Here is a 104494-nt window from a genome sequence, read left to right as displayed (position 1 = left end):
CCCGATGCCTCTGTTTCAGTGGGGACTTGCCGAGGTGGCCACGGTGGACGTGTTCTCGGCGGAGGCGGGCGGGCTGTGAGGGGCAGGCGCAGAGAGAGGCGAGGTGGCCGCTGTGCTGCTCACGCCCGCCCTTCTCCCGTCCTCGCCCCTCTCGTAGCCCTTGAGATGCCCTGTGCACCCCCAGGGGCGGCCCGCCCCTCCCGTGTCCACGACAGAAGCCCTGCCCGCCTGCCCGCCTGCCCACCTGCACCCTCAGCGTGTCCCCACCTCGGCCACCGGGTGATCCAGTCGTTCCGTGAACCTGAGCTGAACGTGCGGACGACCTTGCTGAAATAGCAGGAAAATGTCAAATCCCGCAATTTTCTAATAACAGCTAAAGATCCATCCTGTGAGCTCTCTCTGCTCTCTGCCTGCAGATGGCCGCGGGGACTGTGTTCACAAACGCCCGAGAAGAGCCAGAGGACGGTGAACCTTTGTCTCCACACTCGCCAGCTCACGGCCTTTAGAGTCTGTCCACAGCCTCGGGGGCTCCCGGGAAGTTCCAGAGGGACACGAGGGGCAGACCCCAGGCCTTCCTGCCCTGCCCAAAACCACGGCTCGGGCAAAATCCCACCCCCTGCCCAGGCCTGGCTACACCCCAGAGACAACCAAGTCTCCAGGGACAGAAGAAACGAGAGAGGGGGACACCTGACGTCTCGCTAATTCCTCCACAAGGTCACGATTTCTGCCTCTGTCCCCGGAACCGCGAGCCACGCGGCACCTGCCTTCTCTTTCTTTGTGACGCCCCTGCTCTCTTGCCCCCTTCTCTCTCTCTGTCCCTCTCTCTCACCTTCTCCGTCCTTCTAAAGGGCAAAATAAACTTTTTTACTTTTATGTCTTAATCTCTGTGTGAGAAATCTTTCTCCACTGCGCTACCAGGCTTCCCGCCCCGACTCGAAGACCCCCGCGCCCGCCGGCTTCAGGGGACTCCGGGGGGGCCCTCCCCACGCTCTGGGCCCCACACTGGGGAGGGCGGGGGACGCCAGGGCCCAACGGGAAGGCGGCTTGTGGGGCTGACGTCCCTCTGGCGGCTTTAGGACGGGCGTCAGGACTGTCGCACTCTGCCTTCAGGAGCAGCCTGAGGAGCTGCTGGAGACGCCGGCCAGGCCGCTGGAGAGGGAGGACGGGCTGCTCCGCCGAGTCCAGGTGTCCTGGGCACCTGGCCCCCACGGCCTCCAACCTCCGCCCCAGGGTGAGCGACCCTTCGGCCTGAGGGTCCACAGGCCGCCTCCTCTCTCTTTAAAGGCGTCACTCCTGGCTCCTCTCCCTCGGGGTTAATGTCTCCCTTCACGAATCTCTCCCTAAGCCTGCCGGCGCTCTCTTCAAGGCTTTGTTTTTCCCAGGAAGGTCATTTTAAAATGTTTTCGTTTCTGACGCACGCTGCTCTCTCGTGACTTCTAAAACTTTTCCAACTCCTTTCAGCTTATTGTGAAGCGTTTGGTTAGAGAGTGTGTCTGTTTTCTGGCACTTCCCTTGCAGGACTGCCACACACTTGCCATTCTCTTCCATTTCCTACGGGACTCTCCGGGGACCCCATCACCGGCCTTTCTGTTGTTAACAGAGATGGGTTCCTGACGCTCTTGTCGGGCTGTGTGGGCCAGGACAGCTTCCCCAACCTCCCGGCTCCACTGTTTCCTCTGAGCATGGGCTTTTGTTATCCCTTTTTTTTTTTTTTTTTTTTGGAAGTGGGGTCTTGCTATGTTGCCCAGGCTGCTCTTGAACTCCTGGCCTCAAACAATATTCCTGATGTGGGGGTGCCCCAATGAAGGGAGGGAAGCACCCCGAACTTGCCAAGTGGGTTCTTGGCTTCACACAGGAAAGAATTCAAGTGCAAGCCAACTAGTGACAGGACAGTTATTGAGACAGGGACAGATAACAGACCCCACCCCGCAGATAGAGTAGCCATCCTCTCCTGAGTGGGAGGCGCAATGGTAACGTTTGTAAATGTTCAGAAACCCTGTTGGGAAACAGCTGTAGGTGACCAGCATTGTCTTGTGGTTGGGCCCTAAAGGTCAATGCAAACTGCTGTCACAGGATGTTAAGTGCAGCAGTTTGTAAGGCATCCGGTTAAGTAATTCATCCGTCTTCAAGTGGTCACTGGCCGGCGACTTGCTGGCGACTTCCTTGCTCAGGGTGGTTGGGGCTCACGCCTCCCCCCCCTTCTGCCTCCCCTCTGGCAGCTGAGACGTAGGTGTGCGCCACCGCGCCTGGCAAAGAACCAGCTACTGACACATCCGGGATGAGCTTCAGAGTAATTATGCCCAGTGACGGGAGGCAGACAGAGTACACACCGCGTGATCGCATTTACATGCAATTCTAGAAAACGCAAACTGATCTATGGGGACAGGAGGCAGCCCGATGACTGCCCAGGTGGTGGCGGTAGCTGGGAACGCAGGGAGAGTCACTAAGAGGCATAATGGCACTTTTGAGGATGCTTAAAGCTGTTATAAACTTTTCTTAACTATTTATGGACTGATATGCTTATTTTAAAGTCTCTTTTCAGGCGGGGCACAGTGGCTCACGCCTGTAATCCCAGCACTCTGGGAGGCCAAGGTGGGAGGATCACTTGATGTCAGGAGTTCGAGACCAGCCTGAGCAAGAGTGAGACCCGTCTCTACTAAAAATAGAAAAATTAGCCAGGCGTTGTGGCATGCACACATTGTCCCAGCTGCTCGGGAGGCTGAGGCAGGAGGATCACTTGAGCCTGGGAGTTTGAGGTTGCTGGGAGCTGTGATAAATGCATTGCCCTCTAGCCAGGGAGACAGAGTGAAACCCTGTCTTAAAAAACAAAACAAAAAAAGCTTTGTTTTGCACAGCCTTAGGCCTGTTAATGATTTTGTATCTTATTGTTACAAAGAGTAACTCCAAAAGGGAGGGGGCAGGACAAGGCGTGTCTTGTCTCCCTTCTCTGCTTGGCTGCCAACTAAGCTTTAGGGTTTCTCTGGGGTTCCTCTGGCCAAGAGGGGGTTCATTCAGCCAGCTGGGGGCTTACAATTTTATTTTAGTTCACTATGTTGTCCTCTTTATTTTTCCTTCAAAAACCTGTCTTCCTTTACCTCCCTGAATAGGCACATAGTTGACGGTGACACCTGTATTTCCCTTGCAATGTCCTATTTCTGAATACGGAGCATTTTCTGCTTCCCTCTGCTGCCTAGTCTGACGTGATGGTGTGCAGGGGCGGGACCCGGAGTCAGTCGCTTTTGGAAGGATTCAGGGACGCTTGGAGGCTCCCACTCACTGGAGCCCTGTGAGCCCTGCTTCACGGCTTCAGGCTGAGCCTCCCTTCTTCTGGTAGAAGCTCTTGACTTTATTGGGACCTTATTTGCATAAGAGAACTCACATACTTACTGGTATGATAAAAGACTTTTTATCCTTTCTGGCAAGTCCTATATGATATAAAGAAAAGTGTCTCATGCCTGTAATGCCAGCACTTTGGGAGTCCAAGGCAGGAGGCTCACTTGAGGCCAGAGTTCATGACCAGCCTGAGCAATAGCAAGACCCCAGCTCTATAAAAAAATTTAAAAACTAGCCAGGCATAGTAGCATGCACCCACTGTCCCGGCTGCTTGGGAGGCTGAGGCAGGAGGATCGCTTGAGCCCAGGAGGTCGAGGCTACAGTGAGCTATGATTGTGCCACTGCATTGCAGCCTGGGTGACAGAGCAAGACTCTGTTTCTAAAACAGAGAGGAAAAAAATTCACTTATGACATGCTAGTCAAGATAAAAAAAAAAAAATCCTAAAAGGCTTTTAGGCCAGGTGCAGTGGCTCCCACCTGTAATCTCAGCACTCTGGCCAAGGTTGAGGATTGCTTGAGGTCAAAAGTTTGAGACAAGCCTGAGCCAGAGCTAGACCCCGTCTCTACTAAAAATAAAAAAAATAAAAAAATTACGAAAAATAAAATAAAAATAAAAATAAAACTGAAAAAAGCATAAAAAGTTGTTTTTTTTTTAAATAAAAATCAAACTGCTATGGAAACGGCTTTGGCTGGGCACAATGGCTCACGCCTGTAATCCCAGCACTCTGGGAGGCCAAGGTGGGATGATCTCTTGAAGGCAGGAGTTCGAGATCAGTCTGAGCAAAAGCGAGACCCTGTCTCTACTAAAAATAGAAAAATAAGCCAGGTATGATGGCAGTGCCTGTAGTCCCAGCTACTCGGGAGGCTGAGGCAGGAGGATCGCTTGAGCCCAGGAGTTTGAGGTTACTGTGAGCTATGATGACACCACTGCACTCTACCCAGGGAGGCAGAACAAGACTGTCTTAAAAAAAAAAAAAGGATTATGTTATGAGAAAATATGTTTCTAAAATTACAAAATAGTTCTCATCTATAAAATACTATTATTAATGTGATAGCAGTTCAAAATTTCCTGCTTCCTAGGTTTTCACTAGAAATTAAGGTTACTAAGAGTTAAAATTCTAATTGATCTATATAATTATGTATACAAAATGCACCAAAAAGTTTTTAATAAAAAAATTATAAGAAATGCATAAACATATGTTCTTCATTGAAAAAAGAATATTTTTGTTTAATACAAACGTTATTTAAAAATTGTTTCAAGGCCGGGCGCGGTGGCTCACGCCTGTAATCCTAGCACTCTGGGAGGCCGAGGCGGGCAGATTGTCTGAGTTCAGGAGTTCATGACCAGCCTGAGCAAGAGCAAGACCCTGTCTCTACTAAAAAGAAAGAAATTACATGGACAGCTAAAAAAAAAAAAAAATAGATATATATATAGAAAAAATTAGCTGGGCATGGTGGCACGCCTGTAGTCCCAGCTACTCGGGGGGCTGAGGCAGGAGGATTGCTTCAGCCCAGGAGTCTGAGGTTGCTGTGAGCTAGGCAGACGCCACGGCACTCTAGCCCGGGCAACAGAGTGAGACTCTGTCTCAAAAAAAAAAAAAATACTTGTGCAAGGGCATCTGCCCAGCAACTGCCTGTCCAACCTTGGACTGGCATCATCTTTTTTATTGATCTTTGTAGCCAAGGGTAATTATTTCAAAACAATTATGTAATCATCCTTATTTTTCCTTTAAAAACCTTTGTCTTCACTTACTTCCCTCAATACGCACATAGTTTATTATGGCATACGTGTTCCCATCGCAAGCCCTATACCTACATAAGTATCATTTTGTTAGAGAGCCCCCCCTGTTTACTTAGATTGACAGTCATCACCATTCCCTTGCCCCCTCCCCTTTGTTGCATTTCCGTAGCAAAACACCTGCCGCTGCCCATTCGAGCCTGCATCCAGGCAGGTAGGCGTGGCTGGAGAGTAACACAAACGCGTTGACCACATTCACCGTTAACATCCGGATCCCCAACTCAAGCGAGCCCAAGGGGTCTCCAAAACAAACCCAATGCAAGGACCCAGTCAACCTGCAGCCCCAGCCGGGTCTTCCACAGGTCAGCTGTCACGAAAACGCTCCACGTTGAAGGGTTTTCAGAGGACAGCCACGTGGATGTGCGAGGCTGGGGAAGGGAGGCCGCGGCTCAGCCTAGAGCGGTGCGGCACGGGCCACAGCGACACTGGGGGTGAAGCGGCACCTGCGGGCCTCGGGGACCACAGGAGTGAGAACCGCGCTCGACAGCGACCGAGTGAACTTGCAGAACCGCCGCTGAACCCGGGACAGCGCGGCGCTTAACGCGTCACTCTCGGCGCCGGCGGCGGGAACTTGTGACGTCACGGGCGTCAGCGCTTACGCGTCACTCTTGGTGCCGGCGACGGCGCTGCCCTCGTCACTCTCCGCGCCGGCGCGGGGCTCTGGGCCGCAAGGTAGGCCCGGTGCGGAACGAGGACTTCGGCTGCGGACGTCCAGGCCCTGCGTTTGGCCGGCCGCCCGCGGTGCGCTGCGCTCCTCCCCGGAAGTCCCGCGCCCGAGGGGCAGGGCCTGGTGGCCGGCGCACAGACGCCAGGCGTTGCGTCGCCGCCGCTTCCGCGTCGCTAACTTCCGGCCGCCATCTTGCTCCCGTGGAGACGCCGCGGCTGGGAGGGCGACGGAGCCGGATCGTGGCGACGGAGCGGCTGCCGCCATGCCGTCGTCGCCGCTGCGGGTGGCGGTGGTGTGCTCGAGCAACCAGAACCGCAGCATGGAGGCGCACAACATCCTCAGGTAGCTGGGCTGCGCCCGGGCCCGCGCGCCGGTCCTCTCTCCCTCCGCTGCCCGGCCCGCGCAGGCGGCTCCGCCGGGGAAGGCGAGGCCCGGGCCGCGGGCCGCGTCGGGCTCGTTGGCCCCGCGGCTGGAACGGGAGCGCGCGGTGCCCGCACATGGTTGGCGTTGCGGGGACGTCCGTTTCTGAGCCGAACTGCGCTCTGCGACTGCGGCCTAGCAGTTCCCGGTGACCCCGCAGGCGGTGCCGGCCGAGAGCGGGCGGCGAGAGCCACGAACCAGGCGAGGGTCTGCTCGTTAGGGCCGGCGGGTTGCATTTCCGTTGTGTGTCGTTCCTTGTCACATTTGCTGGAAAGTTCACACAACGTGACTCCGGGGTGGAAGGACTCTTCAAATAACAGATGTGGTGTATGTTGTTAACGCTGTGAGTCTGTGTTTGCTGCTGTGTTGCTTCAAGTCAATAGAAAAGAAATCCCCTTTCCCCTCTGGAACTCCTCCCGTCGGTAGTGTCTGAAATACACCTGCATTCGGTTTGGCCCTGCCCAGCTTATATTTAGGTACTAACTCACCTTCTGTGACTCTTGTGTCGTCTGTGTTTAATAAAAGTGTATTCCTGTTTGATCAGTTTTTTTCATTCGTGGTCACTTAACAAAATGAGAAACTGACCATATGTGTTACAGTTTGGTACACATGTGAACATTCATAGTAAAACAAAGTTGAAGCAGCCTTTTCTTCCGGAGTTACCGTATGCGAACTTGGAAAGGAAAACAGTACCTTGCTTCTCTTGTCATCACAATCTAATTTTGACTTTGAGTAACTTCAGAAAATTAGAAGTTCCTCTCATTATTTAATGAAGCTGGAAGTGTCAAGTGTCATGATCTGCTAATGCTGAGTTTCTTAAGTCTTCCTAAAATCTACTACCCTGTCCACAGTATTCGCTTAGGGGTGTTTTTTGTGGTGTTTTTTGTTTTTGTTTTTGTTTTTGTTTTGTAGATTGTGGTGTCCTTTGAACCTAACAAATTAGTATGAAGGTTGTTTTTTGTTTTTTTTTTAATTTTTTTATTTTCAGGGCTAGTTGATTCGGCAGGTGAGTTGTTACACACTCCTTAGCGGATTCCGACTTCCATGGCCACCATCCTGCTGAAGGTTGTTTTTAATGTGCTAGAATTACATTGTGGTGGGTCTTCCTTTATGGAGTGCACTTATCTTTTAAGTGTATCATTAAAAGTTTGATAAATTTAAGCAAAAAAATGCAAGGTTCGCACCTCTGGAAATTACCCAAGGAAAATAAATTTATGATCTTCGGTTGGAATAAGAGGCCTCCTTGATCTGGCGTTTCTGGCTGGAAATCCTTTAAAGGTTCCATCTCTTCTGCTGTGTTTGCATAACAAGTGGGGTGAACTCTCACAAAAGGAAATGTTTTTGAAGTTTAGCAGCTTTGGCAGTGAAATCTAGTGAAGTGACTGTTGTACAGTCATGCTAATCTGATACTTTCTTGAGACAATTATTGACGATAACAAGGCCTTGTTTACTTCAAAGCAGCCAGCGCTGGCACAGCCTTGGGTCTCCCTGGGAAAGAGGGAGTGCAGAAGGGACCCTCCTCATAATCACCAATTGAGAATAAATTCTTAGGGGACTTGATTCCTGTTTTGCCATCATCTTTCAGGTTTACTCGTAAAAAGAGTAAGGAGTAGGTTCAAAATGGAGTGAAGTAAATTTAGATGACATCCATTATGGACAATGTGAGTGTGAAGTTATTTCAGACCTGGATCTTTGGCTTCTGAAAATTTTATATTTGGAGTATCTGAAGAATGTTTTCTTTTGTTAAGGTAGCTTATTTTAGTGATAGTATTTGCTTGTTGCAAAAATTCTCACTGTAGAACACATGTAGCAAATGAGGAAAGGTCACGCAGCACCGTCTTGGTGCACAGTTTTCAGGGTGTCTTTCTATGTGTGCACATGGTCATGAGAGAGAAAAAGTGTCATTCCGTAACATCTGTTTACATTGTGACTGTCATTGGCTTTCAATATTTTATTCATTTCTTCTTCTTTTTTTTTTCTTCTTTGGTTTTTGTTTTTAGACAAGGCCTTGCTCTGTTGTCCAGACTGGAGTGCTGTGATGCCGTCATGGCTCACGGCAGCCTCAAACTCCTGGGCTCCAGCAGTCCTCCTGCCTCAGCCTCCCGAGTAGCTGGGACTACGGCACGCACCACCACATTCAGCTGATTTTTTTCTATTTATTTTTTTTGCAGAAACGGGGTCTCTCACTCTGGCTGGTTTCGAACTCCTGGCCTCAAGCAGTCCTCCCACCTCAGCCTCTCAAAGTGGTAGGATTAGAGGTGTGAGCACCCGTGACAGGCCATGAACATTATTTTAATCTCTTCAGGCTGGTAGGGCAAAAAAATGATCTCACGCTTACATTCGTTTTATGATTATTGCGGACATTTCATATGTTGTCCTTTTCACTTTTGAAAATTTTACCTATTTCTGTGCTGTGTATTTTCTGTTGGAATTATTCACAAGGTTTTAAAACATATTTAGGAAAGTTATATGATAGTAGTTTTCTGTTACAAGCTAGGAGAGCTTATAAAAGTCAGATTTAGAGACTACTAAGGCTTAAAAGTATAGAAAATATTTATAAGTAGCCTGGGCCTGATGGCTCACACCTCTAAATTGTAGCACTCTGGGAGGCCAAGGCTGAAGGATCACTTGAGGCCAGGAGTTGGAGACCAGCCTGAGCAAGAATGAGACCCCGTCTCTACTAAATTAGCCAGGCATGGTGGCGCCTGTAATCCCAGCTACTCGGGAGACTGAGGCAGGAGAATCACTTGAGCCCAGGTCTTTGAAGATGGAGTCTCACTCTGTCACCTGGGCACTCTAGAGAGAGAGACCAGCCTAGACAACCCAAGGAGATCCCTGTTGCTACCAAAGGAGAAAAAAAAAAAAAAACAAAAAAAACAAAACAGGTGTGGTGTGCTCCTATAGTCCCAGCTGCTCAAGAGGCTGAGGCAGGAAGATTGCCGGAGCCCAGGAGTTTGAGGCTGCAGTGAGCGATGATGACACCACTGCACTCCAGCCTGGGTGACAGAGTGCGACCTTGTCTTAAAAAGGCATCTGATTTCGTCTTTACAGCTCCCTCAGGATAGCCACTGTGAGAGGGGACAATACCCAAGGCGAAAAAGCCAGGGCTCGTGAGTGACGACCACAGGATTTCGGGCCCAAGGGACTCTGGCCGTGGTAGATGGGCAACAGTGCCAAGGCTCAAGGTGGAAAAAAGCAGGAGCTGAAGAAGGATCCAGAGTGTGGGAGACACAGCAGAGCCCTCGGTTTGCGGGCCTTTGTTGCAGGAGGTGCTGCCGGGGAGCTGGGTGGCGGCGGCGCCCGCCCTCGGGAGAGGGGTGAACTCAGCACCTGATGATCTTCTTGTGGTTAGAAACTTTTTGGTTTCATTCTTTTTTTTATTATTTATTTATTTATTGCATTTTGTTTCGTTCTTGGCCGTGTAGAAGACTAAAGGGAAAAGAAACATTTCTTGCGTTTACATGCGGATAGCCTGAGAGCAGTTATGCTCCGAGGTCATCAGGGAGCTAGAAGGATGGCTGACGGCTGACTGTGATCTCACCTTTAGTCAAGGTGACTTGGGATTGTAAGTGCTTCCTAACTAGAGACTGGGCATCTTTCCTTTCCTTTCCTTTCCTTTCCTTTCCTTTCTTTTCTTTTCTTTTTTTTTGAGATAGAGTCTCACTCTGTTGCCCGGGCTAGAGTAGTACCGTGGGCGGCAGCCTAGCTCACAGCAACCTCAAACTCCTGGGCTCAAGCGATCCTCCTGCCTCAGCCTCCCGAGTAGCTGGGACTATAGGCATGTGCCACCATGCCCAGCTAATTTTTTCTATTTTTAATTATTTGGCTAATTTCTTTCGATTTTTAGTAGAGATGGGGTCTTGCTCTTGCTCAGGCTGGTCTCGAACTCCTGAGCTCAAACTAGACGAGAAGATCCTCCCATCTCGGCCTCCCAGAGTGCTAGGATTACAGGCGTGAGCCACGGCGCCTGGCCTCCCAACTCCTCCTTGAGGAGAGGGATGAAGCCTGCCGTGCAGGTCAGTGGAGACACAGACCACGAGGTCAGTCTTGGGCTTGGCTGTCCTGGCAGGATCAAGGCTGAGACCCTGAATCCTGGAGCCTCATGAGAACCTTCTGGTCTCAAATGACTTCAACCACAAGGCCGAGGTCTTTCCCCTTAGGGCTTTTGAGAAAGAATGTGCCAGGTTTTGAAGACAGATGCACTCAAGTAGCTCCAGACATGTGTTGAGCAGTGGTATTCACGGCTGATGGTCAGAAAGTGTTACTTCCTGCTTGATGGAGACCTTGGGGCGGTGGCGCCCTGCTTGCTCTGGCCCATGTGTCTCTTTGTGTGTGCCTCAGCAGCCTTGTCCATTCCCCTAGCATGCGTGACTTTCCCAGGCCTGCAAGGTAAAATTCCCCTGACGTAGGTGGTCACTGGGGCCCCATTACCAGCATCGACGGCTGGCTTTCAGAGGGACGGCAGCGGTTCTTCTGGGTACCATGTCTACTGTGAGCCCAGTGCCGGGCTCTCTTTGTCCTTTACCACACAGTAACCTCAAAGGGGGCTTATGGGTTTGATACCACTGGGGCGGGGTGCGCCTGCAGACCCAGGAGTGGTTTCGGTAATAATTGCCTTATTTCCTCAGCAATGCATGTTTTTCAAATTTTGTCAGCTCTGAAGTTGGGATGCAGCATTACCTTTCTTTCACGTGATCGATAAGGCAGTGGTGCACATCTCAAAATCAATGAACTGGGCTGGGCATGGAGGCTCACATCTGTAATCCCAGCGTTTGGGGAGGCCAAGGTGGGAGGATCGCTTGAGCCCAGAAGTCCACGACCAGCCTGAGCAGCATAATGATTTTTTAAAAAATTAATTAAAAAGAAATTATCTGGGTGTGGTGGCATGTTAGTGGTCCCAGCTACTTGGGAGGCTGAGGCAGGAGGATCTCTTGAGCCCAGGAGTTTGAGGTTGCAGTGAGCTGTGATGATGCCATTGCAACCTCAAAAAAAAAAAAAAATCAGAGAACTGGAGTCTTGGGGGACGCTTTGCCTCAGCTGCCTCAGTTTCCCCAGGAGGGGATCTATATCACTACCTTACGCAGGGGGTGGGGGTGGCCAGAGCCGCATGGTTCAGAGGGGCGTCCCCTTGAGAGTGTGCAGAGCACATGGCCTTGTGGACAGTCATTGGCGTCTGGCCCAGCAGTGCCCGACGGCAACAGGCTTTTGCCTGTGTTTGCGTTTGTGAGAAGGAACCATGGGGGTCCTAGGGTCACACACCCCTCGCCCCAGAGTTGTCCCTGCTCTCCAGCCACGCAGCGGGGTTGGACAGGGGTGCCCCGCTCCTTTCTGTGTGTGGCTCAAAACTGTGGTTTTAGACTGCTGTCAGAATTCAGGTATCACAGACGTGTCATTAATGTTAATACTCTCGGCCGCAGCAGGTTCTTTCAGGTAGCTGTTTTACATTCTAATTTTTCTTTACAGGAAAAATTTGTGCTTAGTTTTAGAAGTATTTCAGGAGCAGGTCCAACACCTCCCGTACCTTCCTCCTTCGCTGACAAACACTCCCGACCATTGTGTGCCGGGGACACTCACCGTGAGACTGGCTGGCCCTGGGCATCTCTCCTGTGCCCCAGTGCCACAAGGACAGTGGATCAGGACGACTGGCTCTGGGCCCTCTCTCGGAACAGAGAGGCCCGAGCGTGCGTGGAGGCTGGGACACAGGCAGTCTTGTGGACCGGGTGCCCGGGGGGCGTGGGCTGGGGGTGCACAGGCCGTGCTGCTCCAGGGCCCCTCTCAGGGCCCAGCGCGACCGTGGGGCTCTTCGTCACTGGTGTCTCCGAGCACCCCAGCGAATGCCTTGTTGAAACGTGGGAGTGCGTGGGTGCCCTGCTGGCGCTTTTTCCTGCGGGGCAGACTTGCTGCCGGGCACACAGGCATCTGTCGTGGGTTGTTGGTACAGGTCCATCCCCTGCAGCCCACGAGAGGGGCCGAACTGGCCAGGGCAAGAAGCCCTTTCTCGGACCTGCCATCCTCTGGGCAGCTTTGAGCTGCAGACAAAGCAGGAGGTAGATGGGCCCAGGTGGAGCGGCCGTTGGGGCCTGCGTTTGAGGGGAAGGTGACTGGGCGCTCGCAGGGGGACAGCTCTTTCTGGGCAGCTGTGCAGAGTGATGAGTTGCTGAGCGGGTGAGGGACAAGCCTCACCCACCCCGTGTGGTCCCCGCGCGTGACCTCCCCGGAGCAGGTGCCAGACACCTGTTACAGCTGCAGGAAAGGCTGTTTTCTTCGGGGTGATGACCTTCGTCACTGGTTTGCGTGTGTTTTGATGGAAAATGTTTCTTTTATTGTACTTCACCTGAGTTGGTAAGGAAATAGTTTTAAATTTCGGGTGAAAAGCACCTGCGTGCACCACCTCTGGTGTGCCGCTTGTTACGTGCCCTGTGCTGGGCCAGTGTCACCCTCCGGGTCCAGCCAGCCGTTATTTCATCGTTTTCTAGCCTTGAGTTGCATCGGGGTGTGTAGATATGGCTGAATGTCAGAAATTTTATTTGCAGTGTTTTTCAGGTTTATTTCCAGTTCAGGTGTATGTGGACTTGGCGTTTTAATCGTGACTCTCTGCTGCTGTGCCGCGTTCTTCGCTGGGTGTGGCAGGCGTTCTGGGAAGCCTGGTTGTGTCGCCTGTTGCCCTTGGGACGTGGGGGCAGACTCAGCCGTCAGCCTCAGAGGACTCGGGCGAGGTGTTTCGCTTAAACGAGATAGATGAGGAGCACTTTTTAGCTGCCTGCGTGTGTGGTTTTGGGGCCGGCAACGTGCAGCGCGGTGTTCTTCAGGCTCTGCTCTGAGGGACAGCCCCTCTGCGTCGCCCTCTGGTGCTTCTTGAAGAATCAGCCCGTGGAGTTGCAGGAAGCACCTGCTCTGTGGGTGGACACCCAGGTGGTTTCTGTCTTTGTGGTTAGGAGCAGTGCAACAGTGAGTGTCCGCCTGCGCAGCGTCTCCCAGGCGCCGGGCGCCCCATGGGCCAGAGTTCTGGAAGGGCGGTGTCGGGCCGAGGGGCGGCTGGTCTTCACTTGCTAGATGTTGCCGCGGCGTCCACCCGAGAGGCCTGCCGGTCTGAGTGAGTTCTTTCTCCCTTGTTGTAATACCGTTACCGTTACTCATTCACCATGCGGAAGATATTTACGAGGTCCCTGCCGTGGGCCATGTGGTGTTCTGCGTGCTGAGGACACACACAGCTGTGGACAGAACAGACCGGTCCTTCCCCGCCTGGTGCTGACACTGCAGCAGGATGAGCCTGATCCGTAAACAAACCTCTTGAACTTTTTTTTTTTTTTTTGGAGACAGAATCTCACTCTGTTGCCTGGGCTAAAGTGCCAGGGTGTCAGCCTAGCTCACAGCAACCTCGGACTCCTGGGCTCAAGCGATCCTCCTGCCTCAGCCTCCCAAGTAGCCTGGCTAATTTTTTGTATATATTTTAGTTGTCCAGATAATTTCTTTCTATTTTTAGTAGAGATGGGGTCTCGCTCTTGCTCAGGCTGGTCTCGAACTCCTGAGCTCGAGCGATCCTCCCAGAGTGCTGGGATTACAGGCGTGAGCCACCGCGCCCGGCCGGTCTTAAACTTTCTTTATGTGTTGGGTGAAGAGCAGTATCTGTGTGTTTTGCATTTGTCTTATGAGTGAGATTAAGCATCTTCGTACATGCTTAAGGGCCATTTCCATTTCTGTGAATTTTGTGTTCATACCGTCGTCCCTCCTGCAGGGTTATCAATCATTTTTGCTTTTAGAGGATCACTTGGGTGTGTCCGGTTTCTCGGCCATGGCACTGTTTCGGGCCTGATGGTTCTTCCCTGTGTCGGGGGGGGCTGTCCTGTGCGAGTTTAGGGTGTTTAACAGCATCCCTGGCCTCGATATGCCAGTGGCACCCCAAGTCTGACAGACAGCAGTGTTTCCAGACATTGCCAGATATCCCGAGTTACAACTAAAAAACTACAGAAAAGCTTTACACCACGGCACTTTCCTTGATCGCCGGGCCTGTGAGGAGAGTGGAGGGGCGGGGGCTGTGTGCCCCCCGGGCGTGTCAGGGAGGCTCCTTCAGATGCAGCAGTGTGATTTGTAAGTGTAGAGCTAGAATGAGCAGTCCATTTTATTTAGATGCTTTGAAGACTTGAACGTTTTACTCTGGTCAACTGAATTTAAAAGAACAGAAGTTCTATACCTAAGTAACTCTTTTTTGCGTGTGACCTGTTGCGACACACTTAAAAGCCGAGTCATCTGATCTCACAAGTCCGGTGTCTGCTTCGCAGCAGCCGTTCTTTGTCCTGTGTGGACGGTGGCTCCTTGGGTCACACGTCACGGTTCCAGTCCGCCTGGGCTGCTGCTCCTCGTGGTCGGCCTCGCAGGCTGTCGGGCTCTGGGGCCTCGAGGAGTCCTGCGCACTGAGTCCTGCAGGAGTGCGGGCCGTGGGCCGGCAGCTGAGCTGCGTGTTGATCGGTCCTCCCGAGTTCAGAGCCACAGCTCTGAACAGCTGCCTGAACAGTTCACATGTAGCCTTGTGATGGTAAATTCCATTTTGATTGGTTTCACCTAGCTTTTGTGTACCTTGCTTCAGAATTTTAAGAAAAGTTCTAATAAAATATTAGGTTAAAATTTTAAAAACATGTTCTCTATATCATTAAAATTACTCAATTTATCCATTTCCCATTTCATGTCTCTTATTTTGGGGATTTTGCGTCTTATTTAATCCAACTGTGATTCTTTTTCTCCTTTTGTGTCTTTCAGCAAACGAGGGTTCAGCGTCCGGTCCTTTGGGACAGGGACGCACGTGAAGCTTCCGGGACCAGCACCCGACAAACCGAACGTCTATGATTTCAAAACCACATACGACCAGATGTACAACGATCTTCTCAGGAAGGACAAAGAACTGTATCCCCGTGGCTGCCCTTCAGCCCGTGTGGTCTTCCCGGGCAGGGGTGATTTGTGACGCGTGTGTCATGCTGACCCCCACTCCGTGAGGAGGTGTTCATGTGACTCGGCACAGGGGACGTGGTGCGCTGCGTCACCTTGTGTGCGGTGCAAACACCTGCTCCTTTTTAGTTAGGAGAACTTGGTTTCTGTCTGTGGTGCCCATGGGGTAGTGCAGGGTTAGAGCCATCTGTGGCACGGGGAACCGTAAGGCACACAGACACACACGTGCAGTCCACACTGGCTCAGCCAGGCGTAGGCTCTGACGTGGCATCACCCAGAGAAGCTTAGACGAGGACAATGGCAACCGTAAGACCCTGTTACTTTTCCCACTGCAGGGCCGCCCGGCTCCTTTCTCCGCAGGTAGGTGTGTGTGCACGTGCCGATGGGTGTGGAGCTGAGCTGCTTCACACGCCTGACGGCCTTAGGAGAGGCAGAGAAAGTGGAGGCCGAGTTTGCTGCCGAAGTTGTTAGAAGCAGATAATTTAAGAGAACATTACTTCATTGCAGGAAGAGACAAAACAACCTGGATCTGCTACTTAGGATTCATGTGAAAAGAAAAGGTATTTTTAAAAATAGATTTTTATGAGTGTGACACCCAATTGTATGTATGATTGTGTATCATCATCAGTGCCTCGGGTTTCTGAGCAGGCGGTTCGTGATTGCACCACGCTCGTTTAAAATTTCTGGACCTACCTTTGTTACAGTGAGTGATCTGCAGTTCCAGAATGAAGCGCAGACCTATTCCAGGTGAAAGGAGTGTAAACGTGGAATGGAAAACTTTTTGTCTTCATATTGGCACTCTTGCAAGTTTTAAATAAACTCAACATGTTTTTGTACGCATGTAGATTAAATAGCTATTGGGAGGGGCCTGAAGGTCATTCTAGCAAAATGCAGAAGTAGATCCTGGGTGTTGCGTCTCCTGCCCTCCCTGCTGTCTCTTCTGCCAGCTGCAATGAAAAGGTTGTGGGCCGGGACGTTGGGGCTGAATCCCGGGGTGGGGGTCCCTGTCAGCACCACAGCCAGGCCTGCCGGGGGGTCGGGGTCTGTGGAGTGGTGCCGCGCCTGTGCCGCGGCAGCCCTGGCTGTCACTGGAAGTCAGTGCGAGTCCCTGGGGTCTTGGTGAGCACATCTCAGAAGCCCTGGAGCTGCATTTGAACAAACCTCCCTGAGGACTCCTGCTGAGTGTGGCCTCCGTGTTCCGTGTTGGGCGTAGCTCTGCCCTGCTCCGCCCGTGTCCTTGGCTGATAAGGGAGGTGGAGCCGTCTGGAAAGGCTCCCCTCCTGAGACTCGGTGAGAGCTGCCTGTCCTGTCGCTGGGTGTGTCTTTGTCCCTGGCCTTACTGGGAAGTGTGATCACAAAGCCCCTTTCTGAGGGTCTCATCTTGGGGCTGTGTGCTCCCCTTAGCCCTGGAAGAGGCTGTGTTCTCAATTCCAGGTTTTCATTACGTACGTTAAACTCTTATACCACGAAACTCATCCTCAGATCCTATTTTTAAAAATTATTCTTGAGTTAGTAAAATTCATTTTTAAACCCTTGTATTCAATGGGAGATATAAAAACAGAAAATGATGCCCATGTTCATACTCCCTTAATGTAAATTAAAGCTTTTTCATGTCAGAGCCAATGTGACCTCCTCTTTCTGGACACTGGTAGCACTTCCCTAGTTTTACAAGGACTGAGTCTAGCTTCAGCAGTCAAGGGGGAGATGGTGTGCGTGTCCAGGTTGTTTCTGAGATACCAGCTGGAGTGCAGTGGCATCACAGCTCACTGCAGCCTCAACCTCCTGGGCTCAAGTCATCCTCCTGCCTCAGCCTCCCCAGTAGCTGGGACTACGGGTGCCACCACGCCTGGCTAATTTTTCAATTTTTTTTGTAGAGACACAGGGCCTCACTCTTCCTCAGGTTGGTCTTGAACTCTTTTTTTTTTTTTTTTTTTTGTGAGACAGAGTCTTGCTCTGTTGCCCGGGCTAGAGTGCCGTGGTGTCAGCCTAGCTCACAGCAACCTCCAACTCCTGGGCTTAAGCGATCTTCCTGCCTCAGCCTCCCGAGTACGTGGGACTACAGGCATGTGCCACCGTGCCTGGCTAATTTTTTCTATATATTTTTAGTTGGCCAGATAATTTCTTTATATTTTTAGTAGAGACGGGGGTCTTGCTCTTGCTCAGGCTGGTCGCGAACTCCTGACCTTGAGCCATCCACCCGCCTCGGCCTCCCAGAGTGCTAGGATTACAGGCCTGAGCCACCGCTCCTGGCCTGGTCTTAAATTCTTGAGCTCAGACAATCCTCCTGCCAGCCCCCGACCCCCTGTGCGTGCTGCCTGGCCAGGGCCTTGCTTCCCTCGTGTGTGCCCACCTCAGAGAATTTCTGATAATTAAATCAATCAGAGCGTGCAGGTGCTGAGTGTTTTTTAAGCCCTTAATAAATTTTGGCCAGTAGTCCCATGAGTATTAAAGTGATTTCTTCAATACGGATATCCCTCAGCTTGCCATGGGATTACGTCCCGATAAACTCACCTTAAAGCCAAAAAGTCTGCAGCTGAGGTGCTGTAAGTCAAGGACCGTCTGTTTGGCTGTATTCTAGTTTCTGTCCTGCAAGCAGGAGCAGACCTGCGGGGCGTGGGGGCTCGGTGACCGGCCCTGTGGACCTGGCCTGTGGGGGCCTTTGAGGGCAGTGGGGCTTCGACGTCTGGATGGAAAACTTGTTTAACTAAAAACAAACTATTAATAATTGTTTTTCTCTAATTGTTGGTAGAGCTAGACTGGGTTAGTTTTACATCTCCATTTCCCTTTCGGGAATTGTCGGCTAAGAGTATATACATGGACCAGGAACAGGAAATCTAAATTCCCTTGACTCCATACACAAACACGAAATAATCTGTAGATTCTCTTTTTATTTTTTATTTTTAAAATTTTTAAAATTTGATTTTACAGAGACGGGATCTGCCTATGTTACTCAGGCTGGCCATACGCAGTCTCGCTGCCTCGGCTTCCCAAAGCGCTGGGGTTGCAGGTGTGAGCCACCGCACTTGGCCTTATTTTTTATTTATCTGGTTTTTTTAGATAATAGGGTGCACGATCACAGCTCACTGCAGCCTTTAACTCCTGTGCTGAAGTGATCCTCCTGCCTCAGCCTCCAAGTAGCTGGGACTACAGGTGCCACCACCAGGCCCGGCTAGTTTTTCTGTTTTTTGTAGAGACAGGGTCTCACTCTTGCCCAGGCTGTTCTCAAACTCCCGGTCTTAAACGTTCCTCCCACTTAGACCTCCCAAAGTGCTGGGATTACAGGCGTGAGCCACCTCGCCTGGCCCAGCAGCTGTGTTTTAAAGTAGTGTTTGGAAATGGTGTTTAAGAAATGAACGGTTCGTAAGGCACATGCCAATTCCCAGAGAAACTCACCTGATTTTACTTACACTTCAGGTTTTCAGGAAAGGCCAGCATAGTTGCTGTTGTGTCCAGATGCTGGCCTGCTTGTCCTGTCTGATCGGATGTCAGAAGTCGAGCAGAGCCTATTGGCTGAGGTAGTTCAGGTTCTGAGGGTCTGGGGGGTTCTGAGGGTCCCGGTGGGGTGGGGCTGACTGACTGTGCTGGCGGGTCAAGTGCTGGGCCGGGACCCCGCAGCCTTGGACCCTGCACGTAGTCCGAGCAGGTGAGATGCTGTTGCAGAGTGGAGGAGGCGCTGGCGGTTGCACGTTGCCCGGAGGTGAGAGAGGCGCGAGGCCCCGTTAATCCACGCGGAGCTCCTGGGCTCTGGCTGCTCTGTCTGTGGAGGCCACAGCTGCGGTTGGGTGCCCAGTGCCTCTCGGGGCTGACCTCGAGGCCCCTTCCAGGGCTTCCTGAGTTGTGTTTGTTTGTGCAGTCTGTGTGCTTGGCAAAAAGCGCTGCTTCTCAAAATGAATTTATGTCTTAATATGTTGACTTGGAAGCCATAGCTCACCAGCTTTTGGCGTAACAGTTCACAGAGTGTGGTTAGAGGGTCTCAGACGGTCCTCCCGGGGGTCCAGAGCTTGAACCTGTCTGCCTTTCTCACCCTCCCTGCCGAGCGTGCCAGGGTCTCTCCTGCCCGGGCGCTGCTGCCTCTTGGTGGAGTCACTGGGCACCACTGTGCTGCTAGGGCCATGGCTCTGGCCAGGTCTGTAGCAGGACTCGGGGCTCCTGGGAGCCCCCAGCATTGCTGCACCGAGAGCTCCGTCACAGGAGCATCCTGTGTCAGCGCTAGTAGCGCTTTGCCATGAAAACATGGATCGACCACACTCGACCTTGACCCTCAAGACCTAACTCTGGGGCAGGCCCCTTTGATGAGGGGTGTTTGTTGTGTCGCAGCAGGGGCGAGGCGGCCATCTCTGCAGGATTCCTGACTCAGTCACTGGGGAAGGCTGGCCGGTAAGACGATGGCTGGCCTTTCCTCGTGGAGTTTGTTTCAGGGTGGACGCCTCCTGGTCTTTTCCTCAGCAGCACCTGGTGTGCTCTGGTGGAAAGACCACGGCTCCTTCTAGGGCAGGGGACACCTTAAGGGACTTGACATCAGTGAAGTGTCTGCGGCCAGCTGTGGTTTGCAGAGCAGGAGCAGAGGCGGGGGGCGGGGGGGCTTCAGTGCTAAAGCCGCTGGGCCTGGTGTCCCAGCAATGGGACACAGCCCTGTTGCCCTTGGCACGGCTTTTCCATGTGCCTCAGTGGGCAGAGTGTGGCCCCAGGCGCAGCTGCACGTTGGCAGTGCCCGCGGTGCACCTGCGGGAGTCCACACCCTGCGCCTGTGACTGCCCAGGAAGCAGCGTGGCCTCCCGTCGAGCTCTGGCTGGCCTCTCACGTGGGAGCACTTCCCGACTGCAGGCTCAGCCTGTGATCCTTTGAATTCTGCCAGCCTTTGCCTCCGCTGGCGTGTGGGTGAAGGCGGCCGGCCCTCCGAACACTGCAGTTCCACTGTCTCCCCAGAGACACAAAAACCCTAAGGCAAAGCTCCGCCAAGCCGTCTGTGGGCAGTGCTTGGTGTGCCCCAGTGCCGGTGCCCCGCAGTTCGCCCTGGGGCCAGCCTGCTCGGGCTGAGCGGGCATCAGGACAGCGGCTCGCTGGGCCGTGTAGTGGCCCCAGGCTCAGCTTCGTCTTCTGCTGGGGAATTGCAGGATTCAGCTTCTCTGCCCTGACCGTACCTTCCTCTGGTGTGGTTTTTGTTCGTTGTGTGTTTTTGTGGTGGTTCTTTTGTTGTTGTTTTGTTTTTAAAGACAGCGTCTCAATCTGTCACCCAGGCTGCAGTGCAGGGGCGCCGTCCTAGCTCCTTGCATCGTTGAACTCCTGGACTCCAGCGCTCTCCCACCTCGGCCTCCCGAAGTGCTGGGATTACAGGTGTGAGCCTTCATGCCTGGCATGGTTTTTCCTTGAAGGCCTCGGGTACTCAGACTGTGGTCTCAGGCCTCCAGACCTGCTGAGTTCTCACTTGCCCTCCTGGGGACGGTATTGCACACAGGCTCTTTGTCCTCCTTTTTTTTTTTTTTTCTTTTTTTTCTTTTTTGCGACATAGTCTCACTCTGTTGCCCTGAGTAGAGTGCCGTGGTGTCAGCCTAGCTCACAGCAACCTCAGACTCTTGGGCTCCAGCCATCCTCCTGCCTCAGCCTCCCTAGTGGCTGGGACTATAGGCATGCACCACCACACCCAGCTAATTTTTCTATTTTTAGTAGAGACGCGGGTCTCACTCTTACTCAGGCTGGTCTTGAACTCCTGAGCTCAAGGGATCCTCCCGCCTCGGCCTTCCAGAGTGCTGGAATTATAGGCATGAGCCACCGTGCCCAGCCCTCCTTTTTCTTAAGAAGACGGTTCTGCTGCTTTGTACAAACTTTGTATTGTCAAAGTGTCACAGCTTGGTGATGTCCTTCACATGGAGCGAAGTATTCCTGGGTCAGCCAGGAAAGTTCCAGTTCATTCATCAGCTGTGCATTGTCAGGTTATTTAATCCTGTAAATTCTTTTGGCTTTTTTTTTTTTTTTTTTTTAGATTATCTCTGGAGAGCTCAATGTCTTGGTAAAACTACTGTGTTATTTAAATCACTAAATAACTAGAATTTCCTGGGGGAGAGAAGCAATCCGTTGTATTTTTGCCTTGAACTGAGAGTGTTTGGGGTCATCACCAGAGGCGGCCCTGGGACACTACTGTGAGCACAGAGGGGCCCTCAGCCCCTCCAGACTGCGGCGGTGGCAGGTGCTGCTGTGTGGGGCGGAGCTCCTGCGTCACCACACAGGTGTCGGCGGAAGCAACAGGCCACCGTTCCACGGTCAGTGACACGGTGACACAGCAAGTTCTGTGGCCACATTTTGCTGGGGCTCCGCTTTCCTCTGGGGTTTAACCCGGGTTCGAACCGTTTACAGTGATTTGCTGTCATAGATCGATTCATAATTTAAGACCTTTTTCTCAAAAAGAAAAGTTTATTTTATTTTTCTAAATTTTTTTTATTTCAGCATGTTACAGGGATACAAATGTTAGGGTCACGTATATTGCCTTTGCCCGACACGAGTCCGAGCTTCGGAACTGTGGGACGTGTCACGAATTTGCGTGTGGCCCTTGCGCAGGGGCCGTGCTGGTCTCTGTCGTGCCCATTGTGCAGGTGCTGCCGAAGCCGGCACAGAAAGAAAGGTGTAAAAAGCAAGTCAGTTTTCACTGACATGCTCTGGCCTAGGGCTCAGCTTGCTTTTTGGTTTTTTTGTTTTGAGGCTGACATTTTTTATGATGCTAATCCCAAACAACTGGTGGAGGGGAGCTGCCTATTTGAAACAAAACAGATACCAAAGATATTTTTCTTTAGTTTTCAGCCAGTTTGTCTTTTCTCCCCAGCCAGTTTATTTGTTAAAAATTTGTGGGGTTTTTTGGCCCTTTCCTCATTTAAATAAATGCAGCATTTTACCCTATTTGTACAATGATAGTCCACCGCTTTTATTATCTGAAAGTCTGCTGAGTCTTAATCTAATCAGGCTGTGCGTTGTGATGCCTGTGTATTTGTAAAGACTCTTGTGATCTGTTTAATCTTCAAGCTGACTTTGAGGTCAGGCAAGCCATCGACAGTGGTCACTTTGGGCCTTTGTCCCTCTCTGGCAAGGAGGAAGCACCCCCTGGGCGTTGGGGCAACTCAGACGCTGAAACCTGCCAGGACCGTGACGAGCACGTGCTGTCGGCTGACTGGCCACGCCCAGGGGACCCACAGTGTTGGGTGGGGGGTCCTGAGACGGGAGACCACTTTCCTGGTTCTCACTTTTTAAAAAAACACCACTTTAGGGGAGTATTTTCCTTTGGCAAAAACGGGGTCGTGCATTTCTCATACCGGCTTCCCCAGGGCTTCTCGGAGTTGCTAGTGCCGCCCCACGTCCACCGTGGCCAGCGGGAGGGTCCGCACGGGGCACAGAGCACTTCCCGAGATACTGGTCTGTCTGCCCTCTGCACCCAGGTGACTGGGGTGCTGACTGATGGGGGCGGGCACCCTGAGTGCCTGGGGGACATCACTGATTGGTTAGAGGAAGGTGGGACAGCCAGAGTTATTAGGGGATTATTGATTAATTAGGGGAGGATGGAGCACCCTCTGCTTTGGGGTCCTTTGAACTAGAACATTCCTTGGTGAGTTTAGGTGCTGACTCTGTTGTGTCTTCTAAGTTGTTGCCCCCACGCCTGGCAGTTGTCAGGAAAGGACACTGATGCCCGCTGTGGCCACCTGCTGCTGGCTGTTGCCAGGCACCACAGCTGCCAGACACTGGCCACCCTCCTCCCGTGTACTCGGGGAGGTATCACATTCTCCTCTTTTTTTCCCCCGCTATTTCAAAATATTACAGGGATACAAATGTTTTTGGTTACCAGGATCACTTTGGTTACGCTTGAGCCCGGGTTGTAAGTGTGCCCACCGCCCAGGGAGTGTCCATTGTTCCCCTTTGGCAGGTCTACCCATCCCCCATGTGACACTGTCTTAAGGGCGGGAGGGATTGAGGCTGTCCCTGGACAGTGGGGACTTTGCTCCAGGTGAATTTGGGGCAGAGATCGCAGACTTGGGCTGTGTGAGTGTGCCCAGCAGGATCCCGGTTGGGGAAAGCCGGCCCTGGCGGTGAGAGGAACCGGGGACTGCCCGGCGCGGGGCAGACGCGGTGGCGGCGGAGCCCTCGCCGATCCCTCGCCGATCCCTCGCCCATCCCTCGCCCATCCCTCGCCCATCCCTCGCCCATCCCTCGCCCATCCCTCGCCCATCCCTCGCCCATCCCTCGCCGATCCCTCGCCGATCCCTCGCCCATCCCTCGCCCATCCCTCGCCGATCCCTCGCCCATCCCTCGCCGATCCCTCGCCGATCCCTCGCCGATCCCTCGGGACTGAGCCTGTACAGCGCAGTCGGGGGCAAGTGAAGTTGACTGTCCGCTTTTCAGTTCACTTTTTGCTGATTTTAGCCCAACAAAAGCCAGTTTGCTGTGCTTGCAGTTTGGGGAGGAGTCCCAGGGCCCCCCGCCCCCCAGGCCGTGTCCCTCGGGGGACGGATGGGCAGAGCCGTGGACCACAGCCCACACATGCCACCCTAGAGGGCTCGTTTTCTCATTTCCGTTTTTCTTTTTCCAGGTAATACTTGGTCCTAAAAATGGTGCTGTTCATCCTTCCCGCAGCCTCTGCAGCCGCTGCTGCCGTGGCGACGGGCCGGTTTCTGCCCTGCACGGTGCAGGTGTGTGTCTGCCGACCAGTGTGTACCTCAGCCCTTGGCTTCGGGACGAGGCCATTTAACCACCACGAAAGGTCCTGAGAAACTGCTTGACCAGCTCCCCCCACGCTGGGAGGCCAGAGTGACCCCCCCTTGCAGCCCACCCAGGGCTGCCCCCCGGGCTGCACACGCTCCTTGTTCTCGAGTGGGCTGGGGGCTTTTTCTTGCAGTTCCTGGGTGTGTTCAGTGAGACCTTGCAATACTGGTGGCGTTGGCGCTAACCCTGAAAGTGGTGTTGGAACAGGCGCTGGCAGTAGATGAGCCGCTCGGCGCCCGACTCCGAGGTCGCTGCGTGCTCCGTCCCACGCTGGGGCTCCTCCGTGTTCTAGTGTCCTGGACTCCCTCTGTGGCTGGGGTGGCAGGGGGGGTCCAGAGCCCACACGGTCACAGCAGGGACCTCTCCAGGCCACGTCAGCTGGTCCCGTCCCGGTCTTAGACAGTTGGTGCCAGTCGGAAGTGAGCACAGACGTTGCCACTGCGAAGTGGTCATGAGCTTGAACTGAACACCTGGTGTCCCAAGAGGGGGGCTGCAGGGGGACCCCTGCCCTGCCAGCTGGTAAGTGCAGTGTTCGCGGGGGTCGACTCGGCCTTTGAGCAGCAGCAGCGCAGCGGGGGAGGCCCCCTGGTGCCACCTGCCCCCTCCCACCAGATCTGAGATGGGCAGACCAGACGGAAGCCTTCGTGGGGTACAGTGGGGGCTGGTCTATGGGTGGATTGTCAAAGCCATCAGACAAGGGACAGCCTGGGGACCCCAGGTCTGGCCTTGGGGTTGGGAGATTGCTCTGAGCCACCTGGGCTCCGTGGCCCCATTGAACTTGACACTGTGCTGGTGACTCTCAAGTGAGAGCCTTGGGGTGCTCTCGGGGGCCCGGCCTTGCCTGGGGCTGCGGCTGGCAAGTGGCTCCCCGACACTGAAGCCTCTGTCCAAGGGCGCGTGCCCGAGCCCTGAGGCCAAAGCCCTGCCCCAGGGTGGCGCCCAGCGCAGGTGCCGGCTTGCAGTGGCTCCCGGTGCCCGGGCGGCCCTGAGTAGTCGCGGTGGGGAGGACAAGCCTCGGAGCCTGTGGGAGGAGGGTCCTTGGACACCTGTGCGTCGCGGTGCCCGAGAGTCTTCCACGGGGTCTGTGCTGCGGCATGTTTCAGGTTGAACAAACTTGAAATGAGAAGTAAAATTACAGGATCCAAAGAGATGAGCAGGTGGCCCAGGCCTTGCTAGGCTGGGAGGGCAGGTACGGCGGCCTGCGTGGCCCACCCCCGGTGCTGCGGGCCAGGTGATGCTGGAGTCACAGTGATGCGGTGTGGGGGCGCCTGGGGCTCGTGTCCCCCGGCTGGAGGGTAGAGGAGAGTCGACTGAGACCCTGTTCTATTAGCAGCCACCTCTGTCATCTTTGAGTTTGAGCGTAAGTGGCTCTTGGTCAGACCAGGACTTCACAGCACCTCCTGACGTGAGTCGACCTCGACAGTGGGTTTAAGGTGAGCCTCGTGCCCCCCCAACCTGTGCTGCAGGGACAGGCTAGAGGTTCCAGCTTCCTGTGGTTGCTAGGAGACAGCACAGAGGGCCCGGTGGTGGGGTCTGGCTGTCCTTCCTCCCCACAGGGTGCCACGAGGCCACCTGCCCTGAACCCCCCTCCTGACAGGCACCATCTGCCCTGGGTGGGAGCAGCGCCCTGGCTTCTGCCGTCCGCTCTGAGTTTTGCTTCCAGCTGGAAGCCCCCTCTTCCTGTGTGGGACAGGCTTTCGCCCCCGGCTTGCTCGGCTAAGTTCAGGGTCAGTGCGTCTGTGAGGTGCGGTGTTCCAACCCCCCCAGGCCGCGGCCGCTCTGTGCAGCTGGGTCGGTGGAGGCCCCGGGCGGTGTGTCCACAGCAGAAACCTGGGCCGGACTCAGCCCTGGCAGAGCAGCCTGGAGGAGGCCCCTCCTGGGTGAGGGACGAGGCCACTGACGAAACCGCCAGGCCTCTGGGCCGGTGTCTTCCCTTGGTCCGGAAATGGCTGGTCATCCGCACTTGGTTGCTACTTTTGGCTTAGACTCTGCCCCCCCTCCGTCGTCCATGGAACCAATTCTGTCGTGCAGGCGGCCGGGCCAGTGCTGTGCCCGCCCAGCACCCTCACCTGCAGGCCAGGGGGCCTCCCCTGCCCCTTGGGCTGTGCCCAGACCCCACTCCCTCCCAGGACCTGCAGCGTGGTCCTGTCTGATGTGGGCCCTTAGCTCTGGGTCCCTGTGGGGTCTGGGCGGAGGACAGCCCTTTGTGCGTGGCCTGCGAATGGCCGTTGTGCTCCCACACTGGGAGTGCGCGTCCTGCCAGCTGCCGTCCGTGCGGAAGGGGCCTGTGACTAGGTGCCCGTGAGATGGCTGTGGAAGTCACTTTCTCCGGGGAACCAGCTTCAGACTTAAAAGCATTTGGCTTTACCGCTAAAATCACGGTTAGGGTTAAACCTGACGTCCACGGAAAAGCTGCCTGGAATTAGAGCCAAGGGACTGAGCCTCAGCTGTCAGGAAAGAGCAGGTGGCTGGCGTGGCAGGTGCTGCAGAGAACCTTGGCGGAGCCGGAGCGGCCCTGCGCCGCGTCAGCTGTGCCCCAGCGCGGGCCCCGTGGGCGTGGACAAGGGACACAGCTGGGCCGCTCCGCCGCTGCCCCAGGTGGTGTGTCTGAGCGGCGTGTGGACGTGTTTTGAGCTCAGGTGTGTGTCTTGTGCAAGTCACCCATGAAGAGAAGCAGCTGTTTTTCTTTTAAGAGGGACGTCCCTGAAGAGCCCCAGGCCACGTTCTGAGTGTCACTGACGTTTGTGGAAGTCGGGGTTTTCAAGGCACACGGTTTGCGTGGACAGAAGAGTCTGGCTGGCTTCTCCGATGGGTAACAAAACCCGGAGAACTTGGAACTGGTCCTGTATTTATGGTACTTCCTGTCGCATAAGACAGAACATTCTGGGGCCCTCAGTGTGACGCAGCTCCAGCCTTGCTCTCCCGCCCTCACGGCCACACCAGTGGTCCCAGTCTGCAGGTGGGCGGGGCCAGGAAGTTGGTCGTCTTTGCCCGTAAGCCACGGACGCGTGCTGGCGGCCCCTCGGCACCCGCCACACCGCGCTTGTGCTGTGGGCCTCATTCGAGGGTTAGATTGAGCTGCTGCACGCAGATGGCAAGACCGGCTCCATCCCTGTCTCCTCGCCCTTCTGGAAGCCCCCAGGGCTGCTGGGAGGCCCGTGCCTCGGTCACAGTAACAGAAGCCCCAGCCTTGCGTGGGCACCTGCCCTTCTCCACCGCCAGGGCCCTCGTCGGACAAGCTGCTGAGCAGGGTGCTGGCTGATTTGGAAGCCTGGGGTGGGGGGTCTCGCCCGATGTGTCCCCCACAACACCCCACCCGCCGGCTGCCGAGTCGGGCTTCTGGGCCAGTGTCCTCGGCCCTGCTGCGGGAGTTTGTCCCGCGTGTGCTAACTCGAGGGGAGGCTCCGAGTGCGTGGCGTTGCCCGGCCCTGCGAGTCAGCCAGCCGCTCGCGGAACGCGGTCGTTCAGGCCGCAGGCGCTGCGTCCGGCCCGGCTGGACCTGTGTGCCGTGATGGGTCGTCCTGGCTGCTCCTGCACTTCCCGGGGGCCCTGGGCGGGGGGCCTGGGCTCGTCCCCTGTGCCAGGACGCTCCACTGCCTTGGCTGCTGCTCGGGGCGCTTTTGAGGCCCCTGGACCTTGGCAGGGAGCACGTGAGGTGGGGTCTCCTCCCGGCCTCTGGCGTCCTGGGCGGCTCAGGCCCTCAGCCTGGCGCCTGCCCACCGGGGCTCAGTCTTCCGGGTTTTCCTTTGTGGGCTCAGTGCCGAGTGCCGCCGAGGACCCGGGAGCCCTGCTCTGTCGGGGTCTGGCCTTGCTGCGGAGGCCTCGGGTGCTGGGGACGCCTCCCCCGCCGTCCTGTGCAGCGCTGGCCTTTCCTCACAACAGTGTCCTGCTTGCAGGCTGGCAGTGCTGCCCTGTGCTCCCCAGGTGGCCCCCAAACCTTGTCAGAGTCGTGCCTCCCTTCAGCCCTGAGCTTTATTGTCACAAAGACTGTCTTGGCCGCACACTCCGGGCCCGTTCTCCCGACCTTGGCACCCTGATCCGCACTTGCCCTGCCCCTTTGGGGCTTGGGGTGGGACTTCCGTGGGACTTTGGTCCCTGTGGGCTCAGACGGTGGGTCAGTTTGGGGTTATGTTCCTTTTTTTTTTTTCTTTTTGAGACAGTTCCACTGTCCCCCTGGGTAGAGTGCCGAGTTGTCGTCATAGTTTACTGCAGCCTCCAACTGCTGGGCCTATGCGATCCTCCTGCCTCAGCCTCCCGAGTAGCTGGGACTAAGGTGTGCAATACCACACCTGGCTAATTTTTCTATTTTTAGCAGAGCCGGGGTCTCGCTCTTGCTCAGGCTGGTCTCGAATTCCTGACCTCAAGCGATCCTCCCGCCTTGGCCTCCCAGATGCTAGGATAACAGGCGTGAGCCACCGCGCCCGGCCTGTGGTTGTCTTAAGCACTCTGGACACGGGCCTCCAACCCAACAGGCCTCAGCCCTCCCTGGCAGGTCCTCGGCCTTGCATCTCTCTTATTTGCCAAGAAATAGTCCAGAAAAGGCCACTGTTCCTACTTCCCTGTTAAACTAGTGAGTCTCCGAAACTGGGCGTTTCCCACTAGTTACATGCACCTTCCCGCGTCACCTTGTCTGTGTAAACAGCGGGGCAGCGAGTAAGGAGGAAAGGACTTAGTGGGACGTCTCCTCAGCCGATGACACCCCCTGCCAGGCCCCGGGAGCACCCACAGCCTCACCACTGCCCTGCCTGTCTGGGTGGCAGGTCTGGGAGCTCCGTCTTGCCGAGAACGTGTGGGGAGACCTGGCCGGGCCTCCGCAGGGCAAGCTCAGGCCGCGTGGGGCTGCTGCTGGCCCATGTCCCCGCTGGGTTCCTCCTCCAGGGCTTCCCCTCCCGCCTGCGCGTGACCCGCCGCACCACAGGCTCGGACCTCCGTAAGCCTGTCTCTTTCCGTGGGAGTTCGACTCCGAGCTTGTGAAGGACCAAGGTCTCAGAGGGGCGAGGAGCAGCAGCCCAGCTGCTTCTGGGGACCGCAGGGGGACCCGAGGGCCCGGCCCAGGAACACACGTCGGGTGGGGACCGTGCCGGTGACACTGCTGGACGCACAGGGACCAGGAGTGCCTGGCAGCTCACAGCCAGGTGTCTTCAAGTTAAGCCTCAGATCAACCATCTAATGATGTCCTTTTTTATTAATTAGTAATTAATTTTTACAATGATTAGTACAGATTTCAGTAGACTACTGAATTATATTCTAAAAGCTATTTTTATTATCCAGGAAGCCAGGAAATATAAAGTATTATAAGTTTATTTAAATAGATAGACATAATTTAAAGTTGAATGGTCACTGGAAATTTCTAAATCAGCTAGTCTGTTTCTCCACAATAGAATTAATGCTGCTTGTCCCCAGCTGTCCCCAGGGGCTCATATCTGGAGATTCAATCTGTCTCTTTGGGCAGGTGAACCCCTTCCCTGGGGACCCCCAGTCACACGCAGCCGTTGGGGATGGGGGTGGGGCTGTGGCCCCCGCGGTCCCTTCCTAGGGACTGGCCTGTGTGTGGGCACCGCCCCGACAGCCCCCCTGAGCTCAGCGGAACGCTGGGAGCTTTCGGTCAGGCTTCCTGTTGCCCCCGGCTCCCCGGGCACAGTTAGGCCGGAGCGCCTCCCTCCGGGGCCTGCCTCCTCGCCGGTTTGTGCATCGTTGAGGGTTTTGCAGATTTTCTTTACTGTCCAGCTGAGCTAGACTTGGGGTTTGGTGCCAAGGTTGGCTTTGCCTTTGCTGAAGGGCTCAGGTTTCAGAGCGAGCAGGCGCTTCACCCAGTGATTGGATTGGGGTGCAGAGAACGGGAGAACCAAGTGCCAAGATGGTGCAGCTGGAGCTGACGCGCACCCAGAAAGGGCAGCACAGACGCGAGGGCCCTGGCTGGAGGGCCCTGCAGCCAGGCCGGGCGGGCGGGCGGACACCGGGCTCGGGTTTCCCTGGGGAGGCGGGGGCTGTGCGGGCACCAGCCTGCCTTTTTTGTGGGACCTGTGGGCACAGTGGTGGCCCTGCCGGCTGGGCCTCAGGCCCGATGCCGGCCACAGGGGCAGGGAGGGGAAGGGCCGGGCCTACGGGGTCAGCAGAAGCCTTCGTCTGAAGTTCCTTAACTGTGGAATTCAGCTACACGCAGAATGGCATTTTGCACATGTTGGACAGAAATAAGAGGATCAAGCCCCGCCCGGAGAGGTTCCAGAACTGCAAGGACCTGTTTGATCTGATCCTCACTTGTGAAGAGAGGGTCTACGACCAGGTGGTGGAAGGTGAGTTTGCAGACCCCTGTCGGCCCGTCCCTCAGCCAGGCCGCCTTCCCCGGCAGCTGCTCCGCCTGGCACGGGCAGGGCCCACGGAGCACAGGGCCCACAGAGGACAGGCCGCGGGGCCGGGGAGCGCTGCGAGGAGGGGACGGGCCCAGAAGCGGGGCAGGTGATGGTGGCCCTTTTGCCTGTGCGCTGGCTGACAGCCTCGTCTGACCCCGGGGTCGGCTGCGCAGGGGACTGAGCCGCAGGGCGGGGGCTGGTGTGCAGGGAATGAAACGTGCTTCACCCCAGGACTGGCCGTGTGGGGCCACTGGTGCCTCGCGTTGACGCTGGTGTCCACTGAGCCCCGTTCGGTGCAGGGCTCCCCTCGGGAGGGGGTTCTCAGACTCGCTCAGTCTTCAGTCGGTTTCCCGAAACCCCGGAGTGCAGGAACAGCTGAGGCGGGGCGGGGCGGGGGACCCGGCCACCGATGGCCGGTTGTCTGGTTCTGGAGGCTCTGACGCCTGTGCCACTTCGTCCCAATCAGATCTGAATTCCAGAGAGCAGGAGACCTGCCAGCCCGTGCACGTGGTCAACGTGGACATCCAGGACAACCACGAGGAGGCCACGCTGGGGGCCTTCCTCATCTGCGAGCTGTGCCAGTGTGTGAGTGCCTGGGGCCCGGCCCGGGCCCGCCTGCACAGGGCAGGGGCTCCGTGGCGAGCGGTTCAAGTCATTTTTCAAACACTACGATGCAAGTAAACGCCGAGGGGTCCCCGAGTTTGAGCCTCAACGCAGTGGCTTTGGTTTCGGCCTCCCTGCAGCTGCCAGGAGTGGTCGGTGAAGCCGGTTGTGTGTCCACCAAGGTCTCCGGGACACAGGCCTCAGCCAGCCAAGGGGCTGGCGCCTTGCCTCTTCCCCATGGCGGGGACCCTCGGCCCCCGGCATGGCCAGCAGAGCGAGTGACTCTCCCGCTGGGGTGGGGTCGGAGGAGTGGCCTTTGTGAGCCTGGGGCCCCGTGGTGGTGTCTGCAAGGCTCTGGGCCCTCCTCTCACCCGGGGACATGTGGCACTGTCTGGCTGAACATGTGGTGGTCACAGGTGGGAGGGATGCTGCTGGCACCTGGCGGCTGGAGGCCCCCTGCAGTGCTGGGCGACTTGGGTGCCGCCCTCCCGTGGGGACAGCCCTGGCGGTAGGGCCTCTGCAGGTCAGCTGCCCACCTCAGCCACACCAGGCCCCAGCAGGGGTGGGCCCAGAGCTGCCCTGCGGACCCCATGTCCTTGAGACCCTGCCCGGTGCCCATCAGCACCAGGGCAGGGCGGTGTGGTTTGGACCTGCGTGCGGCCCTGGCTTCTGCTGGGCTTGGGCTGGTCTGGGCCTGGGGTTCCCTGGCTATGCAGGTGTCCATGTGGGAGGGGACACTGCTCCGAGGACAGGCTGGGGCGGGGCGGGTCCCTCACGGTGGCTTTGCTGTCCTTGGCAGATCCAGCACACGGAGGACATGGAGAACGAGATCGAGGAGCTGCTGCAGGAGTTCGAGGAGAAGAGCGGCAGGACCTTCCTGCACACCGTGTGCTTCTACTGACGCGGCCGCTGCGCCGCCTTCGTGCAGTTCCTTCCGATAACTCGTTTTCACGTTTAGGAATTCTGCCGCGACGGTAGTGTCGTCCGATAAACTGTACATAGAAATGAGAAGAGACACACACGCCGATGCCATGTTAGAGACAAGCCAGTTTTTCCATCCCACTTTTCCTTATGAGTGGGGTATTGATTATTCAGTTTTTTTCTTTAACCAAAAAAGAATAAACGGTTTATTGTGCATTTTCCTCGACACCCCGGCGTCCTCACCTGTGCCTGTCGTCCCTCCCCCACCTGGCCGGACTGTGCAGACGCGAGGGGAGCAACAGGCACCGTCTTACCAGGAGGGAGCCTGGAACTGTCCAATAAACACACGCTGCTGTCACCTCTGCTTTGTCCTGAGTTCTGGCCTGACCCCAGACCGCGCGCCTCCCTCTGCCCCTCCCCTGGGGGACCTGGCCCAGGAGCGTTCAGGCGACCCCCCAGGACTTACCTACAGTTGACGTTCCTCCCGGGAAGAAGGGACAGCACCTCCGGCCGTGCTGGGGAGGGGGCTCCTGCGCTGCTGGTGGGCCCGCAGGAGGGTTTGTCTGGAGGCCCCCGTGTTAGGAGCAGCCCAAGCGGAGCCGAGGGCACTGGGCCTCTGGGCTTCCGGCCGCCAGAGCCCGGTGCCTGGGCTGACCCCGTGGGCGGCGCGTCCCTCTCACCTCTGGCCGCACAGAGTGACCTCTCTGGCAGCTCCTCGGTGACCTTGCGGGCGCCTCCACTAAAGACACCTCGCGCGGGAAGGGGCCGAAGGGGCCGGGCCGTCCAGCCGCCCGCAGGCCCCTGGGCCCCTCTCCGGGCCGCTGGGCAGGCGACCGGTCAGACTGGGTGGAGGCGGGACGCGGAGCTGCGGCCCGGGGAGGCGTCTGGGCTGCGTCCGGGGGTGACGGTCCCTCCCGGCGCGGCGCTGGCGCGGGGCGGCCCGCGGGCGGCGCGGTCCCTCCCGGGAGGCGGAGGAAGGCGGCGGGGAGGGAGGAGTGCGGAGGGAGGGGGCCCAGGCCGAGCGGGCGAGCGAGCGAGCGGAGCGCAGGGAGGACCGGAGGGCGGAGCGGAGCGCGGCGGGCCGGGCCGGCCCGGACCGAGCGACCCCAGAGCGGCCCCCGCATCCCTCGCGGCGCCCCCGCCCCGCGCCTCCTCCCCCGGCCGGCGGCGGGGTTGCCGCGGGCGGCGGCGGCGGGTCCAGGAAGCGCTGACCTCTGCGGGGCCGGGGGGGCGCCGGGGCCGGGGGGCGGCGCTCCGGCCCGGCCCGGCCCCGCCCGATGTCCATGAGCGCGAACACCATGATCTTCATGATTCTGGGGGCGTCGATCGTGATGGTGAGCGGAGGGGCTTCCTGCGCGCGCCCCCTGCTCCCGCCGCCCGCGCGCGCGCCGCCTCCCCCACCTTCCGCGCCTTGTTTACCGGCCCGTGCGGCCTGCGCGCCCCTTCCCGGCCTGCGCCCCTGTCCCCGGCCTGCGCGCTCTCCCCGGCCTGCGCCCCCTTCCCCAGCCTGCGCGCCCCTGGTCCTGGTCTGCGCCTCCTTCCCCGGCCTGTGCCCCCTTCCCTGGCCTGCTCGCCCCTCCCCGCCTTGCATCCCCTTCGCGGGCCTGCGCGCCCCTCCCCGCCTTGCACCCGCTTCCCGGGCCTGCGCGCCCCTTCCCCGGCCTGCGCTTCCCCTCCCCCATGGCCTGAGCTCCCTCCTCCCCGGGCCCCAGCCGGAGCTCTCCCCTCCCCCGTAACCCGCCCATGCTCCCCTCCCCGGCCTGCGCCCCTCTCCTCGGCTTCCCCGTGCCCCTGCCCAGGGTTCTCCCCACCCCCATACCCCGCTCCGGCCCGCCTGCGCCTTGGCGCTGACCGGTCATGGGCTCTTCCAGGCCATCGCGTGCTTGATGGACATGAACGCGCTGCTGGACCGATTCCACAACTACATCCTCCCGCACCTGCGGGGCGAGGACCGCGTCTGCCACTGCAACTGTGGCCGGTGAGTCCGCGGCGCCGCGCCGGGCACGACACGCGTGACCACACATGTGCCGCGGGGGCCCACTTGGGCTGCCAGCGACCCCCACGCAGGCCACAGAGCCGCGCTAGACCTGTGGGGGTGCCTGCGGCCGCCAGGTGCGCTGGCGGAGGGCTGTCTGGCCGGACTGCCCCAGGGCTGGGGGAGAGGTCTTCTGGGAGGAGGAGTAATGCCTGAGTCAGGCGGGACACCACCCACAAGTGCCTGCCGGGGTGCTGTGGACCTGCGGCTTGCGGAGCAGCGGCCCAGCCTGGTCCACGGTGCAGCCGGGGCAGGGAAGTGCAGATCAAGGTGGGAGGGGCCTGGGGGGCACCCGGTACACCCCATTGCAGAGAGCAGGAACTTGGGTCCGGGAGGGGGTGGGGGAGCGGGAAGGTGGAGCTAGCTCAAGGTCACGCAGAGATCCAGGGAGAGCCCAGGCCCCCTACACCCACGGGACGATCCCCCTTCTGTGCACGTGGTGATGGAGTCTTCCTGGCCATGCATGTTTGTACGTCCATGTATGAAATAAACATCTTCTCGTGAGATGCGCATGTGTGTACCGTCTGTGCATATACATGTGCGTACACACAGCGCACACGCACATACGCATGCACGCCCATCGCAGTGACCCTTGTCATCCCTGCTGGACAGATGAGGGAGCGACAGAGGCTTTAGAGGATGACTTGCCCAAGGTCACACAGCCAGGAGAGGACGGAGGGGCTCGGCTCCCAGAACCCGCGTCCTCATCCCTGCCCTGCACGCCTGCTCCGGGGTCTGTGTGCACGCCTGGGGGTGCAGGGCGGGTGTGAGCCAGGCCAGGCGCATGTCTCACTGAGCGTGTTACATGCCCCTGGGCACAGGCAGGTGTGCTGAGGCAGACACGGGCCTTGGAGCAGGTAGGGATGAGGCTGTACGTGCCCCTCACGTGTGCTGGGTGGCCCCCACGTTCCCAGAGAGCCCTGCCTGGCGTGTCCAACTGCCATGGAAAGGCAGGTCAGCTCCACTGCTCCCAGAGGCTGGGCCCCGACTGCGAGCTCCACAGACACGAGTGACGCACACTTACATGTGTGTGGGCTGTTGTGACTGGCGTGAATCTGCCTGAGACCACACACGGAGGGTCCACCTGGGCAGAGGGCATGTTTTAGCGTGTATTTGCACAGGTGTGTGTATGCATTTCATGCAATCTCCAGAATACATGTGGACTCGTGTGAACAGCTGCCCGTAGAGCGCAAGCTGAGGGCGGCCTGTGTGTGCAGAAAACAGTCACATCCTGCTGCAGACATAGGGTGTCTCTGCGTGTGTGCACGTGTCTACATATATATGCTTTGTACACGTCTCTACATACGGGATATGTGAATTCAACGTACAAAGTACTCTTGTATATTGACAACATATATGTGTATGCAAAGTACATATATATAACACAATATACAGCGCAGAGTGTGCTCAGAGAAAATGTCGAAATGTCTCCATGTGGGCACAGAAAACGTGTGCAGATGACAGTTTTGCACATGGGTATCTGTGTGTACTCCATGTACATGCACTGGCGCAATGGCCTCTACCCATGTGCACACACTGTGTGCAGAATAAGCATGTATACATGTGGATGCCTGTACATGCCGATAAAGGGTTTCATATGGGGGACATGTATGGATACCAATGCTCTAAAGTGCAGGCATCGGCGGGCATCCGTGTCTGTGCACAAAGCCGAGCACGTGACAGTCGCCCGTGGAGAGGACGGCTGTGTGCAGAGCTGGGTGGATGTGCCCCCACGTGTGACACGCACCCCAATCAAGCCCAGGCGTGAAGCCCATGGGGCCCATGTCCGCCGTATACACGCCATGTCTTGTGCATGTGGCTGGTGTGTATACTCTACATGCATTGGACCTCAGGTGGACACATGTATGTACACGTCCCAGACATACGTGTGCAGAAAGCACATCTTTGCAGAGGTCTGTCTCGTTCTGCCTTCATCTGTGAGACCTGAGCACCCCCGGGGGGAGGAGCTGCAGGTGCCCAGGCCATCGAGGGGTCAGGAGGGGCTTTCTCCCTGGGGGCCGCTGGCAGCTGCACATTATGGGTGATGACTGTTAGTTTTCCATCCGTGACAGACGGTGGGTCAGTCCCCGTCACTCCATGCCCCCACCCAAGAGCTGGCAGCCCCTGCTCAGTGGGCTGTGGTGGCCCCGGCCCTGCCCACTGGGTGGGCCACACTCTGCAGTGCTGAGGGGACTGGCCGCTAGGGGACCCCAAAGAGCAGGAGGGATTCCAATGAGAGGCCGGGGCAGGGCCTGGGCTCCACGGCGGGAAGGAGTCCGAGGCGAGCGGCTTGGGGACCAGGCAGAGGTGTGGTGCGGACATGTCGCTGAGGGGAGAGCGGGGAGAGCAGGTTTGAGGAGAGGAGCTATTTTGAGGCACAAATGTAAGGTGTCTAGATCCCAGCAGAGACAGAAAGCTGGCGTGCAGAGACGTGGGGGTGGCTAGTGTGGACCCCAACGTCCTGGGCACCCGGGCAGAGGCTCCCTCCCCCAGGCCCTGCTGTGTCTGCAGTCCTGGGAGTCTGGCCCCTGTGGGCCACCCCACGGGGGCTGTGGGGCCCAGAGGGCTTCCTGGAGGAGACGTCCAGCCAGCCCAGGAAGGGGTGTGGGTGGCTGGAGGGAGCTGCCTGGGCATTGCGGGCCTGAGCCTGGACAGTCCCTCAAGAGCCCAGAGAGAGGACCAGCGTCGAGGAGACAGGCCCTGGGACCGCTCCCGCTCAGCCCTGACGGCGGGACACTGTCCACCCCAGGAGCAGCTGAGAGGGCCGAGGCAGGGAGTTCTGTGCCAGGCACGGATGAGGGGGTTGCCCCCGGGGTGGGGAGGGGACGGCGCCGGGCAGAGCCCCCAAGCCCTGCAGCACAGTGGGTCGGGGCAGGGGAGGCACCAGGAAGAGCAGCAGAGCGGAGGAGCCCGGAGGCCGGGCTGACGGCAGGGCTGACCGCGGGGCAGGCGAGCAGGGCGGGGCACACCAGGCAGGGAGCTCTCAGGAAGGTGCTGGGAGAGGCCAGAGGGCAGGTCCCCGAGGAGGCAGCAGGGCCTCGGTGCCACCAGCCGCCGGCTCTGCTCCGTGCTGGCGTTGGCAGTCCCGGGGGCCAGCAGGTGGGCTGTGACCTTGGCCATGGGCACAGGCTGTCCTGGGCCCTCACGCAGCAAGATGCTGCCCGCCCGACCTCGCCCGGGGTCGCCCCAGGCCAGGGCCGCGGCCCCGCAGCTCTCCCCGGAGCCTGGCCTGGGCGGGTGCGACGCCTCCCTCCTGACCAGCCCAGGGGGCGGCTTCAAGGCCCCAGGATGCCCCGTGGGGGTCACGACACCCACCCGGGCCCGGCCCGCCCTGCCGCCCCCAGGCACCACATCCACTACGTGATCCCGTACGACGGGGACCAGTCGGTGGTGGACGCCTCCGAGAACTACTTTGTGACGGACAACGTGACCAAGCAGGAGATCGACCTCATGCTGGGGCTGCTGCTGGGCTTCTGCATCAGCTGGTTCCTGGTGTGGATGGACGGCGTTCTGCACTGCGCCGTGCGCGCCTGGAGGGCCGGCCGGCGCTACGGTGAGTGCCCCGCGCCGCCCGGGACCGCCGCCGCCGCCCGGCCGCCCCGGCGCCTGACCGCGCCCTGTCCCCTGCAGATGGCTCGTGGACCTGGCTGCCCAAGCTGTGCAGCCTGCGGGAGCTCGGCCGGCGGCCGCACAGGCCGTTCGAGGAGGCCGCGGGGAACATGGTGCACGTGAAGCAGAAACTCTACCACAACGGCCACCCCAGCCCGCGGCACCTGTGAGCCGCGCATGGACTCGCCGGGGCCACTGGCCGCTGTGTGGATGCAAAAGGGACCTCGGGGACGCCCAGGCCGGTGGGACTGGACAGCGGCCTCGGGCCCAGGGTGTCCGGGGCTGTGGCCGGCCGGGCAAGTCCGGTGGAAGGTGCTGTCTCCTCTTCTTTTTATAAAGGGGGTGGGGTGGGGGCGGGGTGGGGCGGCAGGGGGGGCAGACCGCCCCAGAGGTGCAGGGGGCGGGGCAGGCGGGCACCTGGCCTGGGCCGGTGTCCCGCCGAGAGCCGCCGTGTCCTCCCCTGCGCACCGCGTGGGCTGTCCGGCCGCGTCCCGGAGCCGGCTCTGGCGGCGGGAGGGGAGGGAGGCCAGGCAAGCGCCCGTCTGCACACGGGAGCACGTGCATGGGGCGTGTGCGCGGCCCGGGGGGAGGCGCGGGCGCTGTGCAGCAATAAGGCCCCAGCCGCGCGGCCGCAGGGGGGCCTGGCTGCGCCTCACTGTGAAGCCCACCCCTCTGTGGTCAGTAAATTCTGCAGAAAGCTCCAGCCTCTGCTTCTTCTGTCACCTCTGACCCCAGAGGGCCGCAGAGGGCCCAGCAGACCCCACGCTCGCGTCAGCCAGGAGGCACACACAGGGTGAGGTGTCGTGTCACAGATTTTATTCCGTTCTGGATAAAAAGACCGCAGCCCCAATCACGGGACGTTACTGGTCGGCCAGGCTTGGCCTCAGACGCCCCCTGCCAGGTGGGGCTGGGGGCGCCGTGGGCCCCTCCTGTGCCTGGCTCTGCCCTGGGAGCTGAGTACAGGGACCCCGGCGGGCCCCTCCCGAGGGCGACAGCTGCAGGCTGGTCCTGGGGGTGCACCGTCCTGCTGTGCCCCAGAAGCCTGGGTGAAGACACCTCCCAGGAGTGTCGGGGGGCGGGGCCAACGCCCGGCCCGCCCAGGCGGCCATCCGCACTCGCGGGGGTGGGGAGGACGCGGGGGTGGGAGGGCGGCTCGGTCCCGTGGGGCTCAGGGCAGCCTGGGCCCCTCGGCCTCCAGCCACTGCATCTTCTGCCGGTGCTGCTGCAGCGCGTCCTGCACGCGGGCGTCCACCATGGCCTCGGTGAGGACCCCGTCCTCGGAGGCGTAGGCCATGGCCTGTCGGGGAGACGGGGCTGAGACGGGGCCAGACCAGGGCATCCGACAGCCCCCGGCCAGCACTGCTTCCCGCGCCACGGCACCACACGCGTGGACACGCTGTGCCCACGGGGACATGGGGCAGAGCAGTGCCGCCCTGTGACGCCGCCCGCGGCCCCGGCACCAGCACCACCTTGGCCCTCCGCTGAGCGTCTCGCTGGTGAAGGTCAGGGCCCGGTCACCCAACCTGAGCGGAAGGCAGGCGGGAGCCCTGCGCGGGCCACCTCCCCCCCCACCCCGCCCTGCCACAAGCCACAGACAGGGTCACTTCCATCCCCCCAGGCCACGCTGCACTGGGACCAGCAGGACCCAAACCCACAGCCTCCAGGACAGAAGCAGCCACTGCCCTGGGGCCACCCAACCTCGGGCACATGGCAGGTCCCAAGGCTTTGCTCACCAGGCCCGGCACGGTCCCCTTTGGCCAAGGCTGCCCCTCCCCACGTCCGCGCGGGGTGACCAGGTGCCCTCACCCGGCCTGGGCAGGTCAAGCCTCGCCCGGGGCCTCACCAGCAGGCAGCTCCACCCCCAGCTCCTCCGCCCTGGACCAGCCAGGCTTGGGGGGGGTCGGGGCGCACGGGCCGTGGAGGGGCTCGGGGTGCACGGGCCGTGGAAGGGGTCGGGGCGCACGGGCCGTGGAGGGGCTCGGGGTGCACGGGCCGTGGAAGGGGTCGGGGCGCATGGGCCGTGGAGGGGCTCGGGGTGCACGGGCCGTGGAAGGGCTCGGGGCGCACGGGCCGTGGAAGGGGTCGGGGCGCACGGGCCGTGGAGGGGTCAGGGCGCACGGGCTCTGAACGGCATCAGAGAAGGAGGACCCCCAGGGAGTGCTGTGCTCAGGAGGGCACTAGGATGCCTGGAGGAAACAGAGGGTGACCCTGAGCAGTGGACCCCCCCTCCCAGGCCAGCCAGGTGGGATCCTCACCCCGTACCCAGGAGTGTCACCTCACAGGGGCACACGGCAGCACGAAACCATCCCCCACAACACCCCTCCCTCGACAGAGCCACAGGGGGGCGACGCCAAGGGCAGCCTGCACCCCACCCCCCCATCAGGACGAGCTGGCCCGGGTATCAGACCAGGGTAGGGCAGGGGCTCAGGTGCCACCAGTGTCCTTTGTGGTCTTGAGCCAACCCCAGAGAGGGCAAAGGGAAGGGCAGGAGGCAGTGGGCCCACTGCAAGTGACAACTGAACGTCATGGGTGTCCTCGGTGGGCCCAGGGCTCTGTGCCATCCTCACAGCTTTCCGGGACACTAACGTTATTCCAAATGGAAGTGTTTAAAGGCAAGCCCTGGACTGGATGGCTTCATGGTGAATTCACCTAACATTTCAAGAAGAATGAACACCACTCTTTCTCAAACTCTTCCAAAAAATTAAAGAGGGAATGTTCCCACTCTCATTCTATGAGGACAGCATCACCCGACATAGAAGCCAGAGAAAGACACCACAAGGAAAGAAAGCTGCGGGCCCGTATCTGCGATGCTGCGAACATCGTCCACAGGGCACTGGCAAACCGGTCCCACGGCTCAGTGAAAGGACGATCAATGGGACCCACTCCTGGAATGCAGGGACGGCTCAACCCGGGAACACTCGGCGGCGAAACACCACACTAACGGAAGGAAGGCAAAAAACACACCACCTGGCCGGGCGCGGCAGCCTGTAATCCCAGCACTCTGGGAGGCCGAGGCGGGAGGATGGCTCAAGGTCAGGAGTTTGAGACCAGCCTGAGCAAGAGCGAGACCCCCGTCTCTACTAAAAATAGAAAGAAATTATATTGACAACTAAAAATATATACAGAAAAAACTAGCCGGGCATGGTGGCGCGTGCCTGTAGTCCCAGTGACTCGGGAGGCTGAGGCAGAAGAATCGCTTGAGCCCAGGAGTTGGAGGTTGCTGTGAGCTAGGCTGATGCCACGGCACTCTAGCCTGGGCAACAGAGCGAGACTCTGTCTCAAAAAAAAAAAAAAAACAAAACCCACACACGATCATCTCAATTGAAGCAGAAAAAACATTTGACAAATTTCAACAGCCTTTCTTGAAAACTCAGCGAAGTAGGAAGAGAAGGAAACTTCCTCCACACGAGAAAGCCCAGAGCTCACACCGCACTCAACGGTGAGAGGCTGGCGGCTTTTCCGCTAGGTCGGGACGGAGGCGCGGACGCCCCTGTCCTGCTTCCACTCAGCACGGGACGGAAGTTCTGCCAGAGGAACCAGGCAAGGGAGAGAAATAAAAAGCATCCAAACTGAAAAAGCAGAGGTGAAATTTTCTGTTTTCACATGACATGATCTTATGTGTACAAAATCTCAGAGTCCACATTGAAAAAAAAAAATCTGTTAGAATAAACAAAGTAGCAGGACACGCAGAGTCCAGCAACCGACCTGAACGACCCGCGTGGGCAGTCAGGCCTGAGGTCACGACCAGCCCTTCCCTTTGCTGCGACTCGGGGTCCGGTCACCCTCTGTGGCGCGTGTCACACCCTGTAAACCTGTGTCTTGCCCCTGCTCTGCAGTCCTATCTGTCTCTCCTCAACAGACCTCACGAAAAGAAAAGTAACAGGACAGAAGGTCGACACGAGCAGCTGCGTTTCTATGCGCCAACAGTGGGTCACCTAGAAGGGGGTGACGAGAGCACGTCCGCTTACAGCAGCATCAAAAAGAACACTCAGGAATTAACCGAGGTGGTGGAATGCTTATACGGGGAAAACTATACAACATTGCTACAGACGTTAAAAAATGGAAATATATCCATGTTCATGGATAAGGCTTGATATTAAGATGTCGATACTATCCAAAACAATCTAGAAATTCAATATGATTTCCATACAAATCACAATGAAGATTTTTTTGCAAAAATAGAAAAACCCATCCTAAAATTCATATGGAATCTCAAGGGATCCCAAACAGCTAAAAAAAAAAATTCTTGAAAAAGCATAAAGCTGGAGGACTCACACTTGATTTCTTACTCCAAAGCTACAGTAATGGAAACAGTGTAGAACTGGCGTAAAGACAGACGTAGAGACCAGTGGAACAGAATCGAGAACCCAGAAATAAACCCTCACATGTGTGGTAAAATGATTTTTGACAAGAAAGGCAGTCTTTTCAACAAATGGCACTGAGGCAGGCGTGGTGGTGGCACCTATAATCCCAGGAGGATCGCTTGAGCCCAGGAGCTGGAGGCTGCAGCGAGCTGTGGTGACCCCACTGCACTCCAGCCAGGGCGACAGAGCGAGACCCTGTTCCCCCTGAGCCTCCAAAAAAAAAGGTGCTGGGAAAACTGGACCCCCCACACGCAAAAGAATGACATTTGTGTACTTCTACTTCATACTGTGTACAAATATTAACTCAAAGTGGATCAAAGACCTAAGTGTAAAGAAATAAAACTGTAAAACTCTTAGAAGAAAACACAGAGAAAAAACACTGCACACTCGATTTGGCAATGATTTCTCCGATATGACACCAAAACCACAAACTACAAAATATTGCTGAAAGACATCAGAAAATTGAAATACATTCATGTAGGCCGGGCACGGTGGCTCACGCCTGTAATCCTAGCACTTGGGAGGCCAAGACAGGTGGATCTTTTGAGCTCAGGAGTTCGAGACCAGCCTGAGCAAGAGTAAGACCCCGTCTCTACTAAAAATAGAAAGAAATTATCTGGCCAACTGAAAATATATAGAAAAAATTAGCCGGCCATGGTGGCACATGCCTTGTAGTCCCAGCTACTCGGGAGGCTGAGGCAGGAGGATTGCTTGAGCCCAGGAATTTGAGGTTGCTGTGAGCTAGGTGGACACCACGGCACTCTAGCCCGGGCAACAGAGTGAGATTCTGACTCAAAAACAAACAAACAAAAAAAAAAAAAAAAGAAATACATTCATGTAACTAAAGAAAAAATAGATAAATCTGACTTCATCAAAATTTAAAAGTTTTGTGCATCAAATGACACTATCAACCAAATGGGAGAAAATATTTGCAAATTACATACCTGACAAAGGGTTAATGTTCAGAATATATAGAGAACTCCAAAAATCCAACAACAAAAACACAAAAACCTGACTCAAAACTGGGCAAAGGACTTGGACAGACCTTTCTCCAAAGAACACACACGAGCAGCCAATGTGCACACGCAAAGCTGCTCAGCGTCTCTCGTCCCCTGGGAGCTGCAGATTGAAGCCACAGCGGGGCACACCTCGCGCCCACGGGGACAGCTAAGTGTTGGCAAGGACAAGGAGAGACTGGAACCCTGTGTGCCGTGTGGGAATATAAAACGGTTCACAGCTGTGGAAAGCAGTTTGGTGGTTCCTCAAAAAGCCACACGTGGCATCAGCACGTGGCACAGAAACTCCACTTCCAGGCACACACCGCGAAGAGCCGGAACCACGGTCTCAGACGGACCCCTGCACACGCGAGCTCACAGCGTCCGCCGCAGCTGAGCGTGACGAGGGCCCCCACACTCTCCGGCAACAGATGAACAGGCAGATGCGGTTTGTACCCATGCACCAGGGAGCATCACTCAGCCTTAAGGAGGAAGGAAACCGACACACCGCGACAGGGACCCGCCTGAGGACATGACGCTCAGGGAAGTGTCACAAACGGACAAACACTGTCGAGTTCTCCTGGACGAGGTCCCACAGTCGTCAGACCCAGAGATGGGCAGAGCGGAGGGTGCCCGGCAGCCAGGGCAGGGATGGGCACTTAAAGAAGGTTAAAATGGTACATTTTATGGGGAAACAAAGGCAGCAGATCCACAGGGACTCAGAGTGTGAGGCTGCAAGAACTGGAACCGACACAACCAAAGCGCAGGCAGTGGGGTCTGTGCGGCGCCACCACGGTGGCTTCAAAACCAAGTGCAGGGCCAGCCAGGGGCCTGGCCTGGGGGAGGGGATGGGCGGCCAGCGTGAGGCCTGCGCCCGAGCTCCACGCAGAGGGACAGAGAGCAGAGCAAGTCGGCGCCCAGGCACCCCCCCCACCCTGGCCCTGCACCCGCCAGGCTCCGGCGCCAGCCGAGATGAGACGTGGAGCGGGCGCGCTGGGGCACAGCGCCGGACAAACTCCAACCTGGCGTGTGGAAGCCCCGCCCCCAGCGTGGCTGTTTGTGGGCGGGACCCAAGGAAGCCCCGCCCCGGTGTGGCTGTTTGTGGGCGGGACCCAAGGAGGTGTGAGGGCCGGGCTCCGACCACACAGGGTCAGCGCCGCGAGAGGACAGAGCAAGCTGCCTCCGCCGCAGGAGGACACGACACCTGGGTCTGACCAGGCCGGCACGCTGACCTCAGACTGCAGCCTCCAGAACTGAGAACGCAAACTGGTTTCCGAAGCCCCCAGCTGTGGTGTGACCAGCCCAGCAGACTAAGGGGCCGGCCAGGCGCCCTGTTCTCTGCTTGTTGGTTAGAAACCGACTGGGGTCCCCAGTGAGGAGCTGACCCACGAGGGACGGAGTCGCAGCGAGGGGCCGAGGGACACGGGTACCTGGGCTCCAGCGGTCACATCAGAGTAGCCGCTACCTGCCCTGACACACGTGCTCTAAGGAGCTCTGCTGAAGTCACAGCAGCCGGCTGTCACACGGCCTCCAGGCAGCCCCAGGGGCAGCAAGGCCCATCCCGGCACCGGGTTTTCCCTCCCGGCAACCCCGAGGCTGTAGCCGTCTGCGCGGGCACCGGGCACCCCTGGGACCCGGCTCCCCTGCCCTGGCCTGCGCACGCAGAGGAGAAACTGGGTCGTGGAACAAACGGCGGCCGCTCCTGCCCAGGTCCCTGGAGCCAAAGGAGGGGCTGACCCCACTCAGCCAGGCCTTGACTCACTGGGGGACGTGTCCTAAACGCTGGGAACAGCTGGGTTTTCGAACACGGGGCAGACTGCCAGGCGCAGTGGGCTTGACCTCAGGGCTGAGGGAGGGAGGCTGCCACGCCCATCCCAGCGCCCCTCATGCCCCACCGGCCTCCAGAGCCTGTCACCAGCGCAGGACAGAGCCCGGCAGTTCAGCTGTGACGTCCCCACCAGACTGCAGGGGCCCACATCCCCAGGAAGCCCCACTGGATTTGGACCAGGACAAGACGGCCGTGAGGTCAAGCCCCTGAGTCCCCGCCCCACCCTCCCCAAGGGCACCACCGAGGCGGCAAGCCTGGAGCAGAGGTGCAGAGATGCGCCCGGGTCTCCCAGTCCGCCAGGCACAGGCCGCGGACATGGCGCCGGCATCCAACCCACCTGCCAGGCCACCGCAAGCTGGGCGATCTCGCGGCCCGACATGCCCTCCGTCAGCCGGGCGATCTCCGAGCACTTGCTCCCGTAGTCAAACTGGGCCAGCTTCAAGCGCCTGCAGGAGGAGTTCCCAAGTGGGGCCTGGGGCTGGGGCCACAGGTCACCAGGCTCCCACGTGGCGCGGGGGCAGGAAGACAGGCGCCAGGCCGCCCCCCTGTGCTGGGGTCGGGGGAGCTGCGCCTGGAGAGGCAAATCCTGCCCGACCCCCCACCCCTCCTTCCTGACACACAGGGCACCTCCTTCCTCCTGGAGCCCCTGGGGGGCCGGTCAGTGGGGGCTCAGCCCTGCGACTCCCCACCACGGTACACCCAACAGCACACGGCAGTCCAGTCCCCGATGGACGGTGACTCTGACCACACAGAGAACACCCCACCCACCCCAGCAATGAAGTCTCACTGAAGGCCAAGGAAACCTTCGTGACAAGGTCACAGAAACGGGTAGGGGCTGGGCTGGGGCTGGGACTGTGGCCAGGTGGGAGAGTGGGAGCTGGGCCGACAGAACACGGGCAAGGGGAACCCCAGGCCCAGAGAGGGGGGCTCACAGGCACCAACAGGCAGGGGCAGAGGGGACAGTGGGGTGAGCCAAGTCCTTTCTAGAACAGAGAGCAGCTTTGTCATCGCTGGCAACAGGAGGGATTTGGGTCAGGCACACAGAAGGCCGCGGAGGGCGGTGCTGTGACCGTGTCCCCTGGAGAGGCCTGGAAGTAGAGCAGCTCCGCCCGTCCAGACACGGGCGAGCGGGGCGGGGCGCCAGGGCCTCCTCGTCGCCCAGGGGCTTCTCCACCCACCACCTGCCAGTTTTGGGGAGTCTGAAGGCTGAAGCCAAGCGTCTCCCTCCAAACCTGGCCCACGGGGCCCTTCAGGCCCTGAACAGTAAGGACTTGGGACGGTGGAAGAGGTCTCTGTGCAACGACACTGTGGGATCCGAGCCCCACTGCGGCTGCGGACAGACGTCCTCAGGGGACGATGAGGAAGGGGCGGCAGGCTCCCGGGACGGAGCCACCTCTGTGGGGCCCAGGGGGACAGCAAAGGGCACCTGTGCCACACGGGAGCCACGCACGGTGCCTGGAAACCGCGGGGAGGGGAGGCGGCGCCTGGAGGTGGAGGGATGGGGTGGTCCCTGTGTGGGGCCGAGGGGGCCGCGGACACTTACTGCTTTCCTTCTGTGGCCGGCTTAAGAACATACTTGTCAAAATACATTCTCACCAGGCGCTCCCGCTCCTCGAGCTGCGGCAGGCCGAAGCGGACCATCTCGTCGATGCGGTCGTTGACGGCCCAGTCGAACTGCTCGGGCTGGTTGCTGGCCAGAACCAGCATGAACCTGCGCCACACAGAGGCCGCTGAGGAGCCGCCCACCCACACGGCCCCCGGCGCAGGGGGAGGTCTTTAAACCTCAAGGAAACTTTCTAAAATCTAATATGGCAGCCTTTAAACCCAGAAAACCCCAGGAAGACCTGGCCGCAGCCCTCGGCTGCCCACCCTTCCCAGCGGTTCCGTCTGTGTCATCTGTGGGGTTGGGCGCTCAGCGTCCCGAGGTTCTGTCCCCCCCACAATTTCACTCCCCCCCCCCCCGCCACCGGCCCAGCGGGGCAGTGTGAACAGCAAGGCCGGCTGACCCTCACTGAGAGCACAGATGGGACCCCGCATCCAGGGCAGACACTGGGCCATGCCGGGAGCCGGGGTCGTGGGGCTCAGCTGGGCGGAGGTGACCACTTGGCTCGGCAGGGACCCGACCTTCCTCTCTGGGGAGGGCCCGAGTCAGGCAGCAGCCACGGCCGGCAAGAGGGGCGCGTCGGAGAGAGCCACGTGCTGACCGGCAGCCGACCAGCGGGCCGTGGTCCTCCCTGCAGAGTGGGCTGCGCACTGGACGGGCCGAGCCAAAGCAGGGCAGCGAGACGAGGGCACCGGGGAGGGCCCATGCGGGCCACAGGGTGACCGTCCTGACCACCCACCTCTGGGTGCAGCCCAGAGAAGCAGGGCCAGGTCCCAAGGCTGAGGGGCCCTGTGCCAGCATCGGGGTCAAGGCCTGGGCCCCTGTGCTCCGCCCGACACACACGACCTTCCGGAGCAGCAAGTGCCTTTCGGGCTCACCGCCCCCCCCAGCCTCTCAGCCTCCAGCATCAGGAGGGTCTCCGCTGCTCAGACCACCTCCCTTGCAGGCCAAGGACAACGAGGCCCAGGAGAGGGCAGGAGAGGACACGCAGGCTGGGGGGCTGCAGAGAGCTGTGCCCGGCGCAGCGGCTCCCTGAGCCATGTGGGGCTGACTGCTGGCTCTGCCCAGGACGTCCCTGGGGCGTTTCCTCAGTGACACTCCACCCTGCCTCCCCGAGCTGGGCCTTGAGAGCCCTTCCCAGGCCCGGATGTGCTGGCCCTGGCCCCGCCCCACGGCAGCCGGTGTTCCCGCCGTGGGAACCGGGGAGCCTCGGGCCCCGGCGCTGCCCTTACTTGCTGCTGTGCTGGCCCGTCCTGTGCAGGAATGCGTTGAGGGTCGCCCGGAGGTCCTCACTTATCTTCTCCTGCAGAGAGAGAGTTCCGGCGTCAGTCACCAGGCAGCCAGCCTGAAACACAGTCTCACGCACGCCACGGCGGAAGGTGTAAGCCGCGGCTGCGGGCAGAGCCTCCCCCTGGCGGCAGCAGGAGCACAGCGAAGCTTTCGCGGCTCTACATGCAAAAGCCGAAAACAACTTCAGGACTTCAGGGAACGCCACAGACGTGACTTCAGTCTTCTGCGAAATCCTGCAAGAATGAGCGGCTGACCCGGCCTGGCCCCCAGCGCACCCACCCAGCCCCTCACTCGCACACACTCACGGTCGCCCGCCTCCTGAGGAAGGCGTCTGCCTCGTCCACGAAGAGCAGGAGGCTGTGAATGAGAGGGTGGCCCAGGGGCCGACGTGTGAAGGCCAGGAGCAGACGTTGGAAGCATCTGGAAGCCGGCTGCGCTGGGCAGATCCCCAGGCAGGATCCTCCCCACAGGGTGCAGGCTCTGCCCCACCAGGAACTCTCACACACGGATCAAACAGAAACCGAATCTCACAGCATCAAGACCCCAGACCACGCCGTCCCCAGCACTTCCCGAGGGCCGTGGTCTGGGGCCGGCCGTGCCGCATCCCGACGGGCTCCACCCAAATGCTCCCAGGCCCAGGAGGTGCAGGCTGGAGGCTGCTCGCAGCCAACACTGGGGGAAGGGGTCTTCGAAAGTGAAAGGTCAAAGACTGGAGGCCAGAAGGAAGGGCGCCAACCACAAGGAACTGGGCAACATCGGGGAGCAGTGAGGCAGCAGGGCTGGGCCAGCTGCACCCTGCTGCGGGGGTCACTGTGATGTCTTCTTTAGGGAGAACATCACGTCTGCAACTTTCAGGAAGTTTAGTAAGAAAGAAGTACACACATGTGCCCTCCTCAGCGCACACGCACCCTGCTAAGCGCACGCACACGTGCACGCCCAAAGCCAGGGCTGGGCTCCTGAGGCTGCTGAAAAGGCCCCTCCACCTCTGCACCCACCCACCTCCCTTCTGGCCCTCAATTAAACATCCCATCAACAGCCCGGTGACCACAGGGCTCCACACTCAGGGCAAATGTCTCCGTGACAGATCCCAGGGCACAAACGCTGGCCCCCAAGCCCTGCATGGCCATGAGGACAGGGCTGCAGGAAGACAACAGGGTCCCCAAAGCCAGTCAGACCCCTCCCCAGCAGGCAGCCTGGTGCATGCGTGTTGAGAGGCGTCTCACCCTCGCCGGCTGGTGCTGGCCCAGTCGAAGACCTTGTGCATGGCGGTCACACCTTCCCGCCCCATGGGGGCCACGTCCCCGCCCGTCATGATGGCGTAGTCCATGCCCGAGTGCAGAGCGAGTTTCTGGGCAGGAAGAGGTGGGGACAGGCGAATGTTCTCCCCCCTCTGCAAAGCCGTGTGCTCCACCCACTGGAGGACCAAGGAGGGGCTCCCCTGCGGGCCGGCGCCGACTCCCACACAGCCAGGCACTCCCACCTTGGCAAACAGCGTCTTGCCAGTCCCCGGGGGTCCGTACATCAGAATGTTCCTGTACAGGCTCTTGTTCTTCTTGGTGTTCCTTGTTGCTATAGCGATGTCCCGTACCCGTGCCTCCAGGCTGGGCTGCGGGGAAGGGGAGACGGGGGCCTGGGGACATGCTCCCCACACGCGGACAGGCCAGGGCCTCAGGGGTGCTCCGGTGCAGCCTACCCGCCGTGGGAGCTCCAGCACGAGGACTCCCAGCGGACACGGCACAGCTCAGCCCCCACGTCCCTCCCCGAGTGCCCACCCCCAGCCCACCCTGCGCTTACGTACGCTGAGGACGACGCCCTCCAGTGCATCCTGAGGCCGGCTAAGGAGCCGCCTGCTGACCTGCGGGGGGCACCACTGGGTCATCGCGGAGGCTGCGGCACAGCCACGCGCCGACCGCCGTGGGAGCTGCTGAGCCCGGCTGTGGGAGCACAGAGCTGCGGCAGAACATGCAGCCAGGACCCCGATCCCGGGACCCAGACCGGCCGGCACACATGGCGCCCACGGCTGGGGTTGGGGTGATTTATGGGTTCTTTGTCGACCTTTATTTTCCCAAAAAACCACCCTGAGAGATCAGCGGAGACCCTGCCAGTCTCGGGGAGAACACGCATGTCAGGGGGGCTGGGCTCTCCTGGGAGGCAGCAGACACTGCGCCACTTCCGGCAGCTTCTCCAACAGGATGACAGCACGCGGGAGCCCCAACGTGCACCCAGGGTCCCCGCAGCCCCACGCAGAGGGGGTGAGGCAGACAGTGAGGGTCTCCCCAGCACTGGCACAGACCCCCAGGGGAGTGGCCTCCAGGAGCAAGGCAGAGGGTGGATGCAGAAGGGAACCTGGGGAGCCCTGGGCCCCTCACTGGGCCCTCACCTGGATGGGGTGCCTCAGTGCCTCCAGCACGGTGATGCGGGAGGTCTCCCTCACCAGGGACGGCTTGCCCAGCCGGGCCTCGAGGAACCGGCCAGCGACCGCCGTGGCGTTCTTGGCAGAATAGACCCCGACAGCCAGCAACGTCAGCCCAGCCACCTGGAGCAGAGAGCACAGATGACACGCCTGTGTCTCCAGCAGGAGACCCCCTGGCCACTGCACCTCCTCCTGCAGCCGAGGGCGGCCAGGGCCACATGCTGGCCCCAACTGAGTCCTCAACCCCAAATCCCACAGCCAGCCAGTGCTCAGCTGCACGAGACAGGCCCCTTCTCTGCAATGACAGCGAAAAGTCTCTGAAGCTGGAGGAGTGGCCAGGCGGCCGGACAAGTAAACAAGTCACTCTATTCCTAGAAGGTCAGCCCCAAATCACTAATTACTTCTAAAAATAAACAGCTGGGGGTGGCTCACACCTATAGTCCCAGCTACTGGGGAGGCTGAGGCAGGAGGATCGCTGGAGCCCAGGAGTTGGAGGCTGCAGTGAGCTGTGATCTTGCCACTGCACTCCAGCCTGGGAGACAGAGTGAGACCCTGTCGCTAAAACAAAAACAAACTAATCACTGAGCAGCTTCCTCATTTTACCCGTCACAGCTGTTCTTGTCAGCACTGTCGGCAGTGACATTTGAGGACATCTGCAGGCGTGCTGGGCATCCACTCGTGTGGGCAGTGACCTGCAGGGGCCAGAGCCGCAGACACGGAGCTGCCACAGCAGGCGGGGCCCTGAGCACCCACAGGCTCCCTGGACCTGCCCTGGAGGCCGGGCTGGCCCCGCGCTGAAAGCCCTGGCTTCCCTTTCCCGAGGACGGGAACTTCCGAGGAAGATGAGGGGGCGCTCCAGCACCTCCCCGTCTTCCCTGCAGCCTTTCAAAGGGACGGCTGAGGTCAGCACTGGGCTGTCCAAAATGCCACAAAACCTACAGCTCCACCATGTCCAGCTACGTTTTCTTCTCCCGGTTGAGAAGGAACAGAAACAAGGAATGGCCACAGCCAACACGCCAAGCAGGGGCTTGCTCCATGCCAGGTGTCCACGTCTGGCACAACAGCAGAGCACCAGGTACCTGGCATGGCTGTCAGGGACAGGAGAGGCCCCCGGAGGCCCTCACGGACCACCCCACAGCTGCCCAGCCACTGGGGATGCACGTTTACCGTGGCCATCACTCTGTCCCAGTCTGTCACGAAGGCACGAAATCCTTCCCCAAACATGGCTCCAGCCGTCCTGTAGGAGAAAACAGTCACATGACCAGGTCAAGGGTGAGGCCGTGACGCAGCGTCCGGCTCTGTGAGGGCAACGCCAAAGCCGGCACCCAGACGGACCCGCCAGGACAGAGGGCAGAGGCCCCCACCCCGACCAGGCCGCGAGCTGCCTGGGCACAGCAGGGCCGGCAAACACCCAGGGCCCCGACTCACGCCGGCCAGTGCCCCGCATGGGCCGCGCGCTCACCTCATGGACTCCAGGATAGTCTGGCGCTGCTCCGCAGCCTTCAGGCGGATCTGCTCTCGGATGATGTCCGCGTTCTCCCGCTCGGCCTTGGCCCGCGCCCGGGCCTCAGCCTCCACACGCAGCATCTCGTTCTTGTGCCGAAGCTCCATCTCCCGCTCCACAGTGGCTGCCCCAGGAAAAGGCAGGGAGGGCGGCTCAGGCACAGCACACCCGCCTCTCGGCTCGCGCTGCGGGTGTGCAAAGCAGACCTCGGTGGGGCAGTGCCCAGCGCCCTGGCGAACAGACGCCGCCCTTGGGGCCTGCCCCCAGCAGCTGGGGGAGCCCCGAGACCTACCCTGCAGCCCAGGAAACCCCTCCAGGCTGTGTTTAAAGAGCCAAAAAAGAATGCACAAAATTGCAAAAGAAACCCACTTATGTTGAAACACAGCTATCAAAGTAGCAGGAAAACGTGACAGGCAAGGTGCCTGTTTGTTAACACGCTAAATGCAAACCCTAGGGAGCAGCCCGCCACCACCGCAAGGCGGTGCCGAATGTCTGCTTCAAGTGCCCCTAGCCAGTGCGCGGAGACACCGACACCCGACTCCCACTGGACACGCGGGCACTTGGCCGCGTGCGTCACTGAAGCTCCACCGCAGGACAGCAAAGTACGGATTTTCTCCTCCGAGTGAGCCAGCGCCAGGACTCCCTGTGCAGCCCTGGAGGCACACGGCCCAGGAGGACGGCCGTGTGAGAGGCAGCCTCCAACTGTGGAGGCCAAGAGCACCCACCGGCTGCAGAAAGCAGTTCTCAAACGCAGACCTGGGGAGCTCGCTGTTCAACGCGTCTCGGGGACCGAAGGGCCCGAAGCTGCCCCCTCAGGGTCCCACCCCCGACGGGTGACCACTTACCGCGCCGCATGGCCTCCTGCTTCTGCACAGACTCCTCCTGCTTTCGTAAGTTGTCCTCGGTGAGAAGTTGCTGAGAAGAGGCCACAGAGAAAGCGAAGAGCTTTTAAAACCAGAAAAACATTCAACACCAGGCCAAGAGGTTTCGGCTGCTCCTAGCTGGGAGCTTCCACCCACCTCCGAGAGCTCCAGCTTTCCTGGGCCCCTGGGAGGCCCGCAGCTGTGCGCCCCGATGCGGCACGGGACGTGCACACGCCTAGGGCTGGGGCAGAAGCAGCTTCTGCGGTGGCTTCACCAGCACGGTCACCGCGTGGCAGATCCCCCGACGCCACTGCCCTGACTCACAGCCGTTTTTACAAAAGGCACATTTTTTGCCCGTTACGTTAAAAGCTGTGACACCCTCAACAGGCAAAGCCCTTTGAAACCCTGCTGCGAACTCAGACTGAGGCCGGTGCGTCCTCACACGCAGGTGCGGGCGCCCACACTGGAAGTGCAGACAGGGGTTTTGTGTGTGTGGTGTGGTGTTTTGTGGGGTTTTTTTTTTTTTTTTTTTTAAAGACAGAGTCTCGCTCTGTTGCCCGGGCTAGAGTGCTGTGGTGTCAGCCTCGCTGACAGCAACCTCAAACTCTGGGGCTCAAGGGATCCTCCTGCCTCAGCCTCCTGAGTAGCTGGGACTATAGGCATGCGCCACCATCCTTGGCTAATTTTTTTTTTCCTATATATTTTTAGTTGTCCAGCTAAATACTTTTTATTTTTATTTTTTTTAGTAGAGACAGGGTCTCACTCTTGCTCAGGCTGGTCTCGAACTTCTGAGCTCAAACGATCCGATCCACCCACCTTGGCCTCCCAGAGTGCTAGGATTACAGGCGTGAGCCACCGCGCCCGGCCTCGACAGGCCTTTTTACTCTGCCCCGGGACCCCGCCCTCAGCCAATCACCAAGCCCCCAAATACGACTTCACCGGTCACAGCCAGGTTCCCCAGGGGGATGGTTCTCACCTGGCGAGAACCCACAGAACACCTGGAGAATCTGCCGATGCTGTGGAGGCTGCGTGGGGATGCGTGTGCACGAGTGCCCATGTGTGCCTGCACGCGTGTGCCTATGCGTGTCTCTGTGTCAAGTTCCTCTGGACCAGCACCTACCACCAGTAACAGCCCACGTGTTCTCGCCCCGTGCACTCTGGCCCACCGACGAGGCAGGCCCCCGCCAGGAGGAGCACCAGCTCACCTGCTGCCTGAGCTGGTCCTCGTAGCGCTGCCGGGCCAACTGGTCCTGGTACTGGGCCCTCTGGAGAAGAAGAGTGACAAGACACAGCTCAGCTGGACCCAGACCCCACTGGGCACTGGGGCCCGAGATGAGCTGCCCACCTCCCAGAAACAGGCAGACACATGGACACTCCCCGTCCACTCAGCACTGAGGGTCGCTGGGCTTTGGGGCTTTGGGCAAGGGCGTTCCAGGGGTCCGCATAAGAGCTGACACCCTGTGGACCCTCACTCAGCCAAAAATGGAGACCCTGAGCTGCACCCCAGCTCCCCATCCCGTCCCTCCAGGCCCCGAGAGCCCAGGTGAACGCGTGTGCTCACAGCCTGGTGCTGGCGGGTCTCCTCACTCAGGGTCTTCCTGCGCTCCTCGGCCTGCACACGGATCTGCTCGCTCTTCAGCTGCTCCACGGCGGCCTCATACTCCTGCAGAACACACATGCGGCCCCGCTGCTCTCCGGGCTCCCCCGCGACAACCGCCCCTGCCCCCGCAGGTTCTCACCACACCCAGCGGTCTGGGAGGCAGCCCTGCGCAGGGCGGGAGTGCGTCCGGGTCGGCACCCAGGCCCACGGGCAGAGAGGAGCACCAGGACAAGCCTGGGAACGGCCCCCAGGGAGCCAGACAGTTGTCTCCAGGGGTGCCCGCCACTGCCCTCCCCGGAGCTGCTGCAGGCCCCCACTGCTGCACGGCGGGGCTGGGGGCACCCGCACCTGCTCTGCGCCCACCAGGGACTCCAGCGGCAAGAGTCCTACCGAGCCCTACCGAGCGCGAGCGTGGTGAAGATGCCCCGCCCTCCGGAAGACCAGACGTCCCTTCCAGGGGGCCCTGCTGCACGCAGGCACTCAGGTCGCATGGCCAGCGCCCACCTTGGACCTCCCTTTGCCGCCTTCTGCAGGAGGGGCCGGAGCTGCACCCTAGGCCCCCCGCCCCCGCCGCCCGGTGCGCCCTCCGGCCCCCCTCCCCCGCCCCCGTATGCCCTCCGGCCCCCGACCCCCCCCCACCCCATGTGCCCTCCGGCCCCGCCCCCGCCCCCGCCGCCCGTGCCCCACTCACCTTGAGCCTGGACTGCTGCTCCAGCTGCAGCGTCTGCTCCTGCATCTGTGCGAGCTGCAGCGCCTCCTTGGCGTGGCCTGCGGGCGAGCGGGAGAGGGGCGTCAGGCTACCCAGACACACCTGCGGCCAGCTGGGTACGCGCCCACGTGTGCCCCACCTCGCCCATCCACACGCATTCCTAGCCAGACCGTACCCAACGCCCCTACACCCAAAGCCGCTGTCCCATCCCCAACAAAAAGCTTGGCACATTTGCGTGGCTTTATCCCCCCAGGACAATACTGGTGAGTGACACAGAAAAGCCACCCACACCCACCCAAGGTAGGACACAGGGTCCACACGGCAGTCACGTCCCAATTCAACAAAAAGCAAGGCAATAGCCAGAGTATCCTTGATTTTCCACGTCACATGTTTTTCTTAAGCTTCCAATACCTATTGTCACTCATTTGCTATCAAGCAGGCGCAGATAAAAAAAGGAATAAGTAAATGAGAATTAAATCAGACGCAGGCTAACACAGTTATGACTATATGTACACTGTATCTTCTAGGAATACTTTGCTCACAGGGTGGAACTGACACCATCCAGTAGCTGGGTGTTCTGGAAGAACATTAGGCACTTTCCTAGCTGAGACCTAATGACAGTTCAGTATGATTTACTATAAAAACTTCCTAACACAAGAAAACACGTAAAAAGGGCACCCTCCCCTCCAATTTTCCTAGTTTGGTTCTTTGTTCACTTTGTTTCTCTACCCTACAGCCTGCCTGTATTTTGAAGGCTTCAGAGTAAATTGCAGACCACAGGACACGTCACCAACTGCAGCAAACACGTCACGACCTAGAGCTCAACATTTGCTCATGGTTTGGTGTTTTTCCTTTTTTTGAGGCAGGGTCTCACTCTGTTGCCTGGGTTAGAGTGCAGTGGCGTCACTGTGGCTTTGGAAACTCCAGGGCTCAAGTGATCCTCCTGGCTCAGCCTCCCGAGTAGCTGGGACTGCAGGCGCTGCCACCACGCCTGGACAAGTTTTCTTTTTTTTTTGTAGAGATGGGGTCTCACTCTTGCTCGGGCTGGTCTCTAACTTCTGGTTTCAAGCAATCCTCCCGCCTTGGCCTCCCAGAATGTTGGGTTTACAGGCTGTTTTTTTTCCTTTTTTAGAGGTAAACTGACACAAGACATGAGCATGTCACAAGCATCCTTCACATGTTCATTAGACGGATGCGGCAGGACACCTTGGTGTTGGATTGGTCTGTGGGGCGCGTGCTTTGGCATGAACTCAGCCAACAGGCACCAGCATCAAAGCCTGGGAAGGCCCTTCGGAGCCAACCTCCTGTGCAGGGCAGAGTGTCCAGACGCACGGATCACAGAGGGACCCACCTCTGCAGGGGGCAGCTCAAAGGCACCAGGTCCCATCCTGTGCGACTGGTGAGGGCTGAACAGACCCTGGGGGCCCTGTCAACACCTCCTGCCCTGACTGGGAGGGGCAGGGGCGCCACGGCTCCCTGTGCTCTCACCCCAGCGCAGTCAACACGGCTCCCTGTGCTCTCACCCCAGAGCAGTCAACACGGCTCCCTGTGCTCTCACCCCAGAGCAGTCAACACGGCTCCCTGTGCTCTCACCCCAGCGCAGTCAACACGGCTCCCTGTGCTCTCACCCCAGCGCAGTCAACACGGCTCCCTGTGCTCTCACCCCAGAGCAGTCAACACGGCTCCCTGTGCTCTCACCCCAGAGCAGTCAACACGGGTGTCACAGTCCAGCAGAGCTGCCCTGTGTATTCATGATGTGACCTTTGGCGACCCAAATTAACCTCTGAAGCCATTTCCTCCCCTGAAAATGGAGCACTTATAGTCCTCTCCCTCCCTGACTGTTGGGATAATGAAATGAGAGAAATCACAGGCTGTGCCTATGTGACCTCCCCAAATCACAAGCTCTGAGTTTAAAATGAACAATAACTCAACACTGTGAAATTACCCTGTGCTAGAAGACATGCATCCCAAAGCATTAATTAAGCACCCACTGCATGCAAGGTGCTCTTTTAGGCACCCACCTTTGTGGAATGTACAGGAAAGGGGACTGGTTCACAGACGGCTCTAGACAGGCCCAGGGAGGGTCTGGGAAGACCCCAGGATGAGGCAGCATTGGGCACTGCCTCGAGGGACAGAGGAGGTGGTCAGTCTGTGAGGAGGAGCCGCTGAGGACAGCTCCAATTTGGAGAGAGCAGCAAGGTCAAAGCAGCAGGCTCAGGCCAAACCACAATGACCCCAGGGGGGTCATCAGGCCTGGGAGCCCGATGAATCCAGGCACCCAGGAGGCTCATGCAGCAGGAGCACCCAGAAAGGTCAGGCTTGCCAAGGGCCTACCAGGCAGACAGGCAGGAGGCACCCTGGGAGAGTTTGGGGATTGGAAGGATGACGACCACAGAGAAACCCTCTGCAGCCATCAGTGAGGCCGGAAGGACGGCAGGGATGAAAAAGAACCCACACCTGGCACAGAATCCACAGGAAGGGAAGACTGGCGAGGTGGGGGGCCCAGGCCTCCAGACCGGGCATCCGGGCTCTGCAGGGCACCCTGCTTGCTTGGGAAATGAGGGCTCAGTTTTGGAGAGTAAAGGCCAAGGCACTGGAGACCCAGGTGGAGAATGTCCCAGGGCAGGAGCTCTGGGGTGGCCAGGACTAGGGAGCAATTCACAGGCAAACGTAGGCAGGATGGAGAGGAAGCCTCCAGCTGCCCCCCTCAAAGGCACCTAAGGCCACTCACAGAAACCGGCACAACTACATAGGGGCAGCTTGAGGGCAAGATTCAGCTTCCGATAGCGATAGCGGGAGAACCTTGAAACTCTAGGTATGGTTAGTGGGCAAACCCCTCAAGAGCTGGGACAAAAAGCTGTCCCCCAGCTAACCCTGTAACAGGAAATGAGCTCACCTGTCAAAGCCTGCCATTGTCTGAAGTACCCTGAAGCCCAGCCTTGATCCCCATCCCAACCTGAACTTTAAAATTATCTAGCAAGCTTAAAACCGCTGGGGGCAAAGCAGGCACAGGGGCACATGTCTGCCATCCCAGCTACTCAGGATGCTGGGGCAGAAGATCGTCTGCACTCACGAATTCCAGGCCAGCCTGGGCCACGGATCCAGATCAGGTCTCGTAACAAAACAAAAACAAAACAACCAAAAACACCTGGGGGCAGAGGGAGCCCAGCTAGGGCTAACAATATGTTGGCCTGGTCCTGGGCCCAGACTTCATGCTTTGGATGTCCCTCAGCAGACCCAGAGCCCACTGCCCAGGGCGTTCCTGTAGGCCCCTGGGGACAGGGAAGGGGAGGAGAATCCTTCCCTCAAGTGCCAGGACCTCTCCTGTCTTAAACCAGAAAACTCTGCTTATAGTTGCTTCATACCAAGGCTTCCCCACAGGATCTTCTGAAAAAAATAAGCCGCTGCTTAAACAAAAGTGTGAGAACCACTGTATTCCATCGGTCAGTACTTAATACCTTACACATTCCAGGCTCCTGAACACTTAAACCACAACTGGTACAAATCCTTAAAGCCAAGGCGGAAAGGAAGTTTGGGGGAAGAGACCTGGGCCCAGGGAAGGCACAGTCACTGCTGACACCATGAGGGCACTGGGTCAGGGAGAGTCACCAGGCTGGGTCAGCACTGTCTGGCCTGTGGCTTTACCGACCCCCGCCTATGGAAATACTCACGTTTCCAATAATAAGTGCAAATCTGCTATATCCTCGTTAAAACCAATGACTCTCAAATATGCTTCTCTTGTTAAGTAAAAAATTGCTAGCAACCACCGAACAAACGGATCTACCGTTCTGGCTACGCCTTGGCCCGTCCCACGTGGAGGAAGCAAGAGAGAAGAAGAATACCAGACACTCGGCAGTCACTGAAATCCGGGGTCCAGCCCCAGCATCTGATGCCTGTAACCTCTGAAAGTTACCTCCGCACCGGTTTCCTCGCCTGACGCGCTCGTGACAGCTAGGAACGTGCAAAAGGGTGATAGAACCTGAGCCTGCCGGCATGCAAGTGGGCTTTGGCCAGGGGTACTCCTGGAGGCCAGCCTCTTCACCTGAGACGTATGGCTGCCCAAGCCACTTCATCGCCCAACTGCTCGGGCGGGCAAGGAGTCAACCGCCCCTCGAGCGCCCGGCTCTGGCGCTGCGCCGCGGAGCCTCCCGCTCCCCGGGGCCCTCGGCCGCCCGGCCCGCACTCACGCGAGTGCTCCAGCTCGCGCGCCGCCTTGGCCGCGCGCTCCAGGCCCGTCGGGTCGAAGTTGCTCCATTTGTCCTTGGGCGCCGGCCGGTCTCCCACGCCGCGGTCCCCGCCGCCCTCGGCCCCGGGCTGCGCGGGCGGCAAGGGCAGCGGCGGCCCCGCGCCTTCGCCCTTGGGGCCCTTGTTGAGGCCGAAGAGCCACGACATGACCAAGAAGCGCCGCACGCCCCCGCAGCCGCGGGACCCGGACCCGAACGTGACTAGCTAGAGGCTCGGAGCACCCTCCACGCGCCGCGAGCCGGCGGTCAGGGCCACTGCGCAGGCGCAACACATACCCGCCTCCCGGGCGACGGAAGCGCGCAAGGGCCACGCGGCCCTCAGCCCTCGGATTGGCCACGAGAATCGTGACGCCGTCGGCGTCGGCGCCGCGATTGCCCGAGCGGGCTCTAGGGGGCGGAAAGAAGCGCCTGTTTACGGGAGCCAAGAAGGGGCAAAATTGCCGGCGTGGGCGTGTGTGCGCCCTGGTTACGTCAGTTCCGCTCAGCAAGGTCGCCGGATCCCGTTGCTATGGCACCCATGGAGCACAGGCTAGGCGACCGAGGGGCGGGTGCAGGGGAGCTCTCCTGGGCGCCGCCGAGGAGAATCCCGGACAGACTTCACCCGGGCTGAGGCCAACCTGGAGGACTGAGGCTGCGCTCGCTGGGTCTCTGAGCCCGGCGCATACAGTAGGCGCTCCATGCGACCATGGTTCGGTGGGACGGACTGGAGGACCGGCGCTCCCCATCTTCCCCTTTGGTGTCGCCGCCAACCTCCGCGGTCCGTGGCTGCGTGACCCCGTTTGGCCCACAGAGGGCGGTGGCCGAGAGCCCTAACCCGGAGGCTCGGAGAAACGGGGCAGCCGCGCCCCAAGCCCCGCAGAGGAGCCCCTTAGGGCAGAGGAGCCGGCCCTCTACAGGCTCTGGTCTGGTGGCTGGCCGGCGAGAGCTCCACCTTGGTGGCCGCTGTCCTGCTGCAGTGGCGCAGGGCCAGGGCCAGGCGTCGATCCGGGACCACAGCATCGAGAGTAGCTCTTAGTGTTCCAATTGTCCCTTGGTTCTTTGATGGAACTGGTTGAATTTACAGAAGTATATAGAGTGACTTTTCTCACTGGGTTGAAAACAGTTATAAGTGTCAATAAAAATAGGAAAAAAATTGAAATTCTAAGATAATTTTGTGATTTTTTTTTTCCCCCTACATAAAAAGAAAAGCCAAATGACTTTCCCAGCGATAGCCAGACGCCCCCAGTGGCCTCCATGAAGGTTTTTATGGACCAGCTGCAAAGCGAATGGGCGTAGAAGAGGACACGAGTGGAGACTGAAGTCCTCTTCCACAGCAGCCACATGCCTGCCTCCAGCTCCATCCCCAGGCAGGCATTTGGCAAGCCTCTGTCTTTTCTAATTTTATTTTATTTTATTGTATTTTTGAGACAGGGTTTTTTTGTTTTTTGGGGGGGGGGTTTTGAGACAGAGTCTCGCTCTGTTGCCCAGGCTGGAGTGCCATGGCATCAGCCTAGCTCACAGCAACCTCAAACTCCGCCTCAAGCAATCCTCCTGCCTCAGCCTCCCAAGTAGCTGAGACTACAGGCATGTGCCACCATGCCCAGCTAATTTTTTATATATATATTTTAGTTGTCCAGCTAATTTCTTTCTATTTTTAGTAGAGATGGGGTCTTGCTCTTGCTCAGGCTGGTCTGGAACTCCTGGACTCAAACGATCCTCCTGCCTCGGCCTCCCAGAGTGCTAGGATGACAGGCGTGAGCCCCCTCACCTGGCAGAGACAGGGTCTTGATATGTTGCCTCGGTAGAGTGCAGTGGCATCATCATAGCTCACTGCAGCCTCAAACTCCTGAGCTCAAGCGATCCTCCTGCCTCAGCCTCCCAGAGTGCTAGGATTACAGGCATGAGCCACTGCACCTGCTAACTGGTGTTTTTAATAAATTTCTGCATTTTATTTTTTATTTTTTATTTATTTATTTTATTTTTTTTTTTTTTTGAGACAGAGTTTCACTCTGTTGCCTGGGCTAGAGTGAGTGCCATGGCCTCAGCCTGGCTCACAGCAACCTCAAACTCCTGGGCTCAAGCGATCCTCCTGCCTCAGCCTCCCGAGTCACTGAGACTACAGGCATGTGCCACCATGCTCGGCTAATTTTTTCTATATGTTTTTAGTTGTCCATATAATTTCTTTCTATTTTTAGTAGAGACGGGGTCTCACTCTTGCTCAGGCTGGAATCGAACTCCTGACCTTGAGCGATCCTCCCACCTTGGCCTCCCAGAGTGCTAGGATTACAGGCATGAGCCACCGCGCCCGGCCTAATTTCTGCATTTTAAATAGCCTGTTTCCTATAACTAGGCTTAATTTAAAAAAACAGAAAACATGCTGGCTTACAATTTATGTAATTGCTTTAAAGAGACATTGAGAGAGAGCAGAAGTAAACCCCCTCCCTCCAAGCAGTGCCGCTCCACACTTCCCACTCTGATGAGCTTGCAAAGGTCCCATTCACGTGTGCTTGTTACTCCAACCTTAGACTGGGAGCCATTCAGGAGGACAGATACATCCTTCGTAAAGACACTGAACCAATAAAAGGGAATGAAAATGGTGCTTTTTACATTTAATCAACAAAGGTGAAGTTCTCTGCTGCTTGCACTGTGCTTTTCACTGCCGGGATTCCCCTGGCTGCTTCCCCTCCAGCATTGATGACCTGGAGGAGAGACTGCAGAGGTTAAAGGTGCAAGTGGACAGCCTGGCGTCCAGCCTTGAGCCAAGACAGGGGCAGGGGGTGGGGGAAGGCACAGCTGCTCCTGGGATCCCAGGCCAGCAGGAGCAGGGGCCTGAGTCCCAGAGCAGGGCCCACCCCAGTGGTGGGTGGAGCACTCTGCTCCCAGAATTCAGGCAACAAGTGTGGTTTCTGCGTCTTCCACTTCTGTACCTCTGGGGAGCTGCACCGCACGCCAGACCTGTGGGCTTCTAGTGTGGGCCCTGGCCCAGTGACCCAGCCCCAGGGCTTCCCCGCACTGACCGTGCCGTGCAGAAGCTTGTCCTCTGACACTGGGAACAGCTCATGTGGGGGCAGGAGGCTGCCGCTGCCCCCACGTCACTCTGCAGTCTCACTCCCCTCGAGGTGCCAGCCTTCAGGAGTAAGGGCCAGCCCCTCTCCCGTTCTTCCTCCCCGGCTTCCACAGGACCCCTGGCTCTGGTCTCGCTCCCAGCTGCCCCAGCCCATCGGCAGCCCATCGGCCCCACCAGCATGTGGCCCCTGCTCCTGCCACCACCGGGCAGGCCCTAGCCCAGCTGAAGGGAAAGCCGCCCAGCTCAGCCCACCAGAGCCCGGGCACCCAGGGTGGGGACCAGCAGAGCAGGGCTCCCAGCTCTCCACAGGCTTTTGCAACTGGCCAGCCCCTGCCAGCTCCTCCCCAAGGCACAGTGGTCACCGTGAGGTAATAAGTGTAGCAGTGCTGGGTCCAGGACCGTAGAGCAACTTAGGACTGAGCCCCAGGCTCGCTGGCCCCTCCAGGCCCCCCTGTAGCTGTGTAGCTTGTCTTCTTGTTTGGTGCTCTGTTTAGGTAAGCAGTTGCCTACTCTGTCCCCAAAGCAGCCCCTCTGCCTAGCTGGACCTGTAGACCCACCTGTAGAAGGGCCATTATGGCCAGCATGTCCCCATTAGAGGCCCTGAAGTTACCTCTGTAGACGTGCACGCTTCCAGGTCACGTGGGGTCACGGGTGGCCTTACGACAGGCACTCCGCGGCTGCCCTGCCCCTCGGGGGTCAGGTGACACACTGTGAGTACTGGCCCACCCTTTGCAGGGCTGAGGTGGGAACTCTGCCTTCCCCCGGGGAAAAGCAGAGCCGGCTGCGTGGTCTGGGAGCAGATCCCCTCAAAGCCATGGCCGTGAGGGTGCCTTCCTCTCCCATGCCACTCTGGGAGGGGTGTGAGAAGGAGTTGCCTACTGTGGCTGGGACACTTCCCTGTGTGGGGGGCTGGCCTTGGAGCAGAAGAGGCAGCGGGGGCAGGAGGTGAAGGCCCCAGGCCACCTGGTGAGTAGGGATGCTCATGGCCCCGCCCTCCCCGGCAGCAGCACTGTGCGCCCCACCTGTGCTGTGGCAGAGTGTGGCCTCCCGTCCCACAGCCTGTGGTTCCCTCTTGCTGCAGGCTCAGGCAGCCTGCCAGCCACCCTCCGCCCTGCCTCTGCTTGTCCCTCCACCTGGCAGGGACAAGAGGCATCTTTCTTCCTTCAAAAGCTCAGACTGTGTGGCACACAGCGTATAATTTGTCAAGTTCATCTGCATCTCTGGAATGTGGGCAAGGTGGCAGGGGTCAGAGAACAGAGTTGCCCCTCCTGCCCCTGCCCAGGAGACTGCAGCCTTCACCTCCCCATCCCCCCCCAACAGAAGAGCAGCTCTGGAGCCCCTTGCCTAGAGCTGGGTCCACCCCTCATCTGTCCCCTGGAGCCCCCAGGGGTCTCCCTGGCATTGCCACCTCCCCACACTCATCTCCAGGAGGAGATATGACTTCTACCAGCTTTTCATAAAATTGAATGTTGGCAGAATATTTTTCATCCCAGAAAAAAAAGCAAGAGACACACAGCTATTGCACTTTAGCTCCAGTTTTCCTAAATCATCCCGTCTTGCCAACGGAAGGCTGTCACGTGGGGCTGCGCTTCCAGGATTTCCCATCGTTTATTACTGTCACTATGGAAACAGCTCCCACTCAAGGGAGGTAACTAGGGTCTCACTGGTGGTTCCCAGCTGCAGGGCTCACTCTTGGACACCCCACTTCCCGGAGAGCTGGACTGCAGACCCTCTGCTGCCCTCCGGCTCCCACAGACAGCTCTGTCCCAAGGGCTCGGGGCGCTGGGAGGGCAGTTATCTGTCCAGGGGAGTGGGCACGATATTCAGCCCCCTGAGGCCCTCCTGCCAGTGGACAAGCGCCAGGCTGCCCGGTGAAGTAGCGTCTCATGGACCGGTGTGACGCGCAGCCTTGGCGAAATCCCCAGGGGTGTCCTCTTCAAATCTGGGGCAGGGCCAGCCGCGCTGCCTGGCAGAGGGTGGAAACCGGCACAGGCGCGAGGGCTGCCGGTGCGCCTGCTGCAGTCTCCCCAGCCCTGCCCACAGGGCCTGCCGGACACCCGCCACATGGGTCGCAACCCTGGTTCTTTTTTTGTCTCAACCAGAAGCAACCGTAGCCCTTTCTGATTTTCAGATACATGTCAAAAAACTCACTGTGGCCTTGGTGCATGTGTAAGTCCTGGCAGGCGTCACCCTCTGCTCAGTGTCCTGGACCCAGCGTGGACCAAGCCAGGGCAGGAGTGCGCCAGGGGAGCGGGGGCAGGAGACAGCCAGCTCACAGGGAGACCAAGACAGAACTTTTCCAGAGGCTACTCCCAGGGCCAGCGCTGCTTGGAGACATGATCCAGATTCAAAGAATTCTAAAAAAACGCCCAAGCCAGGCGTGGTGGCGCATGCCTGTAGTCCCGGCTACTCCTCGGGAGGCTGAGGCAGGAGGATTGCTTGAGCCTGGGAGTTTGAGATGGCCGTGAGCTAGACTGACACCATCGCACTCTAGCCTCGGCAACAGAGTGAGACTCAGTCGCTAAATAAATTAATTAATTAAATAAAAAATAAAAACCGCCTGAGACAGCAAGGGGTCAGCGGGCCAGCACTCCCGAGATGAGGGCTTCCGAAAGAGGCCTCCCTTGGCATGGAGGTGGCAGTGGGGGCTCCTCTCACCTCCTGCCGGCACCAAATAGCCGGTGCTGGGCCTCAGCGTCCAGAAAGCTGCCTCTGCCAGGCAGGGCTGGGGAGAGCAGGGCTTTGGCCCGTGGGACCTGCTCTGCCCTCTCAGGACTGTAGGTGCGTTTGGGGGGAGGAGCTCGTCACAGCTTCTAGTGTGAGTCTGAGCCATCCAAGGGAGGCACCGTGACAGTTAGGAGGTGACGCCCTGGCACTCGGCTGCCCTCTGCGCGCTGGGCCTGGGCTTAGTGTGGAAGGGGGACCTTCCTCTCAAGGTGCCGACAGAATCAAACCTGCAGCCACCCTGGAGAGCAGGTGGGGCCGGGGCTGCACAGAGGGGATCGGGGTGAGGGTTGGCGTAGCTGACCGGCGGTGCGGGGGTGAGCACGCCGCCTGCCGGCACACAGCCAGGTGTCACTCGGGCTTCCTGGGCCTGACTCAGGCGAGGGGAGTTCAGAGGGGAAACCCAACGCCCCTCGGCAATGGCCCCCACACCCCTGCTCACACAGGCAAGGTGCGTGTCTTTGTGTCCCGTGCCATCCTCACACACAAGGGCAAGTCCTGGGCTGTGAGCCCCGCGCAGCCGGCCCTCCAGGCCGAGCACACCCAGTGGGCAGTGCAGCCTTGGGCTCCAGCTGGGGCTGTGACGCTCAGAGTCAGGTTCTGGGGGACGGCGGCAGGCCAGCTCTCGTGAAGGCTGCCCTGCGCACCCGCCCAAGCGTGCAGACTGAGAACACCAACCTGGACCCAGAGACCACCCCACAACCCTGCAGTTCCTCAGGTTGGGAGCGGTTTCCCATTAGCAAGGAGCCCTGGCAAGGGACTGCAGGGCGTGGCTGTGCCAGCAGAGGGCACCCGTGTGGGCTGGGCAGCGGGCAGCGGGCCCAAGGCTGCGGTGGGCACGTCCCTGCAGGGAGAGCCTGGCCCCCTGTCCTCCGCATTCCAGTACCCTGCCCAGTCCAGGCCGCGGGGTCCCGGTCCACAGAAATGGGGCCCAGGCTCTCTGAAGGTGCACACAGGGACCACACGGTCCTGGTGGTCTGTGTCTGGGTGCCAGAGGGCCAGCCTACCCCTCCGCTCCCCAGACACACCATGCAGCCTGACACATATGGGCCCTTTTACAGGCCGCCGTGTCCTGGTGTGTTCTGCAAGCAGTAAAGCATTCTAACGAGACTGCAGGCAGGTTTACATCTGGTTTACTGAATTTTAAAGTCTGGGACGTTAGTGGGGAAGAGGTGACGTGAGTGTTGAGTGATGCAGGCAATTCTGGGAGCAGATGGGGGCCAGGGACACCCAGGCACCCTGCCCTTGGCAACCTGATGGCCCAGGATAATGAGTGGTGCCAGGACGTAGCCCTTGGTGTCAGATGCGGCAGAACCATGGGGGAGCCCACCCTGGGGAACCTTGTCCCTGCTCCCTCTGTCTCCCAGACACAGGGGTGCTGGCCTGGGAGCCCATCGGTGTGTGTTGGACTCTCCTGTCCTCAAGGCTGAGTTCCAGGCTCTGGTCCTGCTCCTCCCAAAGGCACCCTCCGCATCGCGGTGGCTGCTAGCCTGGCCTAGCTGGGGTCCTGAGCAGGAAGGCAGGGCCACAGTCCCCGGCAGGCACTGCCCTCACGGCCAGCAGGTGTCCTGGTGAAGACCACCTGGCACCACCTCTACCTCTTGGCATCCCTCTCTGCCCTTCCTTTCCCTCAGGCAGCCTTTGGGGACCTGACCTGCCCCTTTCCACCAATATCCAGGATCTGAGTGGCCCAGGGGGCGTAGGGACCAAGCTCCCTCCAGCCCGTGCCACCAGAGGACACGGCCTTTCACACAGCGGGAGGTCTGGCGGCCAGCCTCCCTGTCCATCTCCCGGCTAATCCTGCCCAAAGTCCCACACAGGTGCCCGGCTCCAGGCGGGGAGGGGAGAGGGTGGCCACCGCACGCGCTGCGGCGCCAGAGCAGGCAGGCGTCGGGAGCCTGCGGCCACCGGGAGAGGACTGGGCGGCCCTGCGGGGACCCCGTGGGGCAAAGGACGGGCCAGCACCCCGTCCCCCGAACAAAACCTTGGCTTCGGCTCCGGCCCCCTCGGCGACGCGGGCGCGCAAGGCTCACGGCCCCCGGGCCGGGGCGGCGGGCGGCGGGGGTCGCGGCGCGCGGGGGCGCGGGCCGTCCGGCGTGCAGGCCTTGGCCGACAGCGCGCTCTCGCGGCCGGAGCGGAAGGCGGCCGTCACCGTCACCAGGTAGGCGGTGCCCGGCGCCAGGCCCTGCAGCGTGGTGCTGTTGCGGCCCGCGGGCACATCCACGCGCTGCGCCGCGCCGCCCCGCAGCGGCCCGAACTGCACGTGGTAGCCGAGCGCGGCGGGCGCGCCCAGCGCCGGGGCCCAGCTCACGCGCAGGCTGCGCGGCCGGGCGTGCGAGATGACGATGCGCGCCGGCCCGGCCTCCTCGGGGGCAGGGGGCGCCGGGAGGGCAGAGGGGGGCGGCTCGGCCGGCCGCGTGCGCACTCGCAGGTGCTGGGGGCTCACGAGGTGCACGTTGGACTCCGGCACCAGCGCCACGTCGTAGTCAGTGTCGGGGTCCAGGCCCGCCCAGGTCCAGTCCGTGGCGTTGCCCGGCAGCTGCTGGCGTCTCGGAGGCCCGAGCCCGGCCCTGGGCACCAGCTCCAGCACATAGTAGCCGGAGTCGGTGGTCAGCAGGGGTGGCCAGGCCAGGCGGAAGCTGCTGGAGGTGACCTCGGAGGCCCGGAGCTGCTGCTTCTGCATCTCGTCTGCGGGTGGTGTGGGGGTCAGGGGATGGGGGTCAGGATACCCAGGTCAGCCCCTTCCTCTGCCCGAGGGTGGGGCTCTGCCTGGTCCAGGGAAGCTCCTAAGATGGGAGTTCCTTGTAGGACAAGTGGGGGCCACCAAGCCAGGCAGATGCTGGAGCCAGGCCAGCAGATGCTAATGATATGCAAAATGGCAGGGGCAGGGGACAGACAGGTGCAGGGTCCAGCCCACCACAGAGACCCTATCAGGAGCTTCCCTACCTCCCTAAGTCCCAAATCCAGTCTTGGGGAGGGGGGAGGTATAGTGGCTACCCCTCACCCAGACCAGTGGCCTGGACAGAGGTCCCTCAAAGGTGGCAGGGCCCACAGTGGTATCTGAGAACAGAGGACCAGCCCCCCAGCCTGAGTGGCCAGCACAGAGTCTGGGGTCAGCAGGCTTTCCCAGGGTGCAGCCAGGAGACTGGAGACCACAGGGGGAGGCCCTGGGGGGCAAGGGAGGTGTGACAGCTTCAGGTGCAGCTGGACCTGGGGTTCAGGAGGTGCTGCCTGCCTGAGTCCCCAGAAGAGTGTGGTGTGGGGGACTCCACGGTGGAACCCCTGAGCCTGAGACACCAAGCACCACGTGGCCATCTGACTAAGGCCGATGATTGTAGGGCAGAGTTAAACCTATCAGGATCCTGACACTTCCTCCCAAAGTGCTTGGTGCCTGGGTCATTTTCCTGCCCATCCCCCACAAGTCCTGCCCGCTTCCCATGGCCCAGCCCCCACAGCCTGGCTCCTCTGCCCTGCAGCCTCAGGTTTTTCCTGTCCAGCTGCTTAAGGCAGACTTTTCTTCTCTCTCCCCTCCAGACTGAGCTGCCTTAGCTGACCCAGGGGCTTCTAGGGGTCACATGTCCCTGGGGAATCTTGGGGAGCACCCTCCACCCTCTCTAGCCCACAGTCCAACCCCTTCAGGTTCAGGGTGGATGCTGAACCCACAGGCAGAGCCTTGGTAAGAACCCTGGGGCTGGTGGCATTTTTCAGTGGCTACAGCAGGCACCCGACTCAGTGACCAGGCCTCTCATCTCCAGCCCCTCTCCCTTCGGGCTTAGCTGGGGCAGGGGGGTCCAGAGAAGAGCCAGTGGGTACCGCTCGGCCCCTGCTCCGGCCTCCCGCCAGGCAATCCCCAGAGGGGCCTGAGTGCAAACCAGCTCAGACCCTCCTGCTCTGTGCTCTGTGGGCGGCAGTCCCTGGCCTCCTGGCTGTCCCCTCTCCAGGTGTGCTGGGCCAGGTGAGGCAGTGGGCCCCGGACATGCACAGGACCACATGCTACCCCTCAGCAGAGTTCCCTGTCTTGGACTCTTTGCCCATCCTCCCCACTTAGCCACGTCCCATCAGCTGAGGCCCCTCAGGCCCTCAGCCACTCCATGGGGCCTCGAGGCCTAGGCTGGGCCCATCAGCAGGAAGCCCACCCCTCTGCCTCTCCACAGCCCAGGTAGCAGGGTGCCTACCTGGAATGTCCCTGGACGGTACACAGAGAAGCTCTGTGTCACTTACCTCCCACTGCACCCTTGGGAGTACCGCAGTCCCCATGGCCCTGGCCACCACTTCAGGTACATGAGTTCCTCCTGAAGTCTCAACCCAGCCTCTCCTGCGGCTCCCAGCTAGGGCTCCCCTCGGGGCCTGGCTCCTCCACCTACCGAGAATCGAGCCCCTCAGCTCCTGGACGATGATGTGCAGGTCGTCCACATCCACAAAGTGCAGGTGCTTCTCGGCAGGGGCGGAGGCGGCGGCCGACAGCTCCAGGAGGTTGCCGCGGCCAGTGCTGACGATGAAGACAGTGACGCCCATGTCCTTGAGCTCCTGCATGGGAGGCCCCATGGGGTCGCTGGAGCCACCATCTGTCACCCACACTAGCACCTTGGGCACCCCTGGCCGGGCACCTGCTGCTTCAGCAAACAGCTGCTCCTTGGCATACGCCAGTGCCAGGCCAGTGTTGGTGTCACCCATGCGCTGGGCCGCAGTGCGTATGGCATCCTGGACAGCCTCTCCTGAGCTGTGCTGGCCGAAGGGGAACTCGGTGTATGGCTGGCTGCTCACGTGCACCAAGCTGGCACGAAGGGCCCCAGGGCCCAGGGGCATTGGAGCCACCAGCTGCCCCACAAACTCCCGAACCCGGGAGAACTCGTAGTGAGACACACTGGCTGAGCTGTCCAGCAGGAACAGCAGGTCCCCCTGGGGGGCTGATGCTGGGGGACCTGGGGGAAAGGACCAGTGTTCAGCCCCAGGTAGTGGGCGCCCCCAGACAGCCCCACACCCTGGGCAGAGCCCTTGAGGGCCTGTGCTTTCCTTAAGCAGGTGCTTGCCCTCGCCTGAAGGTCCTGGGTCCAGGGGAGAGAGGGGATTCTGAGCCAAACAAGAGGCCCATCCTCTAGGTGGGTTCCAGCTCTGCACGCTGGCCACGTGACTTGGGGCACTGTCTGGCTTGTCCCATTTGTAGAGGAGAGCTGAGCTGTCCAAGCCCTGACACCTGCCTTTCCTCGGCAGCCCTGCGTGCAGGTGGAGCCTGGGGCCTGGCCTGAGCCCTGGGGCTGCTCCCTTCAGGCTTTGCTTTGGAGAAGCAGCTTTGAGGCTGGAGTTCAGCCACGCAGCTCGGCCTCCAGCTGAGGCCGCTGGCCCTGGGCATGCACACAGCGGCAGGGGAGGGTGGGGAGCAAAGGTGGACAGGGGAGGCAGAGCACTGAACACAGCCCCCCTAGCCCAGATGGCCAGGCTGGAGTCTGATCCCACTTACAGATGATGTCACCCCGCACGGCCCCATCCTCTGCTCCATCTGGACCCAGAAAGCAGGATACACCCCCGGCAGCCTGAGGGCTGCCCGGCCCCCTCTTGGGCCTCCCCTTTCCTCCAGGCACCCCGCGGGGGTGGGGGAAGCAGATGGGCCCCTCCACCACTGAGGCAGGCAGGAGATCAAGGGTTTCCATTCTGGACCGGCCGTGAGGCTTCCCTAATGCGGCGGGGTGACTCCAACCTTCCCACCTTCCCTCTACTAAAGGCCATTGCAAAAGTAGGGAAACTGAGGCGGGGGCCGCCCCCCGCCCCGACAGACATCTGCCTCTTCCCGTCCAGGCCCCGGGATCCCGCGGAGATGAGGGCAGGGAGGGCAGACGGCGGCCTCGGGGGGCGGCCCCCGCCGGCGCACCTGGGCGCGCCCACGGCGGGTGGGTGGGGTGCTCTGCCCGCGCCCCCGCTCCCGCAGCCTCCTCACCCACCCGCCCCGCGGCCGCGGGGACAGAGAGAGGGCGCCCGGAGCGGAGGAACAGCCCGGCCGCCCGCCACACTCACCGCGCTCCGCGCCGCTCCGCGCCAGCGCCAGCCGCAGGCTCAGGGCCAGGCCGAGCGCCGTCCAGGGGAGCATCGCGCGCGACGGGACGAGACGCGCTCGGCCGCTCGCAGCTCGCTCGCTCCTGTGCTGCGGGGCTCGCAGCCGCGCGGGCCGGCCCCGCCCCCGCCCCGCCCCCGGGAGGTCCCGCCCTGGAGGCCCCGCCCCGCCGGCCGCCCGCACTCGCCCGCGCGCGCAGAGGGCGACCGCGCAGACGGCGCACACGCGGGCGGAACCGGACACGCAGGGACACGCAGCTGCGGCGCCGACACGACCGAGGCAGGCGCCGTGGGCGTGCGCACACTGGCACTCCAGTCCCCCTTTTCCCGGCTGTGAGGCTCTGGGGCAGGGTGGGGACTTGTGGCCCCTCCGCCTCCTGTGGCCTCCAGATCCCTGAGTGCGGCCCCTCCACCGATCCAAACTTCACGGAACAAATCTCTTTCTTCCGTAATATTTGGATTCGGTCAAAAGCCCACACTCAAGGAAACAGAAGGCAACATGTGGCCTGGAGGCCGCAGGTTCCCACCCCCCAGCCGGTGGGAGCCAGCGGGGAGTCACCAGGCTACATGATCCCCCGGCCGCCCACTTCCCTTGAGCCCGCGTTGCTGGCCGTCCCCCAAGCCAGGCCCAGGAGAACCCCCAACAAGGCACAGGCCCTGGCTTCACCTGGGCCCCAGGGCTGGAGGAGGGAGAGTTGTCTGGGGGACTGGGACACGTCCCCAGGACTGACCAGCAGGGCTTGGAAGGGCCTTGTGGGTCGAACTTAGAAAGGAGACAGGGCCTTGGAAGGGGACAGAAGACTGAGGAGCCTGAGGGGAAGCTTCTTGGCTGGGCTTCTGGGAGGCAGTGGGAAGTGATTGGCCAGGCCCTGTCCAGTGTGACTTTGCTGGGCCCACTGCTGTCCCCATACCTGGCGGGGCCCAGGGCCCAGGCCAAGGTTGGACTCCATGACTGAGGACAGACCCCGAGCAGCACTGGAGGGGCCACTGGCCAGCAGAGGCTCATGGGTCCTGGAGCTTGGCTAGGCCCAGACTGGGGCCGGGGCCTCAGGGTATCCAGAGGGACACTCAGCTCCCAGGGCAGGTTGACTTGGGGGTAACTGTCACCTCTTCCAGCCCCTCCTCCGCTCCAAGCTGGGGGTGGGGCACACATGTGGGGGTGGGGTGTCTGCCAGGATGTCCCCTCCCTTCCCACCCTCTCCCAGAGGATGCTGCAGGGAGGAATGAGGGACTCAATGGTTTTCCTTCCTCCCTTTCTGGCAGGTGAGACACCGCGGAGCCCCGAGGGTGGCTGGAGCTCCACTTTGCCTAAAAAAGGAAGTGCCGGGCTGAGCCTGAGGAGCTGGCGGCAGGAACAAGCAAGAACTGTGTCCCCGCCGCCGCCCGCCCGCCGGGTCCCCCACCCCCCTTGCCGGGAATCTTGGCAGTGGCGGCGCTGGCTCCACTCCACCGACCTCAGGCCTCGGCTGGGACCAGAAACCGCCTGGCCTGGTGGGGGGAGCACGGGCATGGGCCCCCCAAATCCAACGTGTGCCACTCAGAGGGGCCTCACCGGCCCAGCCCCCAGCACATCAGGGCTGCTGTGGAGAGGGGCACTGGGGCAGCAGCTGGGGGGCCTGGGGTGCACTGGAGCTGACCAGGTAAACAGCCCAGGCAGCTGGGCCACAGGGGAGACAGCTGCTCACAGCCAGCGCCCCGTCCTGTCCCACAGGCGGCCCAGTCACACCTCCCTGCCCTGCTGGGCAGAGGGGAAGTTTCCGTCACTTCTGGAAAAAGTGAGCGGGTCTTCTTGGCCGTGACTCAGGCCCTCGAGGAAGCAGCCACCCTCCTCCCTCCAGCTCTGCCATCAGGAGAAGGAGCCACGGGAGGCCCAGCCTCCACCCAGCCCTGGCCAGGCCACCTGCTCTGTTCTGGAGCTCAGAGCCCCTCCTGCTGCTCCCTCGAGACCCTCCCTCTCCTCTGCTGCTCCGCCCATCTCGGCCTCTGCCCCAGCATCAGGCAAGACTCTTTCTCCCTCCTGTGCCCCCACCCCCGGAGGAGAGACACGGGTAGGCAGAGGGTCCCAGGGAGCTCGGGGTCAGCCAGAGGTGCCGTGGTCAGGGCCAGGGCTGGGCTTGAGGCAGACACCAGAGGAAGCACAAATGTAATGGGCCGGAAGCATCCTCTGAAGGCAGACAGGCCCAGGGCAAGGGGTCAGAGCTGTCCCCAGAGCAAGGACAGGCCAGGCCAGATCACGGTGGGATCTTGGCCCCCAGCCCTCTGACCCCCAGCACAGTCCCTGGCGGGTCCTGGTGTCCTAGAGACCCTGGAGGAGGAAGCAGCACTCCTACAGCCTTGGCCAGGTCTGGGGAGTCCCTGTGCCTCACTTCCCGGAGCTGGCCTGCCCTGCCTGTCTCTGCAGGCAGGTGGAGGGGGTTCTGGGAAACCCGGGGACACTGCTCCCAGCCGGCCACCGCCCCGCCCCCACCCGGAATGCTCCCTCCTCCGCCCGACCCAGGCTTCTGCAGAGAAGAAGGGCCTTTTGTCCCTGGCTGGCTGTGGTCATGCCCAACCCAGGGAAAAGGGCAGCTCCTGAGGCCTCCGACCCCACCCTTGACCCCAGCCGAGGGCAGAGCCCTGGGCCCCCACCCCACGCCGTGTACTGCTGTTCTCTGTGCTGTTTGTTCCTCACACAAGTACTCATGCCACATGGGAACACAGAAACAGGAAGCAGCGGGGCAGCCGCCACGGGCGGGGGCAGGGTGTGGGGTGAGCTTGAGCCCCATGGCCCCCCCACAACAGAGAGTGGGACGGGGTGGTTACAGGGTGCGGGTGGCAAGAGCAGCAGAGCCCACCCAGCTCCAGACTCCACCCGCCCATCGGGGTCAGGGACGCACCAGGGTCTAAGGACTGGGCCTGGGGGTCCTGTCCCACTCCCCAGGAGCCCAGGCCTCCCCCGCAGGCCCCAGAGCTGACCCAGCCCAGCAGCCCCTCTGCCAGCAACAGCTAGGGGCGGCAGGAAAGTCGCCTGGCCAGGGGGTGGCCTGTGCGTGGGGTGGGTGCCACCCCATCTGCGTTTGTCCACCTGTCCTCTGCATGCTGGGCCTGGCCGCACTCCAGCTTCTGCTCTGGGAACACTGGGCCCTGGGCAGAGCCCCGACCCTCCAGCACTGCCAGGCCAGGAGGGGGCTGGGCAGAGGCCCTGCCAGCAAAGATGTGCCCCTGCTTTTACCCTGTGTGGAGTGGGGACCCCGTGAGACTAGGGGGTCAGCGGGCATCCAGGAAGGAAGAGCCTTCCAGGCAGAGGGACAGCAAAAGCCAAGACTTGGGGGCCAAGGGCGGCGTGTGAGGGCTGAAGGGGCCTGGGCACAGACGGAGAGGGCCAGGCAAGCTGGGGGCCCCAGGCCACAGGCAGGTGCTGCCCGGGCAGGCTGTGTGGGGGCCGGGCTGAGGCCAGGCCTGGGGGAGACGCCCGGCTGGGCAGCCAGAGGCAGCACCTAGTGGGCAGAGTGGGAGCCGGGGAGAAGCACCCCGTGGGTTCCTGGGTTTTCAGCCTGAGTGGCCGACTAGACAGTACCCCTTCCTGAGGTGGTCCCCTAGCTTTGGTCCCCTCTGCTGGCATGCAGCACGCCCTTCTTTGGAAGAGAGGTGGCCACCATGCCCTCCCCCTCCGCAGGTAGGGGCCAGGCAGGCTCGCAGCAGCCTCTCTGCCTCTGGGCAGCAGAGACTCCCAGGGGCCTGGACGGGGAAGGAGGAGGCAGGGAGAGGACAGGCCTGAGTCAACACCTTGTGGGGTGGGTGGGCAGGAGGAGGGGCCCCAGCCCCCAGAGCCAGCCCACCCACCCAGGCTCAGGTCCTGCCCCACACCCCACGGACAGCCCACATGCCCAGGGTGGGGGACAGAGCTGGCCAAGCTGGCTGCTCCTGGCTGCCTGAGGGTGCGCCTTGGAAATGCCTGGTGAGTGACAAGTGACCTCGGGCAAGGTGGGAGCTAGGAGAGCTCTGTGTCCTCCCCTGTTGGGGGGCCAGCGCCCCTGATCTGGGATGGGCAGCAGATGGGACACAGGGGCACATGCGCACCCCAGGCTCCCTCCTCCAGGGCAGGTGGAGGTCTGCAGCAGGGACCCCAGCGGTTGGCCCCGCCACCCCAGGAGTTCCGGCCTCTGGGCAGCGGGGAGCCAGAGGAGGTGCTGCTGGGCCTCAGACTGGGGGAGGGGCTCTGGGGGAGGGGCAGAGGTGCCATCAGGATAGGGCTGGGCCGGGCTGGGCCCTGAAGGAGGGGCCTTCTGGCCAGGGCTCCTTAGTTGGAGACAGGTTTGTGGGGTCCAAGTGGGGTCTTGTCCAGGTGGGGGACAGAAGCCTTGAGAAGGGGACCTTGTGGCCTCCCTTCATTCCACTGCCTCTCCCCTTGCCCCTCTCTTTTCCCAGGAGCCTGCCCAGAGGGAGGCAACTGAGGAAGACCACTTTGGACACATGAAAGAGGGCCAATGCCAGGAAACAGCGAGCGTCCCGGCTGCCTTGGGCCCCCCGCCTGTTTCTGGCTCTCTGCTGGGTGGGCTCCTGGCCGCAGCACCCAGGCTCCTGCCTTCCTGCCTGGCCTCCCTTGGGCCTCTGCCCTCCAGCACTGCTCTATGACCCCCTAAAAGCAGATCCCTACACCCTTTTGTGCACCTCCCACAAGCCCCACAGGTGCTCCACCTCCCTGGGGCCAGCTGGAGGCTGTGGGGCCTCGGGGTGGGCCTGGGAATCGGGAACACCTTTAGGAGACAGGCTGCCCCAGGCAGCTGCAGCACACAGAGCTCCTTGCTGCAGCCAGCTGACCTCCTCACCGCGCTCCCCACCCCCAGGCCCAGCTGTTGTTTTGTCGACTCTGGGGCCTCCCAGGAGAGCCATCATCTTCAGTCCCTGGTGGTGACCAGAGCCTACCCAGCCCGGCCAGGAGGGGAATCCTGGGGAAGGAAGGCGGTCCCAGCCCAGGGGAAGCTGTCCTTGGCAGCTTGGCCCCTGGCCCAGCTCCTGTCTGACCAGGAATGGCATCAAAGCTGGACGCAGATGAAGGCTGGAAACCCCCGAGACTCCTGCCCGACTTAGCAGGACTTGACCCAGCCACAGACTGGACTCTGCTCAAGGCCACCGGATGAGCCCCAACCGTGGTCACAGGTTGGGCCTTGGCCCTGCTGGCAACGTAGTGCACTCGATGCTTTGAAAGGCCTTTCAGCTGCAACTAGATTCTGGATGAATTACAGTGAACACACATTTTTAATAGGCTGCTGGGCTTATGAGAAAGCAAGTATTTCCGAGACTCCCCCAAAACAAACATCGTAAACAAGTAAATAAGCACATAGAGTAGTGAGCAGAGACCCAAGATGGTGAAGGGAAGCAGAGAATTCCCTGGACACACAGGGACAGAGGGCCAGCCTGAGATCCGGGCACAGGGATGCTCTGCACAGGGGGTACTAAGCCAGGACCCTCCAGGGCTCTCAAGGGGCCCAGGTTGGTTGTGCCACAAAAAGGGGAAAGGTCTCTGGAGGGAAGCATCCCCCAGTAAGGACCTCAGAATCGTCGCAGATATGGGCTGACAATTAAAAGTTGCCGAGCATTCAAAGAAACGATATGATATTGGTGATATTAGCAGAAACAACAAATAACAGATTTAGACCCAGAAAGACTGGGGAATGGGAATTACTTGGTACACAATATAGAATAAATATATATGAAATGTTTAAGAAATTGAAACTGGAATCTAAAAGTGAGCGTGCACCAAGAAATCATGAAGAATGGTCAGATAAACCTGGGGAAAAATTAAAATATGTTTTATTGATTTAATTTTTGAGACAGAGTCTCACTCTGTCACCCAGCTGGAGTGCAGTGGCATCTTCATAGCTCACTGAAACCTGAAACTCCTGGGCTCCAGTGATCCTCCTGCCTCAGCCTCCCGAGTAGCTGGGACTACGGGCGCACCACCACACCAGCCTAATTTTTTCTATTTATTCATTTATTTTAGAGATGGGGTCTGGAACACCGGTCTCAAATGATCCTCCTCAAGTGATCCTCCACCTCCCAAAGTGCTAGGATTACAGAGCCACTGTGCCTGGCCAAATATAACTTTTAGATATATTAATATAATAAAATTAAATGGATGAGTTAATCAGCAGATTAGACGCAGTGAATGAATCGGTGAGCTGGAAGGGAAGATGAAATTGCCCAGAATGCGTGCAGAGAGACAAGGGGACGAAAATACGAGCAGAGATTACGTGATGTGGGAAGTGAAAGGAAGGCGAAAGTACAGAGAAGGGTTTAGGAAAAAACTGAAGGGACAATGGCTGGGCATTTTCCAGAACTGATGAAAGGTAGGGACCCGCAGAAACAGGAAACACGAAGGGTGCCAAACAGGATCGATAAGAGCATATCCACAACTGGGAACGTGCCGTGAAGCCACAGAACACCAAAGGCAAAGAAAAGACCTAAAAGTATCCAGAGAGGAGACCAAGCTTTTACACAGGTGCCTGTCCAAATGTGAACCCTGATCACAGGCCGAGCCCTGCCCTGACCCGGGCACAGGCTGAGCTGTCATCCAGCCCCAGGGAGCCCTGCCCCCCCTGCAGCTTCTGGCCAGCGCCCTGCCTCCCCAGCCAAGGACTTTTGGCCCAGTGAGGCTGTCTCCCGGCCTCCCCAGCCCTGGCACGAGCTGGACCGGCGGCCGACGGCGCAGGGCACGGGGCGCAGGGCAGCCCCTCGAGAGGGAGCAGGAGGCCAGCGCGGTCCCGGCGCGCACAGCCGGGAAGGCTGCCTTGCTCGGAGCGCGGCGCTGCGTCCCTCCCCGCGGCCACCTCCGTCTTCCCGGGAGCTTCCCAGGCGCCCACCGGCAGGGAGGGGGCTGCGGGGGGGCGGGGGACGACCGCGGTTGTGGGGCAGCCCGGTGCCATCTCGCGGCCACTCGGAGCGCTGCGCGCGTGCCCGGCCTGGGCCACTTTATGGGGGTCGCGGGGGACTTCGGGGGCCTCCCCGGACTGGGAAGCCTCGGTGTCCCTTGAAGTGGCCTCGGGGGTCACACCCAGGCGCAGAGCTGCTCTTCCCCGCCGGGGCGGCGGCTCGCCAGCCCCCGGTCGCTGGAGCCCGGGTGGCAGCGGAGTCCGGGGGTCCGGGTGGGGGGCTGCAGCGGCGGGCGGAGGTGCCGGGCCAGGCGGGCGCGGGCGGCCGAGGCGAGCGCGAGCAGCGGCGGCAGCGAGAGGAAGCCGAACACGATGAGCGCCGCGGAGCCGCGGTCCGAGAGCAGCGCGCGGCACCTGGGGCCGGGGGCCGGGTGCACCTGGAGAGCGGGGGTGGGGGTGGGGGGGGACGGAGGGGGTCAGGCCGGGCGGGGGCGGGGCGAGGGGAGGGGGCGAGGGGAGGGGCAGGGCCCGGGGGAGGGGAAGGACGGCGGGGGGCGGCCACCCTGGGGAAGGACCGGACCGGGGGTCGGGTGGACCTGGAGTGGGGGGGGCGGAGGGGGTCAGGCCGGGCGGGGGCGGGGCGAGGGGAGGGGGCGAGGGGAGGGGCGGGACCTGGGGGAGGGGAAGGACGGCGGGGGCGGCCACCCTGGGGAAGGACCGGACCGGGGGCCGGGTGGACCTGGAGTGGGGGGGGCGGAGGGGGGTCAGGCCGGGCGGGGGCGGGGCGAGAGGAGGGGGCGAGGGGAGGGGCGGGACCCGGGGGAGGGGAAGGACCGGACCGGGGGCCGCCGGCGGGGAGGCGAGGGGCGGGGCGGGGGAGGGGTCCGGAGGGGCCGGGCCCTGGGCGGGGCGGGGCCGAGGGCGGGCGCAACGGGCCAAGGAATGCTGAGGTCTGAATGCGGCACTCGCGACCCCGAGGGTAAATGGCCCGAATAGGGGTCTTTTGTGGAGGGGCTCGGAGAGTTGCCCCTCGGCTCCCCCACTCCGTTTTCCTGCCCCCTGCTGCTCTCTCGTGGCCCTTCTCCACGTTGGCATCTGACCCTGAGCCCCTGCCCGCTGTCACCAGCTAGCACCACCTTCTCCCCCGACCCCCATGCCTGCAGAAGGGGGCCGGGGCCATCTGCCCACGCCCTCCCTGGCCGGGCCAAGCCTCAGCCCATTCCGCAGAGGGGAAGCCCAGCCCAGGGCAGGAGAGCCTGGGAGGGCTGTGTGTGTGAAATCTGACATTTCATCTTCTCTGTCTGGACTCTCCCTCCTCCTCCCAACTCCTCCCCTCTGGCTGTCCAGGCCCTGGTGGCCCCTGGTACAAGGGAGAGAGCTGTCCCCTGGCTGACAAACAAAAGCCCTTCTTTGGCTGTGGACAGAGTAGGGGTGCTTGGCAGAAGAAGGGGCTCCCAGGGAGAGGCACACGTGTCCCCAGGACACGGGGGGTGGTGCTGGAAGGGGGCAGACTCGCTTTCAGCCCTAGGGGCCCTGAACTTCTGCAGGACCCACTCCCAGGGACCCCAGCCAGTCCCCCACCCACGGGGGCTCAGGCTCACCTTCGAGTGGCACAGGAATCCCAGGTAGACGATGGCCGCTGCTGGGAGCAGCAGCAGCAGGAAGACTGCAGCCGGCAGCACCAGGTGCAGCAGGAGCCCAGCCAGGGCCCGGCCAGGCAGCAGCAGGGGCCCGAGGCCTTGGGCAGCCAGGCCCGGCCACCCTGGGCACGTCAGGGCCGTGGCCTGGTGGTCGCGAGGCCTTCGGGGCAGCATGGGTGCTGTGTCTGAAGTGCCCCCTCCGTCATCGTCCTCTGTCTCCGTCTCCTGCTCACTCATGTCCGGGCCAGATGTGGGGCCGCAGGGTCAGACCAGAGAACCTTAAGCTCTCCCCGGGTTGGACCCCATCCGGATCCCAGCAACCAGAGAGTGGACTCTGGCCCAGGCAGGCCCAGCCCTGACAGTCTCCAAGGCCACACTCCTGCCTCAGTTTCCCCCACTGCCAGGCTGGGCCTCCCTCTGCCAGGCAACTGCAGCCCCAGCCCTGGCCAGTTTCCCTGACCAGCTCCTGTGTACTCTGGCCAGGCCTCGCACGCTGTCCCTGTGGCACTGGGGCCCTCCCTCCGGGCCCCGCCCCCTCCCCAGGCCGGCTCCCTCACACAGTGACTTCATTTCATGGGTCCTGGCTGCTCCATTAGCAGAGGCTGCCTGGGCTGGCCACCCAGCCCCAGCCCCCGCTGATCCCCTCGTCCTGCGTAAGACAGGAAAGATCCCAGCTGCCTCCATCAGGGGTGGGGAGAGGACAGCCCATGGTGTGGCCTGGCGCACAGTAGGCGCTCGGCGAACAGCAGCCGGATGACCAGCAAGCGCCTGAGTCCAGCCCACCCCAGAAGCAGACAGAACAGCAGCGTTTCAGATGCTGGGGGGCATGGACCCATTATTCCAGTGGAGAGAAAAATATCATTCCCAGCCCATCCAAAAACCCCAACCAATTTCCCCAAATATCACTAAAACACCATAATACCTAAGTGTGCCAGAGTTTTTTCTCTCTCTCTCTCTCTCTCACACACACACACACAGACAGCATTTTAAACCATTTTCATAATTAACTGGCACTTCACGAGTAGGTTGTCTGGGTTTCCCTGTGACTTCCCTGAAGTCAGCTTTGTCCCTTCCAACTTTTCCTTTCACACTTTCCAGGCCTCTCAAGCCCCCCAGCTGTGAATGGGGACAGCAACGGTGCTCAGCTGTGATACCCCCTGTGCCCTGTCGGGGTTGGGAGTCTCCCCTGTAGCCTGACTTGCAGACAATTCAATTGTTTTTGCTGGTAACAAGATCTTAAGGCAGCTGTTTGTTTATTCAGACAGTGAATTTGGGGCAAAACAAAATTGAAACGCATCTGTGATCTAAGCCCACCCTCTGCTCGGGCCCCCATTCACTCACTCAACAAGCTCTGCCGAACTGCTGCCGCGTGCCGGGCTCTCGGCTCCTTAGAGTCAATCCCCGGCGCTGACAACCCGCCTGTGTCCACGGGCGCCCAGACGGGAAGACCGGCAGTCTCGAGAGGGGCCGCCACGAGGCTCAGCCTGCCCTGTCTACCTCGGGGAGGCCGGCGAGAGGCCGCACCGCTGCAGTGTGGACGGGGCTCCTCCGCGACAGGGTGTCCCCCCCACTTCTGCTCCCCGCAGGTCGGTGTCATCCTGTGGGACAAAAAGCATGGGAACGATGCCCATCCAGAACTCGTTTCCGCTTTACCGCACAGCCTGCGTGGCGTGCCCTCACGGAGCTTTCGCTGTAGACGAGGAAGGAAGACATTTAAAATGAAGTGGAGGCCGGGCGCGGTGGCTCACACCTGTAATCCTAGCACTCTGGGAGGCCGAGGCGGGAGGATCGCTTGAGCTCAGGAGTTCGAGACCAGCCTGAGCAAGAGACTAAAAACAGAAAGAAATTATCTGGACAGCTAAAAATATATATAGAAAAAGATTAGCCAGGCATGGCACATGCCTGAGGTCCCAGCTACTCGGAAGGCTGAGGCAGGAGGATCACTTGAGCTCAGGAGTTGGAGGTTGCTGTGAGCTAGGCTGACGCCACGGCACTCCAGCCTGGGCAACAGAGAAAGACTCTGTCTCAAAAAAAAAAAAAAAAAAAGAACAAAACTCCCGGGCCCCTCTCCTCTGGCCCGAGCCCAGCTAGGAGTTTTTGTTATTTCTCCTGTTCTCTCTTGCCCCAAATCCAACCTATTGGCAGGTCCAGTGGGCTCTGTATCTCTTCCCTTTGACAGTGGGTATACTTTGTAACTATTGGGACCCCAGAGCACAGCTGAAGTGATACTGTGCAACGTCCAAGGGTGGGCCAGAAAAGCAATGCAGCTTCTGCATAGCCCTGCAGGGGAAGACCTGCTCTTGATGCCTTCAGCCACCCTGCAAGCAGTCAGCCTGCTGCCCGAAGCCGCCATGCTGTTAGGAAGCCCAAACAAGCCCGAGGAGAGACCACAAGGAGAGGTCCTGAGATTACATGAAGAGACAGGTGCCTCGGTTCCTCCCTTTCCACTGTTCCAGCCCCATCCATTGCTGACTGCAGCTACATGAGACCCTGAGCCAGACCTACCACCTTCCCAAATTCCTGACCCTGAAATGGTGAGTAAAATAAAATGGTTGTTTCAAGCCACGAAGTTTCTGGGTAGTTTATTTTGCAGCATGGCAACGGGAACATCACAGTCCTTGCAACGACCTCCCTGCCCTACACAGTGCTCACGTCTCCAGCCTCCTACTTGCTCACTCAGACTCGGGCCAACGCAGGGACACTCGCTTGCTCCCCTCCAACACGTGGGCAGTGCTGCTGCTCCTCGGCCACACCAGCCGTGCTCCTGCCTCAGGTCCTCTGTGCTTGCTGGTCTCTCTGCCTGGCACTCTCCTCCTCCAGATACCTGCCCCCACCATGCACGTCCTTCTTCACTCACACATCACACTCTCAGTGCAGACTCTTCTATCACTGTTAATACTGCACCCACCCAAAAATGGGGAAAGCTCTTTTTTAAGTAGAATGTTAAATATTAATAAATATGGAAAGAATGATGGAGTTAGAAAACCACCGAAGGATGCTCAAGTGAGTGAGTGCAAGTTTGGCGAGGAACAAGATACTTATGTCATCTCAGAGTGTGGTGCCCGTGGAGGGCTGCTGCTCGAGAAGCACCGTCACATACACAGCAGCATTGCAGCCAAGGGCATGCGTTTCCTGGCAGTCCCAGCCACTGACTGAGCACAGCGAGATGCCAGGGTCTGGCCATTTGCACCCCACACAAGACTTCTCTAACAGGCCATCTCTGCGTCAGAACTGTTGGGTTAGCCGAAGATGTTGTTCCTGAGGTTCTCCCTGCTCAATCCTGCTTCTTTCTTCTGTAACAGGCATCACACAATAACTTTATCTCGGCATGTGCTTACTGGGTGGCCAGTAATCACACAGAGTGTTTCTTTACACACTGCTTCCTAATTACAAAGGTAAAAATGATGATGAAAGCTTGCGAACATTACCACCCCCGATGCTGAGACAGCGTGACATCACAGCCTCCCAGTCCTGTACTGAGAAGGACACAGTATGAAACTCAAACTGCGGGACGTTCTGCACGATACCCAGCCCAACTCTTCAAGAACCCCAAGGTCAAGAAGGACAAGGAAAGAAAACGTTCCAGGTTAAGACTACAGGTCAGACATGACCACCAATGGCAGAGCATGCTCCCGGACAGGGGAAAATGCTACAGCGGATGTTTGACAAAACTTGAATATGGACTATAGGCTAGATGATAGTACTGTACCAATGTTAAATGTCCTCATTTTGATCATTGTACTGTGGCTTGTAAGAGTGTCCTTGTTCTTAGGAATTACACAGTAAAGTATTAAGATATCTCTGCCGGGCGTGGTGGCTCACACTTATAATCCTGGCACTCTGGGAGGCCGAGGCAGGGGATTGTTTGAGCTCAGGAGTTCGAGACCAGTCTGAGCAAGAGCAAGACCCTGTCTCTACTAAAAAATAGAAAGAGATTAGCTGGACAACTAACAAAATATATATAAAAAATTAGCTGGGCATGGTGGCGCATGCCTGTAGTCCCAGCTACTGAGGCAGGAGGATTGCTTGAGCCCAGGAGTTGTTTTTTTGTTTTTTGAGACCAAGTCTTACTCTGTTGCTCAGGCTAGAGTGCCGTGGCGTCAGCCTAGAGCCCAGGAGTTTGAGGTTCCTGTGAGCTAGGCTGACACCACGGCACTCTAGCCTGGGCAACAGAGCGAGACTCTGTCTCAAAAAAAAAAAAAAGACATCTCCAACTTTCTCTCAAATGGTTCAGAGAAAAAGACGTGTATAAATATTTATAGAAAGAAATGACTTAAGAATGGAGCAAAATGTAAATGGTGAATTTGGGTCAAGAGTGTTAGAATGACAAAACAAACGGAGCAAAATGTAAACACTGGGTGCATTTTGGTATAGCTTATAGGGGAGTTCCCTTTATTAGTCTTGCATATCTTCTGTAATTTGAAATTTTTATTATTTTTGTTGTTGTTGAGACAGAGTCTTGCTCTGTTGCCCAGGCTAGAGTGCTGTGGCATCAGCCTGGCTCACAGCAACCTCAAACTCCTGGGCTCAAGCGATTCTCCTGCCTCAGCCTCCCGAGTAGCTGGGACTACAGGCATGCACCACCATGCCTGGCTAATTTTTTCTATATACTTTTAGTTGTCTGGCTAATTTCTTTCTATTTTTAGTAGAGACTGAGTCTTGCTTTTGCTCAGGCTGGTCTTGAACTCCTGACCTCAAGCAATCCTCCCCTCTTGGCCTCCCAGAGTGCGAGGATTACAGGTGTGAGCCACTGCACCTGGCCTGTAATTTGAAATTATGTCCAAGTAAAAAGTTATAAGAAATTGTGTATCTCCCACTTTGCTTCCACTTAATTTTTTAATTATGGTAAAATACATGTAAGGCCGGGCGCGGTGGCTCACGCCTGTAATCCTAGCACTCTGGGAGACTGAGGCGGGTGGATTGCTTGAGATCAGGAGTTCGAGACAAGACTGAGCAAGAGCGAGACCCCGTCTCTACTAAAAATAGAAAGAAATTATCTGGCCAACTAAAAATATATATAGAAAAAAAAATTAGCCGGACATGGTGGTGCATGCCTGTAGTCCCAGCTACTCGGGAGGCTGAGGCAGTAGGATTGCTTAAGCCCAGGAGTTTGAGGTTGCTGTGAGCTAGGCTGACGCCACGGCACTCACTCTAGCCCAGACAACACAGTGAGACTCTGTCTCAAAAAAAAAAAAAATGTAATATACAATTTACCATTTTAAAGTGTACAATTCAGTGTCATTTGGCACATTCACAACGAGGAGCAACTATCCCCATGATCTAGTTCTAGAACATTACCATCACCCCAAAGAAAACCTCACACCCATCAGCAGCCTCTCTCTCCATTCCTCCTCCCCCCAGCCCCTGGCAACCACCAACTGCTTTCTGTGTCTATGGATTTGCCTGTACTGGCCATTTCATATCTATGGAATCGCAGTACACGGCCTTTTGGGTCTAGACCCTCCAGCTGGCACACTGTTTTTGAAGCTCATCGGTGCTACAGCATGAAATCAGTTTTTCATTCCTTTTCACGGCTGAGTACTATTTTATCGTACGGATAGACCACTCATGTGTTTATCCACTCATCTGCCTATGGACACTTGGGTTTGTCAACCTAAAATAATCAAAAGGGTCAGAATCCAGTTTAAAGAGAGTTTATGCAAGCCCAGAGGTTGAGGACAGGCTGCCCAGAAAGCACAGATTCCAAAGAATGGAACTCAGTGTTTCAAACAGAAGTTTGAGATTGCTTGATAGACAAAGCCTAGGAAGTGTAACAGAATTTCAGCATCTTCCTGCGTAAGGCCAATGCATGGCTACAGCGATCGGATGAGTGGAGATGGTCCTTTTCTTGCGGGAAAGGTATATTTAGCATTCCGCACGGAACATGTAAGTCACGGGGTCTGCGTTAGGCGTGGGACACTGAAGGAGGCGGTTAATCCACAGCCAAGATCAGCGGCGGTGGGGGAAGGGCTGGTCATTCCCCGCACAGCAGCGAGGACGAGCTCGGCTGTCATCCCACCAGTAGACCGGCAAGCAAGCTCTGTGCCTCGGTCTCCAGGGCTCAACTTCTCCCTGGCATAATACACTTGGAGGGCTCAGAAATATTATTTTCTTTTACAAGCTGTATCCCCGGTTCCATTTTCATTCTTCCACGTCAGCCACGTCTAATCGACGACACGCGTAACCCCTGCGAGGTCCAGGAGGCGACTGCACCGTCGCAACATCTGCGGAACCCAGGACTGGCGCCCGGGAAGTCCCGGGAGGGCGTCAGGCTCACGCGCGGCGCCCGGAAGTCCTCTGCTGGCCGCTGACCCGGAAGCGCTCGTGGCCGCTGCCTCCGCGCTGGCTATCATGGCGGCGGTGCGGTCTGTGCGTCGCTGAGGAGTCGAGACGCCGGCCCGCGCGCGCCATGGTCTTCCTCAGCGCGCAGCTTTGGCTGCGGAACCGCGTCACCGACCGCTACTGGCGGATCCAGGAGGTGCTGAAGCACGCCCGGGTGAGTGCCGCGTGCGCGCGCCCGGCCTGCGCTCGGGGCGCCCGGGCGGGGCGCGCGGGCCGAGGGGCGCGCGGGCCGAGGGGCGCCCGGCACGGGCCCCACCGACGGCCCTCGTTTCCCGTTTCTCATCCCAGCATTTCCGGGGGAGGAAGAACCGCTGCTACAGGTTGGCGGTCAGAGCTGTGATTAGAGCGTTTGTGAAATGCACCAAAGCGCGGAAACTGAAGAAGAGGAACATGAGAACGGTAAGCGTGCACCCCGAAGCCCAGCAGTCCCGCGCCCCGCAGGCCCCCGCCCGGCTTGCGACCCTGCGGAGTCGCCCCGCAGAGCCAACCCCCACGGCCCTTCCAAACCTAGCGGGTGCAAAGCCAGGTCGCTGGGCCTTCCGCAGCTCGGCGGATGGCTTCTCCATCTTTCCCTGCGCCGGAGTCAGAAACCTCACTGCCGTGCTCAGCTCTTCTGTTTCCTTCCCATCTCACATTCCGAACTCCAGCATAGCCTGTCTGCCCTGCACACAGAATATGGGGTGTCCACGATTTGACCTCCTCTGCACCCCGCTCCAGACCACCATGGCTCACCGGGCCAGAGCAAGGGCCTTCCTGCCAGCCAGCCACCACCGCAGTCCCTGCTGCTCATGTCTTCCCTGTGCTTAAAAGCCTGTGGTGGCTTCCAGTCCCCATGGTGACAAGTCAAACCTAGGCCACAGGCCTGGTTACTCTGACCACTCCCTGAGGCCCAGCCGCGACAGGGCCTCGGTTGGCTTCGGAGGTGCTCCTTAAAGAGACGAGGCCTGCTCCCTTACAAGCTCTTTGCACTTGCGGTTTCTTCTACCTGGAAATCTTCGGGTTTCTGCATGGCTTGGCCCTCCGCTCTGCCCAAGTGCCGCCTTCTCATCACCTAGGCACCTCTCACCACCCCTGCCCCACTCTCGTGAACTTAGCCTCTGACATACCTGGTAGTTTACGTGCTTGGTTGTTTATTGCTGGTTGCCTCCCCCCTACTAGAGTGCAAGCTCAGGAAGGAGCTTGGTTTCTTTAGAGTGGCGTGACCCAGGTCTGGGTCAGTAATGCTTTGTAAACATGGGCTGAAGGAATTAAGGTGGGGGAGGTGGTCAGAAACTCACGTGACCATGTAAAGTCAGAAAGGTGCAGCGAGGTGTGGTGGCGCCTGCCTGTAGTCCCAGCTGCTTGGGAGGCTGAGCTGGGAGAATCCCTTGGGCCGAACAGTTGGAGGCTGCAGTGAGCTGTGATTGTGCCACTGTACTCCAGCTTGGGGGACAGAGCGAGACCCTGTCTCTAAAAAAAAAAAAATGAAACCTCAGAGCAGATCCATTCAGAGACTTCCACTGCACCATGTTCCAGCCAAGCATCACTTTGACTCGTCCTTCCAGTTTTTTCCATGCCTGCCCATTAGTCTCACTTGCTGCTGCTGCTGTGTTCCTGTGTTTGCTGGGCATGGAACAGACCTGTCCTTAGCAGCCAGTATTCTGTCAGGACCTTCCTCCCTCCAGACTGTCAGCTCTGCCCTTTGCTGGCATCTGTTCACCTCCCTGAAGCTTCCACCCCAAGTGTTCTCTTCCTGCCTCTCAGCACTCATCGCAGTGGCTGCAATAATTTATCCATGAAGATCCTTGCTAGACTGAGCTTCGTCTGCCACAGAAGCTCTTGCTCATCTCTGTTCTTAATGCCTCATAGCATGTTATCATTTAGAAGTGAAACTTGCGTCAGGTGAAGAACGTCAACCTTTTGCTTGCTATTACTGATGGTACTGTAAGCCTGAGTAGAAAACATTATGTTTTCTTTTTGTTTTCGAGACAAGGTTTCACTCTGTTGCCCAGGCTGCAGTGCAGTGGTGGCTTCGTAGCTCATTGCAGCCTCCAACGCTTGGCCTCAAGCCATCCTCCCTCCCACCGCATCCTCCCAAAGTGCTGGGACTATAGGCGTGAGCTACTATGCCAGCCTGTATTTATTTTTACAAAAATTCCTTTTAGTTCAGTTGGAGCCTTTGCTGGAAGGTATGGATATAACATCCAGAAATTGTTCCTAAGCATCTCAGTGTTTTCTTATTTCAGCTCTGGATTAATCGAATTACAGCGGCTTCCCAGGAACACGGCCTGAAGTACCCAGCGTTCATGGCCAATCTGATTAAGGTACGGTAGAGGATTGCGCCCGGGAGATGCTGGCATCCGCAGGAACCGTCCCATCAGGCATGATCCAGCCTGGCCGGTCTGTGCAGCACAGGCAAAGGGACCTGCTGGGCTGCACCGTAACGCTGCTTTCTGTACCTGGTGGGGGGTTCTGGCAGGTCAGAGGCTTCCACACTTGCTTCTCCCTTGCCCTGCTGGTAGCAGAGCACAACTAGAAACAGGGCATGTGGTACTGAGATGTGAGCCGTGATGTTTCCTCATTAAGGAAAAGAGGTAGAAAAACTTGGCTTTAACTTTAATTTGGAAGTTTTAACAGTGAACGATTTCTGATGGCATAGCAGGTGATGCTGAAAGTTACACAATCAAAAAGGAGGGGGAATGTTTTGGAGAGAAGGAGCAGTTTAAGCAAATGTTGCAAAATCATGGTAATTGTTGAATCTAATGATTATGCTATTTCCTCTGCTTCTGTATACATTTAAATTTTTTCTTAAAAAGTTAAAGGGTTGGGCCAGGCACGGTGGCTCACGCCTGTAATCCTAGCACTCTGGGAGGCCAAGGCGGGAGCGAGACCCCGTCTCACTAAAAGTAGAAAGAAATGATTTGGACAGCTAAAAATATATAAAAATTAGCTAGGCATGGTGGCACATGCCTGTAGTCGCAGCTACTCGGGAAGCTGAGGCAGAAGGATCGCTTGAGCCCAGGAGTTTGAGGTTGCTGTGAGCTCGGCTGATGGCACGGCACTCTAGCCCAGGCAACAGAGTGAGATTCTGTCTCAAAAAAGAAAGAAAAGAAAAGAAAAAAAAAAGTTAAGAGGTTGGACATTTTTCCTGTACCTTGCAGCAAACCCTGTCTTTGGTGCTTTATAAAGATACTCAGGGCAAGCTTAGGAAGTGTGATGTCCCCATTTTACTGAGGGGCAACTGAGGCTCAGAAAGGAGACAGACTTTGCCCAAGGCACATAGGTCCGGGTGTTACAGTCGGTCTTGCTCCATCCTTGGTGGCTGCATGTAATGCTTGAGACCTTCACCCTTCTTTGCTCCTTGGACTCTGGTAGTGTTTCTTAGCTTTCTGAAATCACCTACAGTTTTACTCGGTCACTGCCATGGCTCGGCTCTCTTGTGGGAACTTCTGAGTTGGTTTACTCCAGGCCAGCAGTCTTGGTTCCATCCTCGTGGTGACCATTGTCCTAAACAAGGTCTTTGGTTCCATGGCTGGCACGGGCACTGGACTCCAGCCTCCTCTCCCAGATCACACAGATTCCAAGGTGCCCTCCCTCACCCCGTCCACATTCACTCGTCAGCATCCTGCTTGGAAGTCCTCCGCTGGGTCAGCCAGACAGGCTCCTCCTGCCCCCTCCCCTCTTGCCCTACAGTATTAACAGTCCCCAGGAGGGCAGAGACTTGCCTGGAGTCACCCAGAGTCTGCTGAGGAGGGCCACTCAGACCATGGGACTCTGGGCTGCATTCTTTTTTTTCAGGGTCTCGCTCTGTTACCCAGGCTGGAGTGCAGTGTCGTCATCACAGCTCACTGCAACCTCAAACTCCTGGGCTCAAGCGATCTTCCTGCCTCAGCTAATTTTTTTATTTTTGTAGAGATGGGGGTCTTGCTGTATTGCCCAGGCTGGTCTCAAACTCCTGGGCTCAAGCAGTCCACCTGCCTCAACTTCCAGCCACCACAGCTGCATTCTCTTTGCCCCGCCCAGCACAGGACCCTCCTGAGGCTCATTTCTGATGCTGACTGCAGGCTCTGTTTCCCCAGTGCCAGGTGGAGCTCAACAGGAGGGTGCTTGCGGATCTGGCCATCTACGAACCAAAGACTTTCAAATCTTTGGCTGTTCTGGCCAACAGGAGGCGACAGGAAGGATTTGCTGCGGCCTTGGGGGACGGGAAGGAGCCTGAAGGCGTCTTTTCCAGAGTTGTGCAGTACCACTGAGCGGCTGCCGCTGTGCACGTTAGGACGGCTTTTTCCCGATGATCATAACGAAAATAAGAGCAGTTTGCAAGTTTGATTTGTAATTGTATTTGCATTTCAGGAAGACGCATGAGAAGGCCTTGTCTTCTCCCAATGGGATAGACTCACAGGACTGTCTCCAGTAGATTGTGTCAATAAAGTTGTGGGGTGTTGGGCTTCGTGAGTTGTTTTCTGGAGTCAAGCAAACACACTTTGGGTGTGCCCTGCCTCTGAGGTGCCTGCATGCCCACCATGACAGTAGCGTGGTGTGGGAGAGGCTGCTGGGGTGAGGGGTCCCTGGTTGTTGGGTGCAACTGAGCCCCTTCCTTCTGCAAGTTCGGGGATTTGCCCCAGGCTTCTGACCCTCAAGGGCTGTCCGGAGTGGCTTGTCCAGCACCCGGCACCTCAGTTCCCTGATTGACCCCAAACACCCCACTCCCTACTTTGACCCTGCCTAGGGCTGACCTCACCCTCGACCTTCCCCTAGTTTCTTTCTTGTGTCCATCAGGGACCTTGTGGCTCAGCCCTTCTGCCTCAGTGAACACCAGCCTCAGTTTCCATGCTGTCTCCTTTCCATACGCCACAGCCCAGCAGGCAGTGCTGCTAATCCCAGCCTCCCTTCTGTCCCTGCAGATTGGGTTGACTTTTCCAACAGGTCACCTGGGGAGGTCTTAACAGCTAACAGTTCCCTCCATTAAGTCCAGGAGCATGTTCTCAGCGAGCCACAGGAGCTCTACCAACCCTCTGCCAGACACACACCCCATGCGGTGGACAGTGTGTCCCCTCAACTGCTTAGGGCCAGGTCCCCCCCCTGCCCCCACCCTCTTGGGGACCTGGCTTCACCCAAAGCCGTTCCCGTCTGGAGCCCCCTCTCTAGCTCTGGGGTCTCTTCTCTTCTTCTGCCTCATTCTTGGTGTCCACAGTTGATCCCACCGTGCCCCAATAGCTCTCACCAAAGTGGTCTCCTGGAACTGGAATAAACCCAACAAACACACTGCATGGGTAGCAGTCCCATCTGCTTGCTGATGCCTCCCACACTCATGGGAAGTGCACCCCCAGCCCTAGCCTGGCTGTCCTGCAGGGGCTCCCACACTGAGTGCCTGTCTCCCCACCCAAAGCAGCCACACTGCCCTGTGCTGGCTGTAAGGTTTTAAGACTGGAGTCCAGGGGCGGGGCGGCGCAGCTGAAAGTTAAAGTACCCTCCCGGGTCTCGGCACCAAATGTAAGGTTTCTTTGAAGTAGCCGGTGCTAGAGAAAGAGAGACGAGCAGAGTTGAAAGGGATAAGTAAAGAGGCTTTATTGGAGCGCTCCCGGGTGGGGGTAACGAGTCCCCGAGAGAGGGACCGGGGCGAGCCTCACAGTCCCACCAGTGGGACTAGAAAAGCCGCCCCGCCCAGAAGTCTGAGTGGGTTTATATACGTTTAGGAATGGCGGATGGGAGCTTCTTTGGCCAGGAGATATCACTTCAGCTTTGAGGCGGGTATTGAGGGATAGGAGGGACTTCTTTTCTCAGTAGGGAGGGGGGGTACCTGCCACCAGCCTTCCACTGGCACCGTCCTTCACCCTCTGCCAGCAGCTGCCTAGGAGCCATTCTTCAGACTCAACGCCCACCCCCGGCCCCATGCAGAACCTCTCAGGTCCTGGCCATGCATCTCTTAGAGATTGCTTCAACCTGACCACTTACTCCGCTGCACGGCCTCCTCGGAGGCCGCTCCTCCTGGCCCCTGTCACTGAGCCTAAGGATGACCACTACGCCATAAGTGTTCTGCGTCTCATTCGGTCTTTTCTGCGGCACAAGTGCAGTGCCTGGCTGTGTGCAAGGGTGCTTAATGCTCGTCAACTGTCAATGGCTACTGAGTAGACAAGGTGGAGGACGAGGAGCCCTCTGCTGTGTGGGACCTGGGTCTGAGCACGGTGAGCTGCCTTTTCTGCGTTCCCTCTCAGCAAAGGAAGACGGGCGTGGCAGACCACTGTGGGCCGCTCCCCTGCAACACCCACCCTCCTCCAGCCCAGGTTTCCCTTCTTGCTGGCGAGGGAGGGAGTACAATGACCCGTCCCCAGCTACAGGGCCTGGCCCTGAGTGGCCAGAGAGCAGGAGCATTTCCCAAGTCCCATGCCTCTGGCCACAGATCAGGTGATGGGCAGGCAGCCCAGGCAGGGCTGAGGAGAAACCAGCCGTGTGGTGGTTTCCAGAAGAAATTCCTTGCTTCCTGGACAGTGTGCAGCTGTAGCTCACAGAGACGACATCCTGGGGCTGCCAGCCTTGGGGAGAGGAGATGGGTGGCTGTAACCACAGTGCCCATGGCAGGCAAAGGGGAGAGGAGAGACTGGTTCTCGGTTGACACTGTTTGAGATGCTGGATCAAGCCTTGCCAGAGCCAGCCCCACAGCAGGACTGGGGCGCGGGGGGGCGGGGGTGGTGGTGAAAGCCAACTGGCCTCTGGATTTGAGCCGCGTAGTCAGAGGCAGCTCAGAGTGTCTCAAGCTCCTCCCCGTCAGCTTCCCCACCATCCTCACCTGGGGCCCTGTGCTAGCCCTGGTGAAAGTGTGAACTGCAGCGACAGACAGTCCTGTGTCTGTCCCTCCTGCAAAGCTGGCAGAGCAGCATAACGGGCAGGGCCTGTGTTCGCCCGCACAGAGGGTCAGTAAACTCCAGGGATGTTCACATATGCATAAAGCCCTTCAATGGCTCCCTGCTGTTTGCAGGGCTGTGTCCAAACCCCTTCCCACACGGCGCCCCGGGCCTGAACCTTGAGGGACTGCAGCCTTCCCGCGCACTGCTGGGGCTCTGGAGGAACCCAGAACCCTTTACCCATCTCTCTTCCCTGTGGGCGGAGCTTTGAAGGCAAGAACCTGGGGGAGTCTGCTGTTACCGTGCATCCCAAAGCCCGGGAGTCAGCGAGCACCGAAGAGCAACGACGCCGACAGAGGCTGGGGACACTTACCCAGCGCGTCGCCCCACTGCTCTGACCACCCTCCAGGGCCAGGCGAGCGGAGCCTCCAACGCTGCCCTGCTCTGGGGACGGCGGGACACCGCGCCGTCCTCAGGCTTCTGGAACACGCGCTGCCGCGACCGGGACCTCTGTGCAAGAGCAGGCAACCGCGGGCCTACCACTCCAGGACTCGGCAACCGCGCCTAGCTCCGGACAGATGCGCTTCCGGGTCGGGCCGGGCCGCGGAGCCTGCTGGGTTCCAGCGTCGGCGTTGGTTGCGTCACTGACGGACAGGTAGCACAGCCAATCGCCACAAGGTGGCGTGGGGCCGCCCACGGGACGAACCAATGGTGCCGGACGGGGCGGGGCGGTCGCGGCCGCCGCGCGTCGCGAGGAGCCGCCCTGCGGGAAGCGGCCGAAGGGGAATCGGCGGCACAAAATGGCGGCGGCGGCGGCGGCGGCCGGGGCTTCGGGGCCAGCGGCCCCCGCGGCGGCGGCCAGCGCCCCAGGCTTGGGGAGCGCAGCCCCCGGGTCGCAGGGGGTGCTGATCGGAGACAGGCTGTACTCCGGGGTGCTCATCACCTTGGAGAACTGCCTTCTGCCTGACGACAAGCTCCGCTTCACGCCGTCCATGTCGAGCGGCCTCGACACTGACACGGAGACCGACCTCCGCGTGGTGGGCTGCGAGCTCATCCAGGCGGCCGGCATCCTGCTCCGCCTGCCGCAGGTGAGGGCGCGGCCTCCAGCCCGGGCCGCAGTAACCGCCGCGCCGGCGCCGGGCCTTTTGTTGGCGGCGGGGCCGGGCCCGCGCCACCCGGGCCACGGCCGCCGGCCCCACCCCGACCGGGCCCGGACCCCTGCCGTCCTGTCCCCCAGCGGGCAGGGCCTCGGGGCGGCGGGACTCGGAGAGCCCTTTGGGGACGCGGAAAACGTCTTCGTGTTGGGCTCTGTGTGGGGAGTCCCGCGAAACGCGCTGACTTCTAACTGCCAGGGTCTTGAATGACGGAGACGGAAAATGATGGAAATTTTCCTCTTTTCTAGGTGGCCATGGCTACCGGGCAGGTGCTGTTCCAGCGGTTCTTTTACACCAAGTCCTTTGTGAAGCATTCCATGGAGGTAAGGGCTCGTTCTCAAGGAAATACATTGAGAGGAAGCCTGGGTTTGTTATTTTGCCCAGTTGCTCAGAGGACATAGTACCTGCCCCCTAGTCTGAGCTCTGTCCTGGAGGGTCTTGGAAGTCGCCTGTGCTGCAGGCTCTGTTTCTCCTCCTCCCGTCCCTCTGGGCGCATCCCCTCTTTGCCTTCAGTAGCCGGTAAGCCTCCGGAGGCTGTCAGGATTGGAACAGACATCCGTTTGTTGCGATGCTTACATTTCAGCATGTCTCAATGGCCTGTGTTCACCTGGCCTCCAAAATAGAAGAAGCTCCAAGACGTATACGCGATGTCATCAATGTGTTTCATCGACTTCGACAGCTGAGAGAGAAAAAGTAAGTCTTTATTGGAGCCATCATAAACATTTTGGGTTTTTTTTTTTTTTTTTTTTTTTGAGACTGAGTGTTACTCTGTTGCCCTGGCTAGAGTGCCATCGCGTCAGCCTCGCTCACAGCAACCTCAAACTCTTGGGCTCAAGCGATCCTCCTGCCTCAGCCTCCTGAGTAGCTGGGACTAGGGCATGTGCCACCATGCCCGGCTAATTTTTTTCTATATATTTTTAGTTTTCCAGCTAATTTTCCTCTATTTTTAGTAGATACGGGGTCTCTCTCTTGCTCAGGCTGGTCTTGAACTCCTGACCTCGAGTGATCCTCCCGCCTCGGCCTCCCCAGAGTGCTGGGATTATGGGCGTGAGCCACCGCGCCCGGCCTGTCTAGTTTTTTTATGGTTATCAAGTTACGATAACATTGCTATAACAAAATTTGGGGTATGAGGTTTTAAGCTTAGGGGTTGTTCATTAATGTATTCTCAAGCACCCAGAACAGGGCCTGCCCAGGGGGCATCCAGCAGATGCTGTCTAGTGAGGGACGGAACCCCCGTCTTGCTGGTATCGGTTTCCTGCTTTGCCCACGTCAGCTCACAGCCCTGTCGTTGTTTCCCGCATGTTTCTGAACGTTCTAGAGCAGGGGTTCTCAAGCTCACACCATTGACATTTGGGGCTGGATCCCTCTCAGCTGTGGTGGATAGTCCTGTGTGCTGTAGGATGTTTAGCAGCATCACCTTTCTCTCCTCACTAGGTGCTAGGAGCACCCTTCCTCAGTTGTGGCAGCTCGAAATGTCTCTAGACATAGCCTCGTGGCCCTGGGATAGCAAAAGTGCCCTGGTTGAGAGCCACTGCCCTAGACCGTAGCCCAGACTTGATGCTCCCTACGTTAATGGAATTCCTTTGGAAAACACAGTCTTGTCTATTTGCAAATATTGTGCTCTCATTGGTCCTCTGGTTTTCCATTTCCCTCAAACACATGCCGCTGTGTTCTGAGCCGGAGTGCACTGAGCACTTGTGCAGTGAGATGCTAAGACCCTCGCATGTTCAGTCCATGTTCGTGCACCAGAGAGATGTTTATCTGTAAGGAAAAGGGCGAAGATCATTGAGAAGGATGAGCAGGTTAGCTTTGGGGTGTGAGGAGTAGTTTGCAATTTTGTTAGTTAAAGGAAGTAAACTTCGTAGTGATGTCTCTGCTGCGGCGTTTATATTAGTTCCTCGCCATTTGGAGGGACTTGAGGGACTTGAAAGACCTTGTTTTGTCTGACCCTCACGGGGACCACGTGGTTTGTCCTTGTAGGAAACCTGTCCCTTTACTGCTGGATCAAGATTATGTTAACTTAAAGAACCAAATTATAAAGGCGGAAAGACGAGTTCTCAAAGAGCTGGGTTTCTGCGTCCACGTGAAACATCCTCACAAGGTGGGTGTGTGCCTGGCCTCCGGGGGTCCCCCAGGCCACTGCCTCAGCCCGGCCACCTCTCGCCATCTCAGTACGGGAAGGCTCTGAAGAGGATTGAGTGCGTCCTTTCCTTGGTTTTCCGGTTTACATCCATAATCTCAAAACGATTTTTGATCCAATAGTCTTCTAGTATCCGTTAATTTTAGTAACATTTTTAAAAGCTTTGTAAATGGCATCTTTTAAGTCTGGGCTTTCAAAAACAGTGGTAAACTTGTAAAAATCGAATCTGTTAGTATACATTTTTCTTTCTCAACAACTAATTCTCTAAAGTTGCTTTAGTAACGGTCTTACTTCCTCTTAATGGGGACATTGGAAGAATTCTGAACCCTTTTACTCTGAAATGAACTAAAGCAGTTTTGTAGCATGAATTGATTGAGGAGCACGGCTACTATACTTTAAGTTATACTTAAACAAAAAACTTGTTTTACAAAAAAGATTATTGTTTGCATTTTGGTTTCATCCCCTTTTTATTGCTGGGTTTCCTCATATCTTCTCTCTCGCTTGTTAGCTTTTCTAGCCTGAATTCAAATTCAAATCCTTGGTAAATTATCCATCACCGATTTAAGTGCTTCTCTTCACTTGCTGAAAGTGTTTTCACACTGTGTTCTGTTTGAGTTGGTAACTGGGGTGCGGAGGTGTTGAGGGCAGGCTAACCTCACTGGTGGAAAGGTGTTGAAGACGAGAGTGAAAACCAGCCCGGTGAAGAACTGGGCCCTCCGTGCCATGGGGTGTGCAGCCCGGCCCCCATGCATGCGCGCTGCCCACTGCAAAAGCAGGCAGCAGGTGCATCAGCAAAAGCGCCCCCTCCAGCTGAGCCATCCGCCAGATGTGTGACCAGGAGCCACCCCTGGGATCTAGCATGAGGCTCTTACTTGCTGCATGGACACCCACAAGATCTGCATTCTGGGCTCTTGAGGTTCTTGGTAATAACTGCCTGACCCGTATCTTCCAGATAATCGTTATGTACCTTCAGGTGTTAGAGTGTGAGCGTAACCAACACCTGGTCCAGACCTCATGGTGAGTTGACCTTCCTTGTTTTATGGGACCAGCAAGGGCAGTGCAGGAATGTGTTGATGTGAGGCACTTGGGCAGTGGGTAGTCGGTCCCATGACCTGGTTGTGGGCTGGAGTTGTCCAAGTGCCCAGTGTTCCTGTTGCGTAAATTCCAATCAGACTCCCAAAATGTCAGGCACTGGCATAACGGTAGGTGGCCCCTCTCCTCTCCATAGCCCCGGACCTCCTGTGTCCCCCAACCCTTGAACAGTCCGCAGTCTTCCCTGGGGGCACTGTTGATTTTGTACAGTTGGATCTTTCCCAGGGGAATCAAAGGCGACAGGCGATAGTTTAGGCCTAGTGGTATTATATCGCCCGTGAAATTACATCCCTTGGGAGAAGGGTGGGGAGGAAGTTTTGCTACAGTTCTGGGACTGATTTTAGCAGTGCATGTATGTGCTAGAAACGAAGCCCAGAGTGCATTTAGGGTTTGGGTGTCTGAGTGAGTTTTTCTCACGGAGATAAGTCTGTAAGGGTCTTAATGTTGCTGACTGAATTGTCTGGTGCTATGACGTGCTTAGCAGAGAACCTATTTTGACTTTCCTTTTCTGTACTCTTTCAATCAAAGGGTAGCCTCTGAGGGTAAGTGACTAAGACTTCTCCTCTGCTGTCCAAGCGCTTTGGTGCAGGGACAGCGGCCGTCTTCAGCCAATCCAGTGCAGGCTCTCCACCGAAGGCTGGCTCTAGACTGGTGGTATGCGTTCGATAGCATAGTCATGGCCGACTGCTGCTTGTGGTTCTGACGATTGTGCTTCTTGTTAATCCTCTGTTGTGCTTTGGTAATTGTATCGATTAGAGTTGATAACTGTCTTGACTTGAATTTTGTTCCTTTAAAACTGCTGTACCTATACCGTAAAGATGCAGTACCTTTCTCTTTTTAAAACATTCTATGAAAAGTTGTAAGAACTGAAGTGAATTGGCTGATGGGAATTCAGACTGTCAATGTGGGGTTATGTCATTATTTCTGGAAGGCCTAAAGTTGCTCTTTTCAGCAGCTAAACTTGACACATTCTAGGAAAAGGTATGCATCTTTAAATTATTCCATGGACACTTTTAAAAATACTGTAACTTAATTTAAATGTTAGCAATAAGTGTGTTTTGAGGATTTCATTTAAGACTTAAAAATTAATGGATTAATATTATTGCTACTTGAATACTGAAATTTTTTTATTAGAAACAAAAAAAGTTACTGATGGTTAAGTTTATCACTGTGTTCTTCACTTGCAAAGTTGCTGCCGGGACGTGTGGCCGCTGGGCTCTCACACCGGCTTCCTTCCGGTGGCTGGAGCAAGCGCTTCCAGAGCCAGGCGCCTCTAGGAGGCATCGTAGAATTTATCGTTTAGAAATCCGAGTGGGTTTGTGTGTCACTTTCTCCAGGTTGTATTTAGGGTAAAGATACAGGGGCAGGGTGGGGGGATGAGCCCGGTCCCAGGCTGACTTGCCTTGGCTGCAGCCTGACTCCACGGCTCGCCATTATTGGGGTGTGTGGGGACAGTGACCATATAACCTGTTCACCTGTTTCCTCATGGAATTAGTCGTTTGTTTTTGCAATACTGATAAAGAGAACATATGGTCTGATTTTAGTCTATTAAGTCTTAGAGAAATATATCCAAAGAAAAATGCTAAAAATGTAGCCAGTTTAAAAACCTTTTAATTTTATAAAAATGAAAATTTTTATATTTTCTAAATATGATAAAGTTCTTTAAATGTACTAATTGTGATGAAACTTGTAGTATTTTGTTGCTTTGTCTGATTTTATGAATGTTCGTTTTAAGACTCCTTGTTGCAATGGGACAATTTGGAAACGATTCTTTGCTAAGCCGAGAAGAGGACTTCCCTGTGGGCACTGAGCCGCCCTGCGTGATGTGCCTTTGCCTCTGCATTGCACCCAGGGTGCTTTCCCTTTTCCAAGTGGACTGCCTCGTGGAAGCTGCAGCTCAGTCGTCCAGAGAAGGGCCAGGCCGTGAGCACTCTTCGAGGACAAGGAACTCAAGAGGACAGCTTGTCTCACAACAGCCTTGCAGGCCTCGTGCTCAGCCAGTTGATTTGAGTTTGCATGTTTCTCTGCACTATGGATTTTGAGCATTTAGATTTCTTTAATCAGATACATTTTAACCACTACAGTAGACATTTTCTTTCTGAGGTATTGTGCTTTGCATGGGAGCAGGCCAAAAGTTGAGGGGGAAAAGTAAAGTTAAAGTCGGTTCTCTTTCATAGCCACACGTATTGTCTGACATTCAGCCAGCCTTTTTTTTTTTTTTTTTTCCAATAATTTCTCTGCTTTCCTGTCCTGATTCAGAAAAAGCAGCTAGAATGTTCCTCCATTAACTCTTGAGATTCACAGGACTGTCTAGCTCTGAGTCCTAGCATTAGACTACTTAGAGGAGTAGCGACTTTAGAAAGCTCAGACGGATGTCCCGCGTTGCCGGGGGCATTGCAGCTGCTCTTGCGCTTGGTTTTCAGGAACTACATGAACGACAGCCTTCGCACCGACGTGTTTGTGCGGTTCCAGCCCGAGAGCATCGCCTGTGCCTGCATCTATCTGGCCGCGCGGACGCTGGAGGTGGGTGCGTCGCTGCCCGGCCCACAGGAGACTCCCGTGTCGTTTGCTTCCAGTTACGCTCACCTGTGCCAGAGCTTCCCGGTGGCCAGCAGGCTGTTTCTGTGGCCCTGAGTGGGTCTTGCTGGCCACGCGGCCGGCGAGAAAAGTGTGACAGTGAGTGTTTGTGTTCACAGATCCCTCTGCCCAGTCGTCCCCATTGGTTTCTTTTGTTTGGAGCAACTGAAGAAGAAATTCAAGAAATCTGCTTAAAAATTCTGCAGCTTTATACACGGAAAAAGGTTCTTCTATGCTTTTTCCTGTGACATGTGTATTTATGTTTGCTCAGAAGCCTCTGTGCTAAGTGGACGGACTCTGGTCTGTGCAGGTTGATCTGACACACCTGGAAGGTGAAGTGGAGAAGAGGAAACACGCCATGGAGGAGGCAAAGGCACAAGCCAGGGGCCTGCCGCCCGGGGGCACCCCGGCTCTGGACAGCACGGCAGGCTTCTCGCCCGCCCCCAAGCTGGGTGAGTGTCGGGGTGCAGGAGTCCGCTCCCCGCAGGGGTGAAGGTTGGTGGCCCTCTGGAGCTGTTGTGCTCCTGCCTTCTCGACTTCTCTTGGACTTGAATCCAGAGCCTGTCAAAGCCCCATGGGCACCGGAGTCTCCAAGTGCTGCTGATCTTTGACATGAGACACGGGGCCCGGAGAGGATTTTGTCTGTGTGTTTTCATTAGTGAGGAATGTGGACAGACTTTCTAAAATGCTTTCGTTTACCCTGCTTATCCAGTTAGCTTGTCATTAGATAAAACTTTTACAATCTGGGGCAAAAGATCGTATTGTCGGACCCTAGAGGTAAGTCTGGAGCCCACTGCCCAGTCCCTGAGGAGGATGAACGGGGCAGAGGGCGCTTCTGCCTGTCTGTGGTGCATCCGGGCTGGCAGCAGGGAGTTCAGACCTGCACAGGTGGCCTTAGCTCACTCTGCTAACTTACTTCTTACCAGAAGAAATAAGTTTTTTCTTTTTAACGTCTTGTACTTGATTCTAGTAGAATCCCCCAAAGACGGCAAAGGGAACAAGGCTTCCCCGCTCTCCGTGAAGAGTACCAAGCGGAGAGCGGAGGGCGTGAAGAAAGCCAAGGCCGACAGCCCCGTGAACGGGTAAGGCGCCCAGAGCTGCCCGGGGGGCCGCAGGGCTGTCTGGAGACTCGACTCGGGGTCTGTAACCCGCCCCGTCCTGTTGACAGCTTGCCAAAGGGGCGCGAGAGTCGGAGTCGGAGCAGGAGCTGTGAGCAGAGCTACTCGAGGTCCCCGTCGCGGTCTGCTTCTCCTAAGAGGAGGTAAGTGCCTTGGTGTTCTCCCCAGGTGGCAGGCGGTGACGTGGCTACCCTTGGGGACAGTGGTTCTTACCCTGAGGCGGTTTTTCCCCAAACCTGGAGCTCTTGCCTCTGTGAGACCCTGTGGGTGTGTCAGGGCCTGGTTATGACAGGTGGTCACACGTGTGGTGGTGCTGTCCCTCCTCCCAGGAAAAGCGACAGTGGCTCAATGTCTGGCGGGTCCAAGTCACAGAGCCGCTCTCGGAGCCGGAGTGACTCGCCACCGAGACAGGCGCACCGCAGCGCCCCCTACAAAGGCTCTGAAGGGAGGGGCTCCAGGAAGGCCAAGGACTACAAGTATCCCACTCAGAAGCCACACAAGTCTCGGAGCCGGAGCTCATCCCGCTCTCGGAGCCGGTCACGGGAGCGGGCAGAGAATTCTGGGAAATACAAGAAGAAAAGTCATTACTCCAGAGACCAGCCACGGGAACGCTCGAGGTCGTACGAGCGCACGGGCCATCGCTATGAGCGGGACCACCCTGGGCACAGCAGGCATCGGAGGTGAGGCGGGTCCTGCTGGCTGGCGGCCACGGGCCCCTTGCCCTGGGGTGTCCGTCTGGCGGCTGCCCTTCGACCCTCCCTGTTGTGCGCATCCCGGCCGAGCGGCCCTGCGGCACGATTCTTTCTGGAAATGGTTTCTGACCAGACTTGGAGATGAATTTGGAAATGGAATTGAGGGGACGGTGAGGTGCACTTCAGGCTGGCCTGGGGCTCAGCACACACCCGTCCCACCTCGGCAGGAGCCCTGCGGGCAGCTCGGTGGGAAAGCAAACCCACGCGGCCCGTGGTGTGGCCTGGTGCTATCTGTCGGCAGCCACCTCCTCACCCCCACCAGTGCTCAATTACGTTAAGCCAAGAAGGATGATTTTTAGAACCTCTGCCTATATTAGGTTGGACTATGTACATATTTTGCAGTGTTTCACGGTGAGAAAATGGCCTTAATAGCCCCTGATTCTCTGTCCATGTTGTAAATAAACATGTGTTTAAAACAAGTTAAAGCTATATATGAAAACTCAGAACTTGAATTCTGTCAGCTTAAAACTTGCGTAGAGAATTCTGATTTTTTACTTGTGAAGGTATTTAGATCTGTGTTGAAAGTCGTATATTTTTATCTGTGCAATGCTGAGTGCAGGCCACCAGCTCCTAGAGGTTTCCTATATATGCATTTTATGTGGTTGAATAAACACAACTCTGCTCAGGACGTTTGGGAAGATCGAGGTTTGTAGCTCGTCTGTGTGCTCTGCCTGCTCTGCGTGCTCGCTGGGGTGCACCGCGGCTTCCCGGCCTCGGGCACGGCTCAGCTGCTGGCCCCGCTGTCAACTTGCTGGCCCGGCCGGTGGGAAGGTTTGGAAACAAAGTTATTCCACAGGGCTCTCTCGGGGCAGCGCTGGTGGTTCTTGGCGGACTAGGGCCTAATCCCCCCTGCTGCTCCCTCCTTTTCCGGAACGATAGACGGCATGGGCTGGATCTGGGCGCTGCTCAATGGGATGGGCCCATCCCCCTTGCCTTTGGTGAGCTGTCAGCCCCCCAGGGAAGGAGCCTACGCTGCCCCAGGCACCTGCCTGGCCACCTTAGCACCACCCTGTCCCTTCAACGCCCCTTGCACTCTTTGAGGCAAGGGTGGTGGTCTCTGTTCCACCCCCATGTCCTGCCAGGATGGTGGCTACTTGGGGCAGGGCCCCCTGGGCTGCACTCCAGGCCCTGAGAGCAGTAGTAGAGGTAAGGCCAGACTCGGGGTCCTCTCCGTCTGTGACCCCTTGGCCGTGGCCCCTGAGTTCCAAGTGTGGCCTGGCAGATGACCTGCCCATGCCGTCCACCTTGTCTGGCCAATTGCTGGCACCTGGCTGGGCCCCACTGGAGTCCCCGGCCCACCTGGGCAGGCCCTTCTCTAAAAGCACAGTGTCCTCCCATGCGGGAGGTGCCCCGGCTGGGCTTGTGATGTGAGGGTGCCTTTGCTCTGTGGCTGCTCTGTGGCTGCTCTGCCGGCCGGGGGGAGGGATGGGAGTTTGTCCCTGGAGCGGCAGGTGCAGAGCTGGCTCGGCCAGCCCAGGGGCCCAGCTCCCTTAGGGAGGGGCAGAGGTGCGGAGGCCCCACACAGCACAGGGCCTACCCCTCCGCCAAGGGTTGGGGGGCAGGAGTGGGGTGGAGGCCCCTGCAGGGCAATGAGATTCCAGGGCTGGACCTGGAGGTGGGACGAGAGGCTCCCTGGTGGCCCCAGCTGGAGACTGGCTGGTTGAGTCGAGGCACATGGTGGCTGCCTCCAGTGGTCCCCAAAGTGAGGCTCCTGCTTGCCTCCTTCCATGGCTGCAGCTCACTCTGCAGAGCCTCTTCTGGACCTGGGGGGTCACAGGTTTGCGCCTCTCTCCTAGGTCAAAGGTCTTCCCTGGGGAGCATCGAGGCTGACACCAAGATTTGGGGTGTCCTGAAAGTCAGGCTTGGCCAGGTCCCTCCACGAGACAGTTGGCCCCCCTCCACCTGTCCTCCCAGCCCTGGGGAGGTTTCCGGGACAGGTGGCCTGCCCCGGGGACAGTCCTCAGTGTCAGCTCCTGAGAACTGATCTGGGGAAAACAGTGATGGGGCCGAGCCAGGAGGACGTGCTGGAGGGTCAGGGCTGGGAGCATGGAAGCATTTTGCCCCCAGGGGACATCTAGTGACGTCTGGAGACATTTTTGATTGTACCAGCTGGAAGAGGGGGGTGCACGGCATCCAGTGAGTGCAGGCCAGGGGCGCAGCTCAACACCCGCACCCGGAGTGCATGGGACGCACAGGCTGGCAACGAGTCATCCCCCCAGGTGTCGGCAGTGCTGAGGGAGAGAAACTGGCACACGGGACGTGATTCAGAGGGCACAGCGGCAAGGCAGCGTCCTCAGAGCCGTCTAGTCTGTGGCCCTGGCCGAGGACCCGGCTTCCTGCGCTGGAGGCTGATCCTGCCCTGCAGGGGCGCCTCTGCCCGCACACAGCCCCGGCCTGAGGCGCACCCTCCTGCTTCCCAGCAACCGGACAGGAGGACCAAGGTCGTGTCCTGTCTCGCCAGCCAGGAGGACTTTGGAGTGAGCACCAGAGCTGCACCCGAGAGGGCTGGCAGGTGCTCGTGGGCCACAGTGGCCGCACAACTGCCCCAAGAGCCAGTAAGGGAGTGGGGCAGATGCTGCTGCTGTTACCTCGGCCAGCTTGGGGGTGCCCTTGAGCTCTGGGACCTGGACCCTAAGTCCAGTGCCTAGACAGCGGCTTCGGCTCCCCCTTCCCGCGGGCTCAGGCTGGGCGCGGGGGGCAGGCAGGGTGGGCTTCGGTCGGACAGTTCCCAGCCCAGACCTGAGTGTGGCGAGCGGAGGAAGGGGCCGTAGCACCTCATTCTCCTCGCTGGGGGTCCCTCTGCACTGCTGGGCGTCCGTGGCTCTCGCCTGCCCGCAGCAAGGATGGGCACAGGGGTCACGCTGTATTGCCAGCCCCAGGGAGGACCCACAGGCGGAACCCAAGCAGGTGCACGGTCACTGCCCCTCCGCTGCTGGCGTCGGGTGCCCTGGGCAGGTGCCTCCCCCACTCGCCAAGGCGCCCTCGCCCTTCGGGCAGCCACAGGTCTTGCCCCCGAGTCACAAGTCTTCCCAAGGGAGGTGCTGAGCTTGGGGGCTAGCGCGTGCGTGCCGTGAGGTGCCCGTGCAGTGGGGCCTGCCCAGGGTCCGCGGGGCCACACCTGCGCCCCCTTCTCATCTGCACCCTGGGCCCTGGAGTGAGACCACTGGCTCGGGCTCTGATCGTGCAGTCCCAGCAGAAGCTCCACTCCACACCCCCAGGCCGGGCTCGGGGCCTGCTGCACGCTCCTGTGTGTGCCTGGGCCTGGCCCTGCCCAGCTCACACCTTCCCCCAGGCACCTTGACAGCTATGTGGGCGGCCACATGTGGATGACTTGAGTACAGGAGGAGCTGGGGCCAGGGCAGGA

At 58.7% G+C, this 104494-nt stretch overlaps 7 protein-coding genes across 9 annotated transcripts; 4 read left to right on the top strand and 3 right to left on the bottom strand.

Moving 5' to 3' along the window:
• The first annotated feature begins 5728 nt into the window (after window positions 1-5728).
• Window positions 5729-32123, top strand: SSU72 (SSU72 homolog, RNA polymerase II CTD phosphatase). The gene is made up of 5 exons (XM_069464749.1): window positions 5729-6140; window positions 14973-15116; window positions 30051-30190; window positions 30714-30832; window positions 31650-32123. The coding sequence occupies exons 1-5, from the start codon at window positions 6061-6063 to the stop codon at window positions 31749-31751; spliced, it is 585 nt and encodes a 194-aa protein (XP_069320850.1). The 5' UTR covers window positions 5729-6060; the 3' UTR covers window positions 31752-32123.
• Window positions 32124-33048: 925 nt separating this feature from the next.
• TMEM240 (transmembrane protein 240) lies at window positions 33049-37721 on the top strand. Its single transcript, XM_069464752.1, has 4 exons — window positions 33049-33105; window positions 33643-33749; window positions 37151-37359; window positions 37437-37721. Exons 1-4 carry the CDS (start codon window positions 33049-33051, stop codon window positions 37583-37585), a joined length of 522 nt encoding a protein of 173 aa, XP_069320853.1. The 3' UTR covers window positions 37586-37721.
• Window positions 37722-38537: 816 nt separating this feature from the next.
• On the bottom strand, window positions 38538-59064 carry LOC138379594 (ATPase family AAA domain-containing protein 3). The gene is made up of 16 exons (XM_069464700.1): window positions 58772-59064; window positions 54567-54643; window positions 53837-53938; window positions 53481-53540; window positions 52258-52327; window positions 51371-51536; window positions 51076-51145; window positions 49876-50031; window positions 49294-49350; window positions 48976-49101; window positions 48719-48843; window positions 47801-47852; window positions 47438-47508; window positions 46146-46313; window positions 44940-45048; window positions 38538-38712 (listed from the first exon to the last, which is right to left on the bottom strand). Exons 1-16 carry the CDS (start codon window positions 58974-58976, stop codon window positions 38584-38586), a joined length of 1743 nt encoding a protein of 580 aa, XP_069320801.1. The 5' UTR covers window positions 58977-59064; the 3' UTR covers window positions 38538-38583.
• Window positions 59065-65720: 6656 nt separating this feature from the next.
• On the bottom strand, window positions 65721-70750 carry VWA1 (von Willebrand factor A domain containing 1). Its single transcript, XM_069464712.1, has 3 exons — window positions 70608-70750; window positions 68963-69520; window positions 65721-67286 (listed from the first exon to the last, which is right to left on the bottom strand). Exons 1-3 carry the CDS (start codon window positions 70678-70680, stop codon window positions 66628-66630), a joined length of 1290 nt encoding a protein of 429 aa, XP_069320813.1. The 5' UTR covers window positions 70681-70750; the 3' UTR covers window positions 65721-66627.
• Window positions 70751-75073: 4323 nt separating this feature from the next.
• Window positions 75074-79612, bottom strand: TMEM88B (transmembrane protein 88B). Its single transcript, XM_069464751.1, has 2 exons — window positions 79096-79612; window positions 75074-77931 (listed from the first exon to the last, which is right to left on the bottom strand). The coding sequence occupies exons 1-2, from the start codon at window positions 79369-79371 to the stop codon at window positions 77671-77673; spliced, it is 537 nt and encodes a 178-aa protein (XP_069320852.1). The 5' UTR covers window positions 79372-79612; the 3' UTR covers window positions 75074-77670.
• Window positions 79613-85486: 5874 nt separating this feature from the next.
• MRPL20 (mitochondrial ribosomal protein L20) lies at window positions 85487-89902 on the top strand. The gene is made up of 4 exons (XM_069464754.1): window positions 85487-85630; window positions 85765-85875; window positions 87702-87779; window positions 89535-89902. Exons 1-4 carry the CDS (start codon window positions 85544-85546, stop codon window positions 89706-89708), a joined length of 450 nt encoding a protein of 149 aa, XP_069320855.1. The 5' UTR covers window positions 85487-85543; the 3' UTR covers window positions 89709-89902.
• Window positions 89903-93072: 3170 nt separating this feature from the next.
• Window positions 93073-101758, top strand: CCNL2 (cyclin L2). 3 transcript variants are annotated; one of them, XM_069464702.1, is made up of 11 exons: window positions 93098-93385; window positions 93700-93774; window positions 94035-94144; window positions 95432-95552; window positions 96544-96608; window positions 99107-99206; window positions 99380-99484; window positions 99571-99712; window positions 100234-100342; window positions 100429-100521; window positions 100708-101758. In XM_069464702.1, exons 1-11 carry the CDS (start codon window positions 93098-93100, stop codon window positions 101060-101062), a joined length of 1563 nt encoding a protein of 520 aa, XP_069320803.1. In that variant the 3' UTR covers window positions 101063-101758. The 3 variants fall into 3 exon arrangements, with proteins under 3 accessions (XP_069320804.1, XP_069320803.1, XP_069320802.1); XM_069464701.1 differs by having other exon boundaries at window positions 100231-100342; XM_069464703.1 differs by lacking the exons at window positions 99107-99206; window positions 99380-99484; window positions 99571-99712; ... (1 more) ...; window positions 100429-100521; window positions 100708-101758 and adding an exon at window positions 97212-99046 and having other exon boundaries at window positions 93073-93385.
• The last annotated feature ends 2736 nt before the right edge of the window (window positions 101759-104494 follow it).

Source organism: Eulemur rufifrons, unplaced genomic scaffold, assembly GCF_041146395.1.
Source record: "Eulemur rufifrons isolate Redbay unplaced genomic scaffold, OSU_ERuf_1 scaffold_84, whole genome shotgun sequence".
Classification (NCBI taxonomy): Eukaryota; Metazoa; Chordata; class Mammalia; order Primates; family Lemuridae; genus Eulemur; species Eulemur rufifrons.
The sequence above is the reverse complement of the archived record's forward strand: the minus strand, read 5'-3'. Positions and strand labels throughout refer to the sequence as shown.

Coding starts and splice junctions, on each gene's coding strand:
- LOC138379594 (XM_069464700.1), bottom strand. CDS start 58,976: ATGTCGTGGCTCTTCGGCCTCAACAAGGGCCCCAAGGGCGAAGGCGCG. Junction 49,102..49,293: donor TGGAGGGCGTCGTCCTCAGC/GTACGTAAGCGC, acceptor CCTTCCCCGCAG/CCCAGCCTGGAGGCACGGGT. Junction 47,509..47,800: donor TCCTCAGGAGGCGGGCGACC/GTGAGTGTGTGC, acceptor CTCTCTCTGCAG/GAGAAGATAAGTGAGGACCT.
- TMEM240 (XM_069464752.1), top strand. CDS start 33,049: ATGTCCATGAGCGCGAACACCATGATCTTCATGATTCTGGGGGCGTCG. Junction 33,750..37,150: donor TGCCACTGCAACTGTGGCCG/GTGAGTCCGCGG, acceptor TGCCGCCCCCAG/GCACCACATCCACTACGTGA. Junction 37,360..37,436: donor GAGGGCCGGCCGGCGCTACG/GTGAGTGCCCCG, acceptor TGTCCCCTGCAG/ATGGCTCGTGGACCTGGCTG.
- VWA1 (XM_069464712.1), bottom strand. CDS start 70,680: ATGCTCCCCTGGACGGCGCTCGGCCTGGCCCTGAGCCTGCGGCTGGCG. Junction 69,521..70,607: donor GCGGAGCGGCGCGGAGCGCG/GTGAGTGTGGCG, acceptor CCTTTCCCCCAG/GTCCCCCAGCATCAGCCCCC. Junction 67,287..68,962: donor GCTGAGGGGCTCGATTCTCG/GTAGGTGGAGGA, acceptor CACCACCCGCAG/ACGAGATGCAGAAGCAGCAG.
- CCNL2 (XM_069464701.1), top strand. CDS start 93,098: ATGGCGGCGGCGGCGGCGGCGGCCGGGGCTTCGGGGCCAGCGGCCCCC. Junction 95,553..96,543: donor ACGTGAAACATCCTCACAAG/GTGGGTGTGTGC, acceptor CGTATCTTCCAG/ATAATCGTTATGTACCTTCA. Junction 100,343..100,428: donor GCCGACAGCCCCGTGAACGG/GTAAGGCGCCCA, acceptor TCCTGTTGACAG/CTTGCCAAAGGGGCGCGAGA.
- SSU72 (XM_069464749.1), top strand. CDS start 6,061: ATGCCGTCGTCGCCGCTGCGGGTGGCGGTGGTGTGCTCGAGCAACCAG. Junction 15,117..30,050: donor CTCAGGAAGGACAAAGAACT/GTATCCCCGTGG, acceptor TGTGGAATTCAG/CTACACGCAGAATGGCATTT. Junction 30,191..30,713: donor CTACGACCAGGTGGTGGAAG/GTGAGTTTGCAG, acceptor CGTCCCAATCAG/ATCTGAATTCCAGAGAGCAG.
- TMEM88B (XM_069464751.1), bottom strand. CDS start 79,371: ATGAGTGAGCAGGAGACGGAGACAGAGGACGATGACGGAGGGGGCACT. Junction 77,932..79,095: donor GATTCCTGTGCCACTCGAAG/GTGAGCCTGAGC, acceptor CCCGCTCTCCAG/GTGCACCCGGCCCCCGGCCC.
- MRPL20 (XM_069464754.1), top strand. CDS start 85,544: ATGGTCTTCCTCAGCGCGCAGCTTTGGCTGCGGAACCGCGTCACCGAC. Junction 85,631..85,764: donor AGGTGCTGAAGCACGCCCGG/GTGAGTGCCGCG, acceptor TTCTCATCCCAG/CATTTCCGGGGGAGGAAGAA. Junction 85,876..87,701: donor AGAAGAGGAACATGAGAACG/GTAAGCGTGCAC, acceptor TTCTTATTTCAG/CTCTGGATTAATCGAATTAC.